General features: G+C 31.9%; 1 protein-coding gene across 1 annotated transcript; it reads right to left on the bottom strand.

Annotated features, from left to right (window-relative positions):
- Positions 1–78721: 78721 nt before the first annotated feature.
- Positions 78722–140812, bottom strand: LOC143045079 (uncharacterized). Its single transcript, XM_076217380.1, has 29 exons — positions 140723–140812; positions 128178–128245; positions 126261–126445; positions 125604–125661; positions 124411–124587; positions 121844–121983; positions 120194–120245; positions 119346–119522; positions 118320–118496; positions 109812–109976; positions 108522–108586; positions 107190–107409; positions 106006–106176; positions 104395–104568; positions 102155–102325; positions 101332–101600; positions 99920–100061; positions 98478–98603; positions 94838–95085; positions 94143–94443; positions 93146–93298; positions 92008–92151; positions 91620–91746; positions 90528–90822; positions 89440–89480; positions 88414–88563; positions 83652–86342; positions 81674–81748; positions 78722–80654 (listed from the first exon to the last, which is right to left on the bottom strand). The coding sequence occupies exons 1-29, from the start codon at positions 140746–140748 to the stop codon at positions 78833–78835; spliced, it is 8610 nt and encodes a 2869-aa protein (XP_076073495.1). The 5' UTR covers positions 140749–140812; the 3' UTR covers positions 78722–78832.
- Between the last annotated feature and the right edge of the window lie 3367 nt (positions 140813–144179).

Here is a 144179-nt window from a genome sequence, read left to right as displayed (position 1 = left end):
AAACGGACGCTTAACGGACATGCAACGGATATGGACGGACGTCTAACGGATTGAAAAAAAGTTATCCGTTAGGCGTCCGTTCGAGCTATCCGGTAAGGTGTGACCGAGGCTTAAGATATCTTATATAATGTCATTTTTTATAAGATATATTATATATTATATGAGATATCTATTAATTAGATATCTTTAATGCGATATAAGGTATCTCATAAGTTTATAGAATATCTTATATATTTTATAAGATATCTTATATAACATTAAAGATATCTTATAAATAATTTTTATATAAGTTATCTTATATAACATTAAATATATCTTATAAATAATTTTTATATAAGATATCTTATATAATTTATAAGATATATTATAAAACAAAATATATGAGATATCTTATAAACTAGATAAGATTTCTTATAAAGTTTATGAGATATCTTGAAGTAAGAAAAAATAGCAAAACAGCTTCTTTATTAGCAATAACCAGTTAACAATTAAAATCCTAATAGAAAACGCAAGCTCTGGAATATTCTATTATATATTTATTGCATATACAGTTTTTACTAGAACGTTTCTGCAAAGAAATGAAAATGAAAAATTCACATCAATTTTGCTGTTGTAAAGTCATGATCTAATCGAACCATTTTGAGAAGTTAGACTAAGTCAGGATATAAATCAGATATTCTGGTTAACGTCATATCCTTTAATTTTTGTGTTTATTTATACCTAGTATGGCTAAGGCAATTGATACTGCAAGAATAGCAAACCCTTAGTGTTCGTATAGTTGAGCATTTTTTAATCAATGATAATTCCTGTCAACACGAAATATGACAATTGAGAGACGACTGTTATGGACGTATTATTTCAAGGTTATTATTAGCCCGCTAATCCTCACTTTTGTGTAGGCATGAAATATCATTGAATTGCTCCTTTTCTGCTAATTACTTTTATAGAATATTTAATTTTACAAACCACTTATAATTTTCGATTTCAGACATATATTACCTTAGTTGAATTTCATTAAAATTCTTGGAATTTTCTTTAAAATGCTATTGAAATAAGTACTTGATTTGGCATTCCAACCGTAATGATTTAAGCATTACTGGTTGGTCATTGTATGTATTTCCAATTTATCCACTGGATTGCAAACGACAGCAGTTAACGACACAAATATACTAAAACAAAATGACTGCCCTTGTCATGCTTTTATTATTGTCCTACAAAAACACATTTAGTTTATCATACAGAAGATCAAGAAGTGTTTCTTGTCTACACATCCTTTTGCTTTCAACATTCCCTTTTTAACTATTTATGTATCACAAAACACAAGCCAACAGTAGAAACATTGGTTATTTCTAAAGCTTTTGATCAGTTGTTCCTTCGAATAAATTTTTGCTTCGTATAATAAATCATATTCGCCTAAACAATAACTCAATCGGGAATTCATTATTCCCTATAACAACAATATCAGTTATTGGTCTTGTGTACCCTAAACGAATAACTGGTCGTGTAGAGCCAAGTCGGATACTGAAGCGAGTATTTCCAAGTCTAATTCCTTGCAATCTGTGGATCCGGCATCTTATATTAGGAATAATTCTGAATGGTCTTGTAGTCCCAATCCATACAGGTACCACACAGCTACAACTAATCCAATTTTGTGATGGAACAATTCGCACCTAAAAATGAGACGAAAATTTTAATAACATAATGACATGTAAATCAATAAGATAAAATTATTTTCCCTCAATTATTTATTTCCGTGTAATAGTTATACCACTATTTCCGGTTACAGTGTCATATAAAATGACATTAACTAGGAAAATATTTATGCAGACATGGAAATAAGACGTGTATAAAATAATGTAAAAATATATACGATGACATATGCAAAATATCGTTAACTAAATATAAAAAATATTGTTATGAAGATGGTGCATAATCTTCTAATGTTGTGTTTGCGTGAGGGAATTATAACCGAAGTTTAACGGAGAACAAAATTATCGTATTAATTATGCAATACCAAAATACTGACTACTGAGCGTATGATGCCTTTGCAAACTACTAGTTGTCCAGCCGAGGTATCGACCAAATGCTGTCAAATTAAAATATCTCTTATTTATTTCACTTTTTTTATTGAAAGTATTTATACTGTGAATAAAAATCTAACTTATTATAATCATTATAAAAGTTTATTCGAATTGATGAGATACAAAATCCTCGTATAGTTTTTAAAAAGTAAAAGTTATTCCGTATTGATAAAACTTAAGTAGGATTAATATATGTGATTTTAAATACATAAATTATTTACTTATGTTTCTATTGATTTTCACCTATCAACTTTATTATTGAACAAATTTAAGCTTGTATTTGTGGGGATCGAAGGTCTGAAATTAAGGAAAAATATATCATTATGAAGGTAAGCAAACTTTGTTTTTCATTTTTTACAATTCTGAAATTAAGTGTTTGTTTTCTTATATCGAAACATTAATGGTAAGTACTCATCGACTGAATTGGTAGAAATGAAAGGAAATTTTTTATTGTTTTCTTTTTCTTAAATTATTGTGTTCGCTCATGTGCTCTTGTATATTATGATAATTGACCTCCATTTATTATTATAATAGTTTTATCTTGCTTAGTTAAAGCATAGTGTGTAGATTGTTCGAGACAACTTTTTGAAAATTAAGTATTTGATTCATGTCAGAGATATAATGAAAAAATATAGATAATACAAGTGTATTTGTAACATTTTCACAAATGTAGAGGTCCTCTAGTTCGTGGAATTAAACAAATAAGAGATGGCAATGATTCCAAAACAAAACACAATAGACTACTAAATTTGATCATTAATCACTTGAATAAAGCAAGCATTAACGAAGAGTGTTTAAATGCTACACAAACATATTAATTATATGCAAATGTTATTACAATTATCAGTACTAAACAAGATGGCGAATTTCCGAGTATTCGATTTTTGAATTCGAAAAAGTTGAGCGCCATATTGTAACCTTGAATGTGACTTGCAAATTATTAAATATTTATTTGTTTTGAACGAGGTTTAGTCATAAACCATTTTATAAAGGATAATTGAATTATTGAATATAAATATATCTAGAGTTCATTATCAGGAAAACAAATGGCGTCAGGACACAAAACACAACATATTATGACACTTACCATAACAAAAATAAATGCTGAATTTTGGAATTTACTATGTTATGTCATTGGACCTATGGCCATTTCAACAGATACCAGTATGACCGTGTTAATGTTTCTAATTCTTGTTTTTTATTCTCTCTGCGACTGAACAGTTATGTTCCTTTCATAAACTATTGAATACACTTAAGCTTTTTTTGCCAAATATGAGGTAAAATATTAACCAATCAGTGAAAGGGTTGAATTCATTTCCTGCCACGTTTAAATAAAAATAGGAAACCAGTCAGACATGACACATGTCAAGAAACCAGTAAATAAGTCTCTAAATGAAATTACCAAATTTGGTATACTAAACCAATCCTATTCTAGGGATTTTGCTTTTCAGCTGGAAAGGTTCGACAGGTACCGGTGATGTCATGGATAACGATCTCAAGACTTAATAGACTATTTTTATACTACTGACTTATGACTACGATGTTTATATTTTTTCGTAAGGTTACCTCGGACATCCTGGTACCAAGTCAAGCTAAAGCAACGGAAAGAAGTAAAATCAAGCATGTAATCTGTACAATTCTTGTGAAAAATATGCTGCTTTATATTTTCTTAACACGACAAAGTCAACAGAAAATAGTAAAATTTCACCTCAAATTACACCGATTAAATGCTTTGTTTTACGTATTATGACTGATCTTAAATGACCGAGTACCAGCTAGCCTAGATAACCTGTCGAAAAATAGTATAAACCGGAATCAAAGTCGGGAATATGAAAAAATTCTATTAACCATTTGGTCAGCTCCTCTGCAGATAGAGCTAAGTTCCCATTGAGCTATCTATCTTCTGCTAAGCAACTTATTCTCCTGTGTTGGTATGACATTTTATTAGTGATGCCGTATTTTTTGGTTAATATTCTGTTTATTAAACTTTAAAATTCTTTGCAACAGTAAATGAAAATAATTTAAACACACATAATGTGTAAATACCTAAATTTGTGTGTAGCTATATGGCACATTGGATTTGAAATAAAAGTCAAAGATAAGGGTTTTCTGCAGCAAAAAGAAATTGAACACAAAATCAAAATACATTAAACCCAGTAACATATAAATGTGCATTCCTAAGTAAGACATTTCACCAGTAGCTGTCTTATATAGATATAGGAAGATGTGGTGTGAGTGCCAATGAGACAACTCTCAATCCAAATATCAATTTATAAAACTCAACCATTATAGGTCAATGTACGGCCTCTACACGGAGCTTTTTGGCTCACACCGAACAACAAGCTAAAAAGGGCCCTAAAATTACTAGTGTAAAACCATTTAAACGGGAAAAACCAACGGTTTAATTTATATAAATACAGAGAAACGAGAAACACGTATAAATTACATAAACAAACGACAACTATTGTACATCAGATTCCTGACTTGGGACAAGAGCAAACATTTGCAGCGAGATTCAACGTTTTTATGGTACCACATCTTCTCCCTTTTTTGGAAACAATAGCATAACATCACAACATTGAAAACCACACGATAAAATATCAAATGGAAAGCTTAACTCAATCAAAAAAGATAAATTAACACACTACGAACGAATAAATGTGATCTGCGATACCTGAATGCAAATGCGCAGTTAACAAAATATTAGGGACAAACATTCAAGGCCAAAAAGCTAACAAACAAGTCCAAAAAAGGCCATGGCAAGACACCACCGCGAAATATTTAACCCTTCGAAAATAATCACTTTTGACAAAATCCAGTTTTAATAATATATACAGGTAAATGAAAAATAACTTTGTCGTTTTAGGTAGACTACTTAAGTGTATAAAATTTTTCCAATAATTAGGAATATCAAGAAAGTTCTGTCATATACATAATTCAACACAAATTTGGGTCAATATCAACAATAAAACTATACAATTAGAGCTTGCTAAAACTTCCTCTCTGTACAGATTTAAGGAGAATAATCTTGATGTTCATACAAAAGTAGTACGAAGAAGTAAAAATTAGTAGATATTCCAAATGATCAAACCTGGTATATAGACAAGATCCATATTAATATAAAATAACAAAAAACATTATAAAAATGTTATGTTATGTCTTGATATATATATATTTATCATATATTTAGTACAAAATACAGCTATTTTGTATATCTAATAAAGGTTGTTTTTCCAGTCTGTATCACTTACCCTGTATCGCATACCCCGTATCGCATAGCTAAACCCGTATCGCATACCCCGTATCGCATGGTAAAACCCGTATCGCATACCTTTTTTTTTTTTTTTTTTTTTTACATATTAAAAGTAAGTTTTTTGTTTTTTTTGCTTAAGAAAAAATTTCCTCAAAATAAGGTCATTTTTTAATGACGTCATTGTTTGGTATGTAACGTCACGAACGTCAAGTCTTCATATTGTATGTGACGTCACGAACATCAAGTTTGCATATTTTTTGGCACACTAAATGCAACTATAAAAAATACAAAACACTCAAATAAAAACAATAATAAACAAAATATTTGTTAAACACCAGCAGGCAAATGGTAAGGTAACCCAGGTGCTTTGTATAAGCAGTTATTTTAAGGCTTTGAACAAGACAAAAGCAGAACTGAAGGTAACCCAGTGCTAATCTATGGATCAGAAAACAGTTCATATAATATAATACTCTTCTGTTGAAATTATATGATAAAGCGTATAATACATGGCAAAATCCGTATCACATGCCGTATCACCCTCGACCAATATCATCCCTCGGGCCTAAAGGCCCTTGGGCTGGTATTGATGTCTCGGGATGATACGACATATGATACGGATTTTGCCATGTATTATTCTCTATTTATTTTCATATTTGGTTGGAACAGCAGATTTTTTTTTTAATGCTTCATATTTATATCTCTGAAACTTTGCTTTTCGCTTTACAGTTTTAGATGATTTTAAGATTAACCTATGTATTTGGTGAAAGCTGTAATACCCTTTAGGTGTCACCTTTTTATAAGCATGTGTTATACTGATGTAAACACCGGATTAAATGTTCCATATTATATGCTCTCAAAGTAAAATTCAATTTGAGCTTGCGTACTGAAGTACCAGGTCAACAACTCTACAATTGCAAAAAAAACCACAATTCACAAAACTAACAAATTACGTTATTTATGAAATTTATATGTGTATTAAAGATTAATTAATAAAATCTATGATTTTATTTAAATATCTTTTTCTTCTTTTCAGATTGTATAATGAATCAGGTCAACATAGAATAGAAATGTTGCATTTCCACTGAGATGAGTTATTTGCTAGAGTGTAAATTGTATGCCTCTACAAAGTGCTCGTTTCAATGTTGTGTAAATTAGAACTACAAAACGAAGACACAATGTTGGATAGATGGACAAATAGTATGAATATGAAAAGGATAGACTGCAATTACATTAACAGAACATCATTTTGGATACGTTGTTACATTTTAAGAGGTTAGTTACATCTATCTAAACCTACAAAAGACATTTGAAGTGAGATTAAAGGTATTAAAAAACGTATGAATAGGTATTTGGATACGGTGAGTTTTATGATGGAAAGACAAATTTTCGAATGTACAAATCAGTTGGCTATTCATTTGGAAAGAAGGGTTTTTTTTTATTAACCTATTAACTTATTGTAAGCACATACATATTCTAATCTTTCATATTCTATATAAAGACCTAACACTACCTTTGTCATTTTGTTTTCAAAGGTAAAATGTCCATCTGAAGTGTTCCCTTAGAACTGATCTTTAGACTATGTTAACAGAGAAAATACAATTTACTGGTTTGAATTACAATTGAATTTGTTACACCTAGAGCGCTAGTAAACATAAACAGAAGATGACAAAGTAGCATTCAAAACTCATTAGTTGCCTGACTAAATAAACGAAAATTCTCAAAAGACCATCACAAGTCAACAAAACATAATAAGTAAACTACTGAGCAAACCCCTCCCACTCCCTAACAAAATAATCGTACAACTCATTTAATTTTTCAGGTTACATACTGATTTCAGAATATTTCAAGTTATTCTTAATGAACATTTAAGCCTGCATTTGTTGTATATTTTTATATTAAAACCTTACACATTCTCTTACTTTATTAATAACTCCTTATATGTATTTGTGAAACTCACTTAAAAGAACATCACTGTAAATACGTCTTTGGTATTTTGCAGATGGTACTGTTTATATAGCAATCGTGTGCATACTTAGGAGAATGGATCATTAATAGTAATTGATAAGGTGAAATAACAGGCTATGATTATACCAAAAGAAACCAAAGACAATCACTGACCTATAGACTTCTTATCTCGGATAGGTACATGCTGAATGTGATGGTTTTGGTTATATAATTAATGACGCACCGCTTACCATGCATGGACACTGATTTAACAGTGCATTAGAACAAAACCTTATATGTATATAAGATGTTCTGAACATTCTATAGAAGAGGTTTGTAGCCCAAGAACAGATAGACATTTACAGCGAAATAAGAAAGGTCATGCTGAATGAGAAAGACGAACTACTTGCTTTATTATAGATAAGAGTAATAAGGCTTTAATTTCTTTCAAAAGAGAAAACAGGAACAATTATGCAGGAATATTAAAACAAAAAATGAGCATATATATTCAAAGAATAAATATGAAATGTGTTTGCCAGTATAACTTACCACTGATTCTTAACAAACATATCCTAATATAAACCCTTTTGATTTTATTTAAAGGAAATTTAACAAGAACACACAAGTGGTTATATGAAAGGGTAATTACTTAAGCAAGAAGGAGCTTTGATGAACAGTTTGTTGCAATAAAATGCACAACAAAACAGTTACCTAAAATGACAACTGCTACAAGAAAGTTACATCAATATCCTTCACTTGTTTGATAAATAGTAACTACATATTAAGGTAAATAAATTAGATAATAACTAAATTCATGTACAAGTACCATATGTCGAATTTAAGAATGCTTTTTGAATAACAACACTGCTTTAATGATTTGCACAAGTTACATCATCATACCATAATTTATTAACCAATTAAATACATCATTGCCAAAAAAAGGCTGTTAATTAAAAACCCTAAATGGGCTTAATACAGACAAACTTGGCATTAATACAGGGCCATTATAGAAAAACAGGGCCATTAAAAAAACAGTGCTATTACAGGAAATTTGAATCCTCACAGGAATAGATGACATGTTCAAACCAAAAATTTTCAAATTTAATATTGATAATGTTTAATTAAATCTAATTTCGTTTTAAAAATAATATAACTACAATTCTTTTTTGTATTTTATTTAATTTAGTGACAAGCAACCAACATTAGGGGAACCATATACATTGTAGAGGGATCATTGTTCATCCTGTTTTTCAACGTCAACTTAATATCTTCGATATTAGGTATATTAAAAGCTTCATTATGGTGAAGTACAAATTATTTTTTTCAAACTAAACTGTAATTAAAAGAGTAGAGAATACATCAAATTAGCAGCAACACATACACTTTTGTTCAGTTAGTTAATAAATGTATTAAAAAATAGGTGTTTATATAATGGCCCTGTTATATGTCCGCGGTCAGTAATAATGGCCTCGGATGTTTTAATGGTCCTCGGCGTTGCCTCGGGCCATTACAGACTTCCTCGACCAGTATTACAGACCGCCGACATATAATAGGGCCATTATAAAAACACCCATTCATTAATACTTTAATCTACCAGCACCTCTGACTGTCTTTGAAGGAATGCATTGAAATGTGCGTCAAAAAAACTCTTTATTGCAAAATATACATTTTGAAGCAAAAACCTCTAATGCAGCTCTAACACATCAATTTCTCGTTGTTTAAGCTATATGTTACATAAATATATATGCAGTTTTTGTTGATTTCTTTTCGAACTTTACATATGAAATGTGATTGTTTCATTTGTTTCCATAGCAACCGTTTTTTATTAGTGTTTTTTAAAGTCTATACTATTGCACCTTCACATCATTGATAAAACATTAATAACATTCCACCATCTGAGCCTGTAACTATCCCTTAATTGAATATGTTCAAGAAATATCGGTAAAGTTTCCATGGAAACCGAAATAAAATGATATATTTTCACTTTATACCTTGTAGGGATCAACTGTGCAAAGTTTTGGAAAAATCTATCATTTTATTTTAGACACCTATACCACCTTAATAGGAATAAATACAAAAAGGATTTGTATTACATTAAATATTCATAGAGCAGTAATTATCAAATAATACATATCCAATTTACATTAAATCAATGAAATGATTACATAAAAACACCTCTAAATCAATATTGTGTAATTAATTAATAAATTGACTGATATTAAAAATTATATTATTATTTACCTTGAATAACAATATCAGTAAATAGTCAGGAGCTACAAAAAAATCCATGACCAATCATGAAAAGTTGTACTGGTGAATTTATTTTTTTGGTATTTTGTAGTGCGAGAACCTGTCAGCCTAACCTGGTCGCCTTTTACAAACTATATTACCATTTTTAAATAAATCAATTGCAAATGCAGATTCAGTTCCAAGCAAATGAAAATAATACCATATTTTTCATCAAAACATGTTGGTTCAGTTTTTATAAAGGAAAACTTGCCTAGTGCTTTGTCATTCATATAAGTAACATATAACGTCATTTGTAATTCAACCCAACTTTAGGATTTGTGTATACATAAACATTATTTCAGTAGTCCTTCTAAAATGTAGTTATAAATACAAGGGGGTTGAAATGAATGTATACTCAAATGTAAAAAATGTGTCAAGGATTTTTGCTGTAATTTACTAAGTACTTTCTGATATTTCAATGACAGTAACACAGCATATCTCTTATATTTATCAACAGAATTATTAGATTTTAATTGTTGTAAACCTCTTCATACAAAAGCATTAAAAAGTTGTTCTGTTTACTTAACTTATCCGGTTTTTGACACTTCTTATTTTTGTTTTGATTATAAAAGTTTAACATCTTTCCTAACATCATGCCGAAAATATTTTTTTTTCGGGTGTTTGTTTCTTTGACAAATGAACTAGCACATTCAATTTTAAAAGAAAACAGTATTATTACACTCATGCCTTTCAGGGAGAGTAGTCATATACTGCTCAGTTTACTCAAATAAAATACATTCTAAAGACATTATGGAAAATAAAACATAAAAAAATAAACTTAATAACCATACAAAATATCACAAATGTTATATATTTTTTTTTATACCTTTGTTGAAATGCAAATAAACAATGTATGTAGTGGGTTTTCATACATAAATGTACCCTGATTAGATTAAAAAATACGTATCGATTTATACAAATGAATATCTATACATGTACAATTTGAAAGTTCTTTTACATTTGAATCAGATATGGTAGGGGGAATGTGTTTTCTTTCTTAAAAATTGAATTTAAATGCTATGAAGCATCTTTCAATACAGTGTTATCTGTGAAAATATACTTAAATTAATGAATAACTCAAATTGAAGGAAAGTCTTGTATGCCTTTTAACTAAAATATTTAAATAAACATGAATACATTTTAAAAATTTAATTTATTACAAAAACATATCTTCTCATATTGTGTACCTTCAGCATAAACACACTTTCAGCATTGTTTTTAGAGTATTCAGCTAAAATAAATTATAAATCTACACTTGTTTTTTATAAACCAGCAAAATGATGCCCGTTGCTAAACTTTATCAACAGTCTTTGCATGAAAAAAAAACCATGGAAAAATTAAAAAAAACAAACACCATAAAATAGTGAAATTCATATGTCATAGTAAAAAATGAATACAATGTAGCAGATGTAAATTCTTTGAACCATATACTAAGAGTGTTCTTTAAAACCAAAATGTTCAATTCTTTAAAACAAAGCACATAATGAATGGGATCCGAGCGTTTGTAAATTATCTTGTTAATTTTTATTTGAAATTAATTTTTCATTACACATTAATTACTAGTATTGTTGTTCGTATTCGAAACCTTTTCTGCTTAGTTTGAAGGCGAACTGGTCACATGTCCAATGTTGTGATATATTGAGACTAATTAGACCGGTATTTAGACATCACTATATTATGAGAAGTTTTCTGTCGTTAAACTGCTAATTCTGGTATAACGTATTAGTATACATTTGTGTCAAACATTTTGAGAACATTGAATAGACAAACACAACTTTATTGGAAAAAGCATGTTGCTTAGGGTATCTGACCTTTTTAACTTTTTTGGATTCGAGCGTCACTGATGAGTCGTTTGTAGAAGAAACGCGCGGTCACACAATCTAATCCTGGGATCTATGATGAGTTTATTATAGTCAGAATTGAATTATATTTTCATTTACTTTCCTTTTTTAAACAGTTTGAGAAGTTCAATCCTGTCATTTTATATCTTTATTCACAAAGGTAATGATGCCTACAAATATTACAAAGACATTTAATGTGTGAATTTTACGGCTATTTAACTCATGAAAGATGAATGGATAGTCTCAACAATTAGGAAACGAAATCATGTATGATATTATTGAGACTTAACATATTTATAACAGGGCGTACGATAAACATCACAGTGCCCCGCCCATTTAGATTTTATATTGCGACTGAATACAAAGTGCGAGATACTGAATGGTTATATGGAGAATTTATGTGAATTAATATGACATTAAATGACAGACAACTGTACAATGCGTACAATCATCTTTTTACAATTTTATTAGATTTTGTCGAAATCTAAACGCGTGTGCCATTCAAATATGATGTATAGAGAGGATTACAATTCGTATTCATTTTCAGTATGTTAATATTGATATTAAAGAGGGAGAGTACGTTTTGTATTTATTTCCGTTTGTTGTTGATATTGACATTAAAAAACCTCCAAACACAAAAGGATGATAAGATCTTTATCATCACTTAGTTAGGTCTTTCATGTCAATATTTAGGCTAAAACTATATTTATAAAGATATAAATATCTGAAGCATCGAAATATCAATTCCCATGTAACAGTCATATATAAATATAGCACAGAAATTAAGTGTTTACAACATGAATGGTGACATTTTACAAAGTGCATTTTGCCTTAAGTAATTTCATATATATTCCACTTTTTTAAATTTCATCTTACCTACCTTTAATCATTCTTAATTCCATTCCAATTAAATTCTTTATTCATAAAAGAAATGTTGTAAGGTGCAAAATAATTTTAAACTTTAAAGTATCTTTTTCTTAATAATCAAATCATGTTCTTAAGCACCACCTAATTTAACAACAAACTGTTACATTTATTTTTTTTGGCATTCATGAAATAGACAATTTGGTCATTTTCGGTTTGCGCCACTTACAGGAATTAATCACAATTTTACAACTCTACATATTGTCGTATGCTATTGCATGTAATTGCGTCAGTAAATGGAATCAAATTGCGCAACGTTTACCTGTATATTTTTGTTTATATATTATTCATCTAAAATCTACAATAATCGACCTATCGACTGTAGATTTAACAAAACGCTCATCAAAATAAGTAAGCTCGCAAATAAATAAAATAGAATAGTATTTAAAACGTTCAGATATGTGATACATTGTTTTTAAAGAATGTTTGCTTCAAAGGAAGATAATATTTCAAAGTAATTTGCTGTTTTAGCATTTTAGATTTATTTGAAATACAGGTAGCGTACCCAATTTTTTTTTAATAGTAATACATTCATGGATCTACAATCTGTTGATACCTGTATCTTGGCAGTTAGTTGGTTTTGAACTATCTGTCAGTAACTATGACTACTAGTATATGTGTACTTAGTGTCTTTTTGTTAAGTACCCGTACACGTCCACTCTGTATAGAATTTCTATTTGTATCCATCTGATGAGTTAAGCTTTTTTCAATTGATTTTTATAAATGTTATAGTTCGTTCTTATGTTGAACTGTTAAACAACTATCCCAGGTTAGGGAGAGAGTTGGGATCCCGCTAACATGTTAACTTCGCTATATTCTGCATGTATGTGCCTGTCAGGAGCCTGTAGTTCAGTGGATGTGTAAAATATTGGTTTTTTTTGTTCATTTTCTTGTATTTGAATTAGCCTGATAGTTCTTTCGTTTGAATTGGTTTACTTTTGTCACTTTAGGGCCTTTTATAGCTGACCATGCGGTATGCGCTTTGCTCATTGTTGAAAACCGTACGATAACCTATAGTTGTTAATTTCTGTGTCATTTGGTCTCTTGTGAAGAATTGTCTCATTGGCAATCATACCACATCTTCTTTTTTTTATATTCAAGGATAAGAATGACAAGTATGTATATTCCCTACCAATAATGACCAAATTCGTTTATTTTGTGTACATGAATGTATATTGTATAACCATTAAATCTGTTTATAACACATTTTATATTATAATCCTAACAAATTTCGAATGTCCAGGTGATGTTCATGCTACGAACTTATTGTAATAAATGACGCGTTTTTTCCGAGATCGATTTATAATATAAGACAAATATACGTTTCGTGTGCAAAGTGACGTCCCTCCTCTAATCTTGTTTTAAGATGTAAACTAAGGGAAGGGTTTAAAGTTCACAAACATAATCTCGCCTAATTCTTCTTACGTCCGTTCAAAGTTTGGAGCCTGTTATTCGGTGACTCTTGTTGGTTTTCTAGTGCCATTCTTGTTTTCATGAATTCATATGAAATATGCCATTTGTTTTTTCATTTGAATGTTTCACATTTTTTCATGTCGAGGCCTTTTATAGTCAACTATATGGTATGTATTTTTTGTATTTTAGAATGACATACGGTAACCCATAATGGTTTTTATCTTCGTTGTTTGAACTACATTGGACATAAAAGTAAAAAAAAAATCCGAACTGGAAGGCAATATTTAAAATAGGAAAGTCCATAAATGATGACAAAATCAAACACATTCAAGCAACAGAACAAGTGAAAAAACTGTCATATTCATGACTTTGTAGATACTTTTTCCAAAGAAAACGGTGGTTTAAACTTGACTTATAGCTAGCCTAAACCATTATAGGATAGTTGTTTTATTGTCAATCGTAATCATTATCATAATGCTATGGTATAAATACCTTACGATGTACAGTAGTTGTCGTTTGTTTATGTAGGTCATACGTGTTTCTCGTTTCTCGTTTTTATATAGATAAGACCGTTGGTTTTCCCGTTTGAATGGTTTTACACTAGTCATTTATGGAGCCCTGAATACTTTGCTGTTCGGTGTGGGCCAAAACTCTGTGTTCAAGGCCGTACCTTGACCTATAATGGTTTACTTTTATAAATTGTTACTTGGATAGAGAGTTGTCTCATTGACACTCATACAACATCTTCCTATATCTTCTTTCAACAACACATGCATTCCTTTCCAAAGACAATTATTAACAAAAAAATAAGACACTTATGTTAATTATTATAGACATATGAATATTCATTTATTCACTCAGTCTTAATCAAATACACAATAGATAGTATAAAAATTAATACAAAAAAACAAGGAGCACACATACAAGAACATGTATTACCTTAACTTCTTTCCCAAAAATACATAGGCTTAAATTAAACAAACAATATATTCATATTGCCAATACCCAGAAAGCTTGAAGGACACCGGATTTAAAAGAAATATCAAAACAATATTCACAATTATAACTCATATTAAAGCATAATACATGAATGAATCATTAAAATAATCTATGAAAACTGAATGCTGGAAAGCTGTATTTTAAAGTAAATTACATAATAATGACAAAGTATCAATCCTCGACGATCCCGACGGCCAGGAGCAACCCACTTTAACGAGCTAGTTCGGCCAAACTACATTAAAAACTAAATATGAAGTATCATGGGAAACTATGAATAAAATTTTTTTTAAAAGGATTAAGAGAAGTAGGTAAAATATAACATAATTGAAATATATCAAAATAAACCTGACAGTACAACTGTTGGATAGAAAGTGAATGCTTTCCAAACATTTCTCCGAAAATGCAAATTTCTACGTGACTAAATTAGAAATTTCATATGCAGCGTTAGTAAAAATGTTTCACGCGGGAAAGTTTAATTATACATACGATCACAATTCAATATCTATGCATATACATAATTGTATGACTTTGACTAGCCTTTGCACTTGAATCTTTACATGTTAATATTAGTATTTGGTTAAGGGATTCACTTTTATCTATCTTACTTTGTCATCAACTGAAAAACTACAGCCTGATATAAACAATTCACGTATTGCAATGTTTGTATTTTGCATTTCATGTAATGAATATTAAATTACAACTATATACTTTCTTTTGAATATGCATAGCAGTTAGGAATAATATGCTTACATTTTAAACCTACGTAATATTGATCAATTCCCTTTACTATTTTCTAAAAAATAAAATAACAAAAATAATGAACTCCAAGAATAATAAGTCCCTTTTCAAATGGCAAAGTTAAAAGCTTCAATACATCAAACGAATGGAAAACAACTGTCATTTTCCGAACTTAGAACAGGCATTTCCTTATTTAGAAATAAGTTTGTCTATTTTCTGCTGAAAAGCAATTCTATAATAAATTCATTATTTCCAATAAGTAGAACATCTGTGATTGGTTTTGTGTGATGTCCTTGTTGAATACCTTCACATTTTACACAGATGCCACAGTTGCATCTGTTCCTTGACTGCAAAGCTTGTGTCTGCGAAAAATGTAAAAACGCTTTTAAGACATAATGGTTATATTTGCTGTCAAATATTTCTCCGAAAGCTATAAACAGATAATAGTGTAGGTATTTAACGCAACGTGTCTTGTTTTTTTTAACGAGCATAAAAGCGTGGTACTATACTTAATGCCTCTTAGTTATAAATGAAAAAAAGTTAATGATTGAAATGAAATTGACAAATCAAGCACACCTACAACATCATCATCATCATCATCATCATCATCATCATCATCATCATTATAATCAAATCCCCATCGGTGGTTTTTTTGATAAAATGCCCCAAGCCTGTATGCATCATCACCTACAACATACTCGTAAAATTATAATTCACACAAGTTTTTATATGTAGATTGAAAACATATTCTAAAAGAGATTTGAAAAACTGATTTCACTATGTTTACATGCTTTACCTATTCTTGATTGGTTCTCCAATTAACCCCTGACTCCGACATAAAAAGAAGGTTGTACATGAGGATTTGTATTTAAAATACAAAAATTCTGTAACTCATCATCATCATCATCATCATCATCATCATCATCATCATCATCATCATCATCATCATCATCATCATCATCATCATCAGCATCATCATCATCATCATCATCATCAGCATCATCATCATCATCATCATCATCATCATCATCATCATCATCATCATCATCATCATCATCATCATCATCATCATCATCATCATCAGCATCATCATCATCATCATCATCATCATCATCATCATCATCATCATCATCATCATCATCATCATCATCATCATCATCATCATCATCATCATCATCATCATCATCATCATCATCATCATCATCATCATCATCATCATCATCATTATCACCATCTCCTTCATCAATGTCAAAGTCTAGATACATTTTTTGACTGCAGCCTGCACTTCAAGCCTGACCTCCTCTCTGTCACTTAAACTTGAAAGATCAACAGGCTCTGTCTGTACTGACATGTCTTGGTCTTTAGTAATATTTGGAATAGGATTTTGTTGGTTTATCATTCTACAACTTTGTTTAACTGCATGTTTCCTCCTGTTTTTAGTTCCTACTCATGTTTCCACTGCTTTTGGTATAACATGGGATTTTTAAGACTGTCCATATCAGGACCATTTATACAAACATGCATACAGGCTTGGGGCATTTTATCAAAAAAAAACACCGATGGGGATTTGATTATAAACGACCATTTCCATCGGCAATCGGTTCTAAATAAATACGCTGAATTATGTGCATGAAAGTTAATTTTGAAAGTCTTAATTTTGAAAATTTTATCATCGGTATAAAGACATCATTCGTAAATATAGCTCAACATGCAGACTTTTTATACGTTCAGGTATTTCACATCCAATTTTTTATGGAAATATTCTTTATAAAGCACAAAGGTCTCAGTATTCACCTCAGAAACTTACAAAACCTTTAAATAGACTGATTAAGAAGGGATATAATTACGATACTGTTGTCAAGTCATTAAAGATTGCATATTTTGGCGTTAATATTGAGTCACTGATAAGGTCTTTGCGTCGGAACTAAAGACATTTATTCTAAAAACAGTTGTTGGCATGACACGGGTTATGTTCTTCTCATATATGTTATGATGGTATGATACTAAACCCCTAACGGGAAGGATTGTGCCTGATGTTCATATGATGAAATCATAATCTTTCAGTCAGTTTAATTGAAGTCTGGAGCTGGCATGTCAGTTAACTGCCAGTAGTCAGTCGTTATTTATGTATTATTGTCATTTTGTTTATTTTCTTCGGTTACATCTTCTGACATCAGACTCGGACTTCTCTTGAACTGAATTTTAATGTGCGTATTGTAATGCGTTTATTTTTCTACATTGGTTAGAGGTATAGGGGGAGGGTTGAGATCTCACAAACATGTTTAACCCCGCCGCATTTTTGCGCCTGTCCCAAGTCAGGAGACTCTGTCCTTTGTTAGTCTTGTATTATTTTTATATTAGTTTCTTGTGTACAATTTGGAAATTAGTATGGCGTTCATTATCACTGAACTAGTATATATTTGTTTAGGGGCCAGCTGAAGGACGCCTCCGGGTACGGGAATTTCTCGCTACATTGAAGACCTGTTGATGACCTTCTGCTGTTGTTTTTTATTTGGTCGGGTTGTTGTCTCTTTGACACATTCCCCATTTCCATTCTCAATTTTATTTTTTACAGAGTTTGTCTTTAGTGCCGTGTGGAGGCAGTAGAGTGCCTCCCCGTGCTTCAGGTTTATGCTCTTATAATATACTAGATTATGGAGTGTGTGTCCGAGCGAGAACTGCTCTAGTTCATTACTTTAGAAATATTTATCAAAAAGTAGTATTTCAATATTCAGCCCCATTCTACTTACTATTTAGTCAGCCATCAGTCCTACCCTGATATACACTATCTTTTTCGAGAAATTTATACTGATAGCGTTTGACATTTTCAGCCGGATAAAAAATTTATCAATTTTACATAACTTTAATTATTGTATGCTGGTTCATATTCTGGACGCCAATCTTTGCTCCTTTATTATGTAATTCACTAACAAAACAATTATGAAGCTTAGAAACGGAAAAATACTAAAAACTAATCTTGTTCAAAGGGTATCTACACGTCTCAATCTTCAAAATCGGTTATCTAAAAATACTACCATCGCTAACATTTTTAACAATAAAAATCGTGGTTACCCTTCTATCGATAAGTGTCATGCCAAAAAATGACTTACATGTCCCCGTCTTTCCACCAACAATACGGTAAGGTCCACGTTTAATGGTCGCACATTTTCTTTAAATTTTGAAATTGATATAACTTGAAAAACAAACAGTATTATTTATTTACTCACATGAAACAAACCGGGGTGTGGTATTCAGTACGTAGGAGAAACTGGACAATATTTATCTAAACGCACTCAAGAACATCTGTATCGTTTTAAAAGACCAAATAAATTCAAAAGTATCATTTACCAACACCTTAAGAAGCACAACCATCCGTTTAAATATTTAGCAGTTCAACCTTTAGAAGTAGTAAATAAGCAGCCTGGTGAATCGCATTCAAAGTTTGTACGATCACGGAAAATAATTGAATTAAATTGGATTAAAAAATTACAGACAGTTTACCCTCTCGGTCTAAATGATAATATCATGGGAATTGGTAATATATCTAGAACCAATTCCGTTAACATTTTGATATAGTTTCTAAAACTGTTCGTAAAAACCGTTCTCACGGCCGTAGAACAAATCGCCACCAAAGAAAATTTCGGGCCAATCATACCAATATTTCGGACCTAATTTCTATTTCAAAAAACAACGGCAGACATTATCTGTTAACAAAACTCTGTTCGTTACCGGTTAATAAGTTAAATAAAATTTTGGAGGATTGCAACACAATTTCATATAGCAGTCCTAAGTATGAAATTGTTCAAATTATTATGGCATATTGTTATTCTAAATTATTTCCCAAAATTGATCGCCCTGAAGATCATAAAAATCATTTTATTAAAATTAAGTATGTCAATAAAGGCTTTGATTTTGTAAATATTGCCGGCATATTTAACGACCATTCTGTTAAAGAACAAATTCCTGGTTATTTTGACAATACTGAGCTACCTCTTATTTGTTATATTTACAAGAAATCTACCCGGAAATTTGTGTTTAATTATAGTCAATTGTGTAAAGATGTTAATATCAGTGAAAATACACCTACTTCATGTAATTGCAGTAATTCCGCATATATTTATGGACCCATTTCCCATGTTCTAACAGGAGATCTTAACATCGTTCAAGACCGAGAGTTAAAATCATTCCTCAGTAAAGGACCTAAATATCGTCCCCCGTCAATTATTAATTGGAATGAGTGTCGTAATATCATCCACGACTCACTCCATACTTACTGTATGAAATGGATAAAACGGGAAAAAGCTGACAAAAAATCTTTGGACTCTTTTTTTAATTCAGTAATGAAGACAGTTGATATACGTATTCAACATTTTAAAGAACATTTTACTATTAACAATAACCCCAATAAACCTATTTCTCGTATCAAACATAAACTAAAAGAACTAGCCAAGGAATTTGTTTTTGTCCCGGCCGATAAAGCTGCAAATAATATTATTATTGTTTGACGTAAATTTTACATTGAGGTTCTGAAAAAGGAAATCACCAATTCACCAACATTCCAACTGACTCCATTTTCAGAAAACGAATCTGTAACAAACATAAACTTTTAGCCACCGCTTTACAAGCAGAGCCAAATACAATGAAAGTCCCAACTATGTATTGGCTTCCAAAGCTACACAAAACCCCTTACAAATATAGATTTATTTCGTCTTCTAGCCATTGTTCAACTACTAAATTGTCTATTCTTCTTACCAGCACACTTGGTACAATTAAAAACCTTATAATAAATTGTTCAAATAAGGCCTTCGAAAAAAGTGGAATAAATTACTTTTGGAGTGTCAAGAACTCGTTGGAAGTACTTGATAAATTGCATGCTCATATTGGTGATTTTGAATCTGTTCAAAGTTTTGATTTTTCTACCCTGTATACCACATTGCCTCACATTCTCATTAAGAAAAAATTCACACACCTAATTAAATGGGCATTCAAAAAATCAGAATGTGAATATATATGTTCAAACTCTTTTAGGTCATTTTTTAGTAGCAATAAACAAAAAAACTATGTTAATTGGACATGCTTTGATACTATATATGCCCTTGAATTTTTACTAGATAACATTTTTGTTCGCTTTGGGGATTCCGTATATCGTCATATTATCGGAATTCCAATGGGAACTAACTGTGCACCACTTATTGCGGACCTCTTTTTGTATTGTTATGAGCTACAATTTATGACAAAAATAAGCAAAGACCCATCAAAACAACATCTGATAAACAAATTTAATAATACTTTTAGATATTTGGATGATATTTTGGCTCTCAATAATGACGACTTCAGTATGTATATTAATGAAATTTATCCTGCTGAACTTACTTTAAATAAAGCTAATACTAATAATGACCACTGCCCTTTCCTCGATCTTGATATCTTTATCACTAACGGAAAGCTGAATACTAAAATTTATGATAAAAGGGATGATTTTTCATTTCCTATCGTTAATTATCCGTTTTTAGATGGTGACGTTCCCTTGTCACCATCTTACGGTGTTTATATATCTCAACTTTTACGATTCGCTCATGTTTGTAACAATGTTTTAGATTTTAACGAGAGAAATTTATGTATTACTGAAAAATTATTACACCAGGGTTTTCGATATCACAAACTAGTCAAAACTTTTACTAAATTTTATCATCGGTATAAAGACATCATTCGTAAATATAGCTCAACATGCAGACTTTTTATACGTTCAGGTATTTCACATCCAATTTTTTATGGAAATATTCTTTATAAAGCACAAAGGTGTCAGTATTCACCTCAGAAACTTACAAAACCTTTAAATAGACTGATTAAGAAGGGATATAATTACGATACTGTTGTCGAGTCATTAAAGATTGCATATTTTGGCGTTAATATTGAGTCACTGATAAGGTCTTTGCGTCGGAACTAAAGACATTTATTCTAAAAACAGTTGTTGGCATGACACGGGTTATGTTCTTCTCATATATGTTATGATGGTATGATACTAAACCCCTAACGGGAAGGATTGTGCCTGATGTTCATATGATGAAATCATAATCTTTCAGTCAGTTTAATTGAAGTCTGGAGCTGGCATGTCAGTTAACTGCCAGTAGTCTGTCGTTATTTATGTATTATTGTCATTTTGTTTATTTTCTTTGGTTACATCTTCTGACATCAGACTCGGACTTCTCTTGAACTGAATTTTAATGTGCGTATTGTTATGCGTTTATTTTTCTACATTGGTTAGAGGTATAGGGGGAGGGTTGAGATCTCACAAACATGTTTAACCCCGCCGCATTTTTGCGCCTGTCCCAAGTCAGGAGCCTCTGTCCTTTGTTAGTCTTGTATTATTTTGATATTAGTTTCTTGTGTACAATTTGGAAATTAGTATGGCGTTCATTATCACTGAACTAGTATATATTTGTTTAGGGGCCAGCTGAAGGACGCCTCCGGGTGCGGGAATTTCTCGCTACATTGAAGACCTGTTGATGACCTTCTGCTGTTGTTTTTTATTTGGTCGTGTTGTTGTCTCTTTGACACATTCCCCATTTCCATTCTCAATTTTATTTGATTGACATGGTTTTTTCCAACTCATTGAAATTAGTCATTGTTTGACAATTATGAATTCTATGGTATTTGAAAGATCTCTGAAATTATGAAAACCTGACCACTACAATCACATATGGTCTGCTTGTAATGAAACCATGATATAAATATACCATTAATTCTGCATTTAATGACTGAATAAATGTTTTGTTAATGATTATGCATATGGGCTATGGAGGACTGATAATTATAATATGAGGGAATGTCCTGTTGGGTAACGCTAAATCGTGAACGTTAGAAGTGTAATCATTGATTGTTAAAGTGACAATAACTCCATACTTGTTGTCTTCGGACACAATTTTCACACTCTTGTTGGCGTGCAAACAGTGTGCCGCCATTATACCAGAAGCTCATGCAACCGTATCTAGCTCTTATAGCCTTTCCTTCTCATTATGTTGACATTTTGAACGACTAGCAATCACTAATGTTATAGGCATTTTCCAAAGAAAATTGTGGATTACACCAAATGTACTAACCACGTAGCCTTGTCCTTGTTCTGATGATGCTGACAAACATACACGTGGTACTATTGATTTTTCGAATCAATTCGTACCTTAATATTGTCATAACTCGGGTATATTGATATGTATGCTGTCTCGTACCCCGTTAAAGATACGCATATATATATATATATACATATATGTACTAAAATTGAGAAAGGAAATGGTGAATATGTCAAAGCGACAACCACCCGACCATAGAGCAAACAACAGCCGAAGGCAACCAATGGGTCTTCAATGTAGCGAGAATTCCCGCACCCGTAGGTGTCCTTCAGCTGGCCCCTAAAATATGCATAATAGTACAGTGATAATGGACGTCATACTAAACTCCGAATTATACACAAAAAACTAAAATTTAAAATCATACAAGACTAACAAAGGCCAGAGGCTCCTGACTTGGGACAGGCGCAAAATTGCGGCGGGGTTAAACATGTTTATGAGATCTCAACCCTCCCCCTATACCTCTAGCCAATGTAGAAAAGAAAAAGAATAACAATACGCACATTAAAATTCAGTTCAAGAGAAGTCCGAGTCCGATGTCAAAAGATGTAACAAAAGAAAATAAATAAAATGACAATAATACATAAATAACAACAGACTACTAGCAGTTAACTGACATGCCAGCTCCAGACCTCAATTAAACTGATTGAAAGATTATGTCTTCATCATATGAATATCAGGTACAATCCCTCCCTTTAGGGGTTTAGTATCATACTATCATAAAATATATGAGAAGAACATAACCCGTGTCATGCCAATAACTGTTTTTTTAGAAATAAATGTGTTTAGTTCTGATGCAAAGACCCTATCAGTGAATCAATGTTAAAGCCAAAATATGCAATCTTTAATGACCTGACAACAGTATCGTAACTATATCCCCTTTTAATAAGTCTATTTAAAGGTTTTGTTAGTTTCTGAGGAGAATACTGACATTTTTGTGCTTTATAAAGAATATTTCCATAAAATTTTGGATGTGAAATACCTGAACGTATAAGATGTCTGCATGTTGAGTTATATTTACGAATTATTTCCTTATACCGGTGATAAAATTTAGTAAATGTTTTGACCAGTTTGTGATATCGAAAACCCTGGTGTAATAATTTTTCAGTAATACATAAATTTCTCTCGCTAAAATCTAATACATTGTTACATACACGAGCGAATCGTACAAGTTGAGATATATAAACACCATAAGATGGTGACAAGGGAACGTCACCATCTAAAAATGGATAATTAACAATAGGAAATGAAAAATCATCTCTTTTATCATAAATTTTTGTATTAAGCTTCCCGTTTATGATATAGATATCAAGATCGAGGAAAGGGCAGTGGTCATTGTTATCATTAGCTTTATTTAAAGTAAGTTCTACAGGATAAATTTCTTTAGTATACATACTGAAGTCGTCATTATTTAGAGCCAATATATCATCCAAATATCTAAAAGTATTGTTAAATTTTTGTATCAAATGTTGTTTTGATGGGTCTTTGCTAATTTTAGTCATACATTGTAACTCATAACAATACAAAAACAGGTCCGCAATAAGTGGTGCACAGTTAGTCCCCATTGGGATTCCAATAACTTGACGATATACGGAATCTCCAAAGCGAACAAAAATGTTATCAAGTAAAAATTCAAGTGCATAAATAGTATCAAAGCATGTCCAATTGACATAGTTCTTTTGTTTATTGCTACTAAAAAATGATCTAAAAGAGTTTGAACATATGTACTCGCATTCCGACTTTTTAAATGCTAGTATTCATTCCGCACCTAACGCAAAATTTATATGTGTACCATTTCATTATTATTAAAGACTGTATGTACACATTTTCATACCATATAAACACATTTGTTCGTGTGTCGTTTCTTGGTTAACATCTGTTCTTGAGGAAAGATCTTTGATTGGTCATATGAGGTGCCCATTTTTTTATATTGTATTTCTGGTTTCGATCTTGTGTCAATATCAGCAGGTGTCCCTTTTGGCTGCATGTCCTGGAAAAATCACTGTTAATAACTATAAAATAGCTGAATATAAGCATTTATTATAACCTTATATGTATAGTTATACAGATTAAATCAAACACACAAGCACATTCTATTCAAACTAAAGTATGTAAAAGTGTCCAGGTATGGCTTAATCAAACCAATCATAGACATAGGTATATGGAAAATTTCTGATGCAGCAAACAACTTATCTATGTTATATTTTTGTAATTAACAACTTCTAAAAAATGTTCTGAAACATAGCTTACATGTAAACAAAAATTCTATAATTCAATATATTTTGTTGAATGGACCAGTATGAAGACACTAGTACAATGTAATAAGCACATATTATCATAAGTCATCCACTGCCACCAGGACAAGCCTCTTTAAGTCTTGTTTTACAGTCTTCGCCTTTTGACTTTAAACATGAGGTTACTAAGAAGCAGTTCAATGGCAACACTGACCACAATTCAAATTCGAGAAGGACTAAAACTTTGCATAAATCAGAGTCGCACAACCATGCAGTTGATTACTAGTCTATTTTCAGGACTGAATTTGAACAATCGTTATAAAATTTTAAGATTGCAGATAGTCAAGGTTGGGATATCGTTCACGAATATCTGGACGATCCTCTTGTTGACAGTGTTGAAGATGTTTCAAAACTTCGAACTTTTGTAGTCAGAGCTTGTTGCAGATTTACATTTAACAAGCCTTACAAAAGGGTGGTGGCAAAGAAGGGTGTACTACTGGGGACTTTTTTGTAGCTTTATCTAACGATGTGGACCAAGGAATCATGACTACAAACAACAAAAAATAACTCATAGAAGCAGTACAACGACGAATTGTCTTTTTACTTTGTGTCCCGGATACACTGTTTGATTATGTCCTACAAATGCGACGGGGTTAAACATGTTTTTTTTTTTAGATCTCAACCTTTCCCCTATACCTCTAGCCAATGTAGAAAAAACACACACAACGATACGCACAGTAAATCTCAGTTCAGAACCAGTCTTCTGAATTAGTTTTCAGCACTGCAAAATATGGTTTTATTATTCCATTTACTTACGAACCACCATAAGTTTATTTGAATAATCTAAGATCAACCTAAAAAACTATTCATTATTTATTTTAAAGACAATTACAGAATTAAAAAATGAATGGTTGTATTACTGCAGTTTTAAATGAAACATATAAATTGTATCATAAATCAGTGGTTTCAAAAAAAAATATAGATTTTTTATCTTAATAAACGTTTGCAAAAGCATAGAATGAAATTTGAAGGCATTAAAGAGGTTAAGGATATGCAAAAATTGATTTTCAAGTTTAAATTTGATTGTCGAAAAAGTGGTCTTTACCACACTATTTATATGAATTCATAAGAAGAACAGTCCTCCCAGTTTTTAAAGTTCTTTTAACATTTACTTTTCCTTTGCACTAAAGCATGTAGTGACAACACAATGCATCCTAATCCGTTTAACAGTGCCATCCTTATATCTATAAATTAAGTTGTTACTGATTGATAAATCTCCTCAAAAAGAATTCGATAGGAATTTCTACATTTCCAGAAATAAGAATAATATCAGTTATTGTTCCTGTATTTCCTAAACGAATATCTGTTAATGGTCTGGTGTTTCCTAAACGTATATCTGTTATTGGTCTTGTATTTCCTAAACGAATAGCTCCATATGTCAGACAGATGATACAGTTACAGTTGTTTCCTAAATACAAAACTTCAGCCTGAAAAAAAAAAAAAAAAAAATTTCTAAGAGGGACGAAAGATACCAAAGGGACAGTCAAACTCATAAATCTAAAACAAACTGACAACTCCATGGTTAAAAATGAAAAAGACAAACAGAAAAACAATAGTACACACGACACAACATAGAAAACTAAAGAATAAACAACACGAACCCCACCAAAAACTAGGGGTGATCTCAGGTGCTCCGGAAGGGTAAGCAGATCCTGCTCCACATGTGGCACCCGTTGTGTTGCTTATGTGATTACAAATCCGGTAAAAAGTCTAATTCGGTAGGACATATTCATGAAAGGGAAGGGGATTGTAGTTACGACGTAAGGAACATATCCGATATCATTTGTGAAACGGTTATTCCATAACGGTCAACCAACTCGTGATGGCGTCCGTAAAATTTACGAAGGGATGATTTCAACTTCACTATTTGGAACTCTTGGTTTAATAGTTTCCTTGTGAGCAGCAAACCTCTATCAAGAAAATCATGATAGGAAATGCAAGCACGGGAATATCGTATCAATTGGGAGATATATACCCCGTATGCAGGTGCTGCTGGAATGTTGCTACTTAGAAATGGAAAGTTTACAATTGGAAAGCTGAAATCATCTCTTTTGTCGTAAAGTTTTGTTTTCAACCGACCCTCATTGTCAATTTCTAGATGTAAGTCAAGATATGAAGCCGACTTAATTGTATCTGTAGTATCCTTTATCTCTAGTTCGATTGGATAGATGCGTTCCACATAGTCACCAAATTTTGAATTGTTTAGTGAAAGAACATCATCTATATAGCGGAAAGTAGAGTTAAAGGATATTGCTAACTTCTTGTCTTTCTTCATAAGAAGTTCCTGCATGAAGTCAGCCTCATAATAATAAAGAAACAAGTCGGCGAGTAGAGGGGCACAGTTTGTTCCCATTGGAATAATATGTGACATGTCTGGAAAATATGCATTTTTTTATTGATTTTATCATTCAGATTGATTTAACTTGAAAACGATTTCTTGGACCCGTCTTTTTTCAAATTGACATAAGATTTGATTAGCCATGAAGATTATTTGTACATTTTAAAAAGTAACCAATGAATTTTGTTTTGGAATTAGTTAGATATACAGAAAAAAATGTCGTTTGTTTCTAAAACCTTGAAACTTTGAAAAAAATATTTTAAAGAATTCTTATACAAATTTAGGGCATACTAACGTAAAAAAGATTTTCCAACAATCCGCTGGTGTTTATCTTTTGAAATAAATCAGAAGGATAGAAATGCCGAATAAAAAAATATTCGACCCCATTTATATTTTCAAGTAGCATGTGAAGGTATTTTTATTACATATTTGAATTGCATGGGTGAAAAATAGCTTGTATGGGACATTTCATAAAAAAATCACTCTGAGATCAAAACTCTATCGTGTGCCCTTAGGTAATAGTGTAGAATTATCATGATAAAAACCATTTAGTCTAAGGTCCAAAAATGATCTCCTATAATTGCTAACGTCATTGGAACTTTAATGGCAATTATATCACATCTCTTTATTCTTACACATTTGAAACAAATACAATTTGACAAAGACTACTTTAAAATAATGTTTTTCAAATGCTTATAGCCAAAAAAAGCATGTATATATGCACAGCTATAGTGTCCTTTTTACTCTTATGGTGTTCAGGAAAGTTCTCATTGTAGATATTTTCTGACAAGAGGTCAAAGATTGTAATACATATCAAAAATTTGTTTAAAAGCAAGACATTGAAATCAATTTGAATTTAATAATGCCATCCTCGATATTTTTAAGCAGAAATTATGCCATTTAACGAGCTAAATGCTGGGGAAAAAAGAATTTTAAATTAAAAGTAATTTTTTTCCAAAACTAAAATTTTAAACCATGTTAGAAAAAGATATAATAAATAAAAGTCGACTTTCGTTTTTAAAACTAAGCAAATCATCACTTTATAATATTAAGTGATTAAAAATTTGTTAGCAGGTAATCCCTATAAAAGAGCTCAAGGAATTGAAGCTTTTGAATTACTACTTGAATAATGCAATAAACAGTTGTGTTTTTTTCGCAAAACATTAACGCGTTTAAAATCTCTGATACTTATATTTTTAGCGGAGGTAGAAGAATACGAATAGTACCTAGATAACGATATATCAACAGTGATGTTTTAAGTCAATTGTATTGATCCATTTGTAGCTATAATAACATTTCTTAACCATTTCATGAAATAACCAACATAAATTATATGTTAAGAAAAGTATGTCTTCGTAACCGTACATTAATCATTTTTATTAGTACAAGGGAAAAAAAGAAAAGAAAAGATTCACAACTTCAGCTCCTAGAATACACTTATCAAGACCATAATAAATCTATAGCAAAGATAACAATCTAGAACGTCTAATCAAGATGAAGACGCTCATTATCTATCAATTAAATCATGGGACGCGCGTTGATTATGTAAGTGTAATTTTTCTCAAATCTTTCTAGAGCTAATTGTACTCAAAATTGTTGTCAAACCAGAACAAAATCCGATAGAAAAAAAAGAGTATCTTACATAATTTAATTTCAATTCGGTATGTCAGGTATGTTAAAAATAACTGATATGATAAGGGTTTGATTTCTACATGCAAAAAGTAACTAGGCGGGTTCTACTTGTGGATCAGAAACATCTCTCAATACGTATTCCTTGAGTTAATCCCTACTTGAGTGTGTTAGTGTTGCTCAAAGGTGTATGACAATTGTTTTACAAACTTTTTTTTATTAGACTCACAGCTTTTTATTACCTTTGTAGCATTTTCTAACCTTTTGGTATTGTCATGTTATTGAGACACACCTGAATAATATTTTGTTCACGTTACTATAGAAGTAATATTTTTTTTCCAATGGACCAACTGTTCACCAATTACCCAATATAATGAATGTATGCAACTATTCTTTATATACTTTCTATATTAGATTGTAGACGCAGGCCTCACATAAGATATCTATCTATTAGATATTTAGAATAACTGTTGAGAATACCGCGGGAGTTAAGACGTCGCATTTTACCGTTTTGTATCTGTGTTTGACGTCAGTGTGGAACGTAGCCTTAGCAGCTCATATATATGAAGTAAACGTTAAACTGTATGGTTGTACTGTTTCTGTATACGATAGTAGAAATTAGCCCTAACATTTATGGTGCCGTTACCAAAAGGGAAAATGGATACAAAGCTGAAAGCCATTCGTTCCGGACATAAAGGAGCAATTATAAGACTTTGGAAGAATTTTGGAGACATAAGAGACACTTCCGAAATAGAAATTGAGGACGTCACAGCTATCTTAGATTCCGTGTTATAGAAAAAGGACATTCTTAAAGATCTAAATGATAAAATTATGAACGCAAGCTCGGATGAAGACGTGGTGGATGAAATTCAGCAAATAGATGAGTACATGTTCGATTAAGATTCAAAAATCTGTCAAATTAGATAACTCATTAAACCCTCTCAGTCAACAAGTCATAATTTACCTGTCAATACTACCGATTTTCATGCTAGTAATGTACTTCCCTCTGATACACCCATGCATACCTTGATTTCACCTACAGCAAATATTGTACCCGCAAGCGACTCCTCGCAATTGAACCCGCACGCCAATTGTTTCACGTCGACATATCATGTACAATCGAATGCAGCATCGTTTTATACTACTAACCCTGCTATATCAGAGATTATTCCTACTATGAACCCGTCTATGCACATACCAAGTTTACATTCGTCTTCCGGCGCAAATAATCAGTACCACAAATTACCAAAGTTGAACTTGCCTACTTTTAAAGGGAATATTCTACATTGGCTTTCCTTTTGGGATTCATATGAGACATCTATTCATACAAATCCAACACTCAGCGACGTACAAAAGTTTAATTACTTAAAGTCACTCCTACAAGGCAAAGCGTTTCAGACCATATCAGGTTTTGCTATGAAAAACACAAACTACGGCATAGCTATTTCGTTGTTACAAGAGAGGTATGGACAGATACATACAATAATACAAACATACATGCAAACTCTACTTGAGATTTCGCCGACGATTTATACTTTAGTAAGCCTCCGCAATTATTATAACACCGAAACTTACGTACGAGGTCTAGAGTCCCTCGGACAGACTGATGATGCCTATGGTTCACTACTTGTACCGGTTATTCTGAACAAGTTGCCCGCAGAAATACGCCAAAACCTTGCAAGAGAACACGGACCGTCAAGTTGGAATTTGAAAGATTTGAGGAAGAGTATACTAAACAAAATTCCAATCATGGAGGCAGGACAAAATACAGTTACTTATCTTGATTCTATAGACCAAACTAATCCATAAGTACATTTCACACAGGAAATAATTCACCACAAGGAAACACACTACGCGAAGAAAAGCCAGCCCCGGAATATTAAGGAGAAACCATGTGTTTTTTGTAAAGACATACATGCGCCAACATACTGTACCAAGGTTAGTGATCCTAAAGCCCGCATATCTATAGTCAAACGAGACAATTTGTGCTTTAATTGTTTAGGGAATCATCATGCTAAGGAGTGTAAATAAAAAAGAACGTGTAGACACTGTAATAAGAGACACCATTCCAGCTTATGTAATGTAAGTAACCATGGTAACAGGGAAACTGCAAGCAACCCAGATATACAGAATAATCAAAGTCAGAATCAATCTATATCTGTAAGTCTCATCAATACTACTGAAAACAAGGAAGATACGAACATTTACATTCATCGACACAGATGCGCACAACTGTGCTATTGAAGACGATTGTAGCTCCTGTATGGTCAGGTAGTATATGTATGGATACGAATATTTTTTTTGATGAGGGTGCACAAAATATTTTTTAACAGATGATCTAGCGAAAACAATAAATTTGAAAACTGAAGTTGTACACCTATCGGCATTTGGAAAGGACAACACTAGCACGAGAGAACTATGTAAATCCACCGTATACATTGAAACAGGAAATAGGCGTAAATTTCCAATTAAAGTTCAAATTGTACCTACAACAGTAATCCCACTTCAGAATCAGATGTGCTACGTAAACAGAGATATGAACTATCTAAACGGATTGAGACTCGCTTATTCAGTTACCAAAGAAGATTCTTTTGAAATTTCTTTACTTATTGGTGTCGACTATTATTGGGATTTTATTGAAGACGAGGTTATACGAGGAGATGGACCGACCGCGGTAAGATCAAAGCTTGGGTATTTGCTATAATGACCCTTACAGTCAGGTATAGCACATTCGACTACGACAGCTGGCATCTTTAACTTACTAGCTTCGCAAAAATCAGAAGAATTTAACTTGGAAGCGTTCTGGAAACTTGTATCGATAGGCATATATTCATCCAAAAATCAAGTGAAAGAGACAACTTATGTGAAAGACTATCAGGAGTCATCAATAGACCACTTTCGAGTTCATCCGTGACCGGAAAAAACTCGTCAATTATGCGCGCCTTTATGACGTCATTTACCAGAAAGAGGGATCGCCTGTATCCCTGCACTATTAACGTTCATCAAGCGTCTTAGTGATCGTCATTTTGAAGGATAAACTAGAAACAATGTTTGTTTTGTAAGTACTTAATCACAATTCCCTAATGCCAGCAGTGCTGATTGTCAATTATGAGAATTTAATTTGCCGAATAATTCGTGCAATATAGTATTATAGTTTTCCAACCACTAGCTCAACATTACAACAGAAGTGACGATGCCCCTAAACGCACGAATGATGTTCACTAAAACCAGAGTATTTGACGGAAATGCATCGAACTCGAAAGTTGTCTATTGAATTTGTAGGAGATAAGTATTCGGCGAAATTACCATGGAAACAAAATTACGAAGAATTACAGTCAAATGATGATGTCGCAAAAAGGAGAACGGAAACGTTATCAGAAGAATAGGCAAAGATGCGACCATGCTAAAGAAATACGGAGATATTATAAAGGAACAGGAACGTCGCGGATTTATTGAAAGGGTTGATGAATCAGAATCGACAATTAACAAGGTACATCATATACCAAACCATGCCGTTGTCAAGAAAGATTCCAGTAAAACACCAATACACATAGTGTATGACTGCAGTTGTAAGATGTATCACAATCAACCTAGTCTGAATGATTGCCTATTGAAGACTCCTCCAGAGTTAACGACTTATCAAAGATCTTGGTAGGATTTAGACTTCATCGTTATGCTATCCCTACCGACCGATATTGAGAAGGCTTTTTTACATGTAGGACTCAACAAAGACAACCGAGATGTAACCCGATTTCTATGGTTAAGTAACCGTTCAGATGTAACTAGTCCGTTAATGACGTATAGATTTAAAGTGGTATTATTTGTAGCAACTTGCTCACCATTTATCTTGAGCGTACCCTGTTAAAACATTTACAGCAAACCAACAGTAATGCTGCAAAAATGCTTGAACGGGATTTATATGTGGATAACATTTTGACTAGCATTGACAGAGAGAATGACACTTTAAACTATTTTTAGCAAGCAAATGAAATGATGAGTTAGGCAGGATTTATTTTGAGGTCTTGGAATTCAAACAGCATAAAGGTACGACAGCAAGCAGTATCTCAGAATATTTTAGACACGGACACAGACACGAAAGTATTGGGAATGAGATGGTGTAGTCACACAGATTATCTTTTCTATCCACACAAGGAAGAAATAACGACAAAACTTGTAACCAAACGTGAAATATTGAGATATTCGTCAGGAATTTACGATCCGCTAGCACTACAAACCAACAAAAGTCTGAAATGGTCTATATATGTACTCGACTGTACTGATTTTTACTCGAACAGTCTGAATTGGTCTGAAATTTACTCGATATTACTCGACTGTTTTCTGAACTATACTCGACCAAGTCTTAAACCAACCTAAACCTATTTCTTAATCTATATATTGTATTTCATCAAGTTAGGAACTATTTTTAACAACAGTTGCATGTATTTCCACAATGTTTATCACCTCTAAAATAAAAATAAAAACAAGATTATCAAAGGAAGTGATGTCTGGTCGGATTTAAAAAATATCATGTAATGAATTAAGTTTTCGGTTAAATAAATTTTTATATACATGATCATGTTCACATTGCATTATGTACATCAACAATACTAGAACTTTCGACCATTATTCAAATATCTTAAATGGTATTCAACATTTTTTGAATGTTTTAGCTGAGACTACTATAACATATAGTAGTCTCAAGTTTCAGATATATTTTATGTTTACTGGAAAATTTTCAACACTAACTTATGCCTAGAATAAATTTATGGTGTCAGTCGAGTTTAGTTAATAACGCAGTGAACATTTTTTTTATACATTGTATATAAAGCAACTTAATAAATTTTAAAAATGACACCTTTGTTTTGTAACACAAGGATTAAATATTATAGAATTTCCATAGCAATTCTTGATAACCTTTTAAAAAAGGAATTGTGTTCCAAAGTTGCAGTAAAACTTTAGGTTGATTAATTAAGTTTTGTCATAATTAAAGACATGGTTTAATTACCTCAGTACAGGTGTGTTTTACAGGTAAAACGAAAATCCTTTTTTATTTTAAACTTGTCTATTATTTTTCTAATGAATAAAAAATGCCTTGTGATTAAAGTTTTACAGGATGTTATTTAATTTTCAAAGGATGTCATTTAAAATTTATTACTCTTTGACCAGGTGTGCTTTTTTTAATGAGTGTGCCCCAAGCAGGAGGTATTACTTTATAGTGTACCCCTGATCAGAAGAACAATTTTAATCATTTCTTTACTTTTTTTTATCCCTTTTAGATATAAATATATATATACATATATGCCAAATTATAATAAGAATAGATACATTTCTGATATAAGGTTAAATAATTTTAGTGATTGTGTTGGCTGTTGTTATATCAGTTAAAAAGATAGTTATATAACTATTGTATGTAGCCATGAAATCTATGTAGCTTTTATTTAAGAATTTAGGTGAATTAAAGTTTTGTTAAAAAAAACACATGGCAAACAAGAAGCACCTTTATAAGGTTTTATTACCCTCAGTTTACTGATGAACAGTTGTGTTTTTCAGGTAAAAGAAAATCTTTTTTTTACAAGACTCAGACTTTAACATTAGATAATTTGACTATCTCGATTTGATAAATCTGTAAATATATCTTTACTTTATTGTGGCTGTTGTCATGTCAGTTAAAAAGATAGTTATATAAACAGATAACATAAAAAAAGTAAAGGTTAATTTCTCAAGTATGGTTCAGACTGGTCGAGTATTGTTCAGACTTTGGTCGAGTTTGGTTTCAGACCTTTGGTCGAGTATGGTTCAGACTGAAAACATAGGTCGAGAACTGGTCGAGTATTGGTCGAGTACAGGTCGAGAATGGGTTAAGACTGTTTCAGACTAGTCGAGTAATAGTTCAGACTTTTTTTCAATAGCAAAGATAAGGGTCAAGTACAAATCAGTACAGTCGAGTATGGTTAAGATTGAGGTCGAGTAATATCGAGTTAAATTTAGGCCAATTTAGACTGGTTGAGTACAAATCAGTACAGTCGAGTACAGATATAGGCCATTTCAGACTTTTACTGGTTTGTAGTGTAGGAATACTGAGTCCAGTGACAATTATGGTTAAAATTTTGTTGCAAGAAATATGGAAGCCTGGATTAAAATGGGACAGTTTAATAGAAGGAGACCTATGTAACCAATGGATCGGTATACGCGAGAATATTGAGACTGCAAACAGTATTTTCTCGATATTATTTCACTGAGACTACAGGATCAACAAATCACAGTATTCACATATTTGTTGACGCAAGTACAAAGGCATATGGTGCGGTAGGATATATATGTAACGGACATGAGATAGCACTTGTAATGGCAAAGTCAAGAGTAGAACCATTAAAGGAACTTACATTCCCACAACTTGAATTAATGGTAACCGGAATCGGAGCACGCTTATTTAACACCTTCAATCAACGTTGGAGTGCGAAAACATCACTTTTTGGTGGGATAGTCAGATTATTTTACACTGGCTTAAGTCAACAAAGACATTAAGTGTTTCATACAAAATCGTGTGAATGAAATAAACGAATTGACAAAATCATGGGAATGGAAGTATTGTCCTACAAGCGATAACCCAGCTGATCTAGTAACACGAGAGATAACGGCCGAGATATACACAAACAGCACATTGTAGATTAAAGGTCCGCATTGGTTATCAGACAGTTCAACTTACTAGTACCCAAAATCAACACCAATCGACACGTAATTATTAGTTTTGCTAACAGTAAATTACAGTACATGTACTAGCCAACCAAAGGACGATTCGATTTGTCAACTTGGAATTAACTTTATTATAGATATTGAACGTTATTCGTCGTACCAGAAACTGTTACGTATCATATGTACTACGGTTAATAGAAAACTGTAGAATTAAAAAGAGTTTAAGGACACTAGAACATTTAAAACCAAGTGAACTCTCCAAATCTGTTGAGGTATGGATTCAAAATTTTGCTACGGAATATAACGCATTGAAGTATAAAAGTAACACACGGAACAGTTTACCAAGAATCAGACAATTAAGATTTTTTTTACGATAGGAACATCATCAGATGTGGAGGAAGAATTCAGAATGCGCCCTTATCGGAGTCCACAAAATTTCCGTATATTTTACCTAACGACCATACAATTTCTAAACTTATTGTATTAGATACCCATGAAAGAATTTGTCATTCCGGAGTAAATGCCATCATCGTACATTTGAGACAAAGTTTTTGGATACCCGCAATACAACAGTTTGTTCGAAAAACACTCAGGAAATGTGTTACTGTTAGAAAGGTTGTTTGACAACCATATGCAGCACCGGATCCGCCGCATTGCCTAAGATTCGTCTACAAGAAGCTGACCCTTTTACAGCTTCAGGGATAGATTTCAAAGGCGCATTATAAGTAAAAGATAACGAAACTGTCATAAAGAAAGTCTACAGATATTATTCACTTGCGCCTCTACTAAAGCGATACATCTTGAAGTCGTTACAAATTTGTCAGAAGAAACATTTTTACAAGCATTTCGGCGCTTTTCAAGCAGAAAATCTTTATCGCAAGTAGTTATGACAGACAATGGTTCTACTTTTGTATCCGCTACAGAAGACATCAAACAACTTTGTAATTCAAAACAGTTAAAAGAGACATTATCAGCACAAGGAATCGACAGGTTTTTCATCCCTAAACGTGCTCCATGGTTTGGTGGATGGTTGGAGCGTCTTATTGGAATGACGAAAACGTTTGAAAAAACTACTAGGAAAATCACTTGTAAATTTAGAGACTCTTCAGACAATCGTTACAGAGATAGAATCCATCCTAAATGATCGACCCTTAACATATGTGTCTTTAGACCCTGAGGATCTTCAACCACTTACTCCAGTTCATCTTCTATATGGACGTAGGATAAATACATCACCGTACATGGATATTCGTGAAATTAACATGATTAATGAGACATTTATGAACAAAACAAAGTTTATCAAACATGTTCAAAGACAATCATTACTCTTACAACAATTCTGGAACCGATGGAAAACAGAGTATTTGACGTCATTGTGTGAATTCCACAAGAATCATTTGTGAAACGGTTATTCCATAACGGTCAACCAACTCGTAATGGCGATGATTTCAACTTCACCATTTGAACTCTTGGTGTAATAGCTTCCTTGTGAGCAGCAACCCTCTATCAAAAAAATCATGATAGGAAATGCAAACACGGGAATATAGTATCAATTGGGGATATATATCCCGTATGCAGGTGCGGCTGGAATGTTGCTACTTAGAAATGGAAAGTTCACAATTGGAAAGCTGAAATCATCTCTTTTGTCGTGAAGTTTTGTTTTCAACCGACCATCATTGTCAATTTCTAGATGTAAGTCAAGATATGAGGCCGACTTAACTGTATCTGTGGTATCCTTTATCTCTAGCTCGATGGGATAGATGCGTTCCACATAGTCACCAAATTTTGAATTATTTAGTGAAAAAACATCATCTATATAGCGGAAGGTAGAGTTAAAGGATATTACTAACTTCTTATCTTTCTTCCTAAGAAGTTCCTGCTTGAAGTCAGCCTTATAATAATAAAGAAACAAGTCGGCAAGTAGAGGGACACAGTTTGTTCCCATTGGAATGCCGACAGTCTATTTAGAAACACGTTCTCCGAACGTAACAAATATGTTGTCAATCAAGAAATCAAGCATCTTGATAATATCAGTTTCAGAGAATTTTTTGTTTGAATCAGAGTGGTCCTTTACAAAGTAGGATTTATCCCTCCCTAAGACAAGATACTTTTATCTACGTTGGCCATTCTTTTTTTATAAAGCAAAGCAATACCAACTCTTTCAATTTGTCTCTTAGTTTGGAATGTGGAATACTAGTGTAAAGAGTAGAAAAGTCAAATGTTTTAATACTGTTACAAGATGAAAGACAGTTAGATTGTATGTACTCTAAAAGATCTTTGGAATTTTTAAGTATCCACATCTGATTCAAGCCCCCTCTAGAATAGGCAGTTTCACAATAACTTTGAAGCCCGTCTTTGATTGCTGATAAAATAGATGTTAATAATTTAGAAAGAGGTTTCTTTGAGCACTTGGAAGACCCAGCAATATACTGTTGTGTGTGAGGACACTTATGTAGTTATCTGGAAGCTACTGACTGTGCTAAAGTTTAAGTTTAAGTTTTGAGTTTGAGAGACAGTAATTTTAATTAAATTTTTCTTTATTGTAATTTAATTTAATATTTACTTTTCGAGGCCCGGAGAATGTTAAGAATACCGAGGGAGTTGAGACGTCGCGTTTTACCGTTTTGTATCTATGGTTGACGTCAGAGTGGGACGTAGCCTTAGCAGCTCAAATATATGAAGTAAACGTTGAACTGTATGGTTGTATTGTTTCTGTATACGATAGCAGAAATTAGCCCCGACAATAACTATGTTTTCTTATGTAGACAAAAGGAGAGTTTTGCGTTTCAAATAATAAGCCTGGTACCATTGATAACTATGTACACCCCTTGACCGATGCCTATGCTGGGGGACGTTTCGTCCCGATGGTATCACCATCCAAGAAGTCAGCACTTCGGTGTTTACATGAATATCAATTGTATGGTCATTTTTATAAATTAACTGTTTACAAAAGTATGAATTATTCAAAATACTAAGAATTTTCCCTAGGATAAATTACCGTAGCTGTATCTGGCACATTTTTGGGGGAGCATTTGGTCCTCAATGCTCTTCAACTTTAAATGTATATGACTTTCTAACTATTTTGATATTCAGTGATGAGTCTTATGTAGACGAAACGCGTGTCTGGCGTATCAAATTATAAGCTGATACATTTCATAACTATTTTCTATGTGAATAAATCTGGCAAAATGAAATTATATCATAACAAGTTTATAGTTTCCAGCAACATTTTATCAATAAAAAGACACCTAATGAAAACTATCGCAGTTTTTTCGCATGTATATTAATGCCGGATGGCTTCATACTAGTGTAAAATCCTTTATTTTTCTTCTTTTTTTTGGGCTAAATTGGTACAATTGACTCTGTATTAAAAAAAAAAGTAAAGGCAGCCTTGTCTCCTTTATACTTCTAATAATATTTTACTCTTCAAAAGTTAGTTTTCTTTTCTTATGTTTAGTTAAAACCCTCACATTCACACTCGAAGAAAGTAGAATAAAAACCTCTTTCGTAATTTTTGCTTCAAATTTAATAAAAAAGTAAATCATCTATATAACTTCGAATCGTTCCAAATATGATATGCTTTATTTATTGATTTTTTTTATATTGGAATAAATTGGCAAAAAGATACATGTACTCTTCCTAAAATTGACCGTACTTAACAAAACAACTACACTTTAGCTTTATTATGATCGATTTAAAATTGACTTATTTGGCTATAGTCAACAAAGTTAATAATTACTATTATTTGATTACCGACAGAGCATAGCTTACCTAGTATGTGCAAAAGAATAGAAAATACGGGTTATAAACAGTAATATAATAGAACTATGTTTACTATGACTTTATCTTTATAATTGATTATGAAACTATTTTAAGGTTTATTTATTTTTTTGACTACCTGTTTATTAAAGACAGTGTCTATAAAACTATACAATCTGATAAACTGATAGGGCAGAGCATACTGTTTTCTTTGCAAAACAATTCTATAGTGGTAGAAAACATCAATATGAAAGAACTGTATAATATGACTTTAATAATAGTGTTTGTGGTCTATGTATAATTTGGCAGTTTATCAACATTCTAAATGAAAATTGCCAATAATGGCCGTGAAAATTTTATGTTGAAATAACCAAATCGACTTTTATTTGTTTTTCAAATGGATAAATACGTAAAAATTTCCAAATAATCATGGTAAGTTTACTGATCGATTATAAGATACAGTATAACATCTGGGATGTTCTAGTATTTATTTGATGTTGTCGGTATTGTTCAATATGCAACAGCCCTCGAATCCAAACCAATGCCAATACAGAGATGCTAGGTCGTAACGCATTTGTATTTATCAAAATACTAAAACTGTCAGTAAAGTCCGTTGGTCGAAGGTCAAAGAGACTGTTACTGAAATAGAAGGATCTGAAACATCGAGCTGCATTTGTACTTGTTGGATTTTGCAGCAAAGCATCTATCATATAACACAAACCTAACTCCAATTTTAATCTTCTTTATTGATCTAGTGCACACAATTTAAAACCATCCTTTTCGTCATTAATTGTTTGACTTGAATTGGTTATAAAATCGTCAAATATGGTCTAAAATGTGGGAATAATAATACATTGACTCTCGAAGTTACTCATTCCATTTGAATGTTCTAAGTTGATATTTCTAATCAATTTGGCATCGCATAACCAGCTGCATATTCAGCTTACACCCCGATTCCCTTTATAATAAGAAAATATTTCATACTCTAAGGCATACAATAATCCAAAAACATTTTCGACTATTTTTTTTTTTTTTTTAATTTTTTTTTTTTTTGGCAATTACTCCCCCTTTAACACAATTTTGAATCCGCCTCTGACAATATCAAGAAAACATCAAATATCGATAACATCATTCGTTATTCTCTTTTTGGCATTAAGAGCCTGCTTTCAGTAGCTACGGGCATTCTTTTTGGAGTTGTGTGTGCCCTCGTGTTGTGTTAAGGTGTTTCATTGGTTTATAATGGACTTTTATTACTAGTTTTTACTATGCGCTCTATACTAATACGCGTACGTTGTATTTCATTGACCACACGTAGGGAAAGGATTTTGATTCAAAGGGAATAAATAACCAATCGTATGTTATATACGCTTTCTTTATGCATCGTGCTGAAAGCCTCGGTGGAACTTTGCGATGAAGAGCATCAAAAGACAGTCGAGGCAAATAGGAAATTGCATAATATCATGACATATCCTTATCATTACATTATTATGAAATATATAATATAATATTTTCGAATAATTTTATTACTGCATTGTATATTTTGGGATTTCTTAATTCATAAAATTATTGAAATACATAATATAAGAAGAAATTTTAAATTTCAATTAATCTTTTTGACGTTTTTTGAGCCCCATGGCTAATCCTAGGAGCTTTACCGGAAACAAATATTTCTGAGTTGCGTTAATATTAGATAAGAAAAAACTGTCGGAGTTTTTACAGCACGACGATAAATCTACATACCGTCATTTCGATCGTCAGTAGCACAATCCATTGCATGGTGATAATTAATCTTAAAATTAATAATACGGTAATCTTTTAAATGATAAAAAGTCACCGAAAGCCATTTTTTACGCTGAAAACTTCAAGTTAACATATTGAGGAAACGATAAGGGGTTTCTGCATATGTACAGTGTATAAAATGATTTTCTCAAAGAGCTCTACATTTTATATGTTAGGCTCAAAACTGCCCAACCATTCGTTGAAACGTTACGAAAAGATATTTTTCAATAGTATATTATTTTGTGTATATCTTTGAAAAGGTTACACATAATAACCTACTACAATCTGCAACAATGATCAGTATTAGAAGACCATGAATATGAGGTCAATATCAATGTCATTCTGACATTTTACCTTGACATCCAAAGTGTACTATTACCTTGATCGTGTGACATTTGAAAGTTGAATGGTGGTGTCCCATATGTACGACTTCCGGTGCTCCAGTTTATTTTTGCATCATAAATTTGATTATTCATTGTGACCTTGAAGAAGTTCTAAATATCAAAATCTTGTCTACCAAATTTGGTAAAAAAAAAAGAGTTGAATGGGGTTATTAAGTGCAAAAACTATTTTTTCTAGAAGCTGGTGTTGTCGCATATTAAATGAAAGGTCTTCAAGACTTTTTTTACAAATATCCTACTCCCGATGTCGAAAATGTCTGTGGATAGTGTCATTATTAAAGAGCGAAAAGTGATAAACTAAGAAGGTATGCTCGTACTCGTAGATTATGAAACGATACGGCGTAAAGATTTGGTCACTTTTTAAGGAGTTCCACTTTTGAATTTGTCTTAAAGTTTGATATTTTTGTTATAACATTTTCATTTAACTCTTTGAGGACAAACTGTTTTAGCGACTAATAGTTATTTATTTCTCAATGTCTTCTTGCAAGTATTTGGGGTAAGGATTCGTGTATACACTAGATTCAAACTCACCAGAAACATGAAATGTTCTTAGTACACTGTTCGATTCTATGCTTGCAAAGGACATACATTAAGCGAGACAAAGTATAAGTACACGGAGTACGTGCATTTTTAAAATTCAGACTGTATCAAATTAAGTGAGATCATGTAGGGTTTTTGGAACATAATTTAAAGCCTTCTGAATTAGTTTTAGGCACTTTAAAGTGTTCCCTTTTTCAAGTCCTTCATCAGTATTTTTTTTTATTGTAACAGATCAGCTTTTAAAATTCAACATTTGTTTTGAAAGCTATTACAGAATAAAAAATATGAATGGTTGCATTAAACTGAAGTTTCAAATAAAACATTTTTGATAAATCCTCTAACAGTGTCTAAAAGTAGTTCCAAAAAGAGAGATAAGTTTTAGATCTAAAGAACATTAATAAATATGTGCAAAAGTAGAGAATATAATAGTTATCAAAGGTACATGCTTAAAATTTAATACGCCAGACGCGCATTTCTTCTTGCGTATTAAATTCGATTGCGTTAAAAGAGACTGAGCAATATGCAGAAAAAGGCATTTTTCATGTTTACTTTTGATTGTCTTTCTGAATTACATCACAAAAATATTCACCCGGTACATTAGAAATATATATATTTTACATGGGTAATTTTCATGTTTAAATTAGATTTACTTTCTGGTTATCACCACAAAAATGTATATCCAGAACATCAGGTTCAACCAACGACAGCGGTTTCGTTTTACCTTCTTTCATCATTACTGTCCTTATGTTTAAAGTTGATTGTTGATCCAAGGAGATCACACATTCTTTTGTACGGTTCAATGAACATCTTTACTATTGGGTGTGATATTATTACTACGAAATCAATAACCACAAAAAGTAAACATTACATAATGCACGATACGTCTACATTGGTTTACATTACTAGTTATTGATAATTCGAGATTCAACTTTTGCTTCAAATAATGTGTGTATTATGAGTAATCTTAATAATTTTTTTAAATTATGCTTCTTGCTGATGATATGGAAACTGAAGCACCTTGTACGATTTGTAAATAAGGGAACAAGAGATGTAACTTTTGCGTTTTGAAAATAAAAGCTGCTTTTGTGATATTTTAAAATAATTAACAATCACCTTTTGTGGTTTAAGAATAAAACTGCAACGTGTGCAGTTATTAGATAAAGATGCACCTTGTGCTGTTGTAAAATAAAATGATGTTTGCTAATTTGAAATAAAGATGCTCTTTGCACAATATTAAGGACATTGTATGAAAATTACGGAACATGGTTTACTCCTAGCAATTGCATTTAGTTTTATTTTTGTTTCATTATTACAGGATAGTAACTAAGAGGAGTGATACCTCAGTTTGCAAACTTGAACCAACAATTTATCAGAAGTCATAAAGAACATTGTAAGGAAGAAGTAAATCGATCAAAACAATTTTTCATAAAATTTAAAAAGAGTGGTGTATTACATATGAATCTAATCCAATACATGTGGTATGATTGCCAATGAAACAGCTTTCATATTAAAATAAAATATACTGTTCTTGCCATATGCAGAAATTTAATTCATTTAAATTCAGTCGTCTTTTTTGAAACATAATTTCATTTGTATTTGATATTTATTCAATCATTTTTTTCTAAAATAATTCACATGAACGTTATCAACTGTTAAAGAAAAAAAGTTGATTGGCATGCGTTGAAACTACTACTAAACGTACCTAACACGTCCTATTTTGCACTGGTTCTATGTTTAAATAATTTTTTACCAGTTATTCACACTTAGGATTTTTTTTTATTGCAGACTTGGATTTGCTTTAAATACAAAAAAAATGGCAGAATCTAATTCTAAATGCTATTTATAGTTTTAAAGGATATATAGCCCAAAAAAGATGTTTGAAACCCCTTTCGTAATATTCTTCATCCCGTAATTGAATATTTAGCCTTCAAATCATACTTTGTTGCTCACTAATACAATCATAATAGGCTTTTGTTTTCGTTCACAACCTATTGGGAATTGCTTTGTCTAAAATATGATATTTTGTATTTTTGTGGGCATAGGTCATTCGAAAATACAAAATGGCTGACAAAAAACAACAACAAAAAAAGACGGCGGGAGATGTCATTTTGAATATTAGATTTTCAGACTTTATTTGCGTTTTTTTTATCATTTTTGCTCCATGTTCCAGTTATTGACAGACTAATTCATATCATGCATATAGCATAAAAGAAAAGCTTCCTTTCATTCAAAAATGGTACTTTCAATATGTACTATTTGCAACTGGCTATGTTGTCTCTTTCCACTTAACATGCAATTTTTAATTAAATTAGGACATAGAACCGTTTTGACCTGCATAAGGAATGGGGTGTGAAAAATTTGTCGGGTAATTTATTGTCACATGAATGATAGCTTTTAATTGTACTTACCATATTAGTTGAAAGTTCAAAATTGCTGTGTAAATATCCAGTAATTCTGTAATAATTTGATTCTTTAATCGGTTTTTTCCTTCTGTTTCTAGATATTTTGTCTCTAATATGAGCTTCTTGATTTAAAAATATATGAAGTTCGTTCCAAAACTGAAATCTACTGAAATGTCAAGGACGGGTGGATGAAGTGTGAAAGGTTGCACAATGATTTATTTAGCTCTGCATAAAATATTGTGTTCAAAATTTAAAAAAAAAAAGGGTTTCCAGGTTAAATAATGCAAGGTTTTATTTTTATACAGAAGAATGCTTATCAATTCTTAGACGAAGAAACAACTCAGTATATTATCTGCAGATCCATTTTTTTTTTTATTTACTGCAGATTATCGAGCTTCCATGGCTTTTGTTTTTTATGTTAACTTATTTCATTACCATTCATTTTGTCTGTTATTATGAAATTTTAGAAATGTAATGAAACAAAAAACACAGGAACCCTTTCCTAACCTTTATTGCATGTTTTATGTTGCTCCAAAAGTTTCAAATTAGAGGCAATAGTTGTTTACCTTTGTTAAAATTTTATAAAACAATTAGGAAGATTGAAGCTACTTCGCTAGCTGAGCCGTGAGATTAAAAAGTACATGAGCAGTAAGTTAAGAAGATAAAATATAAGCAATATGCACTGAGTAACAGACCATTTTATGTGTTACTCTCCTTACATCTAAAGAGAGATTAGTAGTCCTACTTGTTTAGCAACTACATATAAAAGTAACTATTACATATTTAAAGAGAAGATAATATAATGAAAGGTTCATACTGAAACATTTTCAAGAAATTTCATCATTATATCATCAATCATAATCCTCACATTCTGTTTTTTTTAGGTGTTGATGAATACATCATCTTCAACAAGAAAGGCTTGACTTAGTAAAATGCCTGGTTTATAGACGGACAAGAATATTTCAAAAGAAATAAATCTGAGAAAATGATACCAAGGAAGATTGCCTTTAACACACTTCACATTACAGGTTTGCAGTATTTTTATATTTCCATTTTTTTTAACTTTTCCACAGAGTTGTGAACTGTTTTGACTCCAATGTAAAAGAAAACTAAATCAACCTACTTAAAAACTACTAAATAAAATGTTGTTTAGTTTAGAACGAATGTTTGATTTCAAGAAAAATACTTCTTTTCGTTGATCTCAGAGATACAAACAAAAGGATACCAAAAACACGAAACCCTTACCTTAGGAAACCTGCATCTTAACAAATCGATGGGCAGCAATGCAACCTGTTTTTTATTTATATTTAAGGTCATCAACAAGACAACAATACTCTATCAGGTAAAAAAGATAAAACTGTAAAGTTGGAACTTGAATAGCATAGCAAAACATTTGCAACTCATTCGATAACAAAACTAAAGAGAGAGGTTACTATTTAAAGAGTCCTCTCACTTCTTATATACCATGATCTGATACTAATAACCTATATCAAAACACCTTCTTGTAAAGTTTAAAAATAAAGATCAGCATACACTATGCTACATATAAAAAACAACCATCATAAGAGTTATAATATAGGTAAGATGTGAATTTTCCGAGTTTGAAGTAATACGAAAATTTCAATCTGAGGATTACAGAAACAGACACACCATAACAGGTTTTTGCCTAATCTTCTTGATATTGAGATAACCACAAAATGCTTAGTGCGTAAGATCATGATTCAAATGAAAACAATGAAATATTATTTACAATTTATTTTTTATATAAGTTTAATCTACAAAACGTTATCTTTTTTTCAGGTTTGGAGATATCATTTCAACATAATTTTTCATCTCCACTTATATGAGTTCCTTGCTAGAGATGCAGATACATCAACTGCTCTAAATAGTGCTCATTTTATTGTCGTGATAATACTGTCTACAAAATGTACTAGTAATTACCTGCTATATGGTAAGATAAAAATGACAACTGAAAATAAGGTGACATACATATATCAAGGACAAATCAGCTCTATTATACGCCTTTAACTAAAAAAGAAATAGAAAAATAAGAAGCAACCTAATCCCTTAGTGCATACAAACAAAAATTAAATTAGTGCAAAGAAGAAATCTGTCAAGAAATTATATAGAAAACTTACTGAGATAACAATATTGAACGTACACACATGCAAACATTTTATGGTCATTCTAATTATATATCAATAAGTTTTGATTTTTCTTCTTCAAATCAACAAAATAGCTTTGTATTTATCTTAAGAGAAGTGATAAGTGTATCTACAAAATTTGTTCATATATTTATTAGAAAGAGTAAAATTTTATTTATTTTAACCGCAGACATTTACAAATAGGGAGGACTGTAACCAGATTATCATAACTTAAGGACAAATAGAAAAGAAGGTTTGGAGCTAAATGCTTATAACAATTCGTATAAAAGATAGACAGAAAATTGATTTTTTTATGAGCTTGATAAAAGAATAATATACAACTTTAACATAAAACTCCATTAGCATTATTAATATCAATATTATAAGTACGCATTTCAAGTAAAACATCAATTCAAATGTGTATATAGTGACATATACAACTTTATAAAGCACAAAGTATATCCATAAGAGGGTCAAAGACATAGCAATTACATGTAATAACAACAATATTATGATGAATTTTACATTAAGGGAGCACTACAGTCAGAATTTTCTGACTCCAACCAACAGTCTTTAAAGATTATTTTCTCCAAAACTACTCAATGGATTTTTAAAATCTTTAACTCATTTTAAAGCTGAAATATTGATTCTTCTTAATCTGTAGATAAATTTATTTTTTGTTATGATTAATCTCAAATTATAGCTCCTAAATTGCCAAAAAAATGGTCTTTGATGAAAATGGCACATTCAGGTCAAATGGTAGTAACAATTTGTTTTCATCACTTTAATCAACCATAAACTATATACGAAACACTGTCTCAGATTTTTTATATATGCCTCCAGTAAGAATATATATTGGTTTAACTGCTGGGTGCCAAACCTCATTTCACCTTTCATCTTTGGACACCTATAAATTCATTTAGAAAAAAATAATCCAAAAACTGGAACACAGTATACTCCCTTAAATCACATATATCAAAGTCAAACCAAAAGGGGTACCCATGAAGTTTCTATTTTCATTTTTTGCTAACAATTCTCATGAAAAAATGTTCTGAGAAATGACCTAATAACCGAATTTTCCCCTTAAAACCCCTATAAATGCATCATTAATACAAAAGTTCCACTGAGAACACCCCAGGAGTGTTCTGACACCATTATTTTCTCAATATAACGACACACTTTGTGTCTTTGATGCTCTAATACTGTAAATTTTGAATTATATGTGCACTGACCAACACGAACTTGGCATTTGGCTGGAGTTTGCCGTCACAGATTTGACCATCATCTGTGATGTAGTAATTAAATAAAGACAAAGCTCCGCCTTTATCAAGACAGTCTAAGATAAGAGAATAACAGGAATGACCAGCTGCATATAATCAATATTTAACATCACTATTATCACTATAAAGAATTATTTTCATTTGTATTTTAAAAAGAAATATACTATGAAATTAGCTAGAACATCAAAATTATGCAATAAAGACATGTTCCAAAAAAGTAAAAGGTAAAAGTGCATAAAACTCCTAACAGAAGACACATTCAGAGACATATTCTTCTTGAATGTAGTAAGAACCTTGAAAGTTTAAAGTTTATGGTCAGAGGCTTTCGAGGAGACTTTCACACTCTTATCCTTATATATATAGTTTTGTTCATTTTGGTTAGATTTTTTTCCCTTTAGATTTTCTCCTATTTAATATTTTTTTCCCTTTTCTCTGTTTACTTATTAGTTATATAAATTACTTTTGTTGCAATACACATGATACAATGAGATAAGACCACACTATTTATCTTGTGGTCAATGATTAACAGCTGGACACTGGCATCAACAGATGATTGACATATTAGCCCCTCCTAAATGCCTATATATTTAGATTAATTACCATGTGCTTTTATTTATATAAGTTCATTGTCAATTTACTCCCTGTTGTGATATGATAATGATTTTTGGATTTTTACAAACTTAGCAGAATAATACTTACTTCAAATTTATGTGAAAAATAAAAATCTTAAAAAAATTACTGCTAGACTGTAGTGCTACCTTAAAATAAAACAAAACAAAACATTAAACACATTACACAACAAATGACCTCAAGTGCCCCATGTCCTCAGTTCCATAGACTTAAATGAAGGAGCCTTAATATTTCACTTGCTGACTAGTGGTTGGACTTCGGATATATTGCAGTATATAATAAGAAAAATCGTTATATTGAGTTTCTAAATCGTTAAAAAAGACATGACTTAAATTATCATTTATTTTACATAATAAAAAGAAATAGGATTTATCATCCGGAACGCTGCACTTATTATTACGAAGTCTTTGCGGGTGAGTAATATTTTTATATCTTCAAGTTTCAATGGCCAGAGAAAGGTCACTAATTCTAAATTTCCATACAAGTTTTCTTGTATCAATATTAAGGTATTTCAAATAAATTCTTGTTTATAATTTTTAAACAAAAGAAATTTGCTACTTTGGTCGAGAGATGATATCTAATTGTCATATATGTCTTTATATCTTGGCTAAAATTCATTTTTATAGTATTTTTTACAGTTTTTGATTTTGTTTTAAATTTTATCTTTGGGTTGCAAATATTATTATCGGACTTAAAATGATTTACATATGAGTACCATGAGTCTATACTCTGATTCTTAAGTGACTTTAAAAGGGTGACACTCTTTAAGTAAATCAGAATTTTCACTCAAAAGTCGGTCTACATACAAAAGTGACTGTGTGGCAATGAAACAATAAAGGGGAAATCTTCCTAATTCAGATTTAGAGGCAATATTACTAGCATATTTCTGTACTCTAAGTCTACATTTACAAAACTTATTTTGATTTTTTCCAGGAGGAATATTATCTATAATAGATAAAAGCAGATGTGGTGTGAGTGCCAATGAGACAACTCTCCATCCAAATAACAATTTAAAAAAGTAAACCATTATAGGTTAAAGTACGGCCTTCAACATGGAGCCTTAGCTCACACCGAACAACAAGCTATAAAGGGCCCCAACATTACTAGTATAAAACCATTCAAACGGGAAAACCAACGGTCTAGTCTATATAAACAAAACGAGAAACGAGAAAAACGTATATATTACATAAACAAACGACAACTACTGTACATCAGATTCCTGACTTTGGACAGGTGCAAACATTTGCAGCGGGATTAAACGTTTTAATGGATCCAAACCTTCTCCCTTTTTCTGAAACAATAGCATAACATCACAACATAGAAAAACATACGATAAAATATCAATTGGCAGACTTAACTCAATCAAAAAACTGAGTTTGTCAAAGGAGAATTATATTTTTCTGGCTCTTGCTATAACTTTTACGAATGAAAATACTTACATGTGGGCTAAATAAGCAAAGGGGAGGTAATCAATTGTATTTGTCTCCCTTTTTTTAAAATTACAAACTAATACACTGTAACAATAATAAAAATACTTGTGAATGTCAGAAATAGTATTTGTATTCAGAGGGTTCCACAAATATATATACATCTTATTATATGACTGTGCTAATATTTATATCGTATAAAAAACACTATGCTCCTGTACTTTGTTATTATGTTTGTAGTACAGAGAGTTTATAAAATTGTATTCTATCTTTTCTCCAAAAAAGCTATAAGTTATTACTGAAAATAATTAAGGAAAGGAATATATTTCATAGAAATAAGAATACTGTTTTCGACTCAATTTGATCAATCTGGCACTTACTTTGTGGGGGAAAACAACACTTTATTTTGAAAAATGAAACATTTCATTCTAGTTTTATATCAGTTCTTTCTTTTTGTAATATATAAAAAAGAATATTGTAATTTGCAATTGCTACTCAACAACTAGGATATACAAAATAAAAGTTTATCTTTCCATTTCATTTAAACAATGCTGTAAATTCAACAATCTGCAGTTAGGAGTTCCAACACTTTATTTCATATCACTGTATATAATTTTAACCATACACAAATCCTATTCAAAAGAATACCGTGCCTAAAAATTGAAAATTGAACAAATTAGATATTCTTGAAAAAATACCTAAAATTTCATTGTAACAATTAAATCTACAAATTGTTCTACCTGAGTCACAAATGTAGTAAATGAGTTTCAAATAAGTTTCCGATTATCTAGACATAAGAGTTAAGCCTGTAAAAGAATCACCGTGATATATTTAGTGTGTTACCATAAAATATGAAAATAACATTTATTCTTTTCATACATAAACAAAAAATATTCTATTTTTTTTATTCTTTTTCAGAAAAAGACAATCATCTTTTTTTTACTTTAAAGGGTCCAACAAATGATTATTATCCTTTTTAAATAAATAAAAAAAAAAAACCAAAGAAACTTAAAGCTTTTTTGTGCTCCTTGAAAAATAAACATCTAATTTAAGAAAATTTTGTTAACTGGCTTTTGTACTTTAGTAAGGAACTGAATGATCAAGTATTTTGTATTCGATTAAAAGTTATTGTTCATATCTCGTCTTGCAAATAATGAGTTTGTTGTTGTCATTGTTTTGTTGTAGTCTATTCTGCATATACATGTAACTGTCAGGTTGCTGTCAAGGATTTTGAGCAAAATGGTTTTCCAAAAATTGTGGTAGACGCTTATTTATATGATTTCCTTCTATTTTTCTTTGTCCAAATATTTGGTTTTAAATGTGAGTTGCTTGATGTAAGAACAATATGAAATTCATTCTTAAACTGAAATATAATGCACTGTCCTAGGCTGTTTGGATGACGTGTGAAAGGTTGTGCAATGATTTATTTAGCCCTGCACCAAATAAACGCGGATATATCCTGGTTGGATAATACAAGGTTTTACTATTTATATTTTATGATGCTTATCAGTCATAAAAACATATATAACTAGAGCCAATATATTTTTTTGTTTATTTACTGCAGAATATGGAGCTTCTATAGCCACTGTATTTTATGTTAACGTTTTTGATGATCATCAGTTTTGTTTGTTGTTATAAAATACTACAAATTCAAGAATAAGAATAACTATACAAGAACCCTTTGTAAAATGTTATTGCAAGTATAAATAGAGCTAATGTAAACTATAGAAAACCAACATCTCTTATCATTTTGCTCAAAAAGTGTCAAATTAGAGGCAACAGTTCTGATAAATTCATTAGAAAGATTGAAGCTGGTTCCCTTGCTAGTCCGTGAGCGTGAAAACAAATGTGCAGTAGGTTACGAACATAAAGTATAAACATTATATTTAGTAAAAAACTATTTTTTGTGCTGCTCTCCTAATAAAATTCATTGATCTCATAAATAGAAAAAAATTATAACAACAACAAAAAAACAATGCTACATGCTGGCAAATCGGTGGGCAGCTTTGCAACTAGTTTTTTTCACATGAAAAAAAAGCCAACAACAAGTCAACCACAATTTTCTATCAGGTTAAAAAGAAAAAAACTATAGAAATACAATTTGAGTAGCATATCAAAACATTTGCTTCTTAAGAAAGGTGTAACTATTAAGATAAATCCTCTCACTTGGCTAATACAATGATTTATATCTTAAACTAAAACATATATAGAAACTTCTTCTTGTAAAGTATAGAACAAAGATCAGCTTATATACTGCTTCATGTTAAATAACTATAGGAATATATAAAAGAAGATATGATAAGATTGCCAATTAGACAACTCTTCACAAGAGACAAAATTACACAGAAATTAACAACATTCTTCTTGGTAAGATGTTAAATATACCGATTGTGAAGTAATACAAGAAAAAAAAACTGATGATCTCCGAAACAGACAATTCTGAAACAAATTGTTCGCTAACCTTCATTTCAATTGAGATAACTACTAAATCATTTAAAAGATATCGATATGGTTAAAATAAAAGCAATAAAATAATACATTGTTTTTATCACAATTCATTTTATGAGTTAAACATAAGTTTATATTGAGAATGGAAATAGGGAATGTGTCAAAAAGACAACACGACCAAAGAGCAGATAACAGCCGAATATACCACTAATGGAACGAGAAACGTCCACATCCGGTAGCGTGTTTTTTCTGGCTTCTAAACAAAAATATACACTAGTTCAGCGATTATGGACGTCATACTACAGTCCGAAATATATAAAAAAAACAAAAAAAACATTTAAAAAAAAACAAAAAAAAACAAGAATTAAAAATCCTGCCAGACTAACAAAGGCCACTAAACCCTCTTTCTTTTTTTTATTCGGGTTAGGATAGACCATTTCCACATAAGTTTGCATTATATGAGTTCCATGCTAGAATTTTTGAATGACCAACTGCTCATTGCTCATTTCTGTGCTGTACAAATACTATTTGCTAAAAGTACAAATGATTACCCGATATATGGTAGGACAGAATAGACATCTGAAAATAAAGATCACATACTCTTATAATATGATCAAATTGTATGATTTTAATTCAAGAAGTAAACTAAGAAGCAACTCCAACCCCTTAGTACTTACTAACAACACTTAGATTTTTCAAATAGGAAATATATTAAGAAATTATACAGAACACTTACTGTGAAATAAAATATTGAACATACACACACCCACACATTTATTCGTGGTAAGTCTAAATTATATACGATAGCATTGTGGATGGAAATGGGGAATATGTCAAAGGGACAAAAAAACCCGACAAAGAGAATGATATACATGTATAAGAATTTTTCTTCTACAAATCAAAAATATAGCTGTATATCTATCCAGAAGGATGTGATAAGTGTACCTTCAAAAATATGTTCATATGTTTATGATAATGTGTAATATCTTATTTATTTTATTCACAGACAGTTACAAGCAGGGAGGACTATTTCCAGTCATTATTATTTAAAGAACAACAAGATGAAAAGGTTTGTACTTAAACACTTACTAATGAGAGGTTTACCTAGGCTAACATATAAAACCAGATTTAATCCAACATTTTCTACCTCAGAAAATGTCTGTACAAAAGTCAGGAATATGTCTGTTGTAATCCATTAGTTTGATGTGTTTGAGCTTTTGATTTTGCCATTTGATAAGGGACTTCCCATTTTTAATTTTCCTCTGAGTTTAGTACTTTTGTGATTTACTTTTTACAACGGTACTTAAAACATATTGACAGTCTTCAGTTTTCTGTGTTTTGTATACAGTTGTTTGTATTTGGTCACTTTTCAATGGTGCTGTCACTTTATTTTCGACTTGTGAGTTAAATGTCCCTTTCTCGTATCCGTTGCCTCCCTTTTTAAATCGAGAAGAAAAAATACATGTTCAAAATTAGAAGGAATTATAATAAGGATTATGTACCCTTCTATTGATTCAATGTTAAACATATGGAAATTTTATAGAAAATCCGCAGCCTTTATCCTTGTACTCTCATATTTGGCAATTTGATGACTGATAGATAAAGGATAAGTGCTTGCAGTGCTAGCATTGATTTCCTTAAAAGAAGTTTATAAATGTAGTTATTAGTTAAAACAAATAAAAATATGGACCAAATCAAGTACACCTTTTAGGGTGCACTCGACTTAAGTGACTCAGCACGAGGTATTTTGGAATTTACAGGTTGGTTAGAACATTTTGTAGAAAATGAACACTAGCACACCATAGAAAAGCCAGTGAGTAATCTATGTTTACAATTTTATAACGAAAATCTCTGTATTAAAGGCTGTGGATTTTCTATAAAAATCTTGATTTATTTGCCACAAAGTACTCTTTTTCTAGTAAATGCAATGAAACAGTAATTACTTATGCTTTCCATCAAGTTTCCCCTTGGTATATGTACTAAATGGCTTATCTCTATTATTCATTATATCTGCAGTTTTGATACAATTGAAGTTGGAAAAATTCGTAAAAAAATGGCTACAGAAGGGGTCATAAACCTTAATGATTACCATAAGGGAGGGGAGTTTAACAAATATGGGACACTTATTTAAATTCATTGAAATAGACCATATCACTGAATCTTGCCAGAATAATTTTATGTTGGCATGAAATTACATTTATATGTTCATTTTTCTGTACTGCTAAAAAAATTCTAAAATGCATTGTGTAATTGTCATCATCGTGTAGGTACAATCAGCAGCGAACACCAACATTTTTTCCTATTTTTGTTTTGTTTTGGAATGTCCCCTTTGTATCTTTCCTCTTTTGTGGTACTATGGAAAAGACAACTCCCAGACAACATGAGTATGTTGGCCCAACATTTGCACAACGTATATCATTGCATTGGCCCATTGTTGTATTTTAACGTTGGCCCAACATGATGGTTTCATGTTGGCTCAACGTTGTACGGTTATATGCCATACATAGAGCCAACGTTGGCCCAATGTATGAAAAACGAAATCCATGTTGGAACAACGTTGGTCCAACGTAGAAATATCTTTTCCTATGTTGACACTACGTTGGTCCAACGTATATATGTCTTATTTCTGTGTTGGCACTATGTTGGTTCAAGGTAGATATTTCTCATTTTTATGTTGGCAATACGTTGTCCATTGTATCAACCAAATCACAATGGATGCTGCATGAGGAGCTGGATATGATAAATACTCCGGAGCACATGATATTTGATATTTTTTTTGTGTTCCAAACTGCCATAGTTTAAGGTAGCAATTCTGTACTTTTGTATTACCCATTGTGGTTGTTGTGGTTACTGTCCTTGTTTTTTTTCATGCATTTTGCCTCTTTAATTTCATTTATTGTGTGACACTAAGACATTTCTTTAGCAATTTTTGATGGATCGACCAGATAAACTCTGTGTAATTTGGTATCTTGTAAAGAGTTGTCTCATTAGCAATCATGCCACATCTTCTTTTTCATATCAATTTCATTTATTTCTTTAACAGAACAAATGACGTATGGCTTATGGTAAGTCGCTGATACAAATAATTTTTTATTAGATGTTATTTTAGTTGTTTTGGTTCTAGATCCAGAATGAAAATTAAATAATTCAGAAGATGAAACTTTATTTATTTTAAATTTGATACCATTGGTCGTCACCACGAGTATTGTCCTCCTCAATTTGAATTTCAACAGTGTCATTATTATTTATGTTATTCTTTCTTGCCCTTCTCTGTTTCCTGCCACCTTCTTTGTCAAGGCTAAACCGCAGCCAATCTTGAGCTGCATCATCTATCTCCTTATCTGAAAACTCTTTACAGCTACGGTTTTTTTAACCGACTCTGTAATAAAGTTATAAGTAAACTTGAATTGTGTATTTGCCTAATTCATGCAAGCGCAATCTCCCTACTAGATATGCAATATAAATTATTGCATATTCTAAATATTTTAAACACTATTCAATACAAAATGAAATTAAATTTCTTTTTTTTTTAATATTGGTTATTTGTCTAATGGTCAGAAATTCATTAGTATTAGAAGGATTTATGGGCATAATTAGCCATAAAGAACTCATAAAGTGTAATACTTACTTAGGATCATACGGGGAAAAACAGTTTTGTCCCCTCTCCCTAGCCAATTCAATTTCATGGCAATAAAGTTTTCCAGGATTGTGCCCATAATCCTTCTTAAACTCTGCTTTACCGTATCTCCTCTAGAAGTACTTAGGTGTTTGATCTGCAACATAATTATATGATGCTTGATTTAAAATAAAATAAAAACAATTGCAAACAACAAGTAAGAGATAAACGTACCTACAGGTAATAATATGACATTTTAACCCTGTTCTTGGTATCTTTCAAGCACCACCATTATAAAATATATGAGTAGGGGGAAAATACTGATGCCGATATAAGGACTTGTAAAGCTTGCTATATGCAATGTGGGTTTTTTCATTGTTGAAGGCCATACAGTTATCGATAGCTGCTAGTGTCATTCGGTCTTTTTTATGTAGTAGTCTCATTGTCTTTCAAACTATTTGTTTTTATTCTCATGATTTTTTTTTTTAGTTTCATGAAATTTATTGAATGTTCAGGACGATGAGTGGTTTGAAAAACAGAAAGTATTCATTCATTGTTTGTTGATAGTTGGTCTCATTGGCAATCATTATACCACATCTCCTTATTTTAATGTTTCTAGCAATTAATTAAAAAAAAGATTTAAATTGGTTAATATTTTTGTTTACATGATCATAAAACAAACCCTTATTATTATTATTTCACAATTCTGGATCATACTTTATATCTTCGTAATATATAAAGAATAATTTAGATGTGTATTAATGCACAGTTAGTAATTACCTCTATTGTCTGTCTTAATACCGTGTACTGGATGAAACATACGGTATAACAGACTTTAAAGCGGAACACAGCAAGAGGTCAAGTTTAGAGTCTGATAATTTGCAATTTCCGATATAGATTCCAGATGTTGGTCAGTTATTGAAATATTAAGAAATAATTCTACCTCAATATAATTACACAAATTTTGTATCGATATAATATTTGTTTATACTGTGGATTTGGAAAAGATATGAGATGTGTACTTTTAATACGCATGTAAAAGATTCATAGACAATCTGTACTACACGTACGTTAATTTACAACTTAATTAACGATAACAATTTTTTTTCCGCATTCCTGATAATTTTTATTAGTTTTGAACAATTTGTGTCTTTTATTGTTTCAGAGAAAAGGTCTGCATTTAGTAAAAAAAAAAAGATGTTTTAACTTAATCAATTTTATGATACTAGTATAACGTTATTTTATTACAAATTAATAATTCGGAAAGAGAAAAAGCATATACAAGTATATATCTATATACGTACAATTTGCAAACGTTACAAATTATACATTATCATGATTTCGTAATATTGATCATTTTAAAATACGTTGTTATGATCAGTTTACAACTGTTTATTTTCAAAATATATATCACTTTGGGTTATATTTCAACTTTCATAAACGTTTTCTTTTACTTCCTTCATTCTTGAAGTATAATTTACCCCGTTGATAACCACGCTCTCATGAAAACTTCATACCAAAAAAATGTACGATATTAACTTTACGCATACAACGAAAATAGAACAATTTTGTATAAATCATAATTGTTTAGAAATAAGTAGAAATTAACAACTCACATGTTTTCTTTTCTTTTTTCATGAAGACAATTCTCTTTTCTGTAGTATTACTGCTCTGCAAGGCGGGAAATGTTCACAATTCTGACCATCCCATTAAACTTATAAATATAACCATAGCAACTATCATTGGACCAGCGTGTTACTTGTATTCAACCTTATCAAAATGTTACAGCTGTATATATATATTTTGCTTACGTCTCAACTATATATATACTAATTCATTATTAATAATTTTTAAAGTGATTATAATCGGTGAATAGTACAAGTAGCAGTGGTAATAGTAATAAAAGTAACTTTAATGACACTTTAAATACCAACAAAAACAAATAATAAATAATAGTTGTAAACAATATAATTTTACCGAGTCACCACATTGCAATAATTAGCTGTTTTATGGGTAATCAAAATAAGTATACCCAACCGATATCCGATGTACCACTTATAATCCATAATTAAAAAAATGTACATTGGCAGTTTTAGTGTGACGTACAGTGTTACGTGGAACAACCAACGTTAGTTTTTAATAGATTTTCAACATTGGCCCAACAAACTTTAACAAATGTACAAATATAATTTTTCTGATCATTTTTTCTTATCGTTGATATAAACCAAATATCCCAGGGAATGGAGAAATAACTTAGACTACAATAGCCCTAATACGATTCGGAAGGATATAGCAAAGCCATCAACCTTTTCTGACCTAACATTGGGGCAACGACGGGCCAACGTTGGCATAGAAAAATTGCCAACACCGACGGATGGTCTTGTAAATATCATCATACCAACGTTGGCCCAATGTTGTGTAACCATCACTAACAAATGTATAATAATTCATCTCAACGGACAGACAATTTGACAACGTTGGGCCAATGTTGTGCAGCCAACACCAACGTGCCACGAACGGACCAACAATTTGCCAACGTTGGGCCAATGTTGTGCTACCCACACCAACGGTCGACCATCGGACCGACAATTTGCCAACGTTGGGCCACTGCTAGTCTGTTGACTTGACTAGTGTGAAAATGAAAATGACAGATTGCTATCGGATGATAAAGTAACATTTCGATTCCAATACAATTTGACATGCGTCGGATAGAAATCGACCTAACGCAAATGAATGTCAATTCATCTGTTTACCTATTTTGAAAAGTTGGTCGTTTTTGAAAATTGAGATGCTAATGACCAAATAGAGATGGTTAAAACACAAGAGACTTCTTTCATGGCTTGAGAATCTGAACTAAGGAATGACGACTTCACATAACAAAATAGTTCTTAGACGTGCGTCTTTAAAAAGCTGGGACACAACTGTTTTATTCTTTGCTTACAAATGACCTTTTTTTCAGCAAGACAAAGTCAGCACAAGCCACTAAAACAAGTATTCAATCCCTCTCTTGATGAACACTAGGAATATGATATGATAGTATAAATACGTGCATTGTTAAAAATCAGGCTGTAACACATCGGTTAAAATCGTGTAGTTTATTTTTATTACTATTTTGATATGAACGTCGCTGATAAGTCTTTATGTAGACGAACGCGCGTCTGGCGTATTTATACTATTAAACGAGAAGACCTCATTTTGTGTGTCGCTTTTCTTCCTCCCACAATAAATTGATCATCATGCCTCTGTGTCCTATAGGTACCATGCATAGTCGCATTTGTCATCCATTCTTATGACTCTTCAGTTTGGGTTATTTTGGGAGAAAAACGAACATAAAGGCGTCCAGATATTCATTCCGTCATCAGACCGACTTTACTGTCAGACAGGACTACCGGTTTTAATATTGAGAACCAATCGTATGATTATAACAAAAATACGAAAAAAATAAGCCAATCAGAGTGTTACCCATATTGTGGTTTTTAGGTCGTAAGAATCACTACTATTATACCTCAGTTTTAACTTTCACATAATTTTCTAAAGTACTCGGACGGGGACAGGACAATCATTTTTGTGTTTAACTGCATGTACAGTAATTTAAACTATGATTAAATACTACTTTGATATATATAGACACTGTATATGATATAGCAGTGATCGTCATGGAAAAGAAACTTGGAATTCATAGTTAAAAGAATATTATATACACTTTAATATTTATAATATGGATACGTATGTTCATAGCAGAGACATTGAATGTATTATTTGTGTCTGTTCATAGTATACAGAAACGCGAAAAAAAGGGAATATAACAGAAAACAAAATGATAACTGACTTTGAAAAAAAGAGAGAGGGATTCAAAATATTGTCCTGTCTCCATGTACCTATATGACTTTTGATATCATTTCCTAAATTCTCCAGTCTTAAAATTTTTTACAACAAAATTTCCAAACAGAGATAACATACTTTCAACAGGACTTCCAGTTTTAAACTTGCACATAAATTTCATAAGAGTACTCGGAGACAGCACAATAATAATCGGGTTGATAGAGACTCTCTCTATAATATAGAAGTGATTGCCTATGAGAAGAAATTTGAAATTGATAGTTAATAGCAAATACACTTTATTTATAGGGTACGTATGTTCATAGTATACAGAAACGTGAAAATATAAATGGAATTTAACAGAAAAAAAATAACGGAATTGGAAACAAGGGAGAAGGCTGAAACTGTTTCCAAGTACATATGAATTTTGAAACCTTTTCTGAAATTCTCCAGACACAAAATCTTTAACAAAATTTCTCCCTACAACAGTATACATACTTTCAACCAAGCTTTAAATTTCCGCGATTTTGCGGGTGTGTTCTAGTAAAATCATAATCCTGGTACCTTTGATAAATATTAAAGCCTTCTAAATTAGTTTTAAGCACTTCGAATCAAAAACCGTCAACAGTATATTTATAATGACAGATTATAATCATTTGTTTTGAAAGCTATTACAAAATTACAATTTGAAATGAATGGTTGCATTACTGAAATTAAAATATTCAAATATACCATATGTAATAAATCATCTGACTGTTTCTACAAGTGTTTCCAAAAAGTGGGTTAAGTTTTAGATCTTATAAACATTTGTAGATAAGTGCAAAAAAAAAGAAAACTATTTTAAGGCATCAAAAGAGGCGAAGTAATATGCAGAAAAAGCTTTTTTTATGTTAAATTTGATTGACGTTCTGATCATAACCACAAAAACATTCTCCCAGAACATTAGAAATATTAACATTTTTCTTCAATAATTGATGGACAAGAATGATAACTATTCTAACTCAGTTTCAAGTTTCATCTATGGTTTGGAACAGCACAGAAAATACATTAAATGCATTTTTCGGATTAAGTTGAATCAAACATATCTTTCTACAAGGTTCGACCATCGACAGCGGTTTGATTCAATACTCATTCAACATTTATGTCCTCTTTTTTCAATTCAAATGTTGATCATCATTCTTTTGTTCGGTTCATTGAACATTTTTACAATCGTGTGTGATATTATCACTACGAGGTCAATAAGCGTATCACAATATGTAAACAACACGTAATGCACGATACAAAAAATGTATATAATGTGTAATGTAAACATTCTGTAAACTGAACTTCATGCTGATGAAATGAAAATTGAACCACCTTGTGCAATTTGTAAATAAGAGATGGAACTGGTGCGCGTTTCGAAAATAATAGTTGCACTTTGTGCTGTTTATAATTGATAATCACCTTTTCATTGCTTTTATGGTTAAAGATCTTAAATATGCACATTGTTTTCAATAAAGATGCACCTTGTGCAGTTGTAAGATAAAGATGATATTTGCTTAATTGAAATAAAGATGCACTTTGCTCAATACTAATGTTATTTTGTATGAAAATTAAGGAACATTGTATACTTCTAGTTATTGCGTTTAGTTTTATTTGTTTCATTATTACAGGATAGTGACTAGCTGGAGGGAAATTTCTCAGTTTTCGAACCTGAATCAACAATTTACCGGAAGTCATACAGAATATTCAATGTAGAAAGAAGTAAAGCATTTCTACAAATTTCAATAATATATATCTAGTCTGTTGGTCGTAAAAGTGTATCATCTGGTACCGTTTATATCGAGGTTTATATAAGTGGCTATGAACAACAATTCGTATCTTAATAAATCAGTTGTATCAGCCTATTTCATAGCATAAAGTGGTATCATAATTGCAGCATTATCCGTATGAAGACAACCTCATTCAGATGATGGTTAGGAGTGAGAAGTGAGTTATAAGTATACCAATATCAAAGATAGAAACAATTAGAGATGATTAACTAAAGATACTATACACAATTGGTACTGATTATTTTCATTTACCGAATGTTAAAATTTGTGTAACGATGTTTATTGTGGAATATACCGGAATTTTGCTATACGTGAAATAACAAATTTAAGATGTCTAATAAATCTACAAACATTTGACAATGATGTTTCTATAAATATTTAATCTTGGGAAGAGATGTAAAATGAGAGATAAATTAAAGGTTCCTTTTTCTAGAAAAAAAAATGTCTACCTGTCCAGTAGCCTGGTTATTGACAAACATTAATTAAGCTAAGCTGTCATTAGCTTCTGATCAATGTTTTTCTTTGTTCTGTTATTTTTTCTAAGTCTAAAATCCTTAAGAAAAAAGTTAACCGCCGTTTATCTTATGTATTCAAGGGCTAAGGAATGAATTTAGAATTTTTTTTAACTACTATTGGTCTTGACTAAAAACATTTTTGTAGTCATAGTTAACGTAGCGGTAGTGTCAGTGCCTTTGCCAAAAAGTAGCAAAAAGGTGTTTCTGTTCGTTTAATTAACATGATTAAGGAACATGAAATATGGCAAACCGATTGTACTAAGGACGGTTATGTTTAAGATTCTGATATAATTTAATAAAACCATCATCGATACAACTTACAGTTTCTTTAATTTTTGCACGTAACGAGTGTTTGTTTTTCAATGTGAAACCAGTAATATAGTTTAAGTATAACATACACTTTACAATTGTCCCTTTGTCTGGAAGACATAGAGAGTAGCAAACTTGTATTGGATCTTTGTTTTTGTTAATGCCATACAACTAATAATGTTTAATTATGATGAAAGTATTACAGAAGAATATATATATGTTTCTGTCTTATTCTTTAGCCATATCATTGCCTTGTAACATTTTTTTGAGAATTAAGGACTTTTTGTTCCTGCTATGTTGAATAGAATGAACAGCTTTTGTCATTAAAAAGATATGAGATTTTATTCAAAGGAATAATAAAAATGTCAACTCGATAATAGTATATCATCTTAATGGGCAATTTAAACTAATAACTTCTTGTTTTCATTTTTTTTAAATCCCAAATACTTTTTAAAAAAAATCAGTTGAAAAAGGCTTAACTCATCAGATGGACAAAAATACAAGTGGACGTGGCCCGGTACTAATACATTCCGACACAAAAAGACACAACGAACAGATCTGAGAGTACTCGCAGTTATCTGACAGCTAGTTCAAAGCCACTAACAACTAATAAAAAAATCATGCATCTAAGACTGAACTATCAATCCGTACACATCCAACATCCAATGGATTTTGTGTAAAGCCGTCATAAATAGCCAGAGAAAAACATGACCTTGTGCAATGACAAGTTACAGATTGTTTCCCAAACAGACTAAAAATGCTAAATAGCTGAATACTCACATGCAAAAAAAAATTGGTAAACGTAAATATAACGTTTCACTTGTATAATATAAATGTTGTAACGTTGTAACTACTTATGATTGCTACGATTGCAAACTGTCAACTCGATTAATTTTACTTGGACATAATTTTGTATACATATAGCACATTCAACAAAAATGATTGACCATGTTAAAAAAACATGTATGTAACTGTTTGTTATGGAATATATCATCTCATGAAAAAATGCATAATTCTCTAATTATAATGTGATAATACACAGTGCATATATTTGTTTCCTCATTAGAAAGGACGATTTATAGAAATGTTATCATTTTGAATTTAAACTGTACACCTTCTTATAGCGAATCAATTACGTTTTCTTTCCCTACGTCAAACCATTTCTTAGTTTCATCTGGAAGAAGGATAGAAAGAAAGAGAGAAAGTTTTCTTATTTCACGAAATAATGTAAGATGAATATAAACCATGTTCTCTATTATACATCTTCCTCTACAGAATCTGATGTTGGTGGATATACATTAATTTATTATCCTAAATGCTAACGATTTAAGTCATAATCTGGTGGTTTATTTTTTTCGTTTCGAATGATCTGAAATTTCGTTAAACATTTATCGAAAGTAAAAACACATATTCAAATTGAGAAATAAATTGTTATAAACATTGGGTTAATAATGCAAAGAACATTGTTCATCAAGTTTTGTATTCTGCATGTTTATATTGTTCCAGTCTGTGTGCCAAAACAAGACGTACACAATGTTTTTCACTGGCAATTTAGCTGTTATCTTAGTGTGTGAGAAATTCTTGTTGAACACTAAATACAAACATTTCAGCTGCGATCAGGTCTCCAAATGTTTTTGTTCATATACATTGTATTATAGGGGAGATAATTTCAAGTTTGATGTTTCGTTGCAATGTGTAACTCATGAAGTCCATATAAGTGTAGGCAAAAAAAAAATTCAAATGTATTGTAAATGTGTTGTGATCTTCAATATCTAATGAATATGCCATGGGAAGGATAATTATAACCAGGTTCTCTATTTTTAAAGGACAAATAGAGAAAACAGATGTTTTACTTTTTCATAAACTTCATAAAAACAAATACACATTCTTTTCAAAAAGCAACTGATAGTTAAATTATAGTATTAGTCCCCTTTTCAGAAGATCATAATATTAAAGTTAGTAATTATAGAATGTTTAAAAGCACTGAAATATGTTCTTAACATGCCTACTTGATTTGTTTAAACGTCTTTTTATTCGAGATAAGCCATTTTAATTAATGTTTAATTTTATGTTGCAATGTTACAGTACTTTTTACTGCACTCGTTCTATTTGAGCAGTCAAAATGCGTTGGCCGTATATTTCTATGTCATATACAGTCACTGACCTGATATCACTTTTCCTCATGAATATTAAAATAGAAATTGCCGACAGTATAATTAATTATTCATACGACCTATTCAACCTGTTCTTGTTTCCAATGTATCCAACGACTCACACTTATTTCTTTTGCAATTTTTAGAAGAAGAAAAACATATTTCACTTGTTAATATTTTTGTTTGCAACGGGGAAAAAACTCGGCAGAGCCTCACATTTCCCCGTTTCTAAGCCTCATCCTTATATCGTTGATATGTCAAGTCAATGCACTACTACTGTCCATGTCTCAGGTTAATGTGAAGGTTAGCGCCTGTTGAAACGATCAAATCCGCGGCATCTTTAGGCACCTGTTCTTAGTCAGTAGCTTGTCCAGTGGTTGTTGTTTGTTAGTTTGGTTAGTAAGTGTTTCTCGTTGAACTGTTTGAAATGATTTACACTACTTTTTTTGGCCCTCATAGCTTGCTGTTCGGTTTGAGCTCAGTGTAAAAGCTATGTTTGTTAGCTTTTGATACATTGTGACTTGGACGGAGAGTAGTCACACTGGCACTCATACTAAATCTGTTTATTTAATATATCAAATAATGGAAAGATATGATTAAAAGTTCAAAAACTATCCGCCATTAACCAAAGAAATAGAGGAAGGAATGGTGTTCAACTATATACTCATGTATCTATAAAGTCCAATTGTTTGCATAGTTTCCGGAAGTATAAAATACCACTTCTCTTTATAAGACAATTTTTATCATTTGCTGGACCTTAAGACAAAATAACTATAGGTTTGGTTAGCCATTAAACCAGTTTCAAACCAACATTTCTTTTTAATATGTCCTGTACTAAGGCAGGATTATGACAGTTGTTATTAAATATGTCGTTTCTAAATATGTTGACGGTTGCTGGTTTTTTTTGGTGTTGCACTTTGAACAGTGTTCCTGTTGGTTTTCTCCTATAGTTTATGTGTTTCCTTCAGATTAAGTTGGTAACCCAAATTTGTTTTCTCGCAATTGATTTATGACTTTTTATCACCGCTATACTACTGTTGTCTTTATTTAGAACCTTTGTATTTTAAGATAAATTAATTTTCATATTTAGAAAATTATAACCATCTACGTTGTAAATAAATGTTCAACAAGATGTGTTGTGACTTAAAAATAGATATATTTTGATAACCGTCTTGTATCAAGACAATAACGCAAAACAATGATCTTTGAAAAAGCAAAGCTACGAGAAGTCATTTTATATCCATCACATCACATATATATTGTTACTAAATATTTGAGTACAAGAATACAAGAAAATTATCTTATTATGTTTGTTTGTATACTGTATACCAAGTGAAAATAACCTGAAGGATGTTTGCTTGACAACTTTATATATGTTTAATAAAAAGTAACTCTTACAGATATTGCATACATAAAATAATTTCTACGAATTGATTTGGGCATGAATTTAATAAAAAACTCATTTAACGTTTCTGATATTTATTAAAGGAACGATTTATAGAATTGTTGTTGGAGTTTCGACGGTAAACATTTTACGATAAATTAAAAAAAAAAACAGTTCTTATTTCTCGCAGGTCAATTCATCATACTATTAAACAAAATTATAGAATTTTACTTAGGATATCCAGCGAAAGAGAGAACTTGTATGAAGAACTTTATGCCAGATTAGTATTCACCATGTTCACCAATTTAACAAATTCGATGCAAAAATAAATATTAATGGAGATACAATCCTTAACGATGACGATTAAAATACCTAAAATTTACAAAAAAAAATCCAAATGGTCTTACAACTCGTTGAACATAGATTATGAGTTTGAGCACAGGTTCTATTTGAGTATTTACATCTGTTTCACAGAGCACCTTGAGGGGGTGGTTTCGCGATAACTTTAAATTCTGATTAAATTGATGCTAGTTATACAGAAAGAGGTTTCGTACAGCACTTGGAAGACCCAATAATATATTTTTGTTTGTTGTCGAATCCAAAATAAGAAGAAACAGTTCTTCATATGTTTGAAACTCCAAAGAAACATTGAGTTAATCTATGATTATTCATTTATATACTTGTGAATAGTCGTATTTTTAGGTACAATTTTAATATAGGAGATGATTCAAATATACAGCAATTCGAATATTTAGTGCAACAAAGTGCATATGAATGTAGATGTCAAAATATTTGTGAATGTATAGGTTATACGTTTAGATCTTCATATTTCATAAGTAGGCAATTTAACGTCGGTAGAACTATAACCAGGTTGTCGTGTTTTAAAGGACAAATAAAGAGGAAAGTGTTTAGATTTTTTGGATCAATTTGATAAAAGATCAATACAAAAATCAACCTAAAAACCCACTTATTATAATTGATATTAATATACATATAGTTTTAGTTTGGTTTTCCAGTAGAACATTTAACTTTAAACATAGGAAGAGAGGGAGAGAGGGCGTAAACAACTTAAGGACCCTTATATATTATTATAGGAGTGCAGCTGTATACACATGTGTTCATGTAATCAAGAGATTTGCTAGATAAATGACTTATTGTTTTCTGAAGTATACAACATCACTTTCTAATTCGAAGATAACTTCTGAGAGGCTTGTATTTTAATTTTAAAAAACTGTTACTAGGTTCGTTGTAAATTTTTGTTCAACAAAAAGTGCTGTGACTAAAAATAGAAATATGTAACTTGTCTGGCATGTAGTAAAAAAAACAAATCAATGAACTTTGGTAAAATTGACCTGAATTTGTATCGTTTAAAAATTAAAAAAAAACTGTCTTTGAGTTTGAGCATGAATTTAAGAGAAACATTTCACCTATTCTGATCATAAGGAAATAAATATCAGGGAAATTTCAGAACAATAATGCAACACCATATTTTTTGTTGAAAAGGATGAGTTATAAAAGTACTATAATGAATTTGACGGTACACATCTTAAATAAAAAACAAATCTTATTTCTTGCAGGTCAAATATTTCATTATACTTTGTAAAAATATAGATTTTCACTTAGGATAGCCAGCGAAAGAGAGTAGAACTGCTAAGTGATTACGGTATTTCATTAACTGTATGCCAGATTGGGATTCTCCATGTTCTTAAATATAACACATTCGATACACAATTAACTTAATGTTGATAGAGATACGATACTTAACCAGTAAAAGTCTGTAATGGCCTATACAGTAAAACCTGGGTAAACCGAACCCTGATAAAACCGAATTTCAGTTTAAACCGAACAATTTTCAAAGTCCCACAAAATTTCCCTATCAATTAACGTTAATCTAACCTGAAAAAACCGAACCCTGTCAATACCGAATTCCGAACGCTTTTTGAAGGCTCGTTAGTAAATTATTATCTAAAAATTACCTGTCAAAATCGATCAATACCAATCAAAACAATAAAATATTACTAATTTTTTGCATGATTTAATCAAACAAACACAGGATGGCAAAGTATCCCCGACGGTATTTGAGGTTTAATGAACTTTTGAGTTGTTATTACAAACTAATTAGCATGTCTGTGTCCATGTATAAAGTGATTTTTTGTACAGAAACGTAAAACTGGTCATCTACCCCCATCGCCGATAATGACGAGAAAAGAACTTTCCCTCAGATCAATTAAATGCACCTTACTCAAATAATTACGGCCACAAAATCGAAACTGGCTTTCTGTAGCTAAACTGTTTAATTAAATAATAGTTTTAAAGCCTTTCACCGGATTAAGAAGTCGTGCAACACAACAAGGTCAATGGATTTCGATTGCTGGATTCCCTTTATAGGCCCTATATATTTGATTCGAATGCCCCCGAAAACTTCCGTTAGCTATTTGGCAACGATAAAGTCCGAGAATAAACTGGACCCCTGCTGTTGTTTCACTGTTATCGTGTGCCGAAGTGTCAATCAGCGGGTGACCAGTTTAGTCCGAGAACTCGTGTGTACAATAATGTTACCGATTCAACTACGGAATCGTCATTTGACATTGACTGTGAATCTGAATTGGTCAGTGAATTAACGGATGAGAAAATAATTATAAAAAGCAAAATCGCTCCACGTCGGACTTCTCCCAACGACGAGCGTGATTGATGGAGTGGCGTTTGATTTATAAACAAAAATGTAGCAAAACGTCTATCTTCATCTTCTTTTATTTTTACATTTACATCTAAATCAACACAAAAATAAACTGTCGTCTGTTGTGTCACCTATTATCCCTTGTCAGTATATGCCAAAATTATTTGGTGTGGACTTCCGTTTACCTCGACAATCCTAACACCTGTGAAAACCGAACAAAACGCAAAGTCCCGTGAAAGTTCGGTTTGGACAGGTTTCACTGTATTTGTACTCGACTTTACTGATTTTTACTCGACCCGTCTGAATTGGTCTGAAATTTACTAGATAATACTCGACTATAGTCTGAACCATACTTAATAGTCTGAACTTGTACTTAACCAGTTTAAATGCGTCTGAACCATGCTCGACCTAGTCTGAACCATACTCGACCTAGTCTGAACCATACTCGACCAAGTCAGAATCATACTCGACCAAGTCTTAACCAACCTAGAACTATTTTTTGTATTTATACATTGTATTTTACAATTTTAATAGGAACTGGAAATTTAAACAATTACAAATCGTCAATGTATTAATTATAGCATTAATACCAAAATTTCACAATAAACATAATACTACTTCAACACCATACTTATCAACAGTTACAGACATATATATAACCTTTAAACTAAAGATAAACAAGCTGATCAAATTATCTCAAAACTGAATTGTGACTAATATTTTCAATGTTATTCAAAAGTTTTTGAATTTTTCAGATATATTTTATGGTGAGATATGTCGAGGAATCTATTTTCATTCACATAAAGTACTTCATACTATTTTCAATGTCAAAGATAAGGTTAAGCTATGTTCACACTGCCGATCAGACCAACTGGATCAATCTCGATCAAGACAAATTACATGATCGGGAGACTGGTCTGACTCAATCGACAAGTATGTTCGGGATGGTCTACCTTGGTCGTCATCGATCTGATTTTCTACCCGAGAATTTTTGACATGTCAAAAGCATTCGAGTAAGGATTGAGAAGCCAGTCACTCGAGAAGAGATCGAGAATTCGTCGAGAAGCGGTCGAATTGACCGGGAAAGGATCTTCTAGAGATCGAGTTTAATTGGAATACAAATAGTATACCGATCATTACTTGATCATTTCGATCTTTGCTCGACTAATATCCGATCATTTTCCAATCAACACCAACCTGTTCGATAAGTGGTCCAGATAAACTCGACCAATGCCCGATCGATTCATGGTCACTGCGACTTCTATATCTTTTTCATCTTAGACCAACTCGACCAATACCCGATCTCTACGTGACCATATTCAACCACTCTTCGATCTCTACTCGGCCATGCACGAGTAAACATGACTGCTACACGATTCTTTAAAAATGTGTGCAGCTCTGATTAACTCTCATAACTTTGCTTCTGCAAAAATATATTGTTACTAATTATTTTTAAATGTACACAAATTCCTCCATATGCAGTACGCGACTGTTCTTTTGCAAGGAGGTGTAAAATTTTAAAGAGAGACAAAAGATTCCAAAGGAACAATCAAGCTAAAAGGTCGAAAACAAACCGACACAGCCATAGCGAAAAACGAACTAACAAGAAAACACACAGCAGTCTACATTACACAACATAGAAAACTAAAAGCTTAGCAACACGAAACCCAATAAAACTTGGGATGATCTCAGGTGTTCCGGAAGGAAAGTAGATCCTGCATTTTGGCCTAAGAATATTTTTTAAATATGAAAAATACTCAAAGTAATCGTGCATTAAAATTCATTATTAGACAGCTGATGACTAACTTAGCCCTCACGATGACTTTTAACGAGCTTCATTATTATATTTTACCTGTTTATTGACATGTGCTATTTTTGTTTGACTGTCCGTATGTCCAGATTTTTTTGTAGTAAGAAAAATTTAAATAAGATGTGGTATAATTGCCAATGAGACAACTCTCCACAGGACACCAAATGACACAGAAATTAACAACTATATGTAACTGTACGGTCAAATATTTACAAACCCTCTATGTCAGACGGTTTTTTGATACGTGATAGATATATGAAAACAGTTTAAGAAAAAGTATCCGTCAGGGGATTGAAAATCTATTTTTGGCCAAATTTTGGGAAAATATGTGACAAATTTACCCCCTTTTGGCAATATTATTAGCAAAAACAAGCAGGTTGTTGCCATGAATACATCAAAAAGAAATATTTTGAACCATTCAACTACTGATTACATACATACACACATATATGACACAAACAGTATGCTTAATTTGTAATAAAGAAAGGAAACAGGGATGGTAAAATGTATGTAATATATTGATATCTACCATCAGTACTAATCCAGGTACAAATCTCTTTTTGTGGTTTCATTTTCAAGTAAAGAGCAGTAAAAATCTCATAACAAATCAACGTCCTGCTTTACTTTCAGGAAGTTTTTATAACATTTGGTTCCTGTCTCTCATACTATTGATTTTGCCATTTGATAATGAACTTTCCGTTTTGAATTTTCCTGCAGCGGGTAATATAAAAAAAAATCATACTTTTTTATACTGAAAGTTCATACCCGACCAATGCCCGACTATTCCTACGACCCCTTTATTATCAAGTCGATCTTGTCAGGTCCGAGGTCACACTAAGATCGAGTATAGTTGATTTGGTCTAGCTAGTCGAGTAAAGATCGTGTAGAGATCGTGAATTGGTCGGAATTATTGAATATGTATTCAATTAGTGGTCGGGTTCGAGTCGTGATGGGGTTATCAAGTAGTCATGAATGGTCGAGTTAAGTTCGTGTACAGTCGGGTAGAAGTCGTAAACAGGCCCGATCAAGATTTTGGTTACGCTTGGTCGTGGAAATTTTGGCAATCGGAATCATCGAGTTGATCTGATAGGCAGTGTGAACCTAGCTTCAAGTACAATTCAGTACAGTCGAGTACGGTTAAGACTGCGGTCAAGTAATGTCTAGTAAAATTCAGACCAAGTCAGACTGGTCGAGTAAAAATCAGTACAGTCGAGTAAGGATATTAAATCAAAGCACTGTAAGCGCTGTAGGCAGTTAACCAAAAACCAAGCCAAACATAATTATAACAAGAATGTGTCCACCGTACACGGATGCCCCACTCGCACTATCCTTTTCTATGTTTAGTGGACCGTGAAATTGGAATAAATTCTCTAATTTGGCATTAAAATTAGAATGATCTTATCAAAGGGAACATGTATACTAAGTTTCAAGTTGATTTGACTTCTACTTTATCAAAAACTACCTTGACCAAAAACTTTAACCTGAAATTTGCACTATCATTTTCTATGTTCAGTGAACCGTAAAATTGGGGTCAAAACTCTAATTTGGCATTTAAATTAGATAGATCATATCATAGGGCACATGCATACTAAGTTTCAAGTTGATTGGACTTCAACTTCATCAAAAACTACCTTGACCAAAAACTTTAACCTGAAGCGGGACAGACGGACAGACGAACGAACGGACGGACGGACGAACGGACGCACAGACCAGAAAACATAATGCCCCTCTACTATCGTAGGTGGGGCATAAAAACTGTTGCAATGTTGCTTCAATTTTTTTTTTTAAAGATTTTTAAAAAGAACAAACATTTAACATTCATATATTGTACATTTATGTTCATTTAATGAATTAATCATCAAGGCAAATAATTCATATTTTGTCAAAGTTTTTTAAAGCAACGCATATATCAAGTATATTTTTTTCATGGTCATAGAGTCTGCAGTGATACAAGTTTGCAATGATTGCAGTTCTTCTAGTTGATAGTTAACGTTGGTATTAGTTGACTGTTAGTAGTTCAAGTTGACTTTAGTACGAGCTTGCAAAAGTATGAATGGACTTGCTTCCATGGAAAGAAAACTGAGTTTGTGTTCAACAGTACAAAAGTTATGAGACACACATCAGACAAATGTTTACTACTACAGGGATTAAAGGGGAGGTCTATCTAACCTGTCCATAGTAAATGTAAATGTCCCCCACATTCACCCCAAGTCTATGATTTCTGAGTTTGGAATAAAATGACAGGTAATTATAAAAACAGTTGGTCAAACATTCTTCGGCTTGAACATGAGCCATATGAAAATGAAAATTTTTATAGGACCAGAAATAATTCAAATTATAATTAATTAAGGTAAATTCTTTAAACCTACTAATTATTTTCCATCAATAAAATTTTTTAATTATCAAAAAAATGATTGTAACATAATGCTGTTACGAAGTCTTTCAAACAAAGTTCCCATAATTATTCATTCCCATGGTCGCCTGAAATTGGACAAGGTCTAGTACACGTTGGTTAGGTCTAGCAAAGTGACATGCATGTGTGACGTCCATGAGATTGACATTGTATGTCATTCAATCTTTTTGAAATGACAAACACGAATGAATATGGTTTAGTTTAGGAGTTGGTATTTCAATCTGATACAAGTTCTCAAAACACACACAAGAGGGGGTGGGTGACCCTAGGAACTACCCTTATATTTCATTTAATGTGTTATCTTGTCCCATACATATAAGTTCTCAAACAGGAGGGTGTACAGTGACCATAGGGACCCCCTTATAATTCATTTGATTTGTAATATTGTCCCCATACATAAAAATATATTGTTTAAGATTGTGGATCTCGACCGTTATAAATTCTCAAACAGAAAGGGGTATAGTGGCCCCACGAACTCCACCTATATTTCATATGATTTGTTATATTGTCCCATACATGAATATATATGGTTTAGGGGTGGGGATCTCGACCGTTTCCAAGTTCTCAAATAGGAGGGGTGGGGTTACCAGCAGGGAATCCCCCTATATTTCATTTGATTAGTTAAAATGTCCCCTACATGAAGATATATGGTTTAGGGGTGGGGATCTCGACCGTTACCAAGTTCTCAAACAGGAGGGGTGGGGTGACCCACAGGGACTCCACCTATATTTCATTTGATTATATATATATTGTCCCATACATGAATAAATATGGTTTAGGGGTGGGGATCTCGACTGTTTCCAAGTTCTAAAACATGAAGGGGTGGTCCTAGGGACTTCCCCTATATTTCATTTGATTAGTTATTTAGTCTCTGACATACATGCATGTATATCAAACAGGAGGAGGTAGAGTGGCCCAATGGACTCCACCTATATATCATATGATTTGCTTACATTCAGGTATCATATAATATAGTTGCACTATTTGTGCCTGTCCCAAGTCAGGAGCCTGTAATTCAGTGGTTGTCGTTTGTTTATGTGTTACATATTTGTTTTTTGTTATTTTTTTTTAGATAAATAGGGCCGTTAGTTTTCTCGTTTGAATTGTTTTACATTGTCTTATCGGGGCCTTTTATAGCTGACTATAGTGTATGGGCTTTGCTCCTTGTTGAAGGCCATACGATGACCTAAAGTTGTTAATGTCTGTGTCATTTTGGTCTCTTGTGGATAGTTGTCTCATTGGCAATCATACAACATCCTTTTTTTTTTTTTTACATAAGAAAGTTCCAGCTATTTTAAATGACCTATCAAAATGGAGAAGAAAAAAATACCCCTTGAAATTGCAGTAATATGTTTAACTTTAAAAGCATCTAACATGCATTACCAACATTTATCACTGATAAAGAAAATGTATACTGTTACCAGGAACACTGATCATATATATTGTCAGATAAACTGTTCCCAGCTGTCACAATGTATTGGATTTTGACTTTAAAATTGGTGTACAAAATATTTTCTGCTTTTTCTTTCTTTTACATATATGTTTTGGTTTTCAATTCTAGTGTTTATATTTTTTTTACCATGCAAAGATGTATTTTGTCACCTGTCTGGATTTTTTAGTTAATAGCTAAAACCCGGGATTACCCTTATCCGCTTCCGGAATCGGATCCAATATTGTAATTGTCTTCTCGCAGCAGCCATTTTGTTTTCAATGTTGTTTTTGACAGATAATGAGATATGATTTTACTCGGATTTACACATTATATGTCGGCGATTTTCTGTATATTCTGTATAAAGCTAGCGGTTGAACAAATTGAACATCGCTGTCATAAATAGTAATGATGAAAATAAGTTTGAGATCGTTTATTAGATCGAAACTTTGGTAAAAATGTTTGCAAAGTTATTTTTTTTTCTTTCAAGGTCCGTCGGGCATGTCGGGCGTAGCTAGTAACCAAGTAGAAAGTCCGACTGCAAAAGTGGAATGTCTCAGACCTCGGACAATTTTATCGCTAATTTGAACCCCTGCGTCCAAATTGAAAAGATACGAAAATTTCGTCTTCTAATTCAAAATTGCCGCCAACAGCGTGATCAGTTGAACTTATATCAATTACTGACGTAGTTCACTACGTATTGATGACAAACATCGTTGAACTTATATTAATTACTGACGTAGTTGACTACGTATTGATGACAAACAATATTCCTACGACTTTTGCAATTTGGGAAATCTTAACTACTTGTCTTTACAGATTTACGGCGATTAAATATTTCATACATTTGTTCTTTGACATCTTAGCCAAAAGCTCAGGGGACAATAAACTACATAAGGATTCCTAATGTGCTCTACTTCCTATGTGCAACTTCAAAACTTTTGGGAAAATCGACGATCATTTAAGGTTTTTCTGGTCATATTTTTTGTAATCCAGAATGAAAAGTATAAAAAAAACTGTCCAATAAGTTAGAAATAACATAGTAGCCAGCTAGATGATAACAATGGCACGTATTTCAGCATTTATTGGGTAGAACACAAATCCAGGGTGCTCGCATAAGGCAGCTTAACTGCCTAAAAATGACGGGTGCCACTTGTTGAGCAGGATCTGCTTACTATTCGGAAGCACTGAAGATCACATACGGTGTTTAAAGTAAATACTTGGCATGAGTAAATTTTTATCCTGTCCAGGACTACAGACAAAGTTTCATAAAATATTCTATAAAACACCAAATAAAAAAAATAATGGTGCTTTAATTGAAACACCCAAGACATTTGTGTAGGACTAATTTTTTAATGATTTATTTCCGAGTCAAATTCAAGGGATTTTTTTTTTCGACCCGTTTTCGTATGCAACATGATGTGACGTACTATGATTGGTGTTTTTACACCAACAAAGTTATGTTTTTCTCCCACGTTTAACGACGTTTTTTAAAACATTAAATCCATTTGATGTGTACTGATTGATATTTAGTCTTAGATACATGATTTTTTTTAAGTAGTATTGGCTTTGATCTAGCTGTCAGTAAATGGGAGCACTCCCTGATCTATAGTTCATGTCTTTTATGTTATGGGAAATAAAGATACGTTGCCACGTCAGGTTTGTGTTTTGGAAAGTTCCTTTCTGCTTTGTATCGATCTGACGAGTTTCGTACTTTCCAAATGATTTTTATAGTTCATGTTGTACTGTTACACCACTGTTCCGGGTAAGGAGCGGGTTGGCGCCTGGAAACTAGTTTAATCCCGCTTTATTCTGTAATGAGCCTATACTTCAGTAGTTGTCGGTTCATGTTCTTTATATTTGTTTTGCGCAAATTGTTTTGTTATAAATAATACTGTAAGTTTTCTCAATTGATTTTTCAATATGTACATATCGGGGCCTGTATACCCCAAATATAGTTGACATATTGCTTAAAGTCATAAGAAACCTCAAATTAAAAAAAAATATGCATATGATTTTTATAACTAAATGGATAGTTTTCATTAAACAACTTATGTACATATACTTTTTTCTGAGGAAAATTCTTTAATTTGTCCACATTTAGAAGAAGTGTACTTATTTTTAATTGCTTGCTGCCAGCAAGCAATTCGCCGACATATTTTCCGTATGCATAGTGACCCGAGCGTAACCCTCCTCGTAAAAATCCGGTGACCACAATACGCATGGATCTGTCATTGAAATAAACAAATATCTGATTATACATGTTAAACACGTGATCAATACCCATGCTTTTTGTGATTTGTTTACTATAAGGTGACAATCGGTAAAACTCGGCTTCAAATCACGGCATTTAATGAGCAGCCATATTTGTTAAATCATAACAAACAGAGAGAGAAAAAAATTGGAAATTATATGATATATTTGCGAAAATAATGATAAAATCGTGCACATAGGCTAAGTTTATGACGTATACATGCATTAGTTCAAGAATTGGACAAACATTATTTTTCACCACTCACTCGTTTCATATGACTTTAAAGTACTAGTATCTGATATATTGACTAGGCAATAAAACGTATTCTCAATCACTGACGATGATCTATTTTAACTTGAAATTCCATGGTGTAAATGCTTCTTTAATATTATATAGCTGTCTATTTCTTTGGAGTGTTTGAGCTTTTGATTCTGCCATTTGATTATAGGGACTGTCAGTTTTGAATTTTTCTCGGGAGTTTTTTGTGATATTACTTTTGACTGTATAGAATATTTCATTAAATATAAGGATTCACATTATACAGCTTAATCTTGGAAAATTATTTAGATATTGAAATTATCATTAGCTTCGAAATAGCTTTCAAGCACTGCAAGTACTCAACAGGTAACTGGTGTATCTGTTAGGTTTCATATTTTAAGCTGAAAAGTGAATCCCTTTTTAACAGGATTTTCTATGTATTGTGCGATCACACCACTGTCTCATGATAGTTTAGAGTTGGACGCTAGTACACATGTTCAAGCCAACCACATTTTGTAAATGTATGTCCTAAGTCAGGGGAATATACTCCAGTGGTTGGTATTGTTTGTTGTCAATCATATTTGGTTATATTCTATTAAAAGAGAGCTCTTGGTCTCTTGTTTTAGTCGCTTTACATTCTATCAAGCCAAACATTACCTACTATACGATATGCTAATTATTGAAGTCCGTACAAGGATCTATAATTGCTGACATCTACATTACAAAGGCATTCAAACCATATTTTTTAAAAAGGTTTTCCCCTTTAAATAATAATGCATTATACTTCTTAACTAATGATTGTTTTAACATGACGGGTGCCACATGTGGAGCAGGATGATTTGTACAAAATGATGTGTAAACAACATATACAGTTTGCTGATTTCTCTTTAATCGGATAACGTTTATTTTCAAAAGAAAGCAATAATGAACATTATTAGTTTTCCAAACTGAATAATGCACTAGTAGTCTTAGGGTTCGAGTGCATTTTATATATGTTGCGTTTTTGTTTTTTTGTATTCATTTTAATAGTAGAAAACTAAGCAATATATCAAGCATGTATGCCTCAAATTAACGTCGATATGCTTAGCTTCCTTTTATTTCTTCTTAGATCATATTTCCTTGGTTTTTTTATTGATAAAATTATAACACAATGTTAAGTACTGTACCCCTATATTTACATTTTAACTTATTATTTCGGTTTGGTTTTTCACACATCGTTGTCAATATAATGGAATTTAATTTGAATGTCATACAAGTGTGAGGTTTAGCTAGCTATAAAACCAGGTTTAATCCACCATTTACTACACAAGAAAATGCCTTTACCAGGTCAGAAATATGACAGTTGTTATCAATTCGTTTGATGTGTTTAGAGCTTTTAAATTTGCCATTTGCATTGATTATGGACTTTCCAATATTGTATTTTTCTTGTGATTTAACTTTTTAATCTAGAGAAGACAGTGGTTGCTGTGAAAATTTTAATGTCAATATTGTTAAGATAGTTTCCTGGTATTTTGTCTTTATGTATTTTCAGTGTATCTTTTTCGAAACCAGGTTCAACCCACCATTTCTTTTTATTAAAATGTCCTGTACCAAGTCAGGAAAATGGCCATTGTTATATTTTAGTTCGTTTCCATGTGTGTTACATGACTTGTAGTTCTTCTCTTATATTTGATGTATTTCCCTCAGTTTTAGTTTGTTACCTGGATATGTTTTTTTTTCTCAATCGATTGATGAATTTCGAACAGCGGTATACTACTCTTGCCTTTATTTCTTTCTGAAGAGTTACAATGTATCCATCTATTTAATTCATTTGTTCATATGAATAGAAATTTAGTATATTTTAAACTGGAGAGAAAATGAACTTAAGAAGTTGTCTTGAACTAAATTAATGCAATTAATAAAGTATATTATAAATTCTAATTTAATCTCTTTGAACACCGAAAAAATACAGATAACGAAAACATTTTTTATAATTTCAATTCAATCATTAAATTTTGTAAAACACTACTCATATCTAATTTGAATCATTGTCAATAAAGTCATCATATGATTTAACACTTTCACCTGACTTCGCTGTAAAGCTACCTCTAGATTGTACAGAAGCCAAATCTGATTTACTAGTAGTTGATTTGTGAGTTATAGATAATATAGAATGTACCGATATATTGTCATCTGAAGTATAGGATTTCACACCTGTATCATCTCTAACTGGTGCAGCTTTTTGTTGATAACCTGAAAGATCCTGTATAGACCTAATTTTGTCCAATGAAGATGGAGCACTGCCTTGGGATGAAGAAATTTTTTGTTGAGATCCATAAACATTCTGTATAGATCTTATTTTATCTGGAGAGGATGAAACACGACTTGGATAAGATTCAATTTCTTGCTGAGATCCATAAACATCTTGTGTTGATCTAATTTTGTCCTGTGAAGATGGAACACGGCTTTGATAAGATGCAGCTCCTTCTGGCGATCTATAAACACCATGTATAGACCTAATGTTGTCCAATGAAGGTTGATCACGGCTTACATAAGATTCGATTTCTTGCTGAGATCCATAAACATCTTGTATGGATCTTATTTTGTCTGGTGAAGATGGTACACGGCTTATATAAGATGCAGCCTCTTGTGGAGATCCATAAACATCCTGTATAGACCTAGTTTTGTCAGGTGAAGATGGTACACGACTTACATAAGATGCAGCTTCTTGTGGAGATCCATAAACATCTTGTATAGACCTAATTTTGTTCGGTGAAGATGGTACACGACTTACATAAGATGCAGCTTCTTGTGGAGATCCATAAACATCTTGTATAGACCTTATTTTGTCCGATGAAGATGGTACACGGCTTGGATGAGATTCAATTTCTTGCTGAGATCCATTAACATCCGGAATAGACCTATTTGTAGCCACAGATGATGGTACACGGCTTGGATAAGATGCAACTTTGTGTGGACTTCCATAGACATCCTGTATAGACCTGATTGTTTTTGTTGAAGATGGTGTATGGCGAGGATCTGATGCTGCTTTTTCAGGAGATCTTAAAATGTCCTGTAAAGACCTATTTTCATGGGAAGATGGTACACGACTTGAATGAGAAGCAGCTTTTTGTGGAGACCCATAAACATCCTGTATAGACCTATTTCTTTCTGCTGAAGATGGTGAATGGTGTGGAGCTGAAGCTGCTCTTTTGGATCTTGAAGCGTCCTTATAAGATCTCATACTTTCTTGGGAAGATGGTTGATAATGTGGGGCTGATGCAGCTTTTTGTGGAGTTCCATAGACATCCTGTATAGACCTTATATTTTCCGTTGAAGATGGTACATTGTATGGGACTGATGCAGCTATTTGTGGTGACACATCTTGTGAAGACCTGATTTTTTCCTGGGAGGATGTTACATGTTGGCGGGAGGATGCAGCTTTCTGTGGAGATACATCCTGGGTAGAGCTAATTTTTTCGTGTGAAGATGGTAAATGACGAGCTGTTGATGTAGCTTTTTGTGGAGATCCTGAAACATCCTGTCTAGACCTCAATTTGTCTGGTGAAGACATTTCCTGATGAGAAAATGAAAGCATCCTTGATGGTGACCCAAAACTAACATCATCTAGGAGAGACTCTGACCTATCAGAAGTAGATTCTACTGCTGGGGACTTCTTTGGTGGAGATCTCAAAACTTCTGGCAGAGGCGAAGTATCAGAGGTCAATGATGCACGCCGTTGGGGTGGCAAAATTCTTGGTGGTGATCTATGTAAAGTAGTTCTTTGACCAGATAATGGCCCTTGATATGGAATTGGTTTGCTATTAAAGTCATTTTTCGAAGGTGATGTTTCAATACTACAATAGATAAAGAGTACACTTCATTACAGAAACTATACATAAATATTGAAAATTAAACTAACTGTAAGTTTTTCCCCCATTCATATTGATTAATTGATTGATTGGTGTTAATGCTACCTTCATCACTATTGCGCTATTTTATGATAAATTTGTATTGGTAGAGGAAGCTGAAGTGAAAGGAACCACCAACCATATATAGATTTAGAAAACTGACAATCCTAGTCAACTAAGATTGGAGTTTAGCACACCTGCCATGTCTGAGTTTTTGAACTCACAACCTCTGACAGGCTGGTGATACAGTACATTCACTCTTTTTTCTCTTGACATTAACTTCTCCAACCACTTGGCCACCTAGGCCCTCTCATTCATATCAATATAATTTGTTAAAATCATTTCCGTTTGCCTCTCTTTACTGTTGTTATTTTGCATTTGAACATATAGTATTCAACATCCTCATTTTCCAGTGGCAGTCTAAGTTTCACTTACCTTAATATTTGGTGGCCCCTATAACAGGCCCTATATATATATATTTATATAATTTTGTGTTAATTTGTACTTGTCCTGAGCATGCATGAAATATATACCACTGGAATTTGAGCAAGCAACAATCAATAAATTAAAATGAACACAATAAAATGTAAACTTTAATAGCATCTGTTTATGTATTACATTTGTTTGAATTACAGGAGTATTTTATGAAAATTTGCCATTATATTTAATACATAATATAAATGCTATACTAACGTCCAAACAAAACTTTCTGTATTAGTTAGAATCAGACATAATTCAAATCAAAACATCTGATATTTAGTAATTACAATACATTGTTCATAAGTTTCCATGGGAGATAAATCAAAATCTTTATTCTTTTGAATTTAGAAGACTTTTCAAAAGAAGAATTGAGTATCTCCCATGGACACTGCCTAAAATTTAAGTATTGCAATTTCAATAGGTAGAGAGCAACACTTACAGTCAAGTCAAATTAAATCATTAAATATATCAAGGATTATACAAACCTTGAATCTTTAGAAACAAGTGTCCAGCTGGAAGGTGGTGGCGGAAAACTTTCATATGATCTAGTCTCTGAAGAACTGCAATAAATCAAATTTATCTAAAGAATTGCATTTTCAATTTCATTACTTATTTCAAATAATTCAAAATAGCATATCATTAAAAAACTAAATAATAATAAAAGATGGCAAACCAAAAAAATCTAAGATAAGAATCTTCTTTTACAAATTATAAATCAATAATACATCACAAATAAATCAAAATTGTACTCATTCTGCATTTTCTGAATGTCCGTATAATTTTAGATAAAATAAAAAAAAAAAAAAAAAATACTGTGAATTCAGAATAATTCTTTGATACCGTTTGTAGTGGATTTTCTCAGGGTACAAAGGATTTCCTGTATATATAGGAATCTATGCTAATTTTCACAAAACAGTGAAATAGCATATATACCTACAAAAGTTTCTTCAATCCATGAGAATTGGTACCTAAGTAAAATCTAGGAAGCAAAAAGGATTTAATGTCAGTTGCTTTCTCATTGGTTTTACTCTGATTCACCTTAAAAATATAGACTTTTAGATATCAGACCCCTTATTCACCCACATCAATTTAGCATATATGTAATTGAAGACTTCCCTGACAAAAAAATAGTCCTTTTGATGTTCTTGTTCACATAAACTAACAAACAAATTTGCAGATATTAAACTATTAAAAGAGGGAAATGATTAGACCATTTTCAGCCACAATTCAATTGTCAATGATTTTGCATTGAAACTAAGGATTAATATGTTCCATAGTATCCCTTTCTTAGTTTTTCTGAAAATCAGGCTATTTTTTTTAGTAACAATTGACTTTGAAACAGTAGTGTTTCATAGTGACTTCAAGTTGAAAATTGGTATATGGAAAGGTGATAGCTGTGCAATTCATACAGTTAAACTCAGGGTTAAATACATAAAGCAGTGAAAAGTAAGATGTTTGGTGATAATATCAGGGTTTTGAATTTATGGTCCAACACCTTTAATTCATAGTTAGTTTTTATACTTTTGTATACTGCTTAAAATTTGACATTAAAACCTAAAACATAGATAAAAATGACAATTTCAAAGTAGAAGCTACAAGGAGCATTCATGAATCACTCATCTTAGGCTCTAAGGAATATGAAGACTAAAAAAAAAAAATTTCTCTTTATTAAACATATTTCATTACATTTGTCATGATAATAGCTAAATAACCAGGTGACCTATAGTTGTTTAAAATTTCTGTGTCATTTGGTCTCTTGTGAAGAGTTGTCTCATTGGCAAGCATACCACATCTTCTTTTTTATATATACATGAGCATTAGCTCCTATGTGGAAATCAATTTATATTTCTTCTTTAAGAGAGAAGTTACTTTGAATATATACCAATACATATATATATAAAAAAGCACATCAAAGCTATCCATCAGCCATGCCTATAAATGCTCATTAAAATGTGTGACTTTCCGATTGAATTTCCTCGGATTTCAGTATTTTTGTGATTTTACTTTTTTGTATGTCTTTGTATATGACATGCACGGCTCAGAGAACTTCAATGTTACATTTTAATACAAAGCTGGTATCAAATATAAATGCAAAGAATCAATAAATATAAATTTATAAAATAAAGAAATATTATAACTGAATAAAATGTTTATTTACAATGTGACACAAACCAATCAATTATGACTTTGCTATTTAAAATATACCCATCCTTTTTTTCAAATTTAAAAAGAATTTAATGGGATGCATAACGTGCCTCTTCAAATATGATTTTTTTAATTTTTTTTTCTTATTATCTTTACCCGTGTTAATCTCAGATCTAATATGTGAACTTAATTTTGGGTCATAAAATAATTTGATTTTTGATTTGAGCATCACTGATGAGTCTTTTGTAGACAAAGCATGTGTCTGGAGTACAAATTTTAATCATGCTATCTATGATGATTTCATTGAATAAAACTTACCGTCTATCCATCTGTAGATTTTTTTGTGGAGAACGGGACACTGCATATGAGTTTTTGCTGATATACTGAATATCCTCAGCTGATTCTCTTATTTGTGATTCTGAGCGAGTCTGACTATGAGTAGGATCAGACATATGTCCTTTGGCAGCATACATTGAATTTCTAGAACTGTATTGGATATCTGGAGTTTGTTCTCCTTTTTGACCTGTTTGTAAATTTGAACCCGCTACCTTCTGCATAGGATCTGAAAGACGTCTTGCAGCCATTTGTGATGATTTCTTTGTATGAAGATTATCTTGATATCCCTGAATTGTTTCCCCTGTTAGATTTTGTGTACCATGTGATGGTTGTCCTCTGTTCATCTGCCTCGTATTACTAGCATTTTGACCATCTCTTGAGTGTTGACTACTGACATAAGGTGATGTGTTTGAAATATTTTGTTGTTGAGGTGAAGTTGATGAACGGCGAGTTGTCATCTGCTTTGGTTTGCTGACAAGTGACTCAGTGTTTGATTGGTAACTAGGAGGAAACGGAAGTGACCTATTAAATTCTTGTGATGAACGCTGGTCAACCATCTGAGTAGTTGTACTTGCATTCTGAATATTTTTTACTTTTTGACTTCTGACCTTCTGAACTGTGTCTGACATTTCTCGACCTTGAGTTGATGGACGACGTTTATCTACTTGAGATGTATTACTAGCAGGATGTTCAGATGTCTGTCTCCTATCCATTTGAGTGGTAGAAAGACCCTCACTTTCACTTGGATGTGACTTGAAACTTCCCGTCATCTGTAATGTTCTGCTACCACCTGTTGATTGTCCTGATTGAGATGAATGCTTTGCCTCCATTTGTAATCTAGCATACTGCTGATTCTCTATTAACTGCCGTCTACTTAAATGAAGTGCTAACATATCCTGACTTTCTGTTGGGTAAGGTGGATGTCTTTCTGCACTCTGCCTTGCATGCATAGCATACTGATCATTTATTGATTGTTGACTCCTAGGAGATGATGTGAAATCTGACAGACCTTTTGATGAAATCTCTGATATTTTTCTAGCACGCTGATTACCTACTAATTGTTGTGATGGAAGTTTTGCAGCCATCTGCATTCTAGCATTATAATCCTGTACTGACTCCTGACTACTTAGATGAGGTGCTAACATATCCCGACTTTCTGTTGGGGGTTGTGAAAGTCTTTGAGCACTCTGCCTTGCATTACTAGCATTCCAATCGTTCACTGATTGTCGACTACTGTGAGAAATTACAAAGTCTGAAATCTGTGATCTTTTTCTAACTTGCTCATCACCTCCTAAATGTTGCGATGACTGGTCTGCCGCCATCTTCAATCTAGCATTATGATTATTTATTGACTGCTGAGGTGGTAACATATCCTGTCTTTGAAACGACGGAGGTGGTGGTGGTGGGGGTGGAGGCGGAGGAGGTGGGGGTGGAGCAGGAGGTTGGTATTGTGGAAGGCTTCCCCTGCTCTGCCATGCATTAACATCATATTGATCATTTCTTGATTGTCTACTACCAGGGGGAAGTTGTGGAGGTGGAGTCGGGGGAAGTGGGGGTGGTGGAAGGCTTCCTTCACTCTGCCATGTAGTCAAATCATATTGATCTTTTCCTGATTGTCCAATTTCAGGGGGAGGGGGTGGTGGTGGTGCAGGAGGTTGGTATTGTTGAAGGCTTCCTCTGCTCTGCCATGTAGTCAAACCATATTGATCATTTCCTGATTGTTGCAAACCAGGGGGATGTTGTGGAGGCGGAGTTAGGGGAAGTGGGGGTGGTGGAAGGCTTCCCCCACTCTGCCATGTAGTCAAATCATATTGATCATTTTCTGATTGTTGAACTCCAGGGGGAAGTGGTGGCGGTGGTGGTGCAGGAGGTGGGTATGGTGGAAGATTCCCCCTGCTCTGCCATGCATTCAAATCATTTTGATCATTTCCTGATTGTCGACTACCAGATGGAATTATGATGTCTGATGGATCTCTCCTTGACATCTGTAAAATTCTTCTATCCTGCTGATCAGCTCCCAATTGTTCCGCTGAAGCTATTGCCTCCATCCGTAATCTAGCATAATGATCCATCATCAATTGGTAAGTACTTGGATGAGCTGCTGACATATCCCAAGTTTTAGGTGGTAAAGGAGGCGTTGGAGGCGGGGGAGGCACTTGAGGTGGTTGAGGTTGAAGTCTTTCACCACTCTGCCTTGCAACAGTAGCATACAGATTCCCAACTGATTGTTGGCTACTGGAAAATGACTTGAAGTCTGATGGGCCTTCTGACGAAATCTTTGTTATTTTACTAGCATGCTGATCACCTTCTAATTGTTTTCTATACAATTGAGCTGCTGAATCTAACATTTCCTGACTAACAGTTGCATATGGTGGATCACTTGACACCATCTTAGATGATTGTTTTCTAGCCATTTGTGAATTAGATGGTCCAAAAGATGCATTTGAAGGTTTTGGTTGTTGTTGTGAAGTCCTCGATCTGTAAGATTGATGTGGCAAACTTTTGGCCCGTGTGGCTCCAGATGAAATATTTGGGCGACTCTCATTAGTTAATGGCTGGTTTGGAGCTGAATGATGTTTTTTAATCATTTGTGATGATCTCGGAAATCCATTGGCTGGAGGAACATCAACTGTTGACCAACGTACTGAACCTTTTGAAAGTTTTGGCTGTGCTCTGAAATAAAAGAAAATAAAATGAATTTACAATTGATTCTACTCTTCCTACATTTGCAAAAGATTGTCTAACCAACAGAATGATAACTCTTCTGTTATGCAACTTGAACTAGACTAATTACTAACATAAGCAACACAACAGGTGCCACATGTGGAGCAGGCCCTGTTTACAATGCCCTAGCAGCTGAAATCATCCCTAGTTCTTGGTGGGTTTGTGTTGCTCAGTGTTTAGTTTTCTATGGTGTTTTTTGTGTACTATAGTTTGTTTTTCTTTTCCTTTTATAGCCATGGCGTTTGTCAGTTTATTTTTGTAATTTCATACCCCTACTTATTTATTTTTATAAATGCTTGACCATACTGGAGTTATTGAACAAACAATTTGGCAAGTATAAGTAAATACTGTACAGCTAATATGTGACCCTACTTCACCTGAATGATGCAGAAGTTAGAGTTACCAGGTCAGTGAGCTGTTAAGTATAACAAGCATACATGCAGTTGGTTTTTTTTTTTTTTTGGACAGAAACTGTTTGAAAAACTTGTGAGGTGATCAATTGACATGATAATTTTAGATAAAAAATATAGTTACGCATTTATATAATTCTATGAGCACACAGCATTGTCAATTCACAGTGAGGTAAAAAATCAAAGTGATGGAAATCACTCATGGAAAGATTAGAAAAGTAGTTTGAATTATTTCATATTAAGGTATGGTGTGGAAAAATGAACATTTATAAAGCACTATTGCTGAAAATTGCATTTACAGCAGGTCTATAGAAGGAAACTTGCTTTTCCAGTATGAGGATAAAATGAGCAGTAAGATTAAAAAATATGGGTCTCTTAATTTGCACAATTTTATTTAAACTGCAGTTTATATCTTATCGAAATTATGTTGCCGGTTCTGAACATGTTTCAAAAAAACAAAAAAATGCAAATTTTTTTTTAGTAAATGTTACCAACTATCCTTGTAAGACATAAATCTGGACCAACAGCTTAAAACTTTAAAGTGTCAACAAAAAAATTGAAAAATGTTGTTTTGGGGTATTTTGTAAGTTGAAACAGAGGTTATATGGCATTGAAGATTAAAAGTTTTAGAGTGCCTTTTGATCAATTTTTAAAGTATTTTTCAACACAGGGCATTGAAAATGTACTTTTTCAACGTAAACCAATTAAAAAACTTATCATTTTGAAATGTGGATTCTTTCTTGATTGCAAAAATATATATTCACTTCTAATAAAAACTCAAATGACTAAAATAGACATAATGATTGATGGGAACTAAACTAATAAACAATGGTTTGTGATAATTAAAAGTTTTAAAATTTTTAAACTGTTTCAAGCCAATTCCTGATAAAAAAAAGTGTACTAATTTAATTGTTGATTAATTACAGATGATTATTGGAAATTTATCAAGTAAATTATAGGCCTTACTTGAATACCTTTTATTTATTCATATTTATATTCATATTTCATTTTTTTAAGATCTTGTTAATCCATTAATCATTTATCTTTCAGATATAATTTACAGAATCACTTTATGTAATGTAGATCAAAAGTAATTGCCAATAAATAATCTATCATCCTTATAAATATCAAACATCTAATATACACATTTGTGCATTCAATTATGAGGTCAAATACTTGTGTATTAAGAATTATATTGAGTGGTCTGTATAATTATGTAAGTCTGAGGTTGATAGGTGGAAATGAGATATTCCAATACTTTTAAAAAAAAGCATATAAAGTTACAACTGCTTACTACTAGTGTTTTCCAATAAACTGACCTGATAACTGAGACTAAATCATGTAAATTAAGGACAATAGACCATGATTGTGGGGGAAGGGGCAAACAATCTCCATGGAAATAAGATATACAAATGCTTATTCAACTGCATGCCAAATATCATTGACCTACCACCAGTGGTTCCCCATAAACTGACCTAATCACAAACTTATACATTGTTGATGCCTTTTAGAGTCTCACTGTGATTGTATCTGTTTAAACAATGTATAAATAAATTTCACATTTTGTGACAGTGTTTGGTTATTCTATATACTATTTGTGTTACACTTACTCTGCTGGTTTCTCAAAGATTGGTTTGCCCTCTTCTCTCAATTTTTCTTTTTTATCTTGCCACTCGCTGATTTTTGCTTGCCACTTTTTCTCAAATATATTTCCTTGAAAGTTTGACATAGAATATTTGCTTTTACCATCCTTGTCAGGTCTACAAAAAAAAATATGATATATTAAGTTAAAGTCACAGAAAGATTTGATACTTGCTAATTTTTATCTATCAGTTAAATCATACCTATCAACTTAATCATAACTATCAGCTAAATCACATCAATCATCTATAAAATCATAACTGTCAACTAAATCATATCAAATTCATTTACTTTTCATTAGAAATAATTATGTGGTTTTTTTTCTAGTCATTTCACTAGGACACCATGTCCACTTGCAAAATTATTTTATGTTTATAAGTTCATAAAATATATAAATAAAATTGGAGTTCTTTTTAATTTAGGTATATGGTCCAGGGACACAGTTATCATTCTTTGATTTCCTTGTCTTCAAATATAGAGTCCTTCAAGTGTTGACAGCGTATACCAGTAACTTGCAAAATTTTCATACACCTTCCAAATTTATTTTTTATATTTTATGCATAAAATAGTAAGTAGGGGGGATAAAATTACATGTAAACCAATTTTAATCAAATAATTTATGCCACTGCCACCGAAAAGTAATACCTATGTCTTGCATAGTGCAACTTTTGTCGCAGCCGAGACAACATTGAAAAATCTAGAGAATTATTTCCCTCCAAATTTTTAGTGGCTTTAATCACAAAAAAAAACAAGGACACAGAATCTTCATTATTTTCTTCTTTTTTTGTGTTCTGTTATTCATATACTAGCAATTTTAAAACAGTCTTTTAAAAAGCTTGTTATTTTACAACAGAGTAGAAAACATCCTCAAATCCATTTTCAGAGGCTGGTGACATCCTCTGAAAGGGAAAAACATCCACCAGCAGCACATCAACCCTGTGGATTTTTCTTCTTCTGAAATTGTACTTTATTAAAAGTTTATAGTTATATCATACCCTGAATTTTGTGTAGATGATTTCTTCTTTAATTGGGATTCCTACAAAGATAAAAAAAAAAATCTATTAAAAAGAAAGACTTTGACAGTTATGTATGCAAAAATGTAAACTCAATTACATGTATACAAGCTTTACCAATTTTCACCATTAGAAGTCCAATATTTCAGATTTCTAAAAAGAGAAAGATGAATTTAGCTACCACTTATATAACCATGTCAACATGATACAGAGAGACAAACATTTTAGATCCATTTCATCAGCATTAATTTTATTACCTATTTGTTTTTTGTTTTTTTTAAGAACAACAGATCTGCATGGAATTAAAAAAAAATATAAAATAATATATAGGGTATTATAATATAAAAAAAAAAGTATTATTAAGGAAATAGTTAAGCTAAACAAAATGAAAACAAGGATATCTTTCAACTGAAATGACTGTTTTCTAGGGTATCTTTAAGGTGTATAAGTTAATGAAGGGATAAAGTTTGGCCCTAAGATTTAGATATTGTTTTTTTTAAATCTGGTCAAAATACTACAAATTTTACATTGAAATAGTTGTAATATAACTATTAAATCAAAATAACTTCCTTTTGGCACATCATATTTAAACTGACAGAGAAATTAAATTACTTCTCAAGTATGTCAAGTATGTTTTATTTCTGTTGTAATGTCAGTTTTGGTCAAATTTTTAATAATTCTTATAACAGTTTTTAGCATTTGACATAATTTACTTTGGCCACCCTTTCTAATCAGGGCTATTCCAGAAAAAAATGTATGGGGGGGGTTGGAAGGCACATTATATTAATAATACATGGGTGATGGGTATCAGAGCAACTTTTCACACTATGATGCAATTAAATTCTCAATTACAATTGTCTGGGTGGTGGGTGCTGACAAAAACTGCCTTCCAACCCCCCCATACATTTTTTCTGGAATAGCCCTCACCAAGTTTTGATCAAGGGATTTCATGTAATCATTGGCTACAGAAACTTATTAGGTTGCAGCTGCCAAGGGTATAGGTAATTACTTTCCTACCCTCCCACATACATTTAAATTGTATAGGAGTTATTATAATTTTAAATACTTACTGGAACAATTAGTCTTTCATAATCATCATCCATATCATCGTCATCTATAGGTCCTGTTGTGTCAATCTCATCAGTTTTACCAGTTGTTTCAAGGTCATCAGTTTTACCTGTTGTGTCAAGGTCGTCAGTTACGCCAGTTGTTTCAAGGTCATCAGTTTGTCTGGTTGTGCCCATTTCATCAGTTATATCATTTGGATCTTTGTCTGCTGGTCCATCTTGTCCAGAATTTTCAACCAATGGTAATTTGCTCATGGAGTTTTGAAATTCATCTTCAAGGGTCTTTTTAACGATTTGCCTGAAACAATATTATAAGTGTTAATTGTGCTTTTGATTTAATTCTAACTGAAATTATGCAGGTTCTTTTAATTTTTATTAAACATCTGCCTGTCATCAATGATTGTTGACTGTTCTTCATGTGTTTGATTTGATTGAGTTTTAAAAATTTCCAGTAAACCAGTATTAAGAAAAAGGAAAAATATAATTATCTCCCTTGGAGAAATTGAAGAAACATATTTCTAAGATAAAATAATGAGGAATTTGACCTCATCATATTTAAGAAAGTAAAACAACTAACTAACTGGAGAGCCTGTGTCATTCAACTAGGTATATTTGAATCTTCTACAACTGATCCTCCCAACATTGTAGACTAGAATAGAATTCATTGGCAGACCAGTTTCACTTATTTGTAGATCTCGATATGGTCTTGCTTATCAATGTGTCTATCTACCTTTATAGTTTTCATGATAGTAGGCAAAAACACTAAAAACATTAGAATTCTCCAAGAAGGAGAAATACCTCAAATAAGGAGTAAACTGATAATTTCAGCCAAAAATTTATTTGAAGATCTTGTCTTGATGATCACTTAATTTGCCTTTTCAAAATTTCCTTCTTTTTTTTAATAGTTTTTAAGTTATACAAAAATGCAGAAAATTTTCATTTAAGAGCAATAACTTCAATTTCAAGGAGTCTGAAGATTTGGTCCATGTTAACTTATTTAAAATGTTGTCTTGCTGATCATTTTCAAAGATGAAGCAAGCTCACTTGGCCCTTTGTGACAGCTGATTCAAAAAACTAATGTTAAAAGATGCTTACATTTTTTCTTTTCTCAATGATCTGAGTCGATTAACAACTGCAGCAGCTATACATGCAATCAACATTATTGGTACAAATATGAGAAATATTTCTAATCCCATTACTTCTACTTCTTCAGCAAAATGTTCTGTATAATAAATTTATAAACAAATGAATTTCAAGAATGTAATGAGTGAGAAATGTTTATATACTTGGACAAAAATTGTTTTTATAATTTCATATATGTCAAATTTCTATATTTTTTTAAGATTGCTTTTAAAATCAAGAGTGCAGTGCAGTGATAAAAAAAATTTCAAAATCATTATTTAAATAAGAGTTAATGAAAAAAACAGAAAATAATAGACTGTAAATTCAGTAAACTATTCTTGCCAGTTACAATTGTAATTACCTATTTTAACAGCATGCAATATTAGAATAAAAGCATGTAGTACTGTGTAAACACCATCTTCACGAACTGCACATGTATACAATCCAGTTTGATTATCTGATGGCAATAGAGTCAGTTGGCTAACATAACCCTCCCCTGGTATCTGTGATGAAAAAAATTATATAATACACTTTTTTTCCAGAATAAATAGATTTTTCTGGTATCTATGATGAAAAAATATAGTAAACACTTTTTTCGAAATAAATTTAATAGACCACTTTCGAGTTCATCCATCACCGGAAAAAACTCGTCAATTATACACACCTTTATGACGTCATTTACCAGATAGAGGGGGTCACCTGTATCCCTGCACTATTTATGTTCATCAAGCTTCTTAGTGATCGTCATTGTGCAGGATAAACTAGAAATAATGGGTGTTCTGTAGGTACTTAATGACAATGCCCTAATGACAGCAGTGCTAAGTGTCAATTTTGAGAATTAAATTTGCCGAATAATTCGTACAATATAAAATTAAAGTTTTCCAACCACTCGCTCAACATTGGAATGGAAGTGACGACGCCCCTAAACGCACAAATGACGTTCACTAAAACCAGTTTTTGACGGCAATGCATCCAACTCGAAAGTTGTCTATTCATTTTGGTACACATGATGAAAATGATAAAAAAAAATCAGATTTGAATGCCAAGTTCGACTTTTCTTAAAAACATTCAAAAGTTATTTTTATGGGGTACTCTAGAAAAATAACAGTCATGCTTATACAAAAATATTCCCAAAATTGTCATTCTTAACAAACAATTTTATTCTGTAAGCTGAAACTTTAAGCCTTTGGTTTGATACAAAATTATGCAGCTCTACTATTGAATTTATAATGAAAATGGAATCTAAGTTTGGAATTTATTATACTGAAGAGTACTTCATTCATTATGTTGAAAAATACTTAGTGTTATTATATGTCATTAGTAAAACACAGTACTTTTGAACAATTATGCAATTGAGTTTAGAACAAAAATACCAAGTATATTTTTTACATAAATTTTCTGAAAGATTTTTTTTTCATAATAACACAGAGTCAATTTTTTATAAAGTTTTTTTTTATTTACTATATGTTATTGGTCTTATTCTAGATATATACTTAACTTGTGATCAATTGTCACTAAATCGCTCAACTGGATGAGAACATCTTCTTTAAACCATTCCACCAGAGAGTTAACAGTTTTCTCTTTATATTCTGTGTAATCACAGCGGAACTTTACTTCACTCTCCTGGTGTTCATATGCAACATTCACACGTTCTATTTAAACAAATCAATAATGCTTATAACACAATCCTTTTAAAGTAGAAAACTGAATAGTAGGATTGATAAATCATTACTATTTTAGGACTTACTTTTCAACATTATATTGTTGTTTGTTGCTGCATTGAAGACCCATTTGTGGCCTTGGTCTGCTCTTTGGTCGGGTCTCTTTGACACATTCCCCATTTCCTTTCTCAATTTTATAAAGACATATAGGTAAAAAATCACAGTAATGCTTTGATGCATGACTTTTTTATTAGTTGTTATTGGCTTTGAACTAATTGTCAGTGTTTGCAAGTACTCTATGATCTGTAATTAATGTCTTTTTTGTTGTGGGGATTTATCAATACCCTGCCACTTCCAGTCTGTGTTTTTGTTAGATGTTTTTCTGCTTTGAATCGATGTGATGAGTTAACTTAAGCCATTGTCAGTCGATTTTTATAGTTTGTTCTTATGTTGTACTGTTGCACCACTGACACTGTCCCAGATTAGGATGAGGTTTTGGTGCTAACAGATTAGTTTTACACCACAATATCCTGTTATGTTTGTCCCAATTCCCAAGTCTGTTACTCAGTGATTGTTGTTTGATGCTGTATATCATATTTGTTTTTCTTTCATGGTTATATACATAAATCAGGCCCTTTGTTTTCTTGTTTGAATTGTTTTACTGTAATTTGGGGACTTTTTATAGCTGGCTATGCTATCTGGGTTTAACCCATTTTGCTCATTGCTGAAGGCTGTACTTTAACCTAAATATAGTTGTAAACTTCTGTATCAGCGCTTTATGATTCTCGAACAAATTGGCCCTTTAAAAATACATAAATACAAATAATATTCATACCTGGATTAGTTAATCCTACAGATGATATGATTCCCTCGTCATTTAAGATAGGTTTTGCATGCATTTTATAGGTTTTATCGTTGATTGATATTTCATGTATGACTCCTTGAAAGCCTTCTTTTATTCCAACGACCATCTTATACATGAAAAGATCTTCCTTTTCCCCTCCTCCTATACAAACAGTAGTAGCTGGGTAATACACATTTTCAAGAAAAGACACTTGAAATGCACTACCTTGGTTGACTCTCAATTCAATTTTTTGCCCACTGACTAGAAGACTAAGAGAATACCATTTATAAATCTGAAATATATATATAAATATATTCAATAGACTTCTAATATTATAAGTATAAAGCAAAATGTTTGCCTTTGTGTAAGTCTAACTCTAAGGCAAAATTAAATTAAAGTTATTTAAGTTTTGAAATTGATTGATATACTAAACAAATACTGAAAGATATCGTTACAAAAGGTACAGTAAATTCAGAAATTTTGCATGCATGTTTTATTGTGAATTGCTAATTACTGGTATAAATGTCACCTTTTTCACATTAATAGCATACGATACAGTAGCAGGGGCAGATAATAAAGTTTTTCTTCATGTTTTTTTCAGGATGTAAATAAGAACACTGTAATATTGCTTTATTTCTGATGAAAAAGAATCATATTTATGAACAAATCACTTTCAGAAAACTTACGTTGATATTAAGTATTGTCTCACATTTTTTTGTTTTCCCATTTGAAACACACATTTTCATCGTCCCTTTGATAAGAACGATATACACATATGATCCTGCTGCTTGACCCTTGTTGAAGAGTAATACCCCATCAGTGCTGGTTGCCAGAAATACCAGTTCTACTTTCAGATCATCGTTTGCATTCACAGGTATTTTGATGTAGGAATTTCCTCTAAACAAAGAATAACCAACTATTCCATTGATGGAGTCTAAAAACACAAAACGACACATAAATATTTATTTTGGAAGTCTTGAAAAAATGTATGAAAAATAACATTGACAAATACATATATCTTGTCTTCTTTAATGAAAGGACCTTAAGGTGAGCAAGTTTAGGTAACCCTACCCCCTCCCAACCCCACATAAAATGAAGTTTCTGTCTATCCATTTTCCTTGACTTATTTTCATGGTTCCAAAAAATAAATTAATATTTTTAGTATTCTTAATTTCTCTCTAAGAAAATGATACATGTTTGTAATATTATGTATCATTTTCTTAGAGAGAAATTAAAAATACTAAAAATATTAATTAAAGGGGCCATTTAAAACCTCAACAATACTATAAAGCATCCAATAACATTTTCCAATTGTTAGAGCCAATATATAGTTCTTGTCAAAAGACATTCATTACACATGGCTTATCTTGCCATATACAAAATCAGGGTACAAATTTGCCACAGCTTTCTTGTAGATTTTTTTTAATTGGTCAACTTTATATAGAAATGCAATTTATTTGTATTAATTTTTGTTTAAAAATTGTGTTGATATTGTCATACCTTTTGGTAACAAGTATTTCTATTTATTTACAGAAATGCTTTGTAAATTTGCAACATTTGGTAGTAGAGATTCTCTAAGACTCATTTTACTTTAAAAGTTCACTAGAACACACCCGCGAAATCGCAGGCATTCAGAGCGTAGTTTAAAGTATGTAAAGTGTTGTTGGAAGAATTTTGTAAAATACAGAATGACTGGAGAATTTCAGCAAAAGTATCATAAGTCATAGGTTATTGGGGACAGGAAAATGTTTTTTTACCCTCCACCTTTATTTCCAAAGTTCCCAATTTTTGGTTTTCTATCAATTTCAATATGAACATACTGAAACGAAATGGGGGTCCCTTGAAATGGAACTTGTTTTCCCTAAAATTATGTGATGATGTTGTTAAAACCTTACCGTAAATTTACTGTTCCTATTATATATTTATTGTACAACTTTGTGTAAACATTGTTAACTTTTTATTATTCTTTCCTTTGTTTTTTACAATCGGAACAGCTGTGAATTGTTTACTTCAAATGAAGTACACCAATGACGTCATAACCTATTTTTGTTATGACGTCGGCTCTGGGTTTGGTAATTTAGGTAAATGGTAAGCCAAAATGGTAAAAATGGTAAGCCGAAATGGTAAATGGTAAACCATTTTGGTAATGGTTTACCAAAGTATAAATACGGTGGAGAGAAAGGATAAGGTTCAGTACGACTTTACCCTGGGCAAGTAACACGTACACGCTAATTCCAAGCGATTTAAATATACATGTACCGAAACCATTTACCAGACGAAGTAATAACCCGACTATTTCCGTATAATGTGGGCTTGTTAGTTCCATAACAAGTTGTATTTAGAGAATAACTTCTCCAGAGAAACGTTGTCTTTTAACATTGAATTCGACTTACCATTTGCCGATTACCAAACTATAGTTTGTAGACTTTCGGGGTATAATATTTCCGCTATCCATTTTCTTTGCGATATTCTAATAAAGTGTGTTATTTATTTGTTAGACTAGAATACTGTGAAGTTATTTAATATGTGTACGCATTGTTGATATTTAATACATCTTAAAGTAAATACAAGTTGATTTTTATTTAACGAGTCTGTTATTCTTACAAAAACCTAAACGGAACCAAACTAAGATCTATCAGAATACCACAACGTACCACAAAACCTATACAGAACTAACTGTAGATCTACCGGAATACCACAAAGTACCACGATACCAGAGAACCACGCTACCAAAGAAGGGTCGCCAGTTATAACTTTGGTTCATATATACTATTCTTATAGCAACACACTAAGGGTTACACATTTATAGTTTAACATCAAAGCCTGACCGCTCGGTTTTCGTTACAATACATTTAGTATGTTATGAACATTTATTTAAGTAAGGAGCCTGTAATTCAGTGGTTGTCGTTTGTTAATGAGTTACATATTTGTTTTTCGTTCATTTTTTGTACATAAATAAGGCCGCTAGTTTTCTCGTTTGCATTGTTTTACATTGTCATTTCGGGCCTTTTGAAGCTGAGTATGCAGTATGGGCTTTGCTCTTTGTTGAAGGCCGTACGGTGACCTATAGTTGTTAATATCTGTGTCATTTTGGTCTCTTGTGGAGAGTTGTCTTAACATGGCAATCATACCACATCTTCTTTTTTTTTTTATGTAATCAATGAATTTTGTAAAAGATTTAATGACTGGAGAATTTCAGAAAAAGTATCAAAAGTTCACATGAATAATTTTAGCGCTTATCTGTATATTATAAACATTCATTACTATATAAATAACTAGAACACACCCGCGAAATCGCAGGCATTCAGAGCGTAGTTTCAAGTATGTAAAGTGTTGTTTTCTGGTTTGAATTGTTTTACATTGTCAGTTCGGGGCCTTTTGAAGCTGAGTATGCGGTATGGGCTTTGCTCGTTGTTGAAGGTCGTACAGTGACCTATAGTTGTTAATTTCTGTGTCATATTGGTCTCTTGTGGAGAGTTGTCTCAACGTGGCAATCATACCACATCTTCTTTTTTTTGTAATCAATGAATTTTGTAAAAGATTTAATGACTGGAGAATTTCAGAAAAGGTATCAAAAGTTCAAATGAGTATTTTTAGCGCTTATCTGTATATTATGAACATTCATTACTATATAAATATAGTGTATTTACTTTCAATTCTAAGTTTACTAATCGATCCATGGTGGTCATTGATATAGTATACAGACCCTCTCTATTTAATAAACTCTGTGACCGCCGTGGATAGTAAACTTGAAAATAATAGCAGATAGAATTCTGAAAATACACTTTATTCTTTGTATATGTATGTTCAAAGTATACAGAAAAACGCAAACCGGAAGTCAAATCTGACTTAAAATTTTGTCCAATGACGGGACAATATCTGGATGCCTTTTTTCTCGTTTTTCTCCCAAAATAACTTAATCTGAATAATCATATGAATGGATGACAAATGCGACTATGCACTGTACCTATAGGACACAGAGGCATGTTGATTAATTTATTGTGGAAAGGAGAGAAGCGACACAAAAAATGAGGTCTTCTCGTTTAATAGTATAGATTTCTCATTTTCTTTCTTTTTTCCCCATTATTAAAGTTTCCCTGACACATCATTTATAACAAAACATATCCAGTACATTTAAAAAAAAAAACCATTTAGAATAAAAAACAAGATTACTGATCTATACTTTAAATTAACATATTCTTAGACGCAAGAAAAAAAGATCAAACGCACCTTTCAATCTAATAATTTCTTGTAGTATCTTTCTGAAGCATTAATTGATCAAACTTGACATCTATATTTATTTATCTGTTTCGTAGTTCTACTAACCTGCTTTAAACATCACATATGTGTTGTTTTTAGATCTTTTAGGAGAAGTAAATGATGTAGAACTTTCTTTGTCCAATGCATATTCTTTCAAATTCATTCGTAATGAAGCTATATTTCCAGAAAATGCTGTAATAATAATTGTGTACTTCAAAATCAATTAAAAATAAATAATATAGTTATATTGTATTAAATATTAGATAGCTGTCAAACTTAAGTAATAGAGGGTTGTTTTTTACAAGTAAGCTAGCTATTTAACCAATCAGGTTTCCAAAAAGTAATGTTGAATGTTGAAAGTCATCCCTTTAAAGTTTATCAGACGCAATGATCATGATTTGGATGACTTTTATAGAATATCATGACAACACATATCATATGATTGTCATAGCCTTAATTTGTTCCTTTCTTCCACAGTTTTGGCATCACTTGAGTAATTCTTCATAGAAATTTAACCTATAATGGGTAACATGTAACTAGAGGAACTGTTGACCCTTTCAAAGCATCTGAGTTCATCCAAAAATTTTGATAGGATTTATGTACTCAATCTTTAGTTTTCTACCTACTGATATGAAAACTAATTTAACCCCGCCACTTTCTGTATGTGCCTGTCCCAAGTCAGGAGCCTGTAATTCAGTGGTTGGCATTCTTTGTTTGGATCATTTTTTTTTTTTCATTAATTTGTATGTTAATTAGGCTGTTAGTTTTCTCCTTTAAATAGTTTTACATTTTTCATTTCAGGGCCTTTAATAGCTGACTATGTGTTATAGACTATGCTCATTGTTGAAAGCTGTACAGTGACCTATAATTGTTAATTTCTGTGGCATTTGGTGTCTTGTGAAGAGTTGTCTAGAGGACTTATAACCTAATTCTATATTGTTTTTGTGATTTCAGGACTAAATTCTGCATATATAGATATATATATGTTTCCAATATCATAATTTCAGTTCTTATTATTGCTATACTCCCCTGGTGGCATTATTTGCATTTATAAAAACATCACAATAATTTCTAAATTTGCAGCTTATTAAGGTGGTACCTAACACTACAGGGAGATAACTCTGTAAAATCAGCAGAACGTTTTAATGACGCTGTGTTCTTAAGGGAATATTAAGCTTCTCAATGATCAAAATGAGTGTTTGTCAAACTGCTATATAACCAGTGTAATTTTTCTGACAAAACGGTTGGTTCAAATTTTTTAAAATTTTTATATTTTTGTTACAGTGTCAAAGTACAAAATTTTATGAAAATTAAACGAGCCAAATTATAGTTTTAGTGAAAGTGTTAGGTACCACCTTAACACTAACAGTAAGATGAGACTTTCTTGATTTATTATTCTAGAAGACAATAAGCAGCTGGTAGGCATAAACTGCACTGTATACATATTTAAGAAATTAAAAACTTTATCTCATTTACCAGAAAAACAAATAAAATATCTTTTCACTTACATCCAATTCGAGTAAATCCATCAAAGTTGATTTTTAATTTCTTGTCTGTCTTGAGCTCTGTTTCATATTTTTTGCCATCATCTAATCTAAGAAACAATCTGTCTTCAGATAGATGCAAGTATATGTTATGCCATTTTTTTGCCTAGAATAAAGATGTACATATTAGTAATAAATATGACTTGTAGTTGTCAGTTGGTTTGATGTACGTTGTTCAGTTCCTTGAAAAATGACAATAAAAGCATTTGTCATGATTTGATGCTGGTTATTGTCTTCGAGTTCAAAATTTTTTGAAAATGGCAGTAAAAAAAATGGATTGGATGAAGGACTTCTTGCCCTTGAATGACAGTTTTACCAATTATGGTATTAAGCAGAAACTATTTGAAATAGATAAAGAGACACTTTTAATAACAAACATGATCTTACAGCACATATACCCCTCCATAATTAGCACAAATGCATAATACTAATAGGATTTATTGCTCTTGAATATAGATTTTTGTCCATATTTGTGGGGTGTATTTTTAATTTGAGCTGAATATGTTGTGAATAGAGAGATATTGTAGTAGTAAAAAAAAAAAAGTTCTGTAGGACAAGATCTACAAAAACAGTTTTCATGGCCCTTATCTTTAGTCTACTTCTTATATGATTTTATTGTCCTTGATAGGGAATATTAATACATATTTGCATTTTATGCAAAAGACCTGGTGGATAGAAAAATTGATCAGCAGGGAAAAATCTACAAAAGAAAGCCATCAGCATGGTTGAAATTGTCAGTCGACTCCTAGTAGGAGTTATTGCCCTTGAATGACAATTTTTGATAATATTTGTGTAAACCATAGTAGCAGATAGAAACTTTAAATTCCAAAAATGAAAAACAGAACAAGATTTTTTAAATTGGAAACATGACAAAGAACTTAAATGAATTCTCTACAGAAGTTATTGCCCTTGAATGACATTTTTCACTAGTTTTTGTGTTTTTCTGCAGAAACAGGACATGATCTGTAAGAGAAGCAAAAAAAAGTCAAATGAATTCAATAGGAAATATTGCTCTCATGAAGTGATTTTGACAGCATTGGCCATCAAATATTGGGCTGTGAGCGTTCTTTATAATGTAGGTAAATGCAGACAAGCACTTCAAATGCATGAAATAAATAAAGTGCTGTTTTTATTTTTTACCAATATGTGTGTTTTTGTTGTTGTGGTAATTATATTAATTGGATACTAAAAAACACTGTGTTTAGTAAAAATCAATCATCAGAACTAGGCCTCTTAAAAATCGAAGGTTACTAAGAAGGATAACTCTAACAATAAATGTCACAACAAGAATGCACCTTCTGGTTGCTTTAACTTTCTTGATGATAGACCTTTGAAGTATTACCTTCTAATAGACTTTAAGGAATTGCTATAAATACCTGTATAGATTCATCCTCTGTTTTCATCGTCACGATAGTACCTGAACTGTTCATATTGACCAGTACTTTGTTTTCATCAATAATTAGCTCCAGAGAATTCTTACATGTCATCTCACTTTTACATCCATTATATTGATGCTTTAATAAATTGGATTTCTTGTTATTTGTTGGTTTAAATAACAAAAACAGAGAATAATATCCTGCTGGATAACCTCTTTTTTTATACAATAAATATCCATTTTTCATTGACACACCCTTGTGAATGGTAGCTGAAATAGAAATAATATCAGGATTATTCTATTTTTGTTTTTTTTTCACATGTGCTTTTTCAATCAATTTGCTAATGGGTGTTAAAAAAATTATCAGGTGGGGTATGGGAACCACTCAAATTAATTCATTATATGGTGGTTGAATTGTTTTAGAATTTTGTAAATATAAGTATAATGAAAATTGTTAGTTATGGGTAGTCAAGTTCTTAAAGAAGCCCCTCCAATTTGTTTAATTCTGGTAAAGCCCTTTTTCAAATCTTGTATTTCTATATTTCCATTTCCCCAGTTTAATTTTTTTGTGAAATATAAAAATTTTACACAAATAAAACACAACACAAAAATATAAAGTATCATTATGAAAAACTCATAAAAAATTGGTAATTTTTTTTTAGGAAAAGATGGTTTTGAATACAAATCTATGAAATTATCAAAACGTCAGGTAAAAATAAGTGTCATTTGGTATCTGTGTCCAACATCATTATTTGACATTATGAGGAATATGTTTCTGACATTTAAAAACATGATAAGAAAATGAAATTCTACATTATACAAACCTGAGCAAGGCATTTTTAAACAAGTCATAATATCTGACCCTGGTCCAAAACAACTGGATCCATTATATTTGGGAGCTGGGTAAGTACATGTCCTATCCCTAAAATGATGTCCTATGCCACAATTGGTAGAACATGACGACCAAGAATTCCAATTTCCCCAATTACCATTTACTGTAATATAGACATTAAAACAGTTTCTACAATGAATAAAACAAATTATCATGTTAATTGATACACCGATAATACTGTTGATTCATTTATTTTCATGGGTACCAACTTTATATTGATATAGGAAGATGTGGTATGAGTGCCAATGAGACAACTCTTCATCCAGGTAACAATTTATAAAAGTAAACCATTATAGATCAATATTGAAGATTTTTTTTGACGTTTCACTGATATCTCAATATATATGGTATACATCCAGAAAAACAATTTCCTTTATTCTTTCTGTCTGAGGTATAATTAAGTACATTTTATTGTGTTGTTTTATGTATATACTTGTGAGATTTTCATATGTAGTATATCATACAAGTATATAAAGCATAGTCTTTGTATGGATTGATACAAGGTAATAAAGACCTAAGAGAAGTAAATTGACAGAAGACAAAATTCAAGGTCGATATAACATTGTATTGACATCAACGAATTTAAAATACAATTGTTATATTATTAATCAGCAACTATTGCATGCACAATGAGAAATCAAATGATTTATAGAATACATTTTTAGCAACATGCTGTATGTCCTGTGCACTATGCAGTTTTTGACCTACGAAAAGCTAAACAAACAGTATTGGTGTGCAAACTGAGTAAATGCAAATGTACATGTGATCAAGTTTTAATGGACAACAAATCCTTAACCAGATGCTTTGCAGGGCGCAGCTTTATACGACGGCAGTGGTCGAACCCTGAACAGTTGGGGCAAGTTTGGACACAACATTCAAGCTTGATACATCATAGGTTTCTAACACAGAATGAATATGGTCTAATGAACTTAAAAATTATTTTTTTTGGCTATTAAGCAATACACTATGCTGTTGAATATTAATCCCCTCAAAAACAAATATTTGTAGAAAAATTCGTTTTAATTTCTGAAATCTGAAATGAGAAAAATTTTACCCCCCTACCCCCTTCCACATTTTTTTTCACCTCCCCTGTTTCCTTATTAAAAAAATAATCTCAATTCAAATTTCTAATGGAGTTGGCAACAATAACTACTCATTTAAATACATCATGAAATATTAAAATCAGTGGCGGATCCAGAAATTTTCATAAGTGGGGGCCCACTGACTGACCTAAGAGGGGGCCCGCTCCAGTCACGCTTCAGTGATTCCCTATATAAGCAACCAAATTTTTTCCCAAAAAGGGGGGGCCCGGGCCCCCCCCCCCCCTAAATCCGCCTCTGAAAATATAAAATGACATACAGTCATGGTTAAAATTAATATTAATAAACAGTAACTTCTAAAAATAAATTTACAGCTTCACATCTCAAGACAATCATCATTTCTTAATACATAATTTTCAAGTAGTGTTAGGGAGGTAATCAAGTTATCAAACATACATGTAACAGTGTTCTTTAAATTTTAATTGGATTACCTCCCCTTCACTGCTTTTAAATTTTCTAAATTGTTCTTTAACCAGAAAACAACCTTGTTTTCCCCCTTTTTGGTCCCTAATTGCTTGATGATTTTAACCATACTCCCAATAACCATCCCTTTGTAGTATGAAAACTTGTGGTAAAATTTCACAGAGATTTATACACTTAAACACAAGCTATTGACTGATGACTAAAAAAATGCTTATTTTGGGCCATTTTATGGGCCCAAATACCTACACATTTGAGACCATAACCCTCAAATTAAATACAAACCTTCTACCTGTGGTTTTAAACATTGTGGTACAATTTCAGAGCAATTGAAATGCTTATACACAAGTTGATATCCTGAAAGTAGAAAAATGCTTGTTTTGGGCCCCTTTTGGGCCCATAATTCCAAAACGGTAGGGACCATCATCCCCAAAATCAATCCCAACCTTCCTTTTGAGGTATTGAACCTTTTTTTAAATTTCATAGAGATCCATTCACTTTAACTAAAGTTATTGTCCGGACACCAAATGTGTCTCAAGACAACGACGCAGACGACAACATCATACCATTATACGAACGCAAAAATTTTTTGCTGTCATATAAAAACATAACAATCATGATTAATAATATATAATAATATAAAGATACTCACTTGGACAAGGTTTAGCATTACAAAAAGACTTGACTTCGGTATCTTCCTTAAAACAAACAATGGTTTTGTTCTTTTTTGATGGATTACATTTCCTAACACGAGATTTTTCACCTTTACCACAGGTTTGGGAGCAATCTGACCAAGAAGACCAGTCACTGTATGATATCCTTTCATCTGGAGAAAAAATCGTAAATACTTTTACTGAAAAAGTTTATCATTAGTTTTGTTTTGAAATTGAATGGCAAATAATATAATGGTAACGATTATACTAAATAAACACAACAAAAAGAAATATATTTTGTGGGTACCAACTTTTCATGTCTTTGTGAGTACTATAGAAAACTACAAATTTGAATGTTCAAGGAAGTACAAATTCAATATAATTTGTATATATATTTGAGCAAAACTATAAAAATTAAAATACAATTTTTCATCAATAAAAGTTAGTATCCACGAGAATATATGAATCGACCATAGATGGATGCAATCGATTGTTTGATGCCAATTTTACATAGACAATTTCTTTCTTTACAAGACTGCTTCTAAAGAACTGCAAGTCTGCTTATATTGTCAAAGATTGTAGTTTGACATTACATTTAGAACTATTGGAGGCATGGAAGCCACAGTATGTGATTCATTTGTTTTTTCGTGGATGCCAATTTTTGTGGATTGAGGAAATATGCATTTTTGTGGATAAATGATTCCTGGTTTTTCCAAAGTCTACATACAAGCCTTACTGTAGCATGTTCCTAGTTGAAAACCTAAAATTCATGTTTTACTATTATTACAAGGCATTTTTATAGCGCATTATATAACTAACTTCAAATTTCAAACCAAATTTGCTGTAAGTGGTAATTTGAAGTTAGTTTTATAATGCGCTATAAAAATGCCTTTACCTATGAAATCCATGCAAATTGATATCCCAGGTATTATTAATACATGACCTATATATATATATATATCCACAGTATTCTTCCAGTCTTCACAATGAACTGCAATCTACAGGCCCGGAGCTCAATTTTTGAAATTTTTTAGTTAGATTCTGTTGGCCTGTAGATATGATTTCTACAGGCCTGATAGCAATTTTACAAGCCTGGGCTGCCTTGAAGACTGTTCTTCAAGCAATGCAAAAAGTGATATAAGATTTATAGACTAAGGGTTACCACTTACAGCAAATTTGGTTTGAAATTTGAAGTTAGTTTTCCCCCTTAACTTTAAACTTGATGGATTAGTTCAACCTCCAAAAACTGGAGGAAAAGTATGGTGCTCCATAAAGGATTCACACCATATAAAGAGATATGATGGAGGAATTTTTGTTTGGCAAGGATATAGAACAATAGTTTCTTCAATAGTTATTTTTAAAGTTACTTATTGTAAATTCAGAAATAATGCCTGCATTTATTACTGTGATTTATCATTTTAAACTAAAGCTCAATTCTAATTCTTGCCATATTGAGAAAATCCTGTTTAATTCGTATAAAAAAAATTAAAACATGTGTTTAATTTATTGAGATTTTAATCCTGTCGCATTTTTCACAATAATAAAAACATTGCAACAATTTCTGAATTTACAGTTCTTAAAAATTCAAAATTCAAAATTTTATTTCATACCACACTCTGCTGTTTTCAGGCACGGTGAGGTTTCTTCACTTATCCCAAGACAGGAACCACCAAACATGGCATAAGGCTGGTCACATCGTCTGTACCTTGTTCGTATACCATTATATCCACAGGTAACACTACATGTAGTCCAAGTCTCCCACTCACTCCATCCACCCATTACTATATATAAGAAATGTAGAATATTTTGCAACTGATATAAAGGGGTCTAGATTAGGTGTCATTTATTTCTTTATTTGGTTATATTTTGGCACTTTATTTATTTAACTTCAAATTTTCAGATGTGACAGAGCAAATTTTACAGATCAAGGTTTATTGACCATACTTTTTAGTTTAATCCTTAGTCTTTGTATCTTCACTTTACTTGTTTCTTTCTTATTCTATAAAAAAGAAGATGTGGTATGATTGCCAATGAGACAACTGTCCACAAAAGACCAAAATGACACAGACAATAACAACTATAGGTCACTGTTTTGTTGGCTTATTTATCTAGTTCATTTTGTTTTGCAATTTTAATTGTTCTTCATAATTTTTTCAAAGAGTTATTCAAACAGTGTTTAAGGATTAATGAAATCATTGTAACATTCAATGCATTACATATTAGACTACACAAATCATTGTAACAATCAATGCATTACGTATTAGACTGAAACCACTACACAAATCATTGTAACAATCAATGCATTACCTATTAGACTGAAACCACTACACAAATCATTGTAACAATCAATGCATTACCTATTAGACTGAAACCACTACACAAATCATTGTAACAATCAATGCATTACGTATTACACTGAAACCACTACACAAATCATTGTAACAATCAATACATTACGTATTAGACTGAAACCACTACACAAATCATTGTAACAATCAATGCATTACGTATTAGACTGAAACCACTACACAAATCATTGTAACAATCAATGCATTACGTATTAGACTGAAACCACTACACAAATCATTGTAACAATCAATGCATTACATATTAGACTGAAACCACTACACAAATCATTGATTGATTGATTGGTATTTAATGCCACTTCCACCACTACTGTTAACAGTCTTGATTATTGTTATTGTTTAACAATCTAACCCATATAGATCGCAACAGATAGTTAAAACACACTTTTAATGTACATTTTTCTAATAAGCAATTTGGACTTACTTACCTGGACAATTTGCTAAATTGCAGGGTTGTATTTGCCATCTTTCTCCTTTACATCGTAATCCTGTTGTATTTTTACAACCTCTAAATCTTTCTCGAATACCTGTAGCACAAGACTTTGAACACTGTGTCCAAGCTGACCAAGGTGTGTACAAATCCTCTACAAACGGGTTCATTGGGTTAACCTCAGGCTCGCCATCTGGTGGTTTATCTCTCTGGATTACCTTCATTTATACATTAGATATATTAGTATATATATATACGGTGGATTCATTTTTATTTTCGTTATAATTTTTAGGATTTCTCATGGGCATTTGATACAATATCTAGAGCCTCATTGTGGATAAAGTAACAAAATGCAAATATACCTGGGAAAATGTTCAAAGTATGCATAGCTTGTCTGATAACGTTAAGTCTTGTGTGAAAGCAGTCATAATAAGAATTTGATTTGGAAGGTTAATGGGAACTCCAAATTTTAATGTTCAACAAATTACATTTTTTTAAGGGTGATTCTTCCTCTGAAGTTTAAGTCTGTGAAGGACTAAAAACAGTTAGACATATTTAATCATTAGGCCCTGTCAGTACTGTGTAACAGCATATACTTTCTTATATATTTCAATTTTCTAAAGTCTTGTATGTAGACATAAATATTATAGCTTGCTGATTGGTGTGAGCCAAGGCTCCGTGTTGAAGACCATACATTACCTTTAATGCTTTAATTTTCAAACATTGTTACTTGGACGGAGACTTGTCTCATTAGCACTCATACCATATCTTCTTATATCTATTTGCAATAATGATATGTTTAAGTTGTAACAATAATATAGTGTATTTCAAACTTTTAACTCTATCTGACTGACAAAATGTCAGACAAGAAATATTTCGTCAGACAGAAATGTTAAGATTTTTAGTTGACAATATATATACATTTAGAAGGAAAGGTCAAATTGACATTTCTTTTTTCGGTCAGACAAACCCTAAAACAGTTTGGTACAAACTGGTAATATGATTTCATATCTCTACTACTGAGGCTAGTTTAGATCTGTAGCCATTAATAACAGTCTTCACGATGAACGTTTAAATCTACAGGCTCAGAGTTCAATTTTTGAAAATGACAAAATCGCAATAATAAACGCATGCAATAATTTCTGAATTTACAGTTTTTTTAAATTCATTGATCAATTAGTTAATAACAAAAACAGTACCAATTATTTAACTGCAACACCACCAGATTTAAATCATTTCAATTTAACTAACTTCCATCAATATTCCAAAAAAATTCAAACAAATAATGATTCAATCAGACCATCTATCAATAAGAAATACAGATACATACTCTGTGCATTAATGCCTTAAATTTAGCTTTTGATTCCTCTTTCTTGAATCTTTGCAATGAACCAGCTGTAAAAAAAAGAAATTAAATAAACAAATGTACTTAAAAACAGTCTACAAAAGGAGAGTTTTTAATTTTTAGAACTTGACATAGATTTTCTTAAAACAGTGGTATGTTTCATTTCACTTTATGCTTAAACTTCATACACATTCTCTTCACATGCAAACAACATTTTGGTCTGATATTTTTTTCACTTGTTTCAAATGTTTGCGATGTTTATATAATCATTGAAATGTGCTAGAAATTAACAATTAATGGGAGATAACTCTGTTATCATTCTAACCAAAATGTATTTAGATTGTTCTGGTATTACCAGACATGGAAAAATAAAAGACCCACCACTTTTATCTCAGGATGAGGGTACCTTCAAAATAGGGTGGTAAGGTTGGTGTTTTTTTTCTGCCATGTTTTGAAATTTTTATACATTGCCTGATTCTTACAAAGATTGGCATGGCAATTCACTTATCAAAACTGCTATTATTTATTCCAACAAAAGACTGTTTTTCAAACTTGACTTTTAAAAAAAAATAAAACACATTATTTGTCACATTACACTTGAGTGAAAAAGAAATGATACATAATGTGTCCTGTTATACAATGAGTCAAGACAATTATGATTTTGATAATTGTGATAATTGTGACTTAAGTTTCCATTTTTTCACACATTTTTTTTTAACTACATGTAAGTTTAGAGCCATTACAATGCACACCACATATATTAAGATCTCATTAATCCTTTTTTTAATCTTATCATACTGCACAGTAAATCATTTGCCTTTTTTATAAACAGTGGTTGAAATTTGGTATAAATGGGGAACAAAGGAAATGAGAAATTCACAAAGTTATCAGCAATATTTGATTTTGATTTTTGGTGTTTTAACGCCACTTTTAAGCAACGCATTTAGGTTATTTTGTGGCGGTCAGTTTTTATTGGTGGAAGAATCCCGAGTGCCCAGAGAAAACCACTGACCTTCGATAGAAAAACTGACAATCCTAGTCAATAAAGATTGGAGTCGAGTGCACCCGTATAAGCGGGGTTCGAACTCACAACCTCAGTGTTGATTGGCTAGTGATTTCAGTAGTAACTACTAAGACCACTTGGCCACAGAGGCCCCAGGTATCAGCAGATATGAGAGGCATACTGAGATAAAGGCCATCCAAACAAATAGATGTGGTGATTCTGAACAGACAAAACAACACATGAGGTTGTTAATTTTAAAGGATAACTCTTACCTGTGCATTTGCCATTTAATGGTCTTCTTTCAACGGTTTTGCCTTTACAAACAGCTCCATCTACTGGTTTGTCTTCATTACAGACACGAAATCGCATTCTTCTTCCTTGTCCACAAACTGCTGATGAATTTGTATAACTGGACCATATTGACCACACACCCACCTCTGTAGAAAGCAGATTGACATATAAGATAAGTTTACCATCCACATAATGAAAAATGAAGATTTCAAATTTTTAAGGTTAATTTTGTTGTAGTTTCTATATGATTATATCACATTTTACTATTACCATTAATATAACTAGAGATATTTCAAACTGCAAACTTGATAATACTTTTTTAGCAATTGGTTTTCACTATTGTGAGTGGATAATAAGTACAGTAATAAAATATGTAACTTGCATGTATGTTGTTATTACAAATAACATTGTTTGTGAATTCACTAAGTGTTGCTCTCTACCTATTGCAGTTTATTTAAACTTCTGACCGAATTGCAATTTCTTTTATATATATATAATCAAAACTGTTGAGCAGGTCAGAAATTTTATCAAACAGTTGAACTGCTGTTTCAGTTCATTTGTGAAAGTGCAAGGTGATAAAATAATGCATACTTACAATCTTATTAAACTTTCCTTCCACTTCATCGATATTATGAAAAATCAGTCTAATAATTTCTTAACACATTTTATTGTAATTACTAATATCCCGCTAAAGGTGACAGGTAGTAATTTTTGAATTGCTATTGAAATGTCCAAACTAAGCTTACATACAATTATTCTTTCAAAACATCTTTTATATTCATATTCATCAGTTTGAAGTACAAAATCTTATATTTAGTAAAAAGCATGTGAAACTACAATATCTTGTTTAAATAAAAAGTTTCTATGGGAGATAATCTAAAATATTTGATCTTATGAAATCTTGGTTATCTCCATTTAAAACTAAAGAGAACATATTTAACCTTTAAGGTGGTATGGGTGTCTTCCTCCATCTTTGATTGTAAAAAACAGAGAACCAAAGGTCCAGATTTTCTATCAAGTTAGCAAAATTTGATGCAAGAATGCAGATATTTAATGTGAATTTTCATTTAAATGAACCAATTGATAAGAATATAACTTCAGGGGTGTGGAAATATTTGTTGTTGGCACTTGTCCCTGGGCAAGTAAAACTAAAAATTTTACTTGTCCGGAAAAAAATTTACTTGCCCTGATGATCCCAATAAGTATTGAAGTATATCTTGTTAGATAATACTAGAACACACCCGTGATATCGTGTGTCTGTGACTGAATTAAAGTATTTAACCATGCGCAAGCCTTATTTTAGTATTAGTATTGTCATCTGATAAAGTCATGACGATTATAAGATACACAGTTTTCTCTGATTTCAAATCTTTGTGTTTGAACCCGTCGAACTTAAACTTATCAATTATTGGTAATATTAATTATTTGGAAAACAAAAGGTCATGGAATGGAGTATTTTTTAATCAACAGCATTGTCCTATATTAGTTATAAATAAAGTTGAATTCTTTGATTCGCTGTTTTACGTAATGCCCGCTAACAAATTGAAAACTGTACCTACACGCCTTATTTTTAGTCCAGATTTTTAGTATTCGTATTGTTATCTTAGAAAGTCTTACCGATTAAAATACTACAATAGGTAACAATTTGACAATTTAGTAGTGTCAACCCTGTGATTATGACCCATGCATATAGCATATTAATCCTGAATACACTGTTTGTTGGTGCGCCTGTCAGATGCGGAACGTACAGATAAGGTAATAGGTAACAGGTGAATATACTATTGGTATCGGTATCGGACTCGACCCGGAACTTCTCAATTATTGGCAATATTAATTACGTGGAAAACAAAAGGGCCTGGAGTGGTGTAATTTTTAATCTACACCTTTGTACTATATTAGTTATATATAAAGTTGAATTCTTTGATTCGTCGTTTTTACGTAATGAAGGCTGACAAATTGGACCTCGTAATTTTAGTATTATAGATATGATTCTTACTTAGCACTGTTGTGCATCACAAACAAATGAAATCCATTTGTTTAAATATGTGTAAAAAATTAAGAAAGTAGGAAATGGGTGAACACCAATGGGACAGAAACCTAACAGCAAACCAACCAATGAAATGACATGTAAAGGACAATTTTGCAGCAGTTTTTGAATAAAAATTGTAGCCAGTAGGTACATATACTAAATTTGAGGACAGTTATTGAAGAAATGTAAACTTAATAATAGATAAATTATTGATTTTGTGGTGTTTCTCTCAACTGACACACTTGTTCTTTTCTTGATTATTTATTATTGTCTTGATAGAGCGTCCCTTCTATTCACCACTTTGACAACAAATAATGTTGACCTTACATCTATTAATAAGACAAAAACTTTATTTTCCAAGTTTCCATAGATAGCCAGGGGCAATCTGATATCCACATTCTCTGAAATTCTCGCTTCTGTTTTTTTTTTTAAATACTCGGTGTCCTCCATTTGCATTTAAGGTTTTCTACACGACTCATGACTTTTTTTTTGTCTTGCCTGCCCAGCTTTTTAATTAGTATTTATCAATCTGAATCTCGATAATAAATTTAAAGAAATGACACTTCCGGTAAATGATGGATAAAACCTAATCGACAATCACGGGTCAATGGAAAAAGCCAATGCAATGTTACGCGACTCGGGTTGGCATACTTATTTTTATTTATTTTGGTAATCGATCTATTTCCGGTATCAAGTAATAGTGGTCCTATAATATTTATCGTCATAAACATTGATGTTTTTACTTGCTGAACACAGCTGGTTTCTTTTACATAAATTAAACATCTTTATACGTTTTGAAATTAATTTTATGTTTTTGTTGGATTTGAACTTTGTCTTGTATATTTTTTTACTTGTCCACGGACAACCAAGACAAAAATAATCACTTGTCCGGTTGTTCAAATGTACGAGTCGGGCAGAATAGGGTATAGCATTTCCACACCCATGAACTTATAAATATTAATATTTTTGCAAATGTTGATTATTTTTGGTTGTTTTAAAAACAATTTAAATTGGCATTTTCAGGGGAGGTAACTCTAAAATAGTGCATTTTCTGAAGGATTCTACATGGAACTTTCCTATTTTGTATTTTAGCCGGAAAAAATATACGGTGACCCTATCTTTTCTTTTGAAATTATCAAAGCATTGTCTGAAAGCTATCCTTTCCTTAAGTATTTAACTATTCTACCATTTTGTTTAGTTTCTATTCACAAAATGGTGTTTTTTCCTGTATAATCCATACAAAATTTGGCATTTTGTCACGTCCTGTAGCTTGAGAAAATGCGCGGTGACCTATCATTTTTATTATATTTTTCAACATATATCAACAGATACTACGTTTTGGCAAAGTATGAACAAATTCTATCATTTTTATTTTAGACTCCCATACCACCTTAAGTATATTTTACCAAGTATTTTAGAGATTAATTTAAAGAAAGCTTTCTAGAAAAATACTGTTGTATAAGAAATAATTTACAAACTTAAATTTTGACATTTCTTTTAGCAATTCAAAAATCACTACCTGTCAACTTTTGCATCACAATTACAAGAAAAATTTTATAGAAACTTTTAGACTGACTTTAATATTCTCATTGAAATAGAATTTTATTGAACAATAGATGACTTAGAGGCTTCCACGAGAGAACGGAAGTTCGTAACTACCAAAGGTCATTACGGTCACGTGACGCCACTGGTCAATTCTTATAAACAAATTTCCAAAGTTTTTTACAATAATTACCAAATAAACAGTTTCGTATGTGTAGGAAAATAATATATTTAGTGCAGGAACTAACAGTGTTTCTTTTTAAGTGAATTTTACGCGTGGATGTATTTCTAAACGAAAGAATTAATTGGATTTATTTATGAAAACAGTTACGCTATAATGGCGACGGCCGAACGAGGCCACACGTCCGAGATGGACAATTCTCCTCGAGATGAGGAAATGATAAATGCAATAAAGAGAAGAACTCGTGAGATTTATCGAGTTAAAACTGGGAAAGCCAGCGAAACTCCACAAAGGCCTGTGCAACGAGATGTTGATGAAACAGGACCAAGTGATATTGACAATATTGGAGAGGGGTCAACCGGAAATGACCTTACAATGCAAGCATTGTGGGATAAAATATCTAACATGGCCGATGTAAACAAACGGCAGATAGAATCCCATACAGAGATTATTGCCAATTTGGCTGCCAATATGCTTACCGTGCAAGACGCGGTTACCAACAAAAATGTCCAGAAAACGAAAACAAACAATAATACGCAAAAGGACAAAGCTGACAAAGAGGTTAACCTCATAAACAATAACAATCAAAGTGATCTGTCAGATAATGGTCTGGAAGATATTCCCTACGATGACGATGATGAGTTAAACATCGATGATATTGTTGACGCAAATGACGATGCGGAGAATAAAGCTTTTCTAGATGAACTAGAGAAAATGTACGAAGAGCCTAAGAAATTTGGTGACAGTATAGATAATCAGATGGCTAAATTGGTAGATCAGGCTATAAATAAGCCAATGAAAACAGAAACACTAACAAAGTTAGAGGAACAGTATTTGGTTCCAGAAAACTGTAAACGCCTTCAGGTTCCCAAAGTTAACAAAGAAATTTGGAGAGGGTTCAAGAGTAAGAAACAAAGGGATCCAGATTTGGCACTACAAAATGTGCAAAAATGCATGACAACTACTCTTCTAATGGTAGTTAAGTCTTTAAATGTTATGAAATCTGGAGGGGACATGAATGAGGTTAAAAACACAACAAAAGACATGTTTAAAATGTTAACCCATGGTATATATACATCAAATAGAAAACGCAAACAGCTAATAACGCCAGGAATTCCTAGTAAATATAGAAGGGTAACAGAGGTGGACACACCAGTTACAGAGTACCTTTTCGGGGACAGTTTAGATACAAAATTGGAAGACCTTGAAAAAGAAGACAGGAGGACAAATAATTAAACTCAGCTTTAATGACTCTTTTTTAGAGGAACGCAGAGTGGAGAAACGTCCAGGACCTCCATGGCAAAAACCACCCTATTTTCAGCCAAAGCATGCAAAAACTTCTGGACAAGTACATGGACAGAAGGGCAACAAGAACAAGAAGATGAAGGCCGGATTTCACAACAAAGACAAACGTTAAGTGTAAGTGAAAATATAACAGTGATAAACACAGTAGACAATTTTACAGGAGGGAAATTAAAACTTTTTGTACAAAATTGGGAGAAGTTAACAAGTGATGCTTTTATATTAAATGCAGTGAAGGGATACAAGATTGAACTAGATGAAATCCCAAAACAAAATTTTAGACCATCTCCAATTGTTTTTAATGAACAAGAAAACAATTTGATTACAATGGAAGTTAATAAATTCTTGAAAAAAGGGATTATTAGGGTGGTAATGAAAACAGAAAAAGAGGAATATTTTTCAAATATATTTATTCGCCCTAAGAAAGACAATACAATTCGAATGATTTTGAACATGAAAAACTTCAATGAAAGTGTGTCAAAAATTCATTTCAAAATGGAAACATTGGTACGAGCTTTAACAAACATACAACAAAATGATCATTTTGCATCGATTGATTTAAAAGACAGTTATTTTAGTGTACCAGTTCATGAACAGGACTGCAAATATTTAAAATTTATGTGGAATGATATCGCTTATCAATTTTGTGTATTACCACAAGGATTATCAACCAGTCCAAGAATTTTTACAAAATTACTTAAACCAGTATACTCTTTTTTGAGAAAAATGGGTCATATAAATGTTCCTTATATAGACGATAGCTTACTTATAGCACGCTCTTATGAAGACTGTCAAAACAATGTAAAACATACTGTGGAATTAGTTGATAGTTTAGGCTTTACAGTACACCCAAAGAAATCTGTCTTTACACCAACTAAAGAATTAACTTTTTTAGGATTTATAATTAATTCTGAAAATATGACAGTTAGATTGACACAAGAAAGGATTTTAAATTTACAAGATTTATGTGTTAATGCATTGCATTCGAAGGAAATAACTATTCGAAGTTTTGCTACAATTATAGGAAAAATGGTTGCCAGTGAACCAGGTGTACTATATGCTCAATTGTATTACAAAGATTTAGAAATATATAAAGAGAAAGTGTTAAAAAAGTTTTATGGGAATTATGATAGAAGTATTTGTTTACCAATTCATGTGAAAACAATATTTAATTGGTGGATAAAAAATCTTCCTTCTAGTTACAAACCAATAATTCAAAATGATCCTGATATTATAATGTTCAGTGATTCAAGTAAAACTGGCTGGGGTGGAATTAATAAAACCACTGGGAAGAAAACAGAAGGTTTTTGGTCAGCAGAAGAAAGAGAAATGCATATTAATGTTTTAGAATTAAAGGCAGCTTTCTTAACTTTACAATCATTGGCTGGGAATATTTCACAAAAGCATATTCGAATGAACTTAGATAATACAGTAGCTATTTCTTATATTGAAAATTTTGGAGGAAAAATTACAAATTTACATATTCTAGCAAAAGAAATATGGTTCTGGTGTTTAGAACGAAAATTATGGATTAGTGTGGCACATATAGCTGGAAAGCTAAATATAGAAGCCGATAAACTATCTAGAAAATTAAATGACGACATGGAATGGACATTAAAAACAGAATTATTTGAAAAATTACAGAGTACTGTAGGGACAATGCATATAGATTTATTCGCTAGTAGGCTTAATAATAGGACAACTCAGTATGTTTCATATAAGCCAGACCCACATGCAATAGCAATTGACGCTTTTACTATAAAATGGACTAATAATAATTTTTATTATATCTTTCCTCCTTTCAGTGTCATAGGACAGGTGCTTCAGAAAATCATCAAGGACAAGTTAGACAAAGTAGTATTGATAGCACCACTTTGGCCAACACAAATATGGTTTCCGCAATTATTACATCAGATCAGTCAACAATCATACATCCTGCCGAAAAACAGTCTCTTTCTACCACAGGATCTGAAACGAATTCATCCAATTTCAAACCTCCGTCTGGGAGCTTTTATCTTGTCCGGGAAAACTTGGAAAATAAAGGACTTTCAACACTCACTGCCGACATCATTTTACAATCTTGGAGGCAATCCACAGGAAAACAATATGGGACTTATTTCAAAAGATGGATGTGTTTTTCAAATAAAAGACAAACTGATCCACTTGATCCATCTATAAACACTGTGCTGTCCTTCTTATCATCACTTTATGATAGTGGATTAAGTTACAGTGCAATCAACACTGCTAAATCAGCAATATCTTCAATTTGTTCTGTGACAAGTGGGATAGACATTGGGAAACATAAACTAGTAACTCGATATATGAGGGGAATTTTCAATGCTAGACCGTCTCTTCCCAAATATACAGAAACATGGGATGTAAATATAGTTTTAGATTATTTGAAAACATTACCTGCAAATGAGGAATTAACATTATTACAACTATCACAAAAGCTAGCATTATTGCTTATGCTGCTTAGTGCGCAACGCTGTCAAACTGTTCATTTGATAAAACTGAATAATATTACTATTTCTAATGACATCATGAAAGTGTACATAGTACACTTAGTTAAACAATCCAAACCAGGGAAGCACATTGGACCATTGTAATTTAATAGACATGATGATAATAAACTATGTGTTATTGTAGCAATGGAAGAATATTTGAAAAGAACTTCAAAACTCAGGGGACAGGAAAAATCCCTTTTCATTTCATGTGTTAAACCTTTTAAAACTGTAACAAAAAGTACAATATCACGTTGGATAAAACATTTATTAGGAAAAGCAGGAATTGATATAAAAGTGTATGGGACACATAGCTGTCGATCAGCTTCATCGTCTAGCGCTGCAGCACATGGGATTCCATTAAACAATATACTGAAAACAGCCGGTTGGAGCTCAGCACAAACTTTTTACAAATTTTATTTTAAACCTATTCAAACACAAACATTAAGTGATAGCTTATTGGAAAACAAATAATAACATTTATTATGTTTTTGTTATAAATGTATATTCATGTACATATATATAGTTGGAATAATAGAATAGTACATAATTAGAATTTTTATTAGTATCCAGAATTGCCTACACATACATCCTGGTGTGAATGATCTAAAATGTAGAACTCTAAAGTCTCGTGGAAGCCTCTAAGTCATCTATTGTTCAATAAAATTTCCAAATTAATCGAAACTTGTTGAAGATTGATTATAATTTTATTGAGCAATAGATGACTTAGGGCTTACACGCCCACCCAAGCTGTTGGGCCAGCTCCCTCCCTACACTACAATTTAGATCATTCATTCTCTAATGCTTTTAAAACTATATCATGAATATATGTAATTAAATTATAAAAAGAAAAGCAGATTTAAAATAAAACAAGAGAAGCAAACATCCTTTACCCTAGCAGTGTGTGGAATATCAAGTTTATCATACTTACTTGGACATGGACCTAAATAACATGGTTTTTCAATTGTAATTTTCTGAGTTTTCTTTCCATTAGGACATGAATATGGATTTAAACATAGTCTTTCTTTAGTTGTTGTTCCATATTTTCCACATGGTATGGAACATGCATGAAAAACAGACCAGGATGACATAAGAGGATTAACTTCACCTGAAAAACAAAACTATTTAGTGCCAAATATACTAATTTGAACATTTGTTTGTTAACTGCAACTCACAGAAAACAGAAAATTTTACGATTTTTAGAGAGACAGGCTTCATTTGATCTTGAGCTCATTGTTATAGTTCAAGTGTAATCAGCAGCTTATTCTCAATCAATATGATGTTAAATGATGGATGGTTGTTAACATCCAGCAGCAAATCAATATGCATATTCCGGACTAGATCATGTTAATGACTTATTCAATGATAGAAGAAATATGTAAATGTATATAAAAGTACCCAGGAACCCTATAATATCGAAGACTTTTTATTACTGCTTACATATTTCTTACACATTTATATACAAGTGAGGTTAAAAAAAAAGGACCGAGGACCAAAACTGAGGATAAATGACATTTTTTAAATCCATCAAAATAAGAAACCTGTTGAATTAGTATATGTCATTTCAAAGCACTGTACCATTAAAACATACATTTTGGTGCCTTTTGTAGCTGACTACGCAATATCAGCTTTGCTCATTGTAGAAGAACAAATGTCAATGGTGACCTATAGTTGTTAATTTCTGTGTCATTTGGTCACTTGTGCAGAGTTGTCTGATTAGCAATCAAAATCATACCACATCTTTTTTTTTTATATGGTACCCAGGGAAGGCACTTTGAAAACATAGCCAGCATACATTTTAAAGTTGCACACCACAATATTTCACACCCACTCATGGTAGAATATTCAAGTTGCCTTCCCTGGGTTGCATGCATGTTTTGTAGAATAGTCCTAACACTGTTAATTTTACTATTTAGTATTGAAATAAAATGAGTTTATTTAATACTATAAAACTTACTCCTTTCTGGGCACACTAGCCCAACACATGGCTCTTCTCTGTACGATTTACCAAAACATTTGAATCCCCCATTTGAAGGAGCAGGATGATTACATTCACGTGATCTGAAGTGAAAACCGTCACCACATTCTGGAGAACACTTTGACCAGCTACTCCAGGATGACCATTTGCCATCAACTACAAAAGAACATGCTGTTTCATACAAAAACTCCCACTATACATGAAAAAATAAATTATATAAAAAATATAAATTATTAAACTAGACATGTTGAACGCCTTATGGTTTCATTTGTACCTATATAGTTAAAAAATTTGATGTCATTTGGTGTCTGGTGGAGAGTTGTCTCATTGGCAATCATAAATCACCTTCTTATTTTTATGTAAGGGTTCTATAGTTATCATAGTTCAAAAACACTCCGACTTCCTATTTAATAACACACTTAGACATGGAAGGTCCTATTTCAATTCAGAATTCCTGAACAATGATACACACTCCAGTAAACAATTTTATATTTTTTTTTATATCTAAAGGAACCATTATCATATGATGCACATCATAAGATGACAAATGTTAATGTTTGTAATGTTTTAGGTTTACTGAATGTATTTAAGAGTTCTTGAAAAATAGTGAGCCAAAGGTTTTGACCACCAAAAATTTTCAAGGACACACACAATTTTAGTATTTGCAAAAGAAATTGTAGTGAGGACCTGTGGATAATATTCAATAAAATATCAGAAATTCTCCAGTGAAACAAATATTCACCAAGATTTAAGAATAAATTGTATTCTGTGGTACAAATTATTCTTTACTTCATTTAAATACAATTTAGAACAAGTAAATTACTAACCTGGACATGCTCTCTGGTATTTATAACATTGTAAACTTTCCCAAAATTTATCCTGAAAATATAAAAATTAATTGTTATGTTTTCATTACACAATTAAATCATCAGCAAACTGTAAACTTTCCTCCCCGCCCGTACAGAAATTGCTAACAAAAGCACATAAGTTTCACATGTGAAGCACATGAGATGCAAGTAAGAATTGTATGCAAATCAGGTTGCTCATATGTGCAGTTTGGTAGTTCATATGTGCCCACAAAAATCTAACATAATGCTCTGACAGACATGTGCAATTCAAACCTCAGGTGAGCTTTTAACATCCATGTTAGTTTTATGTTAGTTTTGTACTTTGAAAAAGTTTTTCCATTCTTCTAACCATTCAAAACTAACCTACATCATTGCTCATATGAGCTTTTTCAAAATGACATGCCCAGTCATGTACTTCCTGTAAATTCAAATTCATGAAAAGCATGCAATAAATGGAGGTAGATGGATATGGAAAATGTTAAGTCCTATATTGTGCTATTTGAATGAAGGCATTGTTGAAATTTGATAAAACCAGTGTGGCTGTGGTTAATTATTTGTAAGTTATCATTTCTATTTCTGACATTATTTTCATTTTTGTGTCAGATTTTGAAATATATTACAATTTTAAGTCCTTTATGGGAATATATATACAGGTTGCTTCAAAATAAGTACTACATGTATAAAGATTTTTCCTTTTTAAACTTTTTGAAATACAGTACTTATTAATCAAAGACATTCATTGTGTACTAAACTTGCAAGTCCCTCTATTAGTTTTATAATGTAATGTTATGTTTTTAGTCATGATCATGATTATTGTTTAAATAAATAAAAAAAAAATGATATGAAAATCATAATTAACTGACAATAATTAAAGAATAACTCTTTTAACATGATGTATCAGTTATTTTATTTTCAACTGAATTATTTAAGATTTTCATTAAAATTTTAAAGCAGCCATTTTGTTTTGGTCAACTATAATATTCACGTGTGCAACAGGTGAGCAACTGCTCATATGAGCAATCTAATAAAATGCACATGTGAAACAAAAGCTCATATGAGCAGTTGCACGTGAGGTTTTTAACATGCAAATTAGGTTAGTTTCATATGTGCAATTTTTTTGCTCACAAAAATGCTCACCTAATTTGCATGTTAAAAAACTTGTGTGCAATCATGTTAGTTTCTAACGTGAGCATCTTATGTGCAACTTATGTGCAACATGTTAGCACTTTTTGGTAAGGGCATGGCACAAAATTCATAATAATTTAACTTCTTTTGGTTGCTCTTACTTGACCTGATGTCCTACCATAAACTGTTGAAAATTTATATAATCCGGAGTCAAAAGATGATATTAAACATGAAAATGGCCTGCATAGTTTTGTTTTTTAAGGGCATTGAAAGCATTTTTACAATCCTGGCCTTGTGAGCATGTTGTTAAGCTTGACAAATAATGTTTAATATTATATCATGATGTTATACTCACTTTTTGATATACTAATTACTGCACACACATTTTCGATTTATTTCTACAATTTAGTATGAAAAGATGAAGAAAATTCAGACCTATAATGAAAACATATATAAACTATTTTTCTGGCGGGTGAAAAGAGTATGATATTCCTAGTTTCCTACCTTTATATCAGTTTTCTCTATCATCTTCAGTGATTCGTATGTACAGTGATGACGAAGACATGTTTCATTCAATGCTGGATAAATATCTAGAATCTTTTGTATGAAGTCAAGTGACTCTAGTTCACCTTCTTCCCTCTTAGCTGAAATGTTAAGTTTGGTTTACTAATAACTTTCATACAATTTGTATTGTTAAGGGGGTTGAAGGGTAAAAATCCATTTTTTTTAAAATATAGAATTTCCCTATTTTTTATATCTGACATAAACTTAATAGAAATTTCAATTAAAAAATGGGGTCACCGTTCATTTAAGCTCACAATCTGCTTTCGAAAGAAGCATGCATTTTTGTTGTTTAGAGGTACCTCTTTTGAACTTAAATAGGAGAAATACCGATAGAGATAATATCGAAATAAAAAAAGAACTAAATTGAAAAAATGACTTTAATTTAGTTTAAGTACAGCTTATTCAAAAAAAAATTTATAAAATATACATGTAGGTCACGGCTGAGTTAAATAAGATATTTTATATATTTAAATGCAACAAATGGCATTTTTGCACCAATGGGAGATAATTTGGAGCTTTTTCAATGATATAAACATTTTAAAAGTCAACTACAAATCGATTTTTTGGGTTGATTTACAACTAATAGTATAATAAATAAATTTTGTAATGAAAAAAAATATGTTTAAATTTTTGCTGAAATTTTTGTAACCTCGAGCCTCCAAAATTATAAAAATCACATGTAAAACTGTTAGCTACTGCTCACTGAGCATAACCTCTGCCAAATTATTCTGATAAACAGGAAGTTGTTGAGGATGAATCTGAAAAGGCATCACACGGTATAGCTGACTTAATTTATAAACCCTGAAACCAAATCCTTATGATGTAATTCATGAGAAAGATACGATAAAAAAATATTCATAGGAGGAATGGACATACTGAAGGATGGATGAACAGGCAGAGGTAAAACAGTATTATAGTACCTCCAATATTATGTCAACATTTGCATACTGTAAAAAAATTGTTTCGCTTATACTTTTGTTCACAATTAATTAAGACCTTTCTAGACTTTGTTGTGGCTTATTTTCAAAAAGGTTCTGAAGAATTTTTGGTCCTCAGTTGACTTTTAGGGTTCAATATAATTATAGTCAACTTTAACAGTTACAATTCTAACAGAACATCAACTTTAACAGTGCTTAATTGTTTTCAAGGGGGGTTCATAGGAACCCTTTGCATTCTCCCTGGCTATGTGTGTTGTGGATAGTTGTTTCAAATTGGCAATCATACCACATATACATACTAGGCTTAAATTAAAATATTGTTTGTTTGCCCTTTACCGACCGACCCTATAAATTTGTTCCGCCTGAAAATCTTTTATTTATGTTTACCAGCAAGATTTTATTTTATTTTATTTTTTGTTCCTTATACCAAAAATCTTATATTTGTATTTCCCGCTCAAAACTTTTTTACCGGAATTCTCAGGTTTTATCTTTCCTGTATAAGGTCTAGTCCGTTTGGTATCACATGAGCGTTTGACATGAATGAACACTTGCATTTGGAGTTTCAAAGCATTTGTTTGAAATCATGATTTAACGAACGTTACTCTGTGTCTTTATACATGAAGAGCAGGGTTCATTCAAAAAAAGTTCGTCCAATACTAAATTATCAACGTCTGTACAAAATATTTTGTAAACAGACTTTGTATCCTATGTAGGGATGGCCTTTGGTGGTCCGTAGATTAGGATGATTATGTTAATGATGCCTTCGACCAGCATTGATATATTCTGATTTAAATATGACATGAACCAAAGGTCTGTAAAGGGGAGAATATTTGGCAGTAAAATTGCCAAGTTTTTCCATACAGATCATTTATAAATGCGGTGTAAAATACGTGACAATTGAGTTTCAAGTCTTGTAGCATTTTTATTGGAAACACAGGCACACACAAAAATTTAAACACTCTAGGGACTTTTTCTACTAGTGATGTACAATGTATTTATGCCCGGACATATTTTACCAGAACAAAGTTATTTCTTACCTGCTTACAGAAAAACTTTAGGTTTGAACCTTGAAGTAAGCGTTCAAGGTACAGAGTACTATTAGTGCAAGTTAAAATTCTTAAAAATTCCAGGTATGTAAATGTTTAAAATATGCCGCACAGCCCTATATTTGAAATTTGAAAAAAAGTTGTAGTGCATATGAATTAAATTCACATTCTACAGGATATTTTTTTTTCAAAACTTGGGACTATTATACTAATAGTCCTAGAAACTTATTAGCAAAAGCATACTTAAACAAAAGCAATACAGACAAAAATGACATCATGCAGATTTTGTATCTATAAAATAAAATATTATACCTACCTGCCTACCCATTACAAAAAATGTACCGAGCTAAGTTATTTTTTGGGAAAGAAAAATAAAATATTTTACCTACCTACCTACCCTGTTTCAAAACATAGGGTCGGAAAAGGGCAAACAAACAATATTTTAATTTAGGCCCTATCTTTGTGCTAATGTGAGCTATCTTTTTGCATTAATTATATATATATTAAGTACTTAATACCACACCTGGTCCAGTACATTTTCCTTCACATAATTTTCGTTCTGAATTTACACCAAAACATTGCAAGCCGTTATTCATTGGCACTGGATTCATACATGTCCTTCTTCTTTTGACTTCAGACAAATCACCACACTTAGCTTGACATTCTCCCCATTCAGTCCATGTTGTCCAACCACCATTAACTACAAGATCAATAAAAATAATCAACTTAAAACAGTCCTCAGAATTAGCATAGGTACTACAGAACATGTCCTGTAAAACTATATTAAGTCCTGTTGATTTTTGATAATTTTGTAATACATTCCCATGATTTTTTTTTAAGAATAATCTAATCCGTCCTGTAAATGCCAAATCCAAATTTCTATGACTGTTTAAGAAAGATCAAGGACATCATACCAATGCAACACATACATTAACATTCCCTTTAGAAAAAATTATGATTATTTGGGCTACTAGGTATCAACAAAATATTTGGGAATTTTTTAATTTGACAAACAAACTAATCAAACACAATGTTCAAAATGAGAAATAATTAAGTAGGTATACAAATTCATTATTATTTTAATGTTGAGTTTCCTGCATTTTTATGTTTGATGCACTACTGCGTATTCATTGTTATTCATTTGATATGTACCAGTTTTCGTGCTTTTATAGATTATAGTAAACCAAAAATTTAAATGTTCAACAAAGTACTATTTCATATAGGTATGAAGCTAATTTGTCAGGAAATCTGCTGGTCCGCACTTTTATTTCTATTTCCAAATACAAAATGCAGTCTGTACCTTTAGTCTCAAGTTCTATGCCCCAGAATAGAAACATTCAATTTAGACTAGGATTATATGCCAAACTTAATTAAGACCCATAAAAAAAATTTAGAATATTGGTCTTTGGACTAGATATTGGAAAAAGTTTGGTGCATTGTGTTGGTCCTTTACAAAATTCTGGTGGTCAAGGCTACAATCTCTGGTGGTCAAGGCTTCAAACTCTGTTTTGTAAAAGCTTTTGAGAAATCAAATATCTATTTAAAAAACAATTTTTGTGTAATCTACTATACCAAAAATAAACAAATCCTCATCGAGTTTAAAAATGTCTACTCTTTTGTTTTCAATAATGATATGCTTTTGTTCTAATCATTGTGTCTATGATAACACATTAAAAACTAGAAATGAAATAGAAAGGTATCACAAATAATGCTTACTTGGACACATAACTTCTTTTCGGTGCATAAAACACTTGTAAGACGACCAGAAGTTGGCCTACAATTAGAAATTATTAATATAACAGTTAATACATTGTTATGAAAAAATACCACTTAGTCTTGGTGTTTAATACTTAATTGTGGCAAACTGTCCCTATATGTCTGTTTATAGAAGTGACATTACTCTTAGAAGGTATCTACTATAGCTAATTACAAATAGCAGCCAACATACAGTGTGGATTAATATGAAACACTGACCTTTGAATTTATGAGTGTGTGTGTGTGTGTGTAGAGGTGGTTTTGATTTACTGCAAACAAATGGTCTGACCAGTACTGAATTTACTGCAGTGGACAAGACTGAAAATTAACTAAAAGACTCACTGAAAATAACTTTTAAAAAAGAAATAAGAAGATGTGGTTTGAGTGCCAATGAGAGAAATCTTGTTCTAAGTCAAAATCTGTAAAAAGTAAACCATTATAGATGTAAGTACACAGAGCCATGGCTCACACTAAACAGCAACATTGCATTGTTCAGTCTTTTAATCTGTTCAGGTGAATGATTGTTTTAGACCAAAATTAGTTTACTAATTAAACTAATAAATAGAGTTAAAGGGATAAATGAAAATAGTATTAATTTTTGTATATATCTGTACTCACCTTTGCTTCTTCACTAATACCAGTTACCCATTTAATATCTGCCTTATCACCTATATCTGTTTCCCTACACACTTTTTGACCTACAGTGCATTTTCTCATAAACTTTTCCCTATCTGGAGGTCTGAGGACAAACAAAGCATCTGTCATATGATTGACAAGAAATTCTGCCTTTTCTTTCGTGTCATCTGTAATTATAGATTCATATTATTTAATGAAGATAGAAAAGATTATAATTTTAAAAATTAGATGCTCTAAGTTTTTAGTAAAAATAGGTAAAAGTAAAAGTTACTTCCTATCGTCATAATGTACTTAAAATCAAAACTCCCTTCAATTTATAGTGTACAACCTAAACAAAAAATAGTCCAGACATGAGGCTTCATAATGTGCAATTTTTAGCCTGAAACAGTGCAAGCAAGTAAAATGGCAATCAAATGTGAACCACATTACAAGTAGTATTCATATATACCATGTAATAAAGAAATTGAAGATTAGGCCAGTGGCCAAAACTTCTTAAATAATGGTTCATTACTACATTAACCTATTTGTCTCTGTTACATCAAATAATTGAACAATCACCTGTGAATCAATTTATATTTATATTTAATTTTGGTGTTTTATCGCCACTTTCAATTAGCACCACATTTAGGCTATTTCGTGGCGATCAGTTTTTATTGGTGGAGGAAGCCAGAGTGCCCGGAGAAAACCAAGACCTTCCATAGGAAAACTGACAATCCTAGTCAATTAAGATTGAAGTAAAGTGCAACCGCACCAGCAGGGTTCGAACTCACAACCTCAGTGTTGACCGGCAAGTGATTACAGTAGTAACTACTTAGACCACTTAGCCACTGAGGCCCCCAGTGAATCAAAGATCAGCTCAACACTCATTATATTGTATAGATCAAGTCTTCTGCGAGTTATTTTTTAGCCTGAATATAATATTTCAAGTCTTTGTACCAGTACCACCTTAAGGGCATACGGGACAGTTACAGGGGAGGTAATGACGTTGCTAACATCAAATGTTATTTTCGCGATGTCAAACTATGACATATCGGGAAAAGATGCATTTTTCAACTGATTTTTATCATTCAAACTGATTTAATTTGAAAACGAGTGCATGGACCCCTATCTTTTAAAACGGAAATTTGTTTCATTTTGCAAGGAGATTATGTGACCCAAATTTTATAAAACTGTAAATAGAGGATTTTTTTTAATTTTGATAAACATGCAGCAAAAAATGATGTTTGTTCCTCTATTCATGAACATTTGATAAATATGAGTTATTTCTGAATAAAAATTGCATAACTTTTAATGATACTTATAAAATACAGAAATTATCAATTATTCAACAAAAAACCATTTGTGTTTATCTTTTAAAACAAGAAAGTTATGTCTTTCTTTCGAAAAAGAAAATACGGACACAAATCTGAAGTTTGAGCAAATATACAAAATTTCGACTTCATTTTACTCAAAAAGTAGCACATGAACTTGGTATATTTTTTATTACATATTTGATTTAATCAGGTAAAAAATAGCCTATATGCAAATTTTCATCAACTTGTAAATACAGGTTCAAAACTGTATCGTATGCCCTTAAAAGCAGCTTACCTGAAACATTTATGACACAAATTGTTTCAATTTTTTCCTACTCTAACATTTATTTTCTTGAATAATTAAATCATGTAGCTCATACTAATTATTTGCCCCAAAAAAATCTTTATCTACCTCGCACTCAACAAAACATGGTTAAGCAACATAAAACAAAGAGTTTAAATATCATAATCCCTGCTTAAATCATCATTGATCCTTACAAGAATATATTTTTTTTTTTTTTTTTTTAATTATCTTAAGTTTGAGTGTTGAGCGGTAAATCTACTTGTTTTTGCACTGCATAATTTTGTAATTTCATTAAATAATTACCTTTTTTGCCTTTGGAATTAACTGTTACAGTGAAGCAAAGCAAAAGTAAAACATAGCAGCAAACCATTCTGAAAGTAAAAAGTCTAATTTGATAATGAGTAACAATTTCAAATGTAAGCCAACAAATATATGTGAATATTATATTATTTTAAGAAAATCATGTAAAGACACTTATTTAGGGACTTTTCAATACAAATTTTTACACAGAATAATTGCAACAAATACTTTCTTGTATAAAGTTAAACTTAAAGATTCAAAGCTTTGTACTTTTTGTAAGATTTCTGATGAAACCATGGAGCATTTATTCTATGAATGTCCAATAATACATTTTATATGGCAATCTTTTTCACAAAAATTGAAAAGATATTTTGTGAACTTTACATTATCTAAGAAGCACATTTTTCTTGGTCTTCAAAATGAGAGTTTACTGTTGAATTTGATCATTATTATTGCAAAGAACTATATATACAAATGTAAGTTGTATGAAAAGAAACCAAGTATAGGACTTTTAGCAAAAATAAGAAAATATCAGGAAAATGAACATTATATAGCAAAGAAAAATGGTACCACACCTTATTTTCAAAAATTCTGGGCCCCAGCAGATTACATTTTTACTGATAAGTAATAATTACTTTTGATTCAAATCATATAAAATAAAACAAAATGAAACTTAATTTATAAAGAGCAGATCTTTACAAGGATAACATTTTTCTTTGCAATACACAAGTTGATATATATGTTTTGTTAATGCAATTGCGAGAGTGTGTGTGTGTATGTGTGTGTGTTTCTTTTCCCCTTTTTTATTATAATGTTAATATTCAAATACATGTAATATATATTCACAGTAAAAGAAAAAAAATGTAGTCAATTTTTTGTTGTATATATCAAACCCCTTAACACAATAGACAGGTGGTGATGTAAAGGGATTGTAAAAGCCTGACTACTGAAAAAAAATAAATATATATATGTGCTTATTTCATGCTTTTCATTTAAAAAAGTTGGGTAACCATTTTGTTATCAATATTCAACTTGAAAACTTGAAAAATATTTTAAATATACTTCATGCATAATTACACATTTTGTTTTTTGCAGGCTTTCATTGTTGGATTTTTACAAACCAGGTCTTCAAAGACACAAAATTGAATAAGGTATCTGTTTCTATTTAGCCACAGTTTTGATTTCAATTGTTTGTGTTTTTCTCTTCATTAACAGAAAAGATTCAGGGAGATAACTCTTTAAATCAGTTAAGCGTTTGTAAAAGTCAAGTTCATCAATGTATTTTAAGCATTTACCTGAAACAGATTGAAAATAATCTATGTAACCTAGAAGCTTAGAATATATTTTTGAAAATGGTTGACACAAACGTACTGATGATTTTAAGAGTTATTTCCCTTAACCTAGATCTACCTCCTTAATTAAATCAACTCTTTACAATTAAATTTGGTTGAAGTCTATAGCAAATCTACGAACATAAAATAGTGCTGGTGTTTCTAAATTCATCAGAAAATGAAAACATTCCACAATATTAAAATAAGCCTGCAGTAATTTTTATTCTATATAAATTACATGTATAACCTTATTGCTGTTCAATAGGAATCTGTGCCACTGTTTTAATTTGGCATCAAGACATTTTCTCTTATGACGTTAAAATATTATGGAAATGACTTGGATGACCAGTAAAGGGCAGTCTGCACGGTTAGCCACTAGTCCGATGCCCCAGACTAGTAAAATTTCTTTCAGACTAGTAAGTTTTTGCAAAATTTTGTTTGACCCAATAAGAAAAATGTCAGAATATTGGACTTCGGACTAGAAGTTGAAAAAGTTTTTGGTGCAGACTGAAAGGGAGATAAAGAGCAATATGGTCTTTTGGATTATTATTACCAAGTTGATTAAAAAGTGTCCAAAAATGACCCTCATTGGATTTTTATGAACAAGGTGTTAAATTATACAAAGAATTGTCTAAAGAATATTCTATCATGACGTCCTTCAAACGCTTTGAGTACACACCCGTGGTAAAATATGAATATATTGTTTGGGCTGTTCTGATCGTACTCCCACGTCATATGCTTTTTTATGAATTAAGGAATAACAGTACTGTAGTTGAAGAGTTGCCACCGTCAATTGTAGAATATAAGCATTTTACGGGAAAATACACGCTTGTGAAACCGAAAATCATCACAAGTAAACTGGAATCCGCTTTTATTCGCTACACTCAAACAAAGTGTAGTCAGCCGAGAACCATGCAGCTAACAAAAGAAGGAAATGTAAACAAACAATGCTAAAATGTGTTATAAAGTATATATATATATATAGCCATTTTTGTAAACATATAACACATTTGAGTAAAATTACCATTCAAATTCATCCAAACCTATCTAAATATGTTATTTGAATAGTTTAAGCAGGTCACTTATTCAGTTTCCTCCATTATTTTACTTCAATTTAATAGTGTGTTTATTTATGGGCATGGCAAATATAATGCCTTCACCTAGAGCGCTTCCATCCAAAACAATTGCCGTATTTGTCCTATTAGAATCGAAATAATTCATGGGGCTTGAATATATCGTGATTTTACCAAGGGTAAAATCACAATATATTCAAGCCCCCATGAATTATTTCTTAAATTGTTTATTTGTTCATAGTTTTGTTTTCAATTGTTTGTGTTTTCTTTTGATGTGAACACAGATAATAAAATTGGACAATTTAACTTGTTTGAAATATACAGCACATTTCTAAACAGAAAATAATATTTGTGTTTATATCTCAAGAGAAAATGAAAATAATTTACAACAAAAATACAACAAATAATCAAATAAACCTGTGACAATTCTGCTTCTATTGGTACTCAAGTTGCCCAAAATCAAACCAGAAATGACCCAAAAATATTTTTTGGATAAAATGTGATTTATATGAATATATATATATATAGTGAAAAATCTCAAGTGACGAATACTGTTATATTTGTTCCAGGGAATTGATATTACAGAACATTTCTCCACTTCAAGCTCTTGGATCATGTATCCAGGCTCTTGGAACTTGTATCGACTATTTAGCAGAACTTCTATGCAAGTGCCCCTCCCCCTTTTTCAAATTGCTAGATCTATTGAATGATTTATTATTATCATCTTTAAATGATAATGGCATATCAAAATGGAATCCGAGTTCTTTCACTAGGAAAGACCATTTGATTTTCGGGAGGAAGAAAGGGGATGATATATTGGTAGAGTAAGACTGATTTTGATATTAGATTATTCATTTTATGACTTGGCCTGGTATGTCTGGCAAGAACTGAGACTTAAGTAGCATAGTAAGAACTGAAGATATTAAATGACTTTGCACACTAGATTATAGATAGGAAAAAAATAACAAGAATGTGTCCAAAGTACTGATGCCCCAAATGCACTATCATTTTCCATGTTCAGTGGACCATGAAACTGGGTTAAAAAATCAAGATCATATCAAAGGGAACAGTCAGGATCCTACTTCGTCAAAATTATCTCCCCATTACGCCAGTTCATTTTCACAATCGTAAAAATGGAAGCCATTGTAGCGATGACGCGCTACCAATTTTGCTCTTGGAAACCGATAAATTTATCCACATTGCACCAATACGATCCTTATATGTCAGTTATATTTTAAAAGACAAATGTATCAACTAGCTAATGAGCATCAGTTAATGATATTGTCTGCATTGATTCAACTTAAATGGATGTCTACGAGAAAACCATGCAAAATCCAAAAAAAATTATGAAAGGGGTTGTAGAATTTTCAGCTGATTTTGGGTTCCTAGTAAAGTATTAAGTACATCTAATAGTTCTATGGTTAAAAAATGACAATTTATCTCAAATTATGTGAATACAGGGAAATTCTAGTTTAGTACCAAATTTGATGGAAAATGTTGTTGAAAATGGACATTTTTGGGTTTTTTTTTATTGAATAGTTCAAAGTATCATATGACAAAAAAATTTGTTTGGCCTTAAAATTCAGACTTTCTACTAAAATAAACTGTAATTTGGATCTTATTTCAACCTTTATTTTTGTTTTTATTTTTATTGACATAATTGTGTTTTTTTTAAATTTGAATTCAGCCTGTACTGAAAATGTCCATAAAACCTCAAAAGTCACTCAAATTGAAAAAATATTTTGTTAAACGTTATGGTTCACTACAAATTAGTATTCCTTAACGGGATTTGGGTTGCAAATTGATATAAGCTTATTTGAATAAAAGATGTAAAACTGAAAAATATAGCTAAAATTATCTCCCTTTGTAAAACTCTTCACAATAAAAGGTAGATTTAGTGTCAATAACAGAAGGAGGGAAATCAACAAATGCAGAAGGATAGGGAATAATGGTATTTTTGATGAATATGGTGTAGCAAAAAACTTATTTTTATTGAAAGAGTGTATCAAAGACATAGCAAACCATGTGGCAAAGACATTCCCACTGCCACTGGGATAAGTCTGATCCTGATCAGATAGTCTTAGACATGACTCATGACGCTAGACTATCACTTTCATGTCTAGGTTTCAGACTCACATTTTAAAATGCATATGCTGCAAACATGGACAGGAGTTGGATTGCAGTAGACAAGAAGACAAAATGAGTTGCTGCCATCCTTTCATGACCCTTCCAAATCTAGCAACGGAAATTCCAAAGCAAGACTTTCAGTTTCTGTTCTCGAGTTTCTGTAGTCCAAATAATTATGACGTCTTGAAAGGCTATTATATTTTTTTTCTTTGACGCCTTACATCAACTAAGGCGTCAAAGAAAAAATTATAATAGCCTTTCAAGACGTCATAATTATTTGGACTAGAGTTTCTGTTGGTTCTGGTACGTTTGTTAAATTTTTTTGTGGTTAGAATTCAACTCAGAAAAAGCAATTTGACACCATGAAAAGACCTACTGTAGAAACATCACATCAACACATAAATATAGAGTATTGACCATTTGTCTTTGGGGGGAAAAAAGGGGGGGGGGGGTATTTACATAATTTTCTTGAAGCAAACACTGATTTAATTTTCAATGACATACATTTATAATGATTTAAAATTCTTCTGAAACTAAAAGATTTATGTGTTTGCCTTCTAAATTTTAATAGAAAAACTTTTTTCTCTCTCAGTCTCTCAAGAAATCAATAATAATTATGATAAAATATATATTCTATTACAAAGCCCTCCGGTATCAGGTCTGTTCGCCCTGAGTTTGTTTGCCAAATTGTCAATAGAGTCCATTGACTCTGTTTTTTTTCTCCTAATTTAAAAATAATGTTTGCTTCAAATCCTTTTTTTTTTTAAATACAACCCATTGAAATAGAAAACATTCAGTAGATAGATATAGGAAGATGTGGTATGAGTGCCAATGAGACAACTATCCATCCAAATAACAATTTATAAAAGTAAACCATTATAGGTCAATGTACGGCCTTCAACACAGAGCCTTGGCTCACACGGAACAACAAGCTATAAACATGATAAAGGACTCCTAAATTACTAGTGTAAAACCCTTCGAACAGGAAAATCAATGGTCTAATCTATATAAAAAAAAAGGAGAAACAAGAAACACGTATAAATTACATAAACATACGAAAACTACTGTACATTTATGCCAACTAAAAAGTATGTGTGTTAACCGCACTACCCTTACCTACCTTTATTTTTATCCCTACCCTAAAGATTTTTGTGACAGGTTTTGATTAAGCACTGTTAAAGTCACAATACATGTATAGCTCCCAAAGAGTTGTGAATTTCCTGTCTTTATTCATTCCTTTACCAGTACTACATGTACATTGTACAATGCAGCTGGATTGATACAATATATGGTTCTCAAACTCAAAAAAATGTTTTACAGACTATGAGCTGGGTTTTTTTCTCTCTAAAAAGTGGTTACTGTGAGACTTTTTCTTTACATTTCCTTAGTGCTGGTCATGTATCACAGTTATAAACATGGAAAGAGAACTTGTACATGTCTTTACTTCTATCGTTAATAAAATAGAATCTGAATAGAATATGCTTACAAATGTATTCCAAGTTAAAGGGCCCAGAAGGGGCAACATGAGATTATAACAATTAAACATTACAGATTACTCAGATAAAACAAATTCAAAATAACAATACTGAAGAAATGAATTACTTGATGATGTGATTGATATCATAGCATTTATGACATTTACACAAATTAATTATCATATCTACAAAACTTTTTTTTTCAATGAACCAATGCATTATGTTAAGCCAACTTAATGTACAATGTACATGTAGATATAAATAAATTTGGTGTTTTTACTGTCTTCTGATTGGTTAAAATCATTAGTTTTATTTTCAATGTTGTCAATTTTGATGACGACACGCCCACTCTGACGTTGTGTATTCATACGCCAACATGTGTGTACGTTGTTATTGTTAATATAAATAATATAAAAAGTTCTTTGAGCCTAATTTTTGATAGAAATTTATTTATAATGAATGGCAATAATTTATTTTGATTTTATTGAACCATAAAACTAATTTTTGACTCTTCACATTTTACATAATCCGCTTCGCGGATTATTCAATGTGAAGAGTCAAAAATTAGTTTTATGGTTCAATAAATTCAAAATAGATAATAGCCATTCATTAAGTAACTCACTGTACTGATCATGCAAATGTACAAATATACAATATTTTATTTCTTATCAACAGGTTAATGTTGAAGATGGAAAAGCACAAAAATAATGTTAAAAATGAAAGCAGATATGATAGGAGATCATATAGGTAAATATATGATATAATTGATAAAAATAATGAATCAAACAAGTCATAACAAGAGACTGCTAAAAAGACAGCAAATAAGACCTGTGTTGTGGCATTATTTGTGAAACATAATCATATATAGAAATTGGAAATTGACCAGTTATATTTATTATTGTAAAAACATGATAAATAATCAATAAATTAGATTAACCCTTCAATTTTAAAAGTTCAATCTGGTAAACAAAAAGTAAAAATAACACACAGAACACTCAAATTATTATTTTATGATCAATTAAGGGCCATATCAGTACAATTTACACAACAAAATTTTCATTACTCATCATTGGAATTTTTCTCTTTATAAGAATTAAACCTAGAAAAAAATATATGTTCTTGTCAGCTTGACACTGAGATCCTCATTTATAGTATACATGCATTTATGGTAAACCTGAAGACTACATTTGTATTTTTCATTTTTGAAAAAAACACTTTTACCATTATTACAGCTATTTTCCTACTGCGTGTAGAGTAAAACTTTGGTAGAATCCAAATTCTGAACTGTATCATGTGAATCAAGTTTGAATGTAGTGTCTATTTAGGTCCATTCTTAGCTAGTATACTTTATTTCTTATTCTATGTACTGGAATGTCAGAGTTGTGATATTCGAAACACATTTTACACTAAGACAAAGTTAATAAGTAACTTCAAATTTCAATCATTTAAAGGATAACAATTGTTTTCTTATTATTTTTTACAGACATTTGGTGATCCAAAAATAACTGGAGTTCATGAAAGAAGACTGATTGCTGAGACATATTTTTGTGGATAAACATGTACATGTTTATGATGAAGAAAAACTTAGATAATATTACTGATACTTGAATGAGGCTCTGATCTGTCTTTGATTTTTCCTGTTGATGTTAAAAAATTGCAAGCTCAAATAAAAATAAATTGCAAGGGAACTCATATGCTTTGAAAAAAAGGAAAAAAACGGCAATGTGAATCTCGCTGAAGTCTTGAAAACCACCAAGTCAACACACAGTTGCAACACAAATGAGAAGAGAGAGAGATATTTGCTAGGAAATAGAATGTTCTCACTGTCTCACCATCAGCAAGGCTTTCTCATCAGCGAATAAGAAGTATAAAATTACTTCTGTATTAAAAGGTCATCAGTATTGAAGACAATCAAGAAGATTACGAATGTACTTGACCATTTGATAAACATAATAATATTTTCATTTGTCAGAAATTGTTTCTTAGATTGACTAACTAGTTTTATTGATTGAATTATTAGTAAATTACCTTTCATAGTTCATGTAGTTACATGTATGTAAATTCTTATAAAATAGTATGGAAACAATTTAATACTTCCCTAAATTCCATACCTAATGCAACAATTGTCTTGTGCTTCTAAGTCAATTCGAATTAACTTTTAGGTATGTTTATAATAATCTTATTCTTGCATGTAAGCACCATTTAGTGTTATTGTATCATCTTCATTGATTGTTAAATATAATACTAATGCTATAAAAAATAATAACATTTAGGATCATTTATACAGATTGAGATATTTAAAAATTTATCAATGCTAAAAGAGAATTTATAAATTTAGACATTTTTTTAGGAGAATTTTAGAAAGTACTACAACAAAAGCAAACCAATAGTATATGCTCAAATGCACTATTAACTCTCTCTCCAGATAACCAAATAGAGATATGTTTATATTTTATTAAATTGATGAAGTGTATGTTAGTTTAAATTAATATGTACATGCAATTTTAAGGTTTTAATAATCAACATTTTTATTGGATTATCTCCCTTTGTATAATAGAAATTCAGATTTTATCCACACTGTCTCAGGTACTCATGATCAAAATGACTTATATGGTAACCAGCATGCAAGTTAAAGGTTGCAACGTGTCTTAATTTTGTTTACCTGTCAGACACATCTTCTGAATGTCAATACTTAAGATTTTTCAATATGATGAACTTGACATTGAATTTCATATCATTTTTCAGTAACCAGAATACCACTTTAGTAATTAGCAAGCTGCAATAACCAAAAATGGGATTACTAGGAAGAAATGAATGGATTTTACTCTTTAAAGGGACAAGTGTACTAAAGGAATTTGGAATAAAAAAAAATACAAAAAAAAAATTGTCTTTGGCAGCTCCCCCCCCCCCCCCCCCCTTTTTTAAGCCTAATGCTTACTATTGTTTGTGACACAAAAATCCATTTCACTTGGAATTTTCTATTTGATTTACCTATATTGCATGTTACAATCTGTATAATTCAAGTATTTATTTTTGAATGCTTGGTTTCATTAAAATATGAGACTTTCCTCAATGTATTGCGAAAATACAAAAAAAAGGGGGGAGGCTATCTAAATGATCAATAAAACCTATAAAATTAATTTGCAACCAAAATCCCTTCAAAATATTTTGAACCAAAGAAAATGCAAAGCATTTCTGAAATTTAGGGTAAATTAAAGCGACTTTTGAGCTGTAGTGTCTGTTTTAGTGTGATTTGATGAAAACGCCATATTTTTTATCATTTTATGTGTTTTGCCACACCCTTATTTTCTATATATATCATTATGCTTAATAAAATTATGTGATTTATACTTTATACACATTCTATCTGTGCTATTAAAGTATTTAAACACTCAGAAGTATTATAGCATTTATTTCTATTTGAGAAATTTATGAAATCTATGCATTTCAGTAAATGCATCTATAAATAAACTCGAAAATACCCTGAATCCCTATCGTTGCCATGGTTACCAGCAGTGTAAGGGCTTCAAACTTGCATGACTTTCATATGAGGTCAACCTGAACATGTCAGCAACGTTTCATCAAAATCAAACAACTTTGCATGGAGCACCATCTGCATGGTTTTCTCATAGATGTCCATTTAAAACTATTGTCTGATCGGTTGTTAACTATAAACCCTAGTTATCACACACAAAAAATTAGAATTTTTCGAAGATATGCATTTTCATCATCCAACTTGTAAGACTGTCGTCAAGTACTTTCAGTAAAAAAATAGCTATTCGAACACACCTTCCCTGTTTTTGTGACTCATTAGATAGGTATTTGAAAATTCACTTGACCCATATATTTCATCTTTTAGTACTGTTATTTTTTTGTGTTATAAAGTCAACCTGTAGCTTTAATATATAAAAATGATAGAATCTGAAGCGAGACGATGTATGAAATATTCTTACTTTGAACAATATCAAGACAAAATACTCAACTCAAACACGCCCTAACATAAAAAGGTGCACTCGATTTTCTCTTTTCGATACAATTGTTACCTATTTTTTGGAATTTTTTCTTCAGTCACATAATGGAAGGGCAGACACGAAAATTACTGAACTAATAGATTGATATCTTTTCCGTCCGTGGTAATTTTTTCAAAACTAGAGGCTCTAAAGAGCCTGTGTCGCTCACCTTGGTCTATGTGAATATTAAACAATGGACACAGATGGATTCATGACAAAATTGTGTTTTGGTGATGGTGATGTGTTTGTAAATCTTACTTTACTAAACATTCTTGCTGGTTACAATTATCTCTATCTATAACAGTTCTTTCTGTGGAAAATGTTATTGAAAATCTTCAAATTTTAAGAAAATTGTTAAAAATTGACTATGAAGGGCAATAACTCCTTAGGGGGTGACGGGGTCAATTGACTATTTTGGTCATACTGACTTATTTTTAGTTCTTACTTTGCTGTACATTATTGCTGTTTACAGTTTATCTCTATCTATAATAATATTCAAGATAATATAAAAAAAACAGCAAAATTTCCTCAAAATTACCAATTCAGGGGCAGCAACCTAACAACTGATTATCCAATTCATCTGAAAATTCCAGGGCAGATAGAACATGACCTGATCAACAATTTTACTTCCTGTCAGATTTGCTCTTGATGCTTTGGTTTTTGAGTTATAAGCCAAAAACTGCATTTTACCCCTATGTTCTATTTTTAGCAATGGCGGCCATCTTGGTTTGTTGGCCGAGTTACCGGACACATTTTTTTAACTAGATACCCCAATGATGATTATGGCTAAGTTTGGTTAAATTTGGCCCAGTAGTTTCAGAGGAGAAGATTTTTCTACAAGATTACTAATATTTACGAAAAATGGTTAAAAATTGACTATAAAGGGCAATAACTCCTAAAGTGGTCAACTGACCATTTTGGTCATGTTGACTTATTTGTAGATCTTACTTTGCTGAACATTATTGCTGTTTAAAGTTTATCTCTATCTATAATAATATTTAAGATAATAACCAAAAACAGCAAAATTTCCTTAAAATTGCCATTTCAGGGGCAGCAACCCAACAACAGAATGTCCGATTCATCTGAAAATTTATGGGCAGATAGCTCTTGACCTGATGAACAATTTTACCCCATGTCAGATTTGCTCTAAATGCTTTGGTTTTTGAGTTATAAGCCAAAAACTGCATTTTACCCCTGTGTTCTATTTTTAGCCATGGCGGCCATCTTGGTTGGTTGGCTGGGTCACCAGACACATTTTTTAAACTAGATACCCCAATGATGATTGTGGCCAACTTTGGTTAAATTTGGCCCAGTAGTTTCAGAGAAGAAGATTTTTGTAAAAGTTAACGCCGGACGACGGACGACGACGGACGCCGGACGCCAAGTGATGGGAAAAGCTCACTTGGCCCTTCGGGCCAGGTGAGCTAAAAATCGGAGGTTATGCATTTTTGTCATCCAACTTGAAAGATACCCATGTCGTCGACTTGATATCTAATTGTTCTGCTTAACTATGTACTAGATAAATTGAAAACTTATGCAAATGGTGTTTTTGAAATAAAACACCTCGTAATTGAGAAGAAAATTGCAGTTTTGTTTGTTTCTATTAACTTTTTAAAAATTTGTCACTATAGTAAACAATACAGTAAACATTTATCGCCTTCTCTAATAGAGAGCTTCGATTCTTTTGTTCTATTTCAACCTGGTTTCCGACTTGGAATATGTGTATTATTATAAGTTTAAGTTCATTGGACTTCAACTTCTTCAAAAACTACCTTTCTTGACCAAAAACTTAAACCCGAAACTCGCACTTTCATTTTTTATGTTCAGTAGACCGTGAAAGTGGGGTCTCAAATCTAATTTGCAGTGGCGGATCCAGAACTTTTCCTAAGGGGGGGCCCACTCCAGTCATGCTTCAATGATTCCCTATATAATCAACCAAATTTTTCCCACGAAAGGGGGGACAGCCCCCCCCCTGGATCCGCCTATGCTTTGTCATTATGATTAGAAAGATCATATCATAGGGAACATGTGTACTAAGTTTCAAGTTGATTGGACTTCCAACTTCATCAAAAACTTCCTTGACCAAAAACTTTAATCTGAAGTGGGACTGACGAACCGATGGACGCAGTGGCAGATCCAGGGTGGGGGGGGTTCCAGGGGTTGGAACCCCCCCTTTTTTTTTGGCCGATCAATGCATATGAATGGGAGCATATAGTTGGAACCCCCCCCTTTACTCTGGGTTGGGAACCCCCCCTTTTTAAAATGGCTGGATCCGCCACTGGGACGGACGGACGCACAGACCAGAAAACATAATGCCCCTCTACTATCGTAGGTGGGGCATAAAAATTATCCAACGCAAAAACACATTAGGTACAAAATCCGCGGGAAAACACGCATAGCAACAGACGAAAATATATCCTCCTGCAAACCCTCCCAGAATATCCAATGGTCATCCTCTTTTTTATTTAAGTAATTTGTTGTATTTATGAAAACTGAAGAAAATTGTGTGTCACTTGCAGAAAATATACCTACTTTTTGAAACAGTTACCATATTTCATAAAGCATTTGACCAGAATCACGTTTGTTTACGCCGGAAAGATGTAAAAGTGACGTCACAATCGTAGCACCGCCTTTTACATTCTTTCCTCCACTATATGGAGCACCACTATCTGTGTAGTACAATATAAGTATGGATTAGCAACCCGCCGCAACGTACTGTACTGTTCAAAAATGCACGTGAAGTATAAATTAACTTTAATAATAAACCAGTATGGAAACCCGTATAATTTCACTATTGCAGATAGAGATTGAATGTTATCAATATAAGGAACAGGAAGGACTACAGGGGACCATTGGAGCCATGGCAGGGGGCAATACCCTCCCCTCCCCCTCCTTTTTTAATACTATTGGAGATAGAAAATGAAACAGAGGACACTGAACAACTTCAATAGACTATTTCGTTGAACGCTGTATATAGTTATCTCAGCTGTTGATCTATTTATCTAAGTGTAGTATTGCCGCATGGCTCCGCATTATCTATATCTTGTGTAAACCTCACCCTGTCCCTCATAACGGGACTATTCATTGTGATCTCATGATTCTTAGAACATTTCTGTCTTCAAATATTGTTCTAACCTCTTCACGATTGGTTTAAAATTAACATGACGATGTAAACACAGTTAATCATGTATCTAATTAAATCATTTAAAAGATTTTTTAAATTACAGATCAAAAAGGCATCGAGGCTAAAAGTAACATATACTCGATCAGGTTCATTCTTATAAATATGCAGATTTACATTATGGTTCATACAACCATACAACATAAATCATCTCATAGAAACAATTTTCAGAATTATATTGTAGAGTACTAGTAGATCAAAATTTATAAGCTCGAAAATTATAGCAATTAGCTTGTTGAATCTTAATTGTCTGATGCTGTTGTAGCAACATACAAATTATGTCTCTTATCAATGAGAAAATATGTCTCTATATATTTGTTTTTTGTTTAATTTTGTCTATTCTTGTATTTGTGTTTTGTAAATGTCAGCTGGTATCAGGCGTATTATAATTCCTGTTTTGCAATTTAAACCAATAAAATTATTTGAATTGATTTTGATTTACAAATGGTCCAATATACACTTTTTATTTTTTTCTCCTCGTACTCTAGGTTACCACTATAATCATTCATCTCCGATTAATTCGTGTGCATTGTTCTTTCCCTGTATGATTGGAGGTAACTTGTGGTGTGGGATTTTACCATTCCTGTTAATTAAGTTACAAAACTCTTTAACTAACTTTTTTACTCTAGTTGAGCTCTTTGGTCTGAGTGTAGTCTTTCGGTTAATCCGTAGTTAATGATGTATAATGGTTATTAAATGTCTCAGTTGTTGTCCTGGCTGTTATATTCCTTGTCGGTATGGCTTGTGCAATCGTCTGTAATTACAGATATACCCGGTATACGCCTGTCCCCCCTTTGATCATGGTCCCAGGTTCAAATAATCTGCTGGTCTGAATACTTGCAAGCGGTGCACAGTGGTTTAGATTGACCTTCTATGTCAACTATTTCACACAGTGAGTTACATTTTACACAGTGAGTTTGCAATTTTTCTATGTAGTTCGCCATACCAAGCCAATAAAAGTGGACTCTGAGCATTGAGTTAGTCCGAACTGTAACTTGGTGTCCAATGTCGTTGGGGTAAGCATGTAAAAGTGGTGACTAGCTGTGTTTATCCTTTGTGTTAACATCTCCTGTTGTCGACAAATCTGTTATGTTCAGTGCATGGTTGATGATGTAGTTACCATGATGTCATTCACCATAAACAAAGCTGAGGTTAATTGCTAGACATTAAACAAAAGGTGTTGAGACAGCTGCATTAATTGCAGATGGCATGTACAGAGTCAATGCTGAAGTCGGTTCTATCATTTGCTCTTGTCAATCCGGGTTAGCGTTGTATATTTCCAAGGACGGTATACACGGTGTTGAATTGATGGCTTGGCTAGGTCTGCTCTCTAACATCCTCTAGTTTTGCAGTTTTCAAAACCTATATGTAAGTGGATTGTTGTCTTTCCATACTGTGAACTGCCATGAACTGCTGCCCAATCAGGTAATAACTAATTTTGATTGTATTAATGGCCCACTTCAATGCTAAATTTTACAGTTTATTGGCTGGGTAATTCTTCTCCGGTTGTGTTAGACTTCTGCTTGCTTAGCTTATCACACGCTTCTCATCCTGTTGTTATGTGTAAATGACTGTTCCTGGTCTTATATCAGGAGCATCAGTGCACAGCTCGAATAGTAGTGTTGAATCGGTATAACCTAATATATGTGCTGATAAATGGAACCGCTTCATCGAATCAGTTAGTAGTCTGCTAACCTGTCTGAAATTTAAAAATAAACAAACTCTCTGTTATAATTTACAAGTCAAAGAAATTTTCTGGTATATAATACTGGCGATGTTGGTGTAGGCCAAGAAGTCACTTTGTCTGTCACTCTTTCCTGGTATCAATCGCTTCCCCTGTCTCTGACGTTATGTGACCTACAAACTCGACTTGTATCTTAAAGAAGGAACCATTCTTTTGAACTAGCTTCATGTTGACTTATCAAATCAACCCCATTACTAACTTGAGGTGCTGTATGTTCTGGTAAACAATGACATCGTCTATGAAGACACACCAGTGTGAAAACCTACTACTGTATACCATCTTCTGATCATAAACAAGCTTCTGTCCAAGTTTGTTAGAAATACAGGATAGTTTAAGAAAGTTATAAAAATTTTAAAACTTTAACTACAGAGTGAATGTAATGTCAACTGGCAGAAAAAAAAACTAATTAAAAATATAAGTCCTTTAGTAAAATACGGATAAACAGTATTGTTTGTTTTTTACAAAATTTACTTCTGGAAAATATCCTACGATCATAGACAAGTTTCTGTCCAAGTTTGGTAGAAATCCAGAATAGTTTAAGAAAGTTATTAAAATTAAAAAAAACATTGACCCACAGAATGAATATATCTGGACGCCACCACCAACAACGACAGAATGTAGGATCGCTATAGGTCTCGCTTTTTCGACAATAAAAGAGGGTCAAAAGATACCAGAGGGACAGTCAAACTCATAAATCGAAAACAAACTGACAACGCCATGGCTAAAAATGAAAAGACAAACAATAGTACACATGACACAACATAGAAAACTAAAGAATAAGCAACACGAACCCCACCAAAACCTGGGAGTGATATCTATAGAAGCGCATATGGTACACCCCTTGTAAAGTTGTTGTGTTGCTAATAAGTCGGAATTATTAGTTATGTTGTGTGCTATAAGCTAGAATCTAATCATTATGTGGAGTCAACTTGTTGAAATGATGAAAAAATAATTGCATTACAATGTCGACTTTCTAATATAAATGTAATGACATAAAAATAAGATATATCGACATGATGAATACAACTTGTTGATTATTTAAGTCGACAACTTGTTTATTTGAA

Source organism: Mytilus galloprovincialis, chromosome 9, assembly GCF_965363235.1.
Source record: "Mytilus galloprovincialis chromosome 9, xbMytGall1.hap1.1, whole genome shotgun sequence".
NCBI classification, from domain to species: Eukaryota; Metazoa; Mollusca; class Bivalvia; order Mytilida; family Mytilidae; genus Mytilus; species Mytilus galloprovincialis.
This window is presented reverse-complemented; position numbering and strand designations above follow the sequence as displayed.

Coding starts and splice junctions, on each gene's coding strand:
- LOC143045079 (XM_076217380.1), bottom strand. CDS start 140,748: ATGAAATATGGTAACTGTTTCAAAAA. Junction 120,246..121,843: donor TAGAGAAAACTGATATAAAG/GTAGGAAACTAG, acceptor TTATATTTTCAG/GATAAATTTTGGGAAAGTTT. Junction 90,823..91,619: donor TCATTGAGAAAAGAAAAAAT/GTAAGCATCTTT, acceptor ATATTGTTTCAG/GCAAATCGTTAAAAAGACCC.